General features: G+C 35.2%; 3 protein-coding genes across 4 annotated transcripts in view; all 3 read left to right on the forward strand.

Moving 5' to 3' along the window:
• Positions 1-26447: 26447 nt before the first annotated feature.
• LOC123549898 (RNA cytosine-C(5)-methyltransferase NSUN2-like) lies at positions 26448-76175 on the forward strand. Its single transcript, XM_053546493.1, has 22 exons — positions 26448-26526; positions 28031-28168; positions 29899-30035; positions 31384-31488; positions 38193-38298; positions 41322-41475; positions 44447-44577; positions 46410-46465; positions 48393-48467; positions 48886-49016; positions 51554-51627; positions 54136-54263; positions 54942-55027; positions 56752-56962; positions 63321-63404; positions 64634-64766; positions 67400-67492; positions 72436-72574; positions 73269-73308; positions 73900-74033; positions 74339-74418; positions 75009-76175. Exons 1-21 carry the CDS (start codon positions 26482-26484, stop codon positions 74416-74418), a joined length of 2280 nt encoding a protein of 759 aa, XP_053402468.1. The 5' UTR covers positions 26448-26481; the 3' UTR covers positions 75009-76175.
• Positions 76176-82101: 5926 nt separating this feature from the next.
• On the forward strand, positions 82102-88046 carry LOC123548382 (protein NipSnap homolog 3A-like). Its single transcript, XM_045335588.2, has 6 exons — positions 82102-82608; positions 84560-84761; positions 85416-85574; positions 86373-86504; positions 87104-87175; positions 87769-88046. The coding sequence occupies exons 1-6, from the start codon at positions 82531-82533 to the stop codon at positions 87825-87827; spliced, it is 702 nt and encodes a 233-aa protein (XP_045191523.2). The 5' UTR covers positions 82102-82530; the 3' UTR covers positions 87828-88046.
• A 15937-nt stretch (positions 88047-103983) lies between these two features.
• Positions 103984-144179, forward strand: part of LOC123548381 (A disintegrin and metalloproteinase with thrombospondin motifs 18-like) — a 156186-nt gene continuing 115990 nt past the window's right edge. For both annotated transcript variants that reach the window (XM_045335586.2, XM_045335587.2), the window contains exon 1: positions 103984-104692. In XM_045335586.2, coding sequence (XP_045191521.2) covers positions 104612-104692 — 81 coding nt within the window. In that variant the 5' untranslated portion in view covers positions 103984-104611. The remainder of the gene's footprint in view (positions 104693-144179) is intronic.

The following is a 144179-nucleotide window of genomic DNA, read 5'->3' on the forward strand; positions in this document are numbered from 1 at the left end:
AGATAAATAGCTTAACACAAAAATTTGCTAGTTAATGCTTATAACTACCAAAATATACCGGTTAAAGTTTCCGTGATACCAGTTAACTGTTCATAAAATGTAGAACCTATTACATTTATATGGTGGCATATTTCTGCATACGATAACCAGATAAGTTTCGCAAAAATGTATCGAGTTTTCACGAAAAACAGATTATTTTTTCGCGAAAACATAAAAGCTTTTCACGAAAAGAACTGCAAATATTAAATGGAAAAAGATTGCGTTAGTGCCCACTACTGCATAGGAAAACCAGATAAGTTTCGCGAAAATGGACTAAAGTTTCATGACAAACGGTAAAGTTTTCGTGAAAATAAAATGTTTTCGCGAAATATTATTTTATCTTCACGAAAACCATTGTGTACACTACGGTAGCGCTTTCATACTGTCGCACTGATCTCATTCTATACATAGAGCGTGACGTCACACATTCCGTTCTATACATAGAGCGTGACGTCAAACATTCCGTCAGTGCGACAGTATGAAAGCGCTACCGTAGTGTACACAGTGCGACAGTATGAAAGCGCTACCGTAGTGTACACAATGGCACTGACCTGTGTATTTTCGCTCGGGGCATTATGGGTAAGAACTATTAGATCCGTAGATCTACGCGCTACCTACTGAGCTGTACATGTACATCATTCATTGTACGAATGTACAAAAGTATTGAACGTACCATTTTCGAATTCAGTATAACTATAGATTGAAATAATGTCAATCATACATTTTTTTTATTTTTTGCAGGACTAATTTCCAAAGTATCAGTTCGATGTAGTCCAGTAAGGCTAAATGTACAGTCTAGTCAGAAATGGTCCAGACTTAAAAGGCTAATTACCAGATGCACACTAAAGTGACTTTGTTTTCTTGTATTGTATTCTTGTTTTGTTTATTGATATTTTTTCTATACAAATTTGAATAACAGTTGATAATTAGTACGAGTTTATATGATATCAGAATAGTAAAAATCTTATTCAATAAAGATTTCTCAGCTTGCTTCAAAATTGTAAAAAATCTCAGAATTTATTTCCCGGTGAGGACAGTCAGTGAGAAGAATTATGAGAAAAGCTTATATGTTTTCGCGAAATTATTTATGTTTTTCTTGAAAACTCGATACATTTTTGCGAAACTTATCTGGTTATGGTATGCAGAAATATGCCACCATACATTTATGATATTTTTTGCATGTCATGAAAAATTTTATGTGATTTCACTGAAGCGTACCTGCAGGAAGGCTTATATAATTTACGTAATATTGGGACAGGTCACCTCAAGCATGTAATTGGTCACTAGTGTTTGATATCATCTTGGGGGAAAATATACAAAGTCAAATTTCTTATATACATTTTACTCTCATATATACATATATATTTATATAATACAGATATTTACAAAATTTACAGTATGATCAGCTCAACAAATATGACACATATGTTACTTTAAAATTCATTGTCCTTTGCTAAAAATTCCACTGCTGGTGTTTAATTAATCGAACGTTTTTTTTATAAAATCAGTATCAAAGTCTAACACTAAAATTAACTCATGTCAAGTTAAACACTATTATTCACATTTCAACACTTTCCTTTAACACAAATTCACATCCAGAAACACAACTCCAGAAAATCACTAATGTTATTAAACTCTTAGCACTTGGCCCCGTTATCACTTCAGAAATACAACTTCAAGTAACACAGTGTAAGAAAAGTACTAAGTTGTTAAAACTTTAAGTACTTAAACACTTTAACACTCCAAGTAACACAAAATAAGAAAATCACTAAGTTGCTAAAACTTTTGGTACTCAGTCACTTTAACACTCCAACCCAATATAGGAAAATCACTAAGTTGCTAAAACTTTAGGTACTTAGACACTTTAACACTTCAAGTAACACAAAAAAAAATCACTAAGTTGCTAAATCTTTAGGTACTTAGATAAGATTCACTGAATTTACTATATCCCCTAACACCATAGTAATCATGTATACCAGAGTGGCTTATCAGACCTAAACAATACACTAAGTTATAAAACTTGATCCACTGAGCAAACAGGTTAAAGAAGAAAATTACACACCTCTTCCATGTTCTCACAGCAGCATAAACACTGTCAAGTATTCAGGTCCTTTGTAAATTCAAGAACTAAAATAGTAAAACCTTAAACTTTTAACTCTAAGAAATAATTATATAAAATACAGGTTAAAATGAACACTATTTATTTATTTGTAAATGCTTTCATTAATAGATAGATCCTTCTGTGTGTCTTAGAACTGAAATCTCCCCTTTATCTATCACCTAATAGAAACTGACCAATGGTCAGCCAGGACAATCTATTTTTAGTATACAGGTACCTACATCCCCTACAGTAATAAAGATAAGATAAGAGAGTCTGCTGTTTACATATACATATTGTATCACCAAAGTTTAAATCAAAACATTCCTTGATATCTCTTAAATTCCATATAAAAATTATTGAAAATATACTTAAAAACAAAAACATATAAGAGACACAAACTGTTATGTAATACCCACATCAATATTTACAAGAACGTTGCAATGCCCCCATCCTTATAGGAATTGGTCCCCAATAGTTGGTTATAAAGAAAGTCTACATTTTGTTAAGTACAAGGTAATTTTTATGCTGTAAACTAAACACAATCTTATGTACGGATCATTTGCTTAAAGATGTTTTTACACATATACACAATGCACAAGTCCATATCTGCTTAGATGTATTTAAACTTAAAAACACTGCCCAAGTCTATCATCTGCTTAAAAATGTATTTACACATATATACACTGCACAAGACCACATATGCTTAGAGGTATTTAAACTTAAAAACACTGCACAAGCCCATATTCAAATTCTAGGTACGGCTGATGGATATACGGTTAGTTGTTCTATTTTGATTGCAACGGCTGTCATAAGTTGAGGCAGTACGTAAAATTTTGCTTCATAGAAGAGTTCATGTAGGCTTCTGACATCATTGGGTAAGGTCCTAATGTCTGCTACACCATTCCTTAAATAATTCAGAATATGAATAAAGTGGGTGTGGTCTCTGTCTACAAAATACTGACCATGAACAGATTCACCTTGACAGTATCTAGCTAACAAACAGAATGACTCACTATTTAGTGTTCTCCTAGTTGTCTCAAAGAGTTTACCTCCAATATTTAAAGTGAGCCAGTCACATATGTTGTCCCTATTTGAGACTCAGCAGATCCTCACTAACTTCCGAGCTATTTTTTGAGTTTTCTTTTGTACTGGATTTCATTTGTTCTTGTTTTCTCAAACCAAGATGTGACCATTTCCTTAAAACTAAAGACCAAATTGGATCCTTGGTCAGATGTATTTGTTCGGAACACAAACACAGACACAAACTTTTCTATAAAATTTCAGCCACATGATAGCTTCTGATTCCTCATTGGATAGCATAATCCATTTAGTAAGTAGTCACTATTGTCAGAATATACTTAAACCCATTCCTTGTACGCGTCATTGGTCCCTTAACATCTATGCCTACTCTCTCTAATGGTTCACCGACATTGTATTGTTGAAACTTTGCTCCAGCTTTCATCTGTGGTCCTTTGTGAGACGCACACACTATACACTTTTACACCAATTAGTGACAGACTTCTTCATACAATACCATAAGAATCTCTTTCGAACTTTGAATAATGTCTTTTTAATACCCAAATGCCCACCAGTTGGAGTATCATGTAGTTCAGACATAACCTTATTCACTAACACTTTTGGAAGTATAATATGATACTCCACCGTAACACCATCTTCGCTTTCCCACCGATGATATAACATATTGTCGCGAATAACTAACGTATCGAGTCGGTACCAGTAATATTTTACTTCAGCCGACATTGGGGCGACCTCCGACCACTTTGGTTTTACATTATCTCGTTTCCATCTGCGCACGATAGACAACACACTGTCTTGTTCCTGTGAATTTCTTATCAAATCTTTGTCTAGGCCATTTACAACTTCATCTTCAATCCTGCAATCTGTTAAACTCTCTGAGCTCTTAGGCGTGTGGCAACCTTCTAAGCCTGTTTCACGCCCATCTTTAAGAACTTCATAAGTTTGAAACTCGGGTCTTAAGTCCTTCACATTTTCATCAAACCTCCTATATCTTACATTGCTAACATTTTCGCAAAAAGAACTTTGGTCAACTTCTGGACCAAAACTTTTTGCTTTGGTGAAAATGTCATTATCATCTGTACCGAGAGTAAAGGAATCACCAGTGACAACAGTGGCCATCTGTTTTCTGTCACTTTCATTCACAGTACCACTTCTTTTTCTCATATCTGTCTGCATTTTCTCTACGTTCACGCAAGTATTTTTCTGACCTGTCGGTACAACACATGCTTCTACAGAACGTCTATTCATATCCCTCTGTAACACAGCTTTCATTTCATTCAAACCAATTCTTGCAACACCTTTCACGTCTACCTCGTCTCAATACAAGTTATCAATCCTGTTGCAGTACTTGCAATCATCCCACCAACAAGGTCTTCTTGATAGTGCGTCGGCATTTGAATGTACACATCCAGCTCTGAATTTCACTTCAAAGTCATACATTGACAGTGTTTCAAGCCATCTGGCTACTTGTCCTTCTGGCTTCTTAAAGTTAGTCAGCCATCTTAAAGCTCCGTGATCACTTCTCACTTTGAAGTGCCGTCAGTACAAATAATGGTGAAAATATTTCACTGCATTTACTACGGCCAAAAGTTCTTTTCTAGTGACACAGTGTTTTCTTTCTTCTTTAGAAAGGCATTTACTGCAGTATGCTATCACTTTCTCCTCTCCATTTCGAATCTGCGACAACACTGGTCCTGTCCAAACAGCACTCGCGTCTGTGTCCAGAATAAATTCACTCTCATATGTTGAGCCTGTGGCGCCCTCTGCACCCTTGAATGATATTTCTGTGTCACTGTCAGTCATACATGTATTACTATTTGTCCCAATCTCACACTAGCGCCAAAAACAAGAAAACTAATATTAGCCAGTTTCATTCACTGAACTCGAAAATCGAAAAGTTAATCACAGAAGAATGCCGAATTATAAATCTTCAATGCAGTAACATTTACAAATAAATAAACAGTGTCCAAAATACCACTCAGCAGTTTTTGCTCTTATAATACATAGATTCAAAGTCTTTCCTTTTAGTGATATTCAGTCACTTTAATTTAAAATGATAACCTTTCACATTCATATATCAGCCTTCCTTTTATGAATTAATCCCACCGCTGCCACCATTTGAAGCGTACCTGCAGGAAGGCTTATATAATTTACGTAATATTGGGACAGGTCACCTCAAGCATGTAATTGGTCACTAGTGTTTGATATCATCTTGGGGGGAAATATACAAAGTCAAATTTCTTATATACATTTTACTCTCATATATACATATATATTTATATAATACAGATATTTACAAAATTTACAGTATGATCAGCTCAACAAATATGACACATATGTTACTTTAAAATTCATTGTCCTTTGCTAAAAATTCCACTGCTGGTGTTTAATTAATCGAACGTTTTTTTATAAAATCAGTATCAAAGTCTAACACTAAAATTAACTCATGTCAAGTTAAACACTATTATTCACATTTCAACACTTTCCTTTAACACAAATTCACATCCAGAAACACAACTCCAGAAAATCACTAATGTTATTAAACTCTTAGCACTTGGCCCCGTTATCACTTCAGAAATACAACTTCAAGTAACACAGTGTAAGAAAAGTACTAAGTTGTTAAAACTTTAAGTACTTAAACACTTTAACACTCCAAGTAACACAAAATAAGAAAATCACTAAGTTGCTAAAACTTTTGGTACTCAGTCACTTTAACACTCCAACCCAATATAGGAAAATCACTAAGTTGCTAAAACTTTAGGTACTTAGACACTTTAACACTTCAAGTAACACAAAAAAAATCACTAAGTTGCTAAATCTTTAGATACTTAGATAAGATTCACTGAATTAACTATATCCCCTAACACCATAGTAATCATGTATACCAGAGTGGCTTATCAGACCTAAACAATACACTAAGTTATAAAACTTGATCCACTGAGCAAACAGGTTAAAGAAGAAAATTACACACCTCTTCCATGTTCTCACAGCAGCATAAACACTGTCAAGTATTTAGGTCCTTTGTAAATTCAAGAACTAAAATAGTAAAACCTTAAACTTTTAACTCTAAGAAATAATTATATAAAATACAGGTTAAAATGAACACTATTTATTTATTTGTAAATGCTTTCATTAATAGATAGATCCTTCTGTGTGTCTTAGAACTGAAATCTCCCCTTTATCTATCTCCTAATAGAAACTGACCAATGGTCAGCCAGGACAATCTATTTTTAGTATACAGGTACCTACATCCCCTACAGTAATAAAGATAAGAGAGTCTGCTGTTTACATATACATATTGTATCACCAAAGTTTAAATCAAAACATTCCTTGATATCTCTTAAATTCCATATAAAAATTATTGAAAATATACTTAAAAACAAAAACATATAAGAGGCACAAACTGTTATGTAATACCTACATCAATGTTTACAAGAACGTTGCATCACGAAACTTTTTTATGAAAACTGTTTTAGTGGTTTTCATGAAAATCTTTTCTGGTTTCTTGATATTTTTAGTTATCATGAAAATCATTTTAATTTTCGCGAAAATAAATCATGAAAATTTGCTTTCAGTAATATCAGTTCAGAGCACTAACTAGCATAATTTTGTAATAGATATTTTTTGGTGGCATATTTCTGCATACGATAACCAGATAAGTTTCGCGAAAATGTATCGAGTTTTCAAGAAAAACATAAAAAAATTCGCGAAAACATATAAGCTTTCCGCGAAAACATAAAAGCTTTTCTTGAAAGGAACTGCAAATATTAAGTGGATAAATATGTGTTACTGCCCACTTCTGCATAAGAAAACCAGATAAGTTTCGCGAAAATGGACCACATTTTCATGAAAAACGGTAAAGTTTTCGTGAAAATAAAATATTATTTTCGCGAAAACATTTTATTTTCACGAAAACTTTACCGTTGTTCATGAAAGTTTAGTCCATTTTCGCGAAACTTATCTGGTTTTCCTATGCAGTAGTGGGCACTAACGCAATCTTTTTCCATTTAATATTTGCAGTTCTTTTCGTGAAAAGCTTTTATGTTTTTGCGAAAGAATTTCTGTTTTTCGTAAAATCTCGATAAATTTTCGCGAAACTTATCTGGTTATCGTATGCAGAAATATGCCACCATAATATTTAACTTCTAGTAGTCCTCATCATACTAAGATTCTCTTTACATGAAGTCCGCCATTTTTAATGTGAAAACTTCCTTCATTATTGCGAAAGTTTTCATGAAAGCGGTCCGTTTTATGCCACCATGAGACTACATCTCTACTGGGTGTTGGATTTTATCAAAAATCTGTAGGAAGAAGCAATAACAAACATAGGTTTGCATGTCGCCGACATTTTGGAATGAATGAATTTGGTGGATTTATATATGAGGTACGCTTTTACTATTTATTCACTATTTTGTGATATTTAAATAAATTTTATGATAATTTTAATTCATTTTATAAAATCATTAAATGCATTGTATGATATTTTATTTAGCGATATCGCTAATAGTTACTTAAAATATCATTAAATGTATTTTGTGAAGTCCTAAAATGATTTAAAGATTTCATAAATTAATTTTAGGATATTACAAAAAAGAATATTTAAAATCTCTAGATACAACTAATGTATACCCAAAGTCGATAAATGATATCGTAAATTCATTTAATGTTATTTAGAAATACAAATTATTCCTAGAGGATATCTCAAAATATGTGCGATTTTATGATTTCCTAAATTCGTATTATGTATCTCAAAAACGTTATTGCATGACTTTTCATTATTTAAATCATAACATAATGTCAATTTAAGATATTCAAAAAAGTCTTTATTTTTGGATATTAGTGATTTATAAAATGATAGCATATAATTGAATTTAAGATATCTAAAATGAATCAAATGATGTCACAATATCGATCTATTATAATATTTTAACTCTATATGATGATGTCTTAAATTCAGTTTATAATAAAAATGGGTATATATAGAATTAAAGATAGTACTGAACTGAATTAAGAATATCATCAAATAAAACTAATTAAGATATCAAATAATTCAATTATTGATAGCTGTAAACCAATTTGTGATATCGTTAAGGATGTGCAAGCGTTTTTTTTCTCTCAGGATATCCGTCATTTTGAAAAAAAAAATACCAAAAATTAATGCTACATTATTAAAATATGGCTTATTATGTACCATTTAACCAAAACGATTCTACTTGTTGCGAAAAGAAAATCTTATTTTTGACTGGTAGTTGCCTAAAATTGATGTAAGATTTACAGTGGGGTAGAGGTCGGTAATTTCAAATATCTATTAAAGTAGATCATGTTCGATTCTGATGGGTTTTTTTTTCTGACTGATATATATATATATATATATATAATGAAAAGCTACAACTGAAATAAAAGTTTCCAACATAGCACTAAAAACAAAAACAACTAAAAATATCAAAACAGTTTTTAAAGGTGATCTTTTTTTTAAAAAAAATCTCTTAGATGCACGGTGACCCCAACTTTTTTTCTTTCCATTTTGAAGCATTTTTGATCGTCATTAAAGCTGCAAAATTAATGTCAGAATTTGTTTTGTAGATTTAAATACGTTTCTTTCCATTGAAAACAAAGTGGGCGGGTAATTATGTCAACATGTAAAAATGAAAGAGATTTGTTAGTGAAATTTATGCTTATATAACACTGATGTCACCTTGTATTCATAGTAACCTGTAAGACCTGAAATCCCTATAACATTAAATAGGAAATTATGTGTTTTATAAAGTACCACCATTTTTTAAATTTTACCAAAACAGTGGGTGAAGAAAATGCCCTATAAAATTAAAACGAGTTTGGTGACCTGTGCTTTTTCTTCTTTTGTTTGTCTTAGAAACTAACGCTCTTCAAGCTCACGGAGTATGAAAATAATCTTAACGTTAGAAAAAAATGAACCAAAACTCTTAAATGCATTTAATGATATCCGAAAATAATTAATGCTAGATTTATATCATTAAATCTTTATTTATAGACATTTTCACATGTCTAATCACAGTCACATGATAAATGATATTTTGTCTTATTTATTCGTAGGAAGTGACAAATATAGGTATTGATCTCCAGCAGTGACGTCATAAGATTTTGACGCCAGAACAAGATGACGTCACACACAACTTTAGGCCAAAACGCTTGAAAAATGCCCAACGGTTGCTAAAGTTTGGATATTTTTCTGGATAAACTTTGAGTTGCTGTTAATGAATTTGTATTGTCTGTAAATGAAGAAATGATGTCACAAAGTGAATAAAGCAACGCCAGGCATGAAAATATCACTGAAATCGGTGATATTTCAATTAGCTCTACACACACTGCAAAAATATGAATATCCTATCATTGCATTATTCAGTTCTACTGAAATATTTAACAACCGAACGTACTTAAAGTATAAAAATATACCATATGTAATTTGAAAGATTTTGGCACAAAATAAAGTATTGCATTTAAAGATTTGTTAAGTAAAGAGAGCAATTTGATTGACGGGAAATTAACTTTCCATCGTCATAAAAGCGGACTCGCAGATATAGCTGAACATTCTAATTATATCAACGTATGCGGTACATTCTTTTTTTCCCGTAAAACTTTGGACCTTGCAATTTGATGTAGAATATATGGCTCATATTTAACCGCTCTATCTTTCTGTTATCCCGTCTGTCTGTCGATCCCTTAGTCGCAAAAGATATATCCTTTATTAACTTTCAAAATACAAGATTATTTTCATGAAACATCTACATCTACGTCTACGGAGATACTCCCAACAATCAATTTCTGATCATAACTGTGAGGTCGGGGCAGTTGTTTAAAAGGATGTTGCTATGTTACATGATACATGATATTCATGTTGTTAAGAGAGTAAGAGCAGTAATATATACAGCTTGTTAAAAATAAAAACAGGATGATGACAATAGTACATATACGAGTCTAGGTCAGATGTGAAGCACTGAAGGTTCACACTGTCCTTGATGTTATAAGGTAAGGCGTTCCAGTAGCTAATTGTGTGTGTGGGGGTTGGTGGGGGGGGGGGGGGGGGAGGAGTTCATATGATATTGTGTTCTTGAAGATGGAATGATAAAGTTTAAATTTCTAGAGGTTGTCAGGTGGTTATGATCTACAGAGACGAGGTTGTGTGATATTTTATACAACATAATTAAAGATGCATGTATTCTTCTATGTTCTAATGTCTGCCATTTAAGAGTTTCAAGCATTGATGTTACGCTGCTTTGGTATGAGTAGTCATTCATAACATATCTGGCTGCAGCTTTTTGTACCTTTTCTATCTCATATGTTAAGTCTTTCTGCCAAGGATGCCATATGGTGTTACAGTATTCTAATTGTAGGCGAACGTATGTTTTGTAGGCAGTTTCTTTGATATTACGGTTATTACATTGTACATTTTTTTATAAGTCTGATGGTGTTACTAGCTTTTGAAGATGTAAATTCAATATGTTTTTTCCAACTAAAGTCATCACTAATAGTAATCCCAAGATACTTAGCATTTTCTGTTGTTTTTAGTTCTTGATTATGTAATTTATATGGAAAGATGATATTTTTTCTTTTTTTAGAGATTCGTATGATTTCGCATTTATCAGGATTAAATTCCATACACCATTTACGTTCCATTCTTCTAATTTTATCAAATCATCTTGAGGTTTGTAGGAGTCTACTAATTAGTCGATAGTGAGGTATATGATGGTGTCATCATCAAATAAGCGTATTCTACTTTTAACAGAGTCGGGAAGGTCATTGATGAAACAAAGGAAGAGACAAGGACCCAACACTGAACTTGGGTAACCCCTGAAAGAACTGGTAAAGAATCAGAGTGTGAGCCTTCAACTACTACAGATTGAGAACGATTACTAAGGAAAGATTGAATCCAGGATAGAGATATTTTGTTGACACCAAGTTTCATAAGTTTATAGAGAAGAAGTTGATGATCGACTTTGTCGAAAGCTTTCGAGAAATCCATTACAGTGAGATCTGTTTGTTTTCCAGATAGGAGATTGACAAAAATTTCTTGTGTAAAGGATAATAGTTGAGTCTCACAGCTATGTTTGGAACGGAAGCCATGTTGGAAAGGTGTGAGAAGATTGTTGTTGTCGAGATGGCGCATGATGTTTGAGACCATGATATGCTGCATTAGTTTAGAAGCTATGCAAGTCAAAGAAATTGGCCGATAGTTGCTGGCTTTATATTTAGGACCCTTTTTGTATACAGGTGCAACAATAGCAGTTTTCCAGTCCTCTGGAACTATACCAGTTCTCAGTGAGTTCTGGAAAACTTTAGTGAGAAAAGGAGCTGTTTCGAGAGAAAGTTCTTTAAGTAATCTTGGCGACAGCTGATCCGGACCAGACGCCTTGTTTGGATTTAGATCCTTGAGCATTTTCAAAACATCTTCTACAGTTATATCAATGTCGGACATTTTATTAACTTGTTGAAATTTGTCACTTTCAAAGAGGTTTAATTCACAAAGTTGTTTAAGACTGACTGGTTTAGGTTTTGAGAAAACAGATTCAAATTGTTTGTTTAGAATTGCTGCTTTATCATATGGTTTGGTATAAGTTTTACCTTCAGATTTTAAAGGTGCTACACCATGATTGTCTGGTTTTTTTATGTTTTACAAAAGAATAGAATTTTATTCTGAGTCATTAGAAAAGATTACCGACTCTAAATATTCCCAATATGATTTGCGTATTTCTCTTTGGATGGTGGCTTTAAGAATAGTAAGTCGCTGTCTCATTTTGTTGTAACGTTCTTTTCCTTTAGCGTTTTTACATTTAGCGTGTAATTTATCTCTTTTATGTATCATTTTAATGATCTTTTTTGTTACCCATGGAAGATCACTTCTGGGTTTAGTCATTTTGGTTGGTATATATTTACTTGATAATTCATTGATTTTATTTTTAATTTTTCTCCCACAATATGTTTGGGTCATTAGATGAGAGTTTAACAAAAACATTATTAAAGTATTCATTGAGATCAGACTTGAAAGAATCCCAGTTGGCTTTTTTAAACTGTTTGATTTCACGTTTTACTTGACGAGATCTGCCAATTTTGATGTTCATTTCATGAAAGACAGTATTATGATCTGACGATCCAAGACTAGGTAATATTTTGGTGGAATGACCTTGAGAAGGTTGGTTTGTCAAGAATAAATCAAGAACATTGTTTTCTCTTGTGGGTTCTTTTACTACTTGATCCAGGTTGAAATTTGTAAGATTTTCCAAGAATTGTTCATATAATGATTTTAATTTACAAGAATCCCTAACTGTACCAGACGTCCAATCTATATCAGGCATGTTTAAGTCGCCTAGTATGGAAGCTATGCTATTTCTAGGTACATTCTGTAGAGAGTTCCACAAGGACAACAGGCTATTTGATCATTTTCATGAGGTTTGTAAAATGCAGATAAATAGATAGTTTTAACCCCTGGAATGCTTAATTTTGTCCATACTACGTTACAATCTGGGTCAGTCTTTAAATCAGGTTGTTCCTCACAAACAAATATAAAAACCTGACTTAATGGTAGGTTATTTGGAGAATATACATTTTCAATAAAAAAATGTGGTTCCTATAGCAGCGAATGTGACAATTAAATACCCCTACCAGTACTGGACTTTTATTGCTGGGCAACAGTCTTGTTACCTATGCACTATTTGTTCAAATCACTACGCCTTTGTATACATACACTCATTTATGACGATGCTCTGCAGGGAAGGTGAGGCTGCAAATTATACCGAATAAGAAAATAGTCAGTCAGTCATTATCAGTTATCTTTTTTAACTATTTATCTCAATAATCGATATTTATAGGGTCTGATTATAAGCGGGTTACTGACTCGTAACCAAAAATAAATTGCATTACTATACTAATTTGGTACTTAACATGTCGGCCATACATGACGACCGTAATTTTCATGATTTTACTTTGAACTATACTTGCAGAAGAATACTAGATACAAAATTGTAACAACATTTTGTGGATTCACAAATACAAAAATAACACATACTAATTTAAGCAGCAGAAAAAAACGAACACAAGCTAAGAAAATGCCAATACCTCTAAAGCAACAAAACCTATCTTATAAACACAGTGACAGGGGTTGCTGGTGTAACAATATTAAAAAAATACACTGAAAATCTAGTCAAGTGATCCAAGTTAGTTCTAAGTTTGAGGTAGCTTGATTTGTAAAGATATTTTAGCAATTTTTTGCTTTCTAAACTTAATTTCCTGGGGTACACTTATGAAAAGGCAGAGTTATTTTAAATATAAACAGATAAGACAACAAATGAACAAAACGTTCATGGACTTTTACAACCGACTATATATACGGTAACTCCTGCAGTCAAGCACGGTACAAATTACGGCATGGTAAGGAAAATGTTCAAAGCTGAAGAAGCGTTTGCTAACAAGGAAGATTATTTTCCGGATGATGCTGTATGTGTTTTGCTTTTTATTTGCAATGCTATTTAGATTAAACTTTGCATAAATATTATTATTTAAAAAACAATATAATCTGAACCATTATTCCCACACTGAAGTGAAAATAACGAGATTGGAGGGCCCGAGATTGGATATCATCTTTTGCTCACTGCACACACCGGCTCAAATTTGGGCAAAATCATTTTTCTTTGTTCAATCTCAGAAAAAGTGATGCAATATTATGTGCAGCTCTTAAAAGAAAGAGTTAAATGGGGGTCAAGCCCAAATACTAGGAAGTTTGGGCCAGGTGATAACTTTTGACGTTCTTCAGCGTTCCAAACTATTCTGCATATTCTGTTAGGAAATCCCATTTGGAAATCCATTTGGAAAGTTCCTGTAAAATGTACAAGATATTGTAATGATTACATTCTGAAATATTTATTTTGACATTAAAGTATTAGTCAAATAATGAGACCTCGGTAGGCCGATTTTACATTTTTATATTTTACGTTGTCTACTTAGAGGTCTCAACCAAAACAATCAAACTGTGGTGGAAACTGGGGTCGATTGAAATTAAGAATACATCAGTAGTCACGATTTTTTTAGCCTAACAGCTTACTATTGTTTAATCAAAATAGTAATAAAAAACATAAGACAGGCATATTATCAGAATTTCTGTTGTAAGAAATTTAAACCTCTAACGTTCAATGTCTTTGTAAGGCGTCGGAGGCTGACAATGAAAACGCTTCGTGTAGTAATGTGTTACCTGTATCGGCATTTGAAAGTTTTTTAAGGATCTAGACAATTATACATCATGAAAGGAAAATACGGGCTTTCTATGTATGTAATTTCTTTTTTGATCCGTTGCTTTATTGACATAATCCCGCCAACGGATTCCGTTGGTGTTATAGCAAGAAGGGACAGTGTTTCCCACATTCTTTTCCTTTTCTGGATTGTACTTGATGGGATATCGACAAGTCAAAAAAAAAAGATATTCAATTTCTCGAGTAAGTTATTTGGCTATTAAAAGTAAATATAAACTTGCTCGCTGACATTTTATGAATGTAGATTCTATGTTTTGTGTTTTGTTTCTGTAATTTAGTGTCATCGGCAGTCTGCTGTTTATTGAAACCGATGTCAGGGTAGATATCTCCTCGCATCAGTCACACCATATTTTATGAATTAAATTCAACCCATTTGAAGTTTCTACATTAATATTATAATTTGAATGTGGCACTTTATGTACCAGTCACTTTATGTACCAGCACCTTATGTACCACTTTGGACACCTTAATTAAGTACCACATATATGATATATAGTGGATTATCATTTTTGTTTTGATTTGATCAAAATATTATATTTTATGTTATATGATATGGGTTTTTTTATTAAATTTAATTGTCATTGTCATAATTAATTAGGTAAATGAATTATATGCACTTGTTATGTTTGAATATTCTTATCTCAAAGACAAAGTTAAGGTCCATATCTTATCCATATTATTATATCCCTTATATCATATTTCATTAGCTCACCTGTCACATAGTGACAAGGTGAGCTTTTGTGATCACCCTTCGTCCGTCGTCAGTTCGTGCGTCCGTCCGTGCGTCAACAATTTCGTGTCTGCACGATAGTGGTTTCGTTTATGATTTTATTTTAACAAAACTTGCACACAACTTGTATCACCATAAGATCACGATTCCTTTCTTGAACTGGCCAGATCCCATTATGGGTTCCAGAGTTATGGCCCCTGAAAGGGCCAAAATTAGCTATTTTGACCTTGGCTGCACAATAGCAGTTTTATTTATGATTTGATTTTTATCAAACTGGCACACAACTTGGTTCACCATAAGATCTTGGTTCCTTTCTTGAACTGGCCAGATTCCATTATGGGTTCCAGAGTTATGGCCCCTGAAAGGGCCAAAATTTGCTATTTTGACCTTGTCTGCACAATAGCAGCTTCATTTATGATTTGAATTTAATCAAACTTGCACAAAACTTGTGTCACCATAAGATCTCGGTTCCTTTCTTGAACCCGCCAGATTCCCTAATGAGTTCCAGAGTTATGGCCCCTGAAAGGGCCAAAATTAGCTATTTTGACCTTGTCTGCACAATAGCAGCTTCATTTATGATTTGATTTTAACCGAACTTGCATACAACTTGTATCACCACAAGATCTTGCTTCCTAACTTGAACTGGCCAGATTCCTTCATGGGTTCCAGAGTTATGGCCCCTTAAAGGTCCAAAATTGGATATTTTGACTTTTGCAGCCATATAGAGACTTCTTTTATGGTTTTATTTGATACAAACTTCCAAAATATCTTCAACAACAATAAATCTTGGATTCCATGACAAATCAGATCCAATCGTATGTTCCAGAGTTATTTTATATCTGATTACCTCCCCTGATTGTAATCAAAATGGATTTATATTAGTAAGTACTTATAGGACTTATTTGAAATTTCATTATTGTTATTAGTTGGACTGAGACAATCAGGGTAGGTAACTATGGACTGATTTTATGTCAAATTACCTCCCTTTATTTCAAATTAAAATGGGTATATCTCCGTAGCTAATGAAGATACTGATCTGAAATTTCATTTACGTCAACAGATTTATTTGGCAGATCCTTCTTGTGTTCACTTACAATATTTTTTTTTATTACTTCCCTTTTACGTTACTATAAATAGCTTATTTTTAGTACCGTATTTTGGTGTGTATAGGTCGCGGTAATGTATAGTCCGCATCTAATTTTTGCTCTGGAAATGGTCGGAAAATTTAACTTCTAGCGTATTAGTCGCAGTTAAATTTCGGATTTTTTCCCCAGCAATATTTAATATTTACCGGCAAAAAAGTTATTGCGGCGGCCATATTGATGCCGCGGACTGAATTATTATCAGAACCTGATTGGTGGAAATCGGACGTACAGTGTTATTTTCGTTCCCAACCGTTTCGTACCAACAGTAGTATCGGTAAATATCAAAGAAAAGCGGCTTTTTGACACTAATTGGCAGCAGACGGTTTGCGTTTACAATTTGTTATCATGCAAGTTGTTTGCACAGCAATTATAACACCTTTCCGTGTCATGTAATTAACCGCGTTCTTTTAATTCTGAGTAAAAAGATTAACAAAATATCTCTTTTTGGATTTTTTTCTTTTATTTAAAAATCAAAAGTAAAAAATTATCTTTCAAGTTTTTTAATACGCTAAGAATTAGTATAAACAATGTTTGGAATGGAGGACGGATCTGTCCAGATTTTATCCAACCCGGAGTACATGTCAGTGGCGTCCAGTAAAACAAAAGTAGAAACAAACGTAATTCAGACTGCAAAAACATCTTTGAATTAAAGTCATTCGTAATTTTAGTAGTCTGTATGGGTTATTTACGATATATTTTATTGAAAGTAACCGCTATTGGTTGAAAACCCGCCGATATTGATATTTTTTATCCATTTTGTTCGTTCGTAACAGATGCACGTAATTTTGCGAGAGCTACGGTCAGAAAATTGGCCCGAAAAAAAAAACTGCTGGCAATGTTCTGTCGTATAGGTCGCAGGAACTTTTTCAGGCAGCAGAATGGGTAGAAAAAGTTCGACCTATACACACCAAAATACGGTAACTTTTTTAGTATTGGCCATAGGGAAAAACCAAGACCACTTTTCTATGGTACAACATGGATGGTACCTCCAATTTTTAGGTGTATTTTGACATATCTATACCTTGTAAGATTTTTTTTTTCTTTTTGGGTAAATTTCTTCCATGTTGTTGCTGTCTTTTGGACTTAGATATTTTTTCTGAGGGCCTTCTTGTCCTCAAGAGCAATGATAACAGGTGAGCGATATAGGGCCATCATGGCCCTCTTGTTTTATTAAGTATTTTACACTAACTTTAATAATCATTTTATATCAAGACATTTGTATAAAACGAAAAAACTAATACTATTAATTGTTTCAGCAGATTATCATTGAGCCCTAATTAGCACATTAGTGTTATATTTATTTATGATTGTTTGTATTATGTGCTATGTTATATTTTTTATTTGAATGTGCTCGCCCCATGTGGTTCTGGGACAATCTGTGTATGAAAAGAATTGGAACCACTGCCTTATCCTTGCATGATCATAAGAGGCGACTAATAGGGTCTTAACACTTGGTTTTGCAGTAACTCTGTGATTCCAGCAGGTATGCAAATTTTGATTCCAAATTTTGATTCCATACCTCATGCTTTTATTTCGATGTAAATGAGATGTGGAACCAAAATTTATAGTCCTGTTTGGCGCCATATAACCTATACTGTGTTGGTGCACCGTAAAACCCAAATAAATAAATAAATGAATGTGCTCAATGATTCTTTATGATTTGTGTTAAGTACTGGTTTCTCTAGGAAATATTATTTGAATGTGCTCAATGATTCTTTATGATTTGTGTTAAGTACTGGTTTCTCCAGGAAATTTCATTTGAATGTGCTCAATGATTCTTTATGATTTGTGTTAAGTACTTGTTTCTCCGGGAGCGCAACAAAACATTGACATGACAGAACGCCAACGCTACAAAAGCTCAACATAAAACATCGACACAAACATCTACAAAACATCGACACATAATTTATTTACACATTTCTTCATTTTCAGGGGTTCAAATTACCTTAGAAATACCTTATACTACAATGTGTAAATAATATCATATAAATGGCGAAATGTTATATAAGGGAAGTGTTGTGTATTTAGCAACTCACAATGAAATTTTTACATATATCTGAAAGGTTTGGTTTAAATCTTCAGACAGTCAAATCACGAATCTGCTGAAAGAAGCAGCAACGACACAGCACCATAGTTAATCACGTAGTTTACCATAGTTTAACTTCTAACGTACGTAATGCACATTGTGTGCAATTCCAGCTAGAAAGTCCAAAGTGGCGCGCTCGTCCACCTGCTCAACGATAAGTTTGATTCGCTTATTGCACGAAAGGTCCTTCTTTTTAGCTCACCTGTCACAAAGTGACAAGGTGAGCTTTTGTGATCGCGCGGTGTCCGTCGTCCGTGCGTGCGTCCGTAAACTTTTGCTTGTGACCACTCTAGAGGTCACATTTTTCATGGGATCTTTATGAAAGTTGGTCAGAATGTTCATCTTGATGATATCTAGGTCAAGTTCGAAACTGGGTCACGTGCTAAGCAGCTTTCAAAAACTAGGTCAGTAGGTCTAAAAATAGAAAAACCTTGTGACCTCTCTAGAGGCCATATATTTCACAAGATCTTCATGAAAATTGGTCAGATTGTTCACCTTGATGATATCTAGGTCAAGTTCGAAACTGGGTCACGTGCCTTCAAAAACTAGGTCAGTAGGTCTAAAAATAGAAAAACCTTGTGACCTCTCTAGAGGCCATATATTTCATGAGATCTTCATGAAAATTGGTCAGAACGTTCATCTTGATGATATCTAGGTCAAGTTCGAAACTGGGTCACATGCCGTCAAAAACTAGGTCAGTAGGTCAAATAATAGAAAAACCTTGTGACCTCTCTAAAGGCCATATTTTTCATGGGATCTGTATGAAAGTTTGTCTGAATGTTCGTCTTGATGATATCTAGGTCAAGTTCGAAACTGGGTCACGTGCAGTCAAAAACTAGGTCAGTAGGTCTAAAAATAGAAAAACCTTGTGACCTCTCTAGAGGCCATATATTTCATGAGATCTTCATGAAAATTGGTCAGAATGTTCACCTTGATGATATCTAGGTCAAGTTCCAAAGTGGGTCACGTGCCATCAAAAACTAGGTCAGTAGGTCAAATAATAGAAAAACCTTGTGACCTCTCTAGAGGCCATATTTTTTATGGGATCTGTATGAAAGTTGGTCTGAATGTTCATCTTGATGATGTCTAGGTCAAGTTCGAAAGTGGGTCACGTGCCTTCAAAAACTAGGTCAGTAGGTCAAATAATAGAAAAACCTTGTGACCTCTCTAAAGGCCATATTTTTCATGGGATCTGTATGAAAATTGGTCTGAATGTTCATCTTGATGATATCTAGGTCAAGTTCGAAACAGGGTCATGTGCGGTCAAAAACTAGGTCAGTAGGTCTAAAAATAGAAAAACCTTGTGACCTCTCTAGAGGCCATACTTGAGAATGGATCTCAATAAAAATTGGTCAGAATGTTCACCTTGATGATATCTAGGTCAAATTTGAAACTGGGTCACGTGCCTTAAAAAACTAGGTCAGTAGGTCAAATAAGAAAAAAACCTTGTGACCTCTCTAGAGGCCATACTTTTTATGGGATCTGTATGAAAGTTGGTCTGAATGTTCATCTTGATGATATCTAGGTCAAGTTCGAAACTGGGTCAACTGCGGTCAAAAACTAGGTCAGTAGGTCTAAAATTATTAAAATCTTTTGACTTCTCTAGAGACCATATTTTTCAATGGATCTTCATGAAAATTGATCTGAATGTTCACCTTGATGATATCTAGGTCAGTTTCGAAACTGGGTCACTTGTGGTCAAAAACTAGGCCAGTAGGTATAAAAATAGAAAAACCTTGTGACCTCTCTAGAGGCCATATTTTTCATGAGATCTTCATGAAAATTAGTGAGAATGTTCATCTTGATGATATCTAGGTAAAGTTCAAAACAGGGTCATGTATTTTCGAAAACTAGGTCAATAGGTCAAATAATAGAAAAACCTTGTGACCTCTCTAGAGACCATATTTTTCAATGGATCTTCATGAAAATTGGTCAGAATTTTTATCTTGATAATATCTAGGTCAAGTTCAAAACTGAGTCACATGAGCTCGAAAACAAGGTCACTATGTCAAATAATAGAAAAAACGACGCCATACTCAAAACTGGGTCATGTGGGAAGAGGTGAGCGATTCAGGACCATCATGGTCCTCTTGTTTGGTGGTGGAGGTGTTTCTCCGCACAACAGAGAGTTTTTGCGCATCTCTGTTGCCGACTGCTCGGATAAGAGCACCTCGATAAATTTGTAAATATTCAGGTGAGACTTGTTTAATTTATTAAAGCAAGTAAGTCTGACCAGTATATTATGACTTTTTTGGATTTTTTAATGTCTTCGTTTTCCTAACAGTAAAATGCAGATACGGGTAAAGCTTAGAGGGATGACAACAATAAAATATCAGATCATGAAATAAGGTCAGAGACCACCAATTCCAAAAAGTACAGGGAACTTACTGGGAATGAGGTAAGTTTGGTACCGTAAGTGTATACCTGGGAATAAGGTAACGTCTGTGCGTTCTGATTGGTCAGTCATGTAAACAAACCCAGGAAGTGATTATTTTTTCAAAATTGATATTTTTTCACTGCATTTACAGTATTTTATTATACATTTTGACAAAATTTGCTACATTCTATGTGTATTGAAAAAAAGTTTTATCAAACGAATTTCTCCCGCCATGTCAATGATGTTAACAGGGGGTCATCTCATTCACACGAAAATTACTTAAATAAAGTATCACTATTCATATGTTTTTCGTCCGATATTTTGGTAGAACTAAGATAGTTCTTGAAAAACTTGTAATTAGATATACATGTTTCGATGTATGGAAGGCCGTACACGCCATAATGTTACAATGTAAGTCTATGGGAAAATAATTGGTGGTCTCTGACCTATAATAGAGCTAAAACATGACTTTTGTCGGAAGTCATCACAGGTAATGTAAATGGCCACAAATCTGTTGTAAATGATGTAGAAAGACGTTTTCGTGCAAAAATAAGCGTGAAATTTGATGTTTTTTTTTAAATTTTGGCCTCTTTTTTTTAACAGGTGTGCCCATTTTTATCTGGGCTTTTTGGCCAAAAAGGATCATTTTTATCTCTGTAATGTTAGAGAATGATCAAAATTATTAGACCTTATTTTTATTTTTTACGGAATGAATCGTATTTCAGCTTCCAAGTCAAATCAAAAGCAGACAACTGAAATTTTCACGAAAAATTGCAATCTCACGACGACAGGGACCGAGTCTGGGCATATAAATCGACAGGGGGTGACTCAGTAAACTGTCCATATCTTTCTTAAAGCTGTTCATTTCTTGATGAAACTTTGTAAGACATTTGGTATTGGATCATGTTTCACAATATCACTGTAAAATTGAAAAATGTGATACGAAACATTCATCTATAGGTCAGAGACCACCAATTCCAAAAAGTACAGGGAACTTACTGGGAATGAGGTAAGTGTATACCTGGGAATAAGGTAACGTCTGTGCGTTCTGATTGGTCAGTCATGTAAACAAACCCAGGAAGTGATTATTTTTTCAAAATTGATATTTTTTCACTGCATTTACAGTATTTTATTATACATTTTGACAAAATTTGCTACATTTTATGTGTATTGAAAAAAAGTTTTATCAAACGAATTTCTCCCGCCATGTCAATGATGTAAACAGGGGGTCATCTCATTCACACGAAAATTACTTAAATAAAGTATCGCTATTCATATGTTTTTCGTCCGATATTTTGGTAGAACTAAGATAGTTCTTGAAAAACTTGTAATTAGATATACATGTTTCGATGTATGGAAGGCCGTACACGCCATAATGTTACAATGTAAGTCTATGGGAAAACAGTTGGTGGTCTCTGACCATAAGTTATCCCGATAAGCCAAAATGAGTACGGCTAGGGGGTGTCATATTGATCTTTCTGTGGAGATGCTTAAAAATGTGTTTTTTCTGCAGGTTGTTCAGTGTTTCAGATTAACTTTTGAACTTGGGCTCCTAGACTGAAAATTTTGGTAGCCCAGCTATTTGAATGGTATAATTTGGAGAATAAATACTGAATTACAATAGTGACGTACCACCATTGCATAATTTCTGAAGGGTCTTTGAAGACAAGGAATTTTATTATGCTATCTAAAATTAAAATCAGTACTTTTTATTTTAAAGTTACCTTCATCCTACGAATATAAGACGCACATTTTTTACCGAAATTCAGGTCTCAGAGGACCGATGGGTCCTATATATGGGGATAGAAAAAAGACCAAACATTTCCCCCCGACTCAAAAATTAAGAAAATCCATTTTTGTTTACACCGCTTACCTTTATATTGAAGAAAATTCAAGGGGAGTAAATACCAATGACTTGGGCACAGCTAATAGCTGGTATTGGGACCTGGTGTCTTAAATTACTTGAAATCTGTATAAAATGTAAAATTTAGAGCACACGTAAAATCTTAAGATAAATAAATGCTGTTTTTCATTGAAATATATTTTTGTATTTTATATTTCTGTAACTGATCATTAAGTTTTTAACAAGACCTGTGTAAAACTTTCCCGGTGTGTTTTCACACATTTTGCATTAAAATACTTGCTCCAAATCAGGTAGCCCGGAAATCGATTATCTAGTCTTCAAACATAATTTTGATAGTTGTCTATAATCCTCTTGTTCATCGAGAAATTCACGCCCAAGGCATTACTTATCTTACACATACTGTCACTATCTGCAAACAATTAACTGTTTAATCATACACAGAGGCAATTGTAAACATGTGCATGCGAGATTTTAGACTGATACAATATGATCATAGTCGCTGATCCGCTAATGTTCAACAGGTGCCCGCTCGTGATGAAATAATGCATGGAGGGGCACCTGGGGTCTTCCTCCACCATTAAAGCCAGAAAGTCGCCATATGTGTCGTTGCGACGTTAAATAAAAAAAACCAAAAAACCCCGTAATGTTCAAAACAATTTGCAAACCAGTCTTAAAATTATGTCATTTTACCGCTACGTGCCAAAGTGTACTTTCGTTTTCACTGGCGTCAATATTCATTGAGTGATCAGAGGATGCGGCAGTTTAGTGCTTACACAGAGTTTATGCTTTTCAATTATTTAAATACTTGCACAATATGCAAAAATATCGACAGTGATTTAGCCAAAACCGGCGAGTTCGTAGAAACTATAATGAATTTCGGACAAACACTAATTCGGATAAGTGATAAGTTTCAAGAATTATATTTTACAAGATATTTTTCACTGCGTCCTATACATGAGTGCGACCTATATTCGGTCGATTACGGTATATAAGAAATAGAATCTGAAAATGAACTTTATTTTTTTAAGAACATACAGTAGTAAAATCATATATATATCTATAACTTGCTAGTCTCTTCTAAGTAAACTTCATGAACACAACAACTGTTAGGTATCGTGTGAAATATCAATAGGTCACTGACACTAATAAGCTCTATAGTGAAAGAGCTGTTTATGAACACACCATAGTAACTGGAAATAATCTGTGTAAATAACTTCCTACAGGCAGGGCTTTGATGGAGGTTTGTAAATACCTTGATAAACTGCCACATCTTAACACAAAAAAACAACTTCCAAATTCTCTGTTAGTTTCAAAGCTATTGACTTGAAACTTAAAATAGTTATTTACTATCAAAGGCTACACCAGAAGAAACAATCCCATAACTCTGAGCTTTTGTGACCACTCAATGTCCGTCGTGCTTTGTCCGTCCGTCTACATTTTCTAAAAAAATCTTCTTCAAAACCACTGGGCAGAATTACATTAAACTTCACAGGAATAATCCTTATGTGGCCCCCTTTCAAAATTGTTCAAGGAATTGAATTCCATGCAGAACTCTGATTGCCATGGCAACCGAAAGGAAAAACTTTAAAAATCTTCTTGTCCAAAACTGCAAGGCATAGAGCCTTGATATTTGGCATGTGACATCATCTAATGGTCCTCTATGAAGATTGTTCATATTGTGCCCCTGGGGTGAAAAGAGGCCCCGCCCCGAGGGTCACAAGTTTTACATAGACTTATATAGGAAAAAACTTTAAAAATCTTCCCGTCTAAAACCACAAGACCTAGGCCTTTGATATTTGGTATGTAGCATTGCCTTGTGGTCCTCTGCCAAAATTATTCAAATTATAACCCAGGGTTGAAAAGAGGCCCTGCCCCCGGGGGTCCCAATTTTATATATACTTGTATAGGAAAAAACTTTAAAAATCTTCTTGTCTGAAACTGCAAGGCCTAAGCTTTTGATATTTGGTATGTAGCATTGCCTTGTGGTCCTCTACCAAAAGTGTTCAAATTATAACCCTGGGGTGAAAAGAGGCCCTGCCCCATGGGAATCTCAAGTTTTACATATATATATATATAGGAAAAAACTTTAAAAATCTTCTTGTCTGAAACTGCAAGGCCTAGGCTTTTCATATTTGATATATTGCAATGTCTTGTGGACCTCTACCAAAATTATTCAAATTATGCACCTGGGGTGAAAAGAGGCCCAGCCCTGGGGGTCACTTGTTATATGAGTTATATAGGAATAAATACTTCAAATATTATCAGATCATATTTCCTAGACTGCTTAATTATAATTACCTGATGACCCCAAGTGATTAGGGGTCACTTGACTGTGACCTTGACCTACTTTCTTGTTTTTTGAGATACAGCCAGTGATTTTTTTTGGAAAAAATAAAGGTGCCTGTGCCCGCTGAATTTGGAAAATAAGCGCGATAATTCCCCAAATTGGGAAAAATATAAATATGTTTAATTTCCACTAAGTGATATAAATTTGTACATTTCCTAACTGAATTTTGTTTAAAGAGTTTATATTTTTTCAAAACCACTTTTGGATTTAAAATCGTGAAATCTTTGGGTGATAAAATTAATTAAGACACCAATACAACTTGTAATAATTGTATTTATCAATTTTTACTTCATTCCCTTGAAATTTGATAACGTCCGAAATTTTGACTATCCGAAATTCGGTACAATCGCGGCGATTTTGATCTCCAATTTTCCAAAAACTAGGAGAGATATTGTCATTTTTCATTACCATAAATGATTAACTGACATAATGAAACATATTTAAACCGACTGAGTCCATATTTCTCTTGAAAATCGGCAATGTTTTGTTTGTCACGTGTTTTCGCGACTGTAACCTTGATGCGATTTTGATCTTAAAAAAGGACGTTTTTGATGTCATTTCTGCCAATTTCATGTTAGATATCGCGGATCTCACGCCCGAATATATACTGTTACATTTTGGAAATAAAATATTATAATTTGAGGGGGGAAAACATCTCTTTTTTAGGGGAAAAATAGACGATTTTTTTGGAAAAAATGGCCTATTTTGGCGAGGGGAAAGTGCCGATATTCGGCAGTAAAAATACGCAAAAAAAATCACTGACAGCCTTGAAATTTGGATGACATGTACAGGTTTGCACACCGATCTTAAATCTGACTTTTAGTGACCATGAATGTGACCTACTGACCCACTTTATAATATTTTAGCACCAGTTTGCCATTTTAAACATGTGGCTCTTATTACTCAGGTGAGCGATTCAAGGTCATCATGACCCTCTTGTTAACAGTTACTGGTACTGTCCAAATTGAAAGATGGACAAGTTCATTTTAGAGATTTAGCAGGGTAAGGTTAATTAACTATTGCACCTTAATATCGTGTTTCTTACTTTCATATTATTTTTTTAATTCAGTAAATCATACTTAAATTATTTAACATGATAGTTATAGGCATCATAATTGCATGCTGTCGCGTGTTGTTATCGTAACAAAAGGTACATGCTAAAAATTGTCAAATTATCAGTACCTTAATTGAATTACGCCATTACTTAATGTAGGCTGCCATCAGAAAATAAAGTTAGCATCAGTCATGTTATGGGAGCCAGAACTATATTTGCCTTAGATCATCAGTATATTTTGTCCAGTTTTTCCACCTACTAAAATTTTTTGGTGGCACTTAGAGTTGCCTTTGTCCATCCATCCAAATTTGTGTCGGGTTGTATTGTATGTATTCCTTTCCGATGTGAACTATTTTAACAATTTATCATCTATACTTTATTGCATTTCAGACTGGTTTGACAGAATTCCAGAAAAGCTGACAAAATGAATAAGGGAATCAAGAAGAAGCAGGGAGGGAAAATTACAGTGGTAACTTTTAATTTTCAATTTCACTATAAACAACTGTAATGGTGATTTGTACACAATTTTGTTTTCATTTCCTTGCTGTAGGACTCCTGATTAGTTATTTTTTACACCTCCTAGAGAGTGCACTCTCCCGCAACCTCTCGCATCTTCAAGTTTTGCGAAACAACCTGTAAAGATTCAGTTTTGTTTTACAGTAACTGTTGCCCTTGTCCGTCTGTACGTCCTGCCATCTTTCCTAATCAATGTTGTGTATATCTCAAAAAGTATTGACCTAGAGTCGTCAAACTTCACAGGACTGTTTTCACACATATGAGCGTAATGAAGTTTTGCACTTGATGTTTTGATTGGGATCTCACTAGCCGGACCAGAGTTATGGCCATTGACTGCGTCAAAAATATGCATAAAAAGAGTCCTAAAGTTTGCTTTGCATGTACATTGTATTGCAAAAAAGAATTTGACCTAGGATTATGAAACTTTACAGGAGTATTATTCAGCATGTGACACCATGGATTTTGTAAGAGATTTCATCATTCAGACTAGTCAAAAATATGCAGAAAAGGGCATTAAAGTTTGTTTTGCATGTATTTAAAAGCATATCAGATCTGACCTAGGGTTACTAAACATAATGCTTATTAATAGGAATATTATTTAGCATGTGAAGTTGTGCACCTGGGGTTTTGCTTGAGATTTTTATTGGTGATACCAGAGTTATGGCCCTTGATTACATAAAAATATGCATGAAGGGTACGCAAGTTTTTGTCACATGTATCTCAAAAAATATTTGATTTAGAGTCATATTACATTATGGGATTGTTATATAGTATGTGAAGTTGTCCTGTTTAGAATTTCACTCAGCCAGACCAGAGATATCTCAGATATGGCCTTTAACTATTAAAGTGAAAAATACACATAAAGTGATTTCAAATTTTTGTTACATATAATATTTTAAAAAATATTCCACCTAGGGTCACAAAACCATGACATTGTAGGAATATTATACAGCACATGAGTTTGTTCACCTGAGATTTTCTTATATAAATCTGCAAGACCAGAGTTATGGCCCTTGACTTAGTCAGAATTATGCATTGAGGACATAAAAGTTTGTGTGGAATGCTTCTGAAAATGTACCTGACCTGGAGTCATAAAACATTAGAGGATTGTTATATAGCATTTTAAGTTGTACACCTGGTGTTCTCTTTGGGACTTCACTCAGCTAGACCAAAGATGTGGTCATCAACTTTGTGAAAAATACACATAAAGAACTTAAAAGTTTGTATTGCATATATAAAACAGACCATGCAGAGTCATGAAACCATATATAGTGACAAGAAGTGGGGAAGCCTGTGTCCTATTGACACACATCTAGTTTTAAGTTTAAAGTGTTTAAAAAGGCACAGAATATTTCTATGCTGCCCAAAAGATCCTAATAGAAAAACAAATAAACAAAAAAGTCAGACAAATCTTATTCTTTGTAAGGCCCTCTTGTAATTTTAGGTTTTTGTTTTAGGCTTCGACGATGGCGTCTTTGGCCAAACAGGAGAAACAAGTGAAAGACAAGAAGTTAAAAGAAGAGGAGGCAAAGGCAGAGGAAGAAGCTAAACCTGCTGAGAAGGAGAAGCTTGCGGATTTCATCAAGTACTACAAGGTAGCTTGGGCCATTTAAAACCATGAAAATATACAAGTGTTGTGGGCTAGCTTTAGTTTATACTAATTTATTTTAGATCGATTGTGATGAAAGCTTCAAGCTTATTGGAATTACTCCCAAATCCGCTTCCTGGAAAAACCAGTACTGGTGTCATATGAGAAGTCCTGGTCGTGATCCCAGTAGGGCTCGAACCCACGACCTCTTGATTGAGTGGCCAACACCTTATCCACTAGACCACCGCTCCCCTAGCTTTGTAGGTAGATCTTAAGATTATAAAGGGGAGCCTTCATGGTCGAGCCATTCAGCTGGCTTACGGAAGGTTGGTGGTTCTACCCAGGTGCCCACTCATGATGAAATAATGCACAGAGGGGCACCTGGGGTCTTCCTCCACCATCAAAGCTTGAAAGGTGCCATATGACCAATAATTGTGTCGATGCGACGTTAAACCCAACAAAATAAATAAATTCATGGTCGAGACGTCATTACTTTCCACAATGGGCACATTAATTACAAATTTCATGTTTGTAGGGATAATACACGTTTCTTTTTGTGTATTAACGCCTGCAGAAGGTCGAGGTAACAAACATATCCCAAGGGCTTCTGCAGGCGTTAATACACAAAACAAACATGTATTGTCGCTATTCTTGCATAAAAAAACATTACACGACGACTGAATGCATTGTTTTCATATGCGATGACTTTACGATTCTGGTACATTTTTAGTTACCATTTGGTTGTTCTTGGAAACGGTAAACATGTTTTAAATATCCATAACCTGGGCACACATAACAACACTACTAAAATATATTTGAAGGTTTTTGAGCATCTTATTTTTATTTTTAGTTATTACAAACGTTACATTACACATAATTTTGCATATATCTTAAAAATTGGATTAACAGGAACACAATTTTAAGAACAGCAACTTTACATTCAAATTATTTTGAGTACGAACACAGAGTACGGATGAGTACGAAGCTAGTGACTAGCTTCCGAGGTTTATTATATGAATTCTGCGAAAAATCAGGTAAAACCAAATCGACTGATACTAACAAAAATCATTAATATAATACCTAAAAATGGGCAATAGCACAAGTTACACACGATACTAATTTATTCACAATTATTTACAATAACTGAACAGACGCTTTGTAAAGGGAGTAAACTCTAAGAGAAGCTAGTGCGTACATTGATGGGGGCAGTACGTTTGGGGTTGGAAACCGATACAGCTAAACATACTATGGATTACGTTGTATCTATAATGCTACAAGTAGAGGTTATTATGGAAGAAACAGATGCAGATGCCAAGTATCAGTCTGCGCAGAAATACATATATACATCCCTGGCAAAGCATTTCAAAAATAAAAATATGTATTAACAGCACTTGAATTGCCTTGTTTGCACACGATTTTTCTCCCGTTTATACATGGGCAGATCCAGTGAAAAAAAGTAGTTTTTATGCAAGAATGGGCAGTAACACCATTTGTGATGTCATTTTAATGTGTGTTGTTGCATTAAAATGCTTATTAATGATATATATGACTCAGCCAGTTGCATTGTAGTAAGTAATTTAAGCATGGCAGATCAAAAAGAAATGTTGATACTTTGAATTCTACTTTTCAAATGCAAAAATTGATAAATATGGGCCTTGTGTGTCCATTTTCTCATAGATTTCTATAAGACTTTACAACTAAAGGGATTTGTCTTTCACAGTTGTGTTGCGTTTTCAGGAAATTGGCCTTGTACCAGAAAATGAGTGGAATGCGTTCTTTCAGAAGAATACCAGTCCACCTCCTGTTACCTTCAGACTGGTAGAGAGTTATAGACTGTGTCCTTCACATGTTGACACAGTGCCTGGTGTCCCAAGGTATTTTGAATTACTGTAAAATCATTCAATTTTGTTGTCAGGCAGTTTCATGGTTTAGTTAAAAAACAGGTATTTTTTATGGAAATAAATTCAGTGAAATCAAATGAAAGCTGAAATATGTGTAAGGCCAAAAAAAAAATATGGGTCAGTTTCAGTGTTCGGTTTTATGCCCGTTTTCAACATTATTTCAGTTATATCAGGCAGTCAGTTCACCTAACCATCACTCCTGGGAAAGACCAGTACTAGACCCTAAAGTCCGTGAGCAACTGCCTACTTTCTTACATTAAGAATCCTAGTCAGTAGAAGGGCTCGAACCTACGACTCTGTTTCAATCAGAGTTTTCAAATATTACAAGTCCAGGACTGTATCCCCCACACCCCGAAAACCCGTGCTTAATATGTGCTGCCGGACATGGGTTGAATCTGCTAACATTCCACCATAGTGTTCCTATCAACACAATTTGAAAAACATCATCAGACATATTATATACAAACTTTCATGGTGCTTTCATTCCAGTTTTTTTTTAATAGATAATTTGTTTTAGCTAGGACAATGTGAGCTTTTGTGATCATGTTTTGTCTGTTGTCAGTTTCGTTTGGTGTCTATGCTTCAGCAATTTCTTGTTTAAGATAGTAATTTTCTCAGAATATATCGAGTGCCAGGTGCAACCTTCAGAACAAGTATTGTTCTTATAAATTATTATCTACATAAGATGCAATGTCTTTATGTGTGTTAAAAATGGATGTACATCACTGGATTCCATATAAAACGGGCAATGTTGTTAATAAAAAAAAATAAAAATAAAAAAACAATCCGACTGCCTCATTTAATTTTGTAAAAAGTGGCCTGAGAAACTAAACATTATTTTTTTTTTTTTTTGCCTAAATGGAAAATTTTATTTTTATGTTGGGATATAATTTCAACTTTTGAGAAAACCTTGAAATCCATGAAAATTAAGTCTGTTCTGAATATTAAGAAGTTCTGCAGTGAGTATATAATCACTTAATGTACTCCAAGAGAATGGTAAAATGAAGACATTATTTACTACACTTCAATTTAAACATTGTTACAGTCATTTCCAAGCATTTTGCATTAAAAAAAAATATTGCATTTTTCTTTCAGTCTTTGAAATAACTACTTGGTCCAAGGTTTTTGTTCTAAATTTTGGGAAGCTGGCATGAACTTGTCCACCAAGAAATCCACAAAAAATAGTTTCCCATGAAAATTAATTATTTTATAGTAAGCTTTCCAATGAAATAACCTTTGCAGATTAGACACACTTTTAGCCTCCCCTGAAGTGTTCTTCTGAGGGTTTTCACTGTACCAGTATATATTTATTCTTTTGCAGTCAGGCCAGAGTTTTAGCTCGTTACATTCAAAAGAAGTATGCCGATGTGGTAAACCAGTTAACTGTTGGAAACAAGGTTCCGGTTAAACTTGCACCGTTACCATGGTAATTTTAATTCTCATCAGTGAAATGTGTTGATGAAATTCTAAACCATTATCATGCTTGAAACGATTGATTCAGCCTTTGCGACCAGTGTAGATCATGATCAGCCTGCACATCCATGCAGTCTGATCAAGATCTGCACTGTTCGCCATTCAGTCAGTATCTTTTTGGTAAGCACCCCTTTTAACAGTTAATGGTACTGTCCAAATTGAAAGATGGACAAGTTCATTATAGAAATTTAGCAGGGTAATGGTTATAAGTGTGGTATAACATAAAAGAGCTGAGGGTTGAAGATTATAAGATTCTTTCACTGTTTGTAGGTGCAGATGGGAATTTCCGGTCTCGAGGGTAACTGTTTAGGCGGTTACGAGGCTCCAGCCAGTGATAGAATCTTTTTCTTGCATACTATATTCAACAAAGTAGAGACAGACCCTAAAATTTTCAATGATAGAAACATATTAAATTAAGTCTAGATGTTGATTTCCAAGTCCTTGACATAACCAAAAATGGTTTCACAAATGTGAAATTTATGATAGTTTTGTTAATATCAGTTACAGAAGTTTAAATATTTAATTTAAAGTTGTGATCCACAAAGAATGCCAACTCTTGCCTTGGGCTAGTACTTATTAGCAGATATATCTATTAGTTTACTTCCCTTGCAATTACACAAATGAGTGGAAAATGAAAACGGTTTAAGACACAATATGAAACTATTTTGCACAACAAAAACATTTAGGATTTATTCATATGTATTTGATTTACCCCTCAAAACCTGGTTCCTATGATTTTGTCAACTTACTTATGGTGAAAAAATAACTTTTAACAAGCCGATAATAAAATGAAATACTTGTAAGTATTTTATAGTGCAGATAATACAGTTTTGCTTGTATCAAAATGTCACATGAGAATCACTTTGGTAATACAGAACACCTGGTAGGATTAGTAAGGTGCAATTATATTGATCTCTATTTCCTATGCCTAAACAAAGAAGAGTAAAAAATAAATTCAAACAAATGATTTTCTTATAGCACTTTTTAGCTTGACTATACGAAGTATAAGGAGAGCTATCCTACTCGCCCCGGCGTCGGCGTCCCCACCTTGGTTAAAGTTTTGGTGCACTTTCTCTTTTTAGCTCACCTGTCACAAAGTGACAAGGTGAGCTTATGTGATCGCGCAGCGTCCGTCGTCCGTCGTCCGTCCGTCCGTGCGTCCGTCCGTGCGTAAACTTTTTGCTTGTGACCACTCAGAGGTCACATTTTTCATGGGATCTTTATGAAAGTTGGTCAGAATGTTCACCTTGATGATATCTAGGTCAAGTTCGAAACTGGGTCATGTGCGGTCAAAAACTAGGTCAGTAGGTCTAAAAATAGAAAAACCTTGTGACCTCTCTAGAGGCCATATTTTTCAATGGATCTTCACGAAAATTGGTCAGAATGTTTATCTTGATGATATCTAGATCAAGTTCGAAACTGGGTCAACTGCGGTCAAAAACTAGGTCAGTAGGTCAAATAATAGAAAATCCTTGTGACCTCTCTAGAGGTCATATTTTTTATGGGATCTGCATGAAAATTAGTCAGAATGTTCGTCTTGATGATATCTAGGTCAAGTTCGAAACTGGGTCACATCCGGTCCAAAACTAGGTCAGTAGGTCAAATAATAGAAAAACCTTGTGACCTCTGTAGAGGCTGTATTTTTCATGGGATCTGCATGAAAATTGGTCAGAATGTTGATCTTCATGATATCTAGGTCAGGTTTGAAACTGGGTCGACTGCGGTCAAAAACCAGGTCAGTAGGTCAAATAATAGAAAATCCTTGTTACCTCTCTAGAGGTCATATTTTTCATGGGATCTGCATGAAAACTGGTGAGAATGTTCATCTTGATGATATCTAGGTCAAATTTGAAACTGGGTCATGTCTGGTCCAAAACTAGGTCACTAGGTCAAATAATAGAAAAACCTTGTGACCTCTGTAGAGGCCATATATTTCATGGGATCTGCATGAAAATTGGTCAGAATGTTCATCTTGATCATATATAGGTCAGGTTCAAAACTGGGTCAACTGCGTTCCAAAACTAGGTCAGTAGGTCTAAAAATAGAAAATCCTTGTGACCTCTCTAGAGGCCATATTTTTCAATGGATCTTCATGAAAATTGGTGAGAATGTTCACCTTGATGATATCTAGGTCTTTTTTGAAACTGGGTCACGTACGGTCCAAAACTAGGTCAGTAGGTCAAATAATAGAAAAACCTTGTGACCTCTCTAGAGGTCATATTTTTCATGGGATCTGCATGAAAATTGGTCAGAATGTTCATCTTGATGATATCTAAGTCAAGTTCGAAACTGGGTTACGTGCAATCAAAAACTAGGTCAGTAGGTCAGATAATAGAAAAACCTTGTGACCTCTGTAGAGGCCAGATTTTTCATGGGATCTGCATGAAAATTGGTCAGAATGTTCATCTTGATAATATCTAGGTCAAGATTGAAACTGGGTCACATGTGTTCAAAAACTAGGTCAGTAGGTCAAATAATAGAAAAAACTTGTGACCTCTCTAGAGGCCATATTTTTCATGGGATCTTTATGAAAGTTGGTTTGAATGTTCATCTTGATGATATCTAGGTCAAATTTGAAACTGGATCAACTGCGGTCAAAAACTAGGTCACTAGGTCTAAACATAGAAAAACCTTGTGACCTCTATAGAGGCCATATTTTTCAATGGATCTTCATGAAAACTGGTGAGAATGTTCACCTTGATGATATCTAGGTCAAGTACAAAACTGGGTCACATGCCTTCAAAAACTAGTTCATTATGTCAAATAATAGAAAAACCTTGTGACCTCTCTAGAGGCCATATCTTTCAATGGATCTTCATGAAAATTGGTCAGAATTTTTATCTTGATGATATCTAGGTCAAGTTCAGAACTAGGTCACATGAGCTCTAAAACTAGGTCACTATGTCAAATAATAGAAAAAACGACGTCATACTCAGTTCATGTGGGGACAGGTGAGCGATTCAGGACCATCATGGTCCTCTTGTTTCAACTTACCTCTGTAATTACGGGATGGATTTGATTCAGACTTGAAATACTTATTCCTCATCATCATCCACATCATCTGACATAAGGGCCATAACTCTGGCACCAATATTCCATGAATTATCCCCCCTTTTCACTTAGATTTTTAGATTAAAGTTTTGATGCACTTTCACTCTATCTCTGTTATTACTGAATGGATTTGATTCAAACTTAAAATAGTTGTTCAACATCATCACCCACATCATATGACACAAGGTGCATAACTCTGGCACCATTTCTTCATGAATAATTCCCCCTTTTTACTTAGATTTTTTGGTTAAAGTTTTGGTGCACTTTCACTCTACCTTTGTTATTACTGAATGGATTTGATTCAAACTTAAAATAGTTGTTCAACATCATCACCCACATCATATGACACAAGATGCATAACTCTGGCACAATTTTTCTTGATTTATTCCCCTTTTTACTTAGAATTTCAGGTTAAAGTTTTATGCACTTTCACTCTATCTCTGTTATTACTGAATGGATCTGATTCAAACTTAAACAATTGTTCAACATCATTACCCTTATCATATGACACAAGGTGCATAACTGTGGGACCAATTTTTCATGAATTATTTCTTCTTTTTACTTAGAATTTTAGGTTAAAGTTTTGATGCACTTTCACTCTGTCTCTGTTATTCCTGAATGGATTTGATTCAGACTTAAAATAGTTGTTCAGCATCATCACCCACACCATATGATGCAAGGTGCATAACTCTGGCACCAATTTTTCATTAATTATTCACCCTTTTTACTTAGAACTTTTGGTTAAAGTTTTGATGCACTTTCACTCTGTCTCTGTTATTATGGATTTGATTCAAACTTAAAATAGTTGTTCAGCATCATCACCCACACTATATGACACAAGCTGCATAACTCTGACACCACTTTTTAATGAATTATGCCCCTTTTTACTTAGGATATACTTATGTAGTGTTTTGATACATTTTATCTTTACCTCTCTTATTACTTTAAGGTGATATTTTTGACATAGACTCAGGCTATTGTGCAATATCCTCATCCACAATTGGAGTCATTAAACACTCCAGTGACAGCTCTAGTTTCCTCAGATGTGCCCAGTTTCACTATCCAGCATCTAAATAGTCGAGCGCGCTGTCTCCTGTGACAGCTCTTGTTTCTTATATAGTAGCGTATTAACAAAGCGCGGGAACTTTACGTCCGTAAACAGGAAGTACGTCATGACGTTACAGAGACGAAAACAATGTAAGAGTTCCAGTTTTATTTTATCATCTGCAATGAAATGTTATGTTATTTCCTTCAAATAATGTTTTTTGAATCCAGAAATATGTTGTAAGGAACAAAGAGGAACTATCAGTGTATTTAATTTTTATCCGTTTTACGTAAAACATTATTATTACTACACACATCTTCTGTACATATGTATTTCGTTTTATGTCATTTACAGCACGAGAGTCATCTTACACCCCGGGGTGTAAGATGGAGTTTTCTAGCACCAGTGAAATCACCAGAAACCCCCATCTGGTATGCAAGAATTATCTGACATTTGTTGCGATCCCTGTCACTGATGAGTTAAGACAGCCAATTTGAAATAGCTTGCACCTCAAAGCTCAAAAAACTACACGGCATCAGGGGAGAAGATGCTGATTTTTTTAGCCCACCTGAGCACAAAGTGCTCAAAGGTGAGCTTTTGTGATCGCCCTGTGTCAGTCGTCGTCCGTCCGTCGTCATCAATTTGACTGTTAACACCCTAGAGGTCACAATTTTGGCCCAATCTTAATGAAACTTGGTCAGAATGTTACTCTCAATAAAATCTTGGATGAGTTCGATATTGGGTTATCTGGGGTCAAAAACTAGGTCACAAGGTCAAATCAAAGGAAAAGTTTGTTAATGAGCTAGAGGTCACAATTTTGACCCAATCTTAATGAAACTTGGTCAGAATATTACCCTCAATAAAATCTTGGACGAGTGATATATTGGGTCATCTGGGATCAAAAACTAGGTCACCAGATCAAATCAAAGGAAAAGCTTGTTTACACTCTAGAGGTCACAGTTTTTGGCCCAATCTTAATGAAACTTGGTCAGAATGTTACCCTTAATAAAATCTTGGACGAGTTTGATATTGGGTCATCTGGGGTCAAAAACTAGGTCACCAGGTCAAATCAAAGGAAAAGCTTGTTAACACTCTAGGGGTCACAATTTTGGCCTAATCTTAATGGAACTTGGTCAGAATGTTACTCTCAATAAAATCTTGGACAAGTTCCATATTGGGTCATCTGGGATCATAAACTAGGTCACCAGGTCAGATCAAAGGAAAAGCTTCTTAACACTGTAGAGGCAGCATTTATGACTCTATCTTCATGAAACTTGGTCAGAATGTTAATCTTGATGATCTCAAGGTCCAGTTTGAATCTGGGTCATATAAATTCAAAAACTAGGTCACCAGATCAAATCAAAGGAAAAGCTAGTAAACACTGTAGAGACCACATTTATGATCCTATCTTAATGAAACTTGGTCAAAATGTTAATCTTGATGATTTATAGGTCATGTTAAAATCTGGGTCAGGTGGGTCAAAAACTAGGTCACTAGGTCAAATCAAAGGAAAAGCTTGTTAACACTCTAAGAGGCCACATTTATGATTGTATCTTCATGAAACTTAGAATGTTAATCTTGATGATCTTTAGGTCAAGTTTGAATCTGGGTCATGTGGGGTCAAAAACTAGGTCACCAGGTCGAATGAAAGGAAAAACTTGTCAACACTTTAGAGGCCACATTTATGACCATATCTTAATGAGACTTGGTCAGAATGTTAATCTTGATGATCTTTAGGTCAGTAGGTCAGGTGAGCGATACAGGGCCTTGATGGCCCTCTTTGTTTTGTTTTTTTGTTCATTGAAATATTATTTTAAAGTTCACTTCCTGATGGTGTGACAGTGAGTTGCTTTTGTGTGATTGTTTTTACGTGCTGTGAAACTTGCATTTATGGTCACCTATATTATGCAGCCACTTGCATCCAGCCCCAATTGATTTTTGTTGTAATTTCAAACTGACTTAAGCAAATTGTGCCGCTTCCTAAGGTGACTGATTATTACAGGTTTAACTTATTCCATGGCAACCATCATTAATTCGTAGGGGATCGTGGAAAGTCAACATGTCATTGAGCATTCTGTTCAGAATCAGTGAATAACAAACATCTTTTATTGACTGAAGTCTATATTAAATTAATATCACCAGTTTGGTAATGATGATGTATCTGATTTTAATATATGTAATGGTCTGTCCATTAGCAGGTTATTTTTGTACTGATAATTTGACTGATTCCCAGTACTACTAATCCGCCAGAAACTTGCAGACTACCGTAACTTTAGTTCTGAAACTTTGCTTTAAACTTTAGGCTGCTGGCAGCACATGATTCTGTCTTTGTGACCAGTGCAGACCAAGATCAGCCTGCAAGCTGATCATAGTCTGCACTGTTCGCCATTCAGTCAGTAAATTTTCAATGACCACCCCTTCAAATGATAAATGGTATTGCCCAAATTGAATGATTGATCAGCTCATTTTAGAAATTTAGCAAGGTTAAGGTTGATAGAATGTTTGTTCCTTTTTGCAAGATGATAAAGATGTTTTATCTGCATTCATTTGTTCCACTGCAGGTATCCTAAAGAGCTTGGCTGGATGTTGAATGTATCACACAGTGAGTCTGAGAAGTATCTAGGCCTGAAGGAATTTGATAGCTTCATACGCACTGAGAAAAACCAGGTAAAGTGTCTTCCTTAATGACAACCCAGCTGATGGTGGAAGAAGCCTTTATCTGCATGCATTTTTCTCTTCCTGGCATAATGAAGATAGATTTCTTCAAATTTAGAAAGATCTGAAATATTGGTGGTTTGCAGAATAGCTTGTGGGAATGCAGAGCTGCAAACAAGTGATGGTAACATCCAAGGATATCCAGATACCAGATAGGAATGATGATCTGAATGCAAAAAAATAACAAATTATTGTTTTATAAGCAAAAATTATAATACTTTATTTATTTAAAAACTGTCTGCAATGTGACCATTCTGCAATGAGAGCTTATATTTTGTTTTTACTCTGTTTCTGATAGCCTGGTTTTATTGAGTCGGCTAAACGATGAAATCGTTTTGACGAGTCCTTGCTATCCAGCGATTCTCTAAGTCTAAATGGACCAAATAACACAGTGAAGGGATGTAGTTCCATTAGATTTCTCAAACTTAAAACAGTTCACTGCATGAATGAAGTTAAGTTGTGTGAATTCCCTTTGCTATGACCAATATACGATGTAATCTGTCATATTTATGACTTGTAATTGTGCAATACTCGAATGTAACTCATTAAGCACAAATGTGCATTTTATGAATTGCGCAGGCTTACAAAGCTTGCGTAACATCCAGCGAAAGACAAAAAATAGTTCCACAGGGCTCCAGATAAGATGCGTATTAGCGTAAATTACGTATAGAAATAATGCAAATACTCATGTCTAAGCGTATAAAAACATATATAAAATTACAGAAATGCACACAATGCTTTTTTAAAAACAAAATCTGAATCGTCTGGATGCGTTAGGTAACATAGCCGATCCCGATCAGCCTTAATTCTCCCACATTGAACGTATACACGCATCGTATGATTTCTATAAACTTTGCGTGGGTTTCTACACACACATGAATTTTGCAGTCAGTAAACGGATAAATTATCGGAAGAAGAAGCTCTTACTGGTTTGTTTAGTTACTACAGATATTAAAAATGATTTTAATTCTTATTTTTCGAGAAATAAACAAATCGGCGAAACATTAAATTGTATTTTCTTGTAGTTTTTGAAATCGAAAGTAGATCGTCTATGTTAGAGTGCTTTGACGAAACGAAACAATTATATATATATATATAATATTTTGGGTAAATATCGAGCTGTGTTACGAAATTTAAACATTAAAGTAACAGACATGATAGATATTATTGTAACAGAAATGATTCTAGAATTTATTTTTATAATACATACATAGAATCAATATCAGACTTATATTCTAGTGCTGAGGCATGACCTGAAAGTAAAAATATGAAGTGACAGTCATTCATACTTTGAATCTTGTAATACTAAAAAGAATCTAGAGGTAATATTTAGAAACTGAAACATAAAATTTTCAGTTAGAAATCGCACCAAAGGCTGTATCAAGGGTCTACATTTTCAAAATTTCCTTGTGGTGATACCCCAAACCCTAAATGCAGAAGGGAGTATCCTCCCACACCCTCCCCCCATATTGCCACTTTACAGTTTGATACATTTGCCCTTTTACCACCTGCCCCAATGCCCATTTCAAAATCTGACTGCAGTTCAAAGCGGGAAGGAACACCCCTCCCCAAACCCACCCTGCTACCGACCACATAAAAATGGCTCAAACATTTTTTCAGCCCAGTCTGGGCCTGTCTGTCTACATGAATCAAAACGGATAATTGAAAGTACATAGACTTGGGGACTACTGACATGGTTTTGAAGGGGTTAACAGGTCTGAAATAGAATAAATGATGGTTTTAACTAAAACAGAACTGCATTTATTAATATTGGTTATCTTTTCCGAAATTGGTAGCTAGTCCGAGTAACTTCTCTTAGTTTTGAATGTGCAATTTTCCTGTCAGTGTAAACATTCATGACACTATATATTGACATTCAGCAACATTTACATATCTTTAAACGCAAAAGTAAGTATACTTTAAATTCACATCCCTTATCATATGATTGAACAATACCTAGCGTGTGACACGGTTATTGCCAGTTCCCTTATCTGTAAAATATCTGAACAGTTCTTTCGTCCATCCGTTACAAATTGTATGTGGCAATCCGCGCTATAAAATTTCAATATATAAATTTTCATATTCAAATTTTATCATGTGCGAATATATACCAGCCGATAATTGCCTGTTTTGGTAATGCCGGAGGCAAATGTTTACTGGAAAAATATTTATAGTCATGGGCAGTATCTTAGTGTCACCTGTCAAATTGTAGTTTGTACTTTCAACATTTTTATTTTTGCGAACCACTCTTCAATTTTAAAGAAATATATTGGGTTTAAATACTTGTATAATGTCAATCAAAGTTTTACTAGGCATCGATTGAATGTCCATTTCATCTATTGTAACAAAATCTCTGTTCAGTTGGGGAAAAAAACTAAAACCAAACTGAAACTGGTAGACTATACTACCAGTACATCAATCATTAGCCGACTCTCAGGCCCTTCAGGCCTTTGATTGATTTGTTATATTCCCGAAGGGAGCATATAATGTTATGACGCTGGTGTACGTCAGTCTGTCCATTAGCAATTTCGTGGCTGCTCTAACTCCTGAACCCCTTGAAGGATTTCAAAGAAACTTGGACGGATGTTCACCACATTAAGACGACATGCAGAGTACATGTTTTGCATGACTCGCTTCAAGGTCAAGGTCATACGACTTTGTTTCATGTCCGCTCTGTAACTCTTGAACTGCTTTAAGGATTTTAAAGAAACTTGGCACAAATGTTCACCACATCAAGACGACATACAGAGCACATGTTTCGGATGGTTAGCTTCAAGGTCAAGGTCACACTTAGAGAGTCAAAGGTCATACATTCGGGCGTATATTTTTAAATGTCATAGCCATGTTTCAGAAGTTGTATTTTGATATTTGGATTGAAACTAGAAGAGTGCTGCTTTAATTATAGGATTGTACTAAAATGGTCCTGGTTGATCTGATTGAAAATTGAACAAAACTTACTTTTCTTTGCTTTGCAGAGAACCTTGCAAGGTCTGGAGACATGGAGTATGTTCCCACCAACCCTTCTTGATGTAAAACCCCAGCATGTAGTGCTAGATATGTGCGCTGCACCAGGGTATATAGCCAGTCAGGTCTGTGAAATGATGAACTCGGAACCTCTTCAAAGTCACAGTACGTGTTTATAACTTTTGTTTATTCTGACTGTTAAATTAAGCTTGTTTGAAGGAAGGGGGCCTCTCTGGCTGAATGGGTAAGGCAGTTGACTTTGAATGACTTGTCCCCAATATCTTTGAATCCAGCTGTGGTGGTCATACAGTAAAGTCACCAGGCTGGTTTGCAGAAAGTCTGTGGTCTACACGGTACCTGCTATCTTCTTCCATCATTAAGAGCTAGAAACTCACCATATGCCCTGAGTTGTGTTGATGTGACTGAAAAAAGTGTTAAATGACTGTGTAGATGTAGAATCTCTCCTGATTATGTTTTTTGGGACAAGGCTGTACCAGTGACACAGCATGACAAGCTGCCAATACTCCAGGTTAGGTTTTAAACCCACCTCTACCAGGTTGTGTGGCCTATTCCTTTATCAATGGACTACCACAACATGTAGCGTCTAAACTTACAGAATAATGTTGATAGCTGAAAGAGCTAGGGGTTATTAAGCTTAGTTTATACTGTATACTAGGCTCTGTTCTTGATGTGCCAAATGTAAATACTGTAAAAGCACATATTTTCTCAAGGTTAAAATTTAGCAAATCTGTTAAGGATGTTGGTGAGGTTTTACATTTGCGAGATTTTAAAAAACATCTTGTGCTGCTTTATTAGCTCACCTGTCACATAGTGACAAGGTGAGCTTTTGTGATCACCCTTCGTCCGTCGTCAGTCCATGCGTGCGTGCGTGCGTGCGTCAACAATTTCTTGTCTGCACGATAGTGGTTTCATTTATGATTTTATTTTAACCAAACTTGCACACAACTTGTATCATCATAAGATCTCGGTTCCTTTCTTGAACTGGCCAGATCCCATTATGGGTTCCAGAGTTATGGCCCCTGAAAGGGCCAAAATCAGCTATTTTGACCTTGTCTGCACAATAGCAGTTTTATTTATGATTTGATTTTTACCAAACTGGCACACAACTTGTATCACCATAAGATCTTGGTTCCTTTCTTGAACTGGCCGGATCCCATTATGGGTTCCAGAGTTATGGCCCCTGAAAGGGCCAGAATTAGCTATTTTGACCTTGTCTGCACAATAGCAGCTTCATTTATGATTTGATTTTAACCAAACTTGCACACAACTTGTATCACTATAAGATCTTGGTTCCTTTCTTCAACTGGCCAGATTCCATCATGGGTTCCAGAGTTATGGCCCCTTAAAGGTCCAAAATTGGCTATTTTGGCTTTTGCAGCCATATAGAGACTTCATTTATGGTTTTATTTGATACAAACTTCCAAAATATCTTCAACAACAATAAATCTTGGATTCCATGACAAATCAGATCCAATCGTAGGTTCCAGAGTTATTTTATATCTGATTACCTCCCCTGATTGTAGTCAAAATGGATTTATATCAGTAAGTACTTATAGGACTTATTTGAAATTTCATTATTATCATTAGTTGGACTGAGCCAATCAGGGTAGATAACTTTGGACTGATTTTATATCAAATTACCTCCCTTTATTTCAAATTAAAATGGGTATATCTCCGTAGCTAATGAAGATACTGATCTGAAATTTCATTTATGTCAACAGATTTATTTGGCAGATCCTTCTTTTGTTCACTTACAATAATTTTATTTTTAATTACTTCCCTTTTACGTTAATATGAATAGCTTATTTTTAGTAACTTTTTTATTATTGGCCTTAGGGAAAAACTGAGACCACTTTTCTGTGGTACAACATGGATGGTACCTCCAATTTTAGGTGTATTTTGACATATCTGTACCTTGTAAGAATTTTTTTTTTCTTTTTGGTTAAATTTCTTTCCTTTGTTGTTCCTGTCCTTTGGACTTAAATATTTTTTCTGAGGACCTTCTTGTCCTCAAGTGCAATGATAACAGGTGAGCAATATAGGGCCATCATGGCCCTCTTGTTAGTTTTGTGTCAGTAAAACTTAAGCATCGTTATCAATGTTGGCTAAACTGTTAAATGTCTGCTGATTTATGATACTAGTACTTTTTTATAAGTGAGACTTCGGAAATTATTTTTATGTCAAAAAATGAATACAAATCAGGGGCTTATGCCTTTAGTGCATCAGTAAGTTGATTTCTAACATCTCTGACCATGTTTAAAGCATAAAAAGTGCAGTTTTGCAACTTTTTTTAAAAAGTTGAAAAAATATTCTCCAAGGCCATAAAACACTTTAATAATAATAGGGTCAGGCAAAAAAATTTAGGGTAGATCATGATACAGGAAACAATTTTTTTGACGCCTAATTACCTCTATATATCTGTAACAAATATCATTGTACAATGACGGCATTACATGTAGTCTACATCCCAAGGCTTAATATAAACCTCAGTGTCTACAAATACAAAAGTTACAATATGGATTCTAAATTAAATATTTTACCAATTATTTGTACATAACTGTTCCTATGTGGTTTGTTTCATTTGTCTTAAAATTTTACTTTCCTATAGAAGTTACAAAAAAAACAAAAAAAACAGAATAAATCTGGCTTTTGTTAGAATGTCTGTATCCATATGATATGTTGAGGAAGGTTTGTGGAATGATGAGATTTTCTTGATTTGCATCTTGCTAATGGTTAAATATTTTAACGATGATCAATGTTTGCAAGGTGAGTGACCTTGTGAATATAGCGAAAATTAAATCTTCGCCAACATTTCTGCTTCTACAGTACAGTCAGACCGTGTGGTAATGTCGATGATTGGGAGAGCTCAAAACTAGACCTTATTTGCAGGATTATTTATTCACAGGATGAAATACTTTACAGTTGTTTATAGCAGGAGAAAATTATTGTGCTTAAAGTAAGGGGGTTTCCATTTTATGGTTGGTTGTCTTTAGGGCAAGTTTCACTCTACTTACAGATCGACATGTTGTATATAATTTTATGAGCTGACTGGTGAAGTTTGAAACTATACTTCTGTAACAACCTTCTTGTATTGTAATTTGTCTTATGTTTACAGCTGGACTTCTGATTTTGAATGACCTGTTTAAAGCACAAGACAGGATGCATTATCAGTGGACACAGGGTTCAAAGGTCATCTACACATTCTTTGATGCCAAAGTGTATCCTGACTTCTATAGTGGAGAAAAGGTTAGTTAATACATGTACAACTTCCCCACTTCATTTTTGCGCAACCTCCATCCATTTGTCATGATGGAGTGTCAGGCATGCAGAATTGCCCTCGTATGTCTTGAGTTTCATGTACTTTATGCATATTGAAAAATTGTACATGCCAAAAGTCTATATTGTTGTCATTCAGTCACTGAACCCATTTTTAAAACAATGATTGTTACATGCTTACTTCTGGCGAAAAGTGTTTTCAGAGTATAATATGTTAATATTTTAAAAATTAAATTGTAAATTATATAGTAAAATCTTTACCGAACACTTGAGAGCTGGTAACTTTTATCTGATTAAGGCTATTGTAAACCCACCCCCACCCCACCAGGTTACATTATATAAAAAGTTGTAAGAGGTTGATAATCTTAAATTATATTACTACAATACAGGAAAATAGTTGTGTTTTCCTTATTAACCAGGTTTTCGTTACCAGGTTGTTATTAGATTTGGGTAGATGTCGGCCGGGCGGGCAGCGGCGTCAAACTGGTATTTCCGGTCAATAACTTTTGTTTCGGTAAAGATATTTGAATAAAACTTAGTATGTATGTAGCTTATATCAAGACAAAGGCTGGGATTGATTTTGGGGTTTCTGGGGTCAAGGTCAAGGTCACTGTTACTTAAAATAGAAAAAGGGTTTCCGGTCAATAACTTTTGTTTCGGTAAAGATATTTGAATAAAACTTGGTATGTATGTAGCTTATATCAAGACAAAGGCTGGGATTGATTTTGGGGTTTCTGGGGTCAAGGTCAAGGTCACTGTTACTTAAAATAGAAAAAGGGTTTCCGGTCAATAACTTAACTTAGGAATGAGCTATCATGATGAAACTTGGTGTATAGAAAACTTATATAAAGTTGTAGCTTGGGATTGATTTTGGGGTTTCTGGGATCAAGGTCAAGGTCATTGTTACTAAAAATAGGGTTAGGGTTAGGTTAGGGTTAGGGTTAGCATATCTTCTACATGCATGGAGGGATTTTGATGAAAGTTGGCACAATTGTTCACCATCATGAGACGGAGTGTCATGCACAAGAACCAGGTCCCTAGGTCTAAGGTCAAGGTCACACTTAGAGGTCAAATGATACAAGAATGAAAACTTTGTCCGGAGCATATCTTCTTCATGCATAGAGGGATTTTGATGTAACTTGGCACAATTATACACCATCATGAGACGAAGTGTCTTGCGCAGTTCCCTTCTTTAGAATTACTTCCCTTTGTTGTTACTATAAATAGCTTATATTGTAACTTTTTCATTACTGGACGTAGGGGAAAATCGAGACCACTTTTCTGTAGTACAACATGCATGTTACATCCAATTTTGAGGTGTATTTTGACCAATCTCTACCTGGTAAGGATTTCTGTGTGGACTTACAATTTTTTTTTTTGTATTTTTTTTTTTTTTTTTTTTTTTTTTTTTTTTTGTAAGATTAACTTCCCTTAGTTGTTACTATAAATAACTTATATTGTAACTTTTTTATAATTGACCGTAGGGAAAAACCAAGACCACTTTTCTGTGGTACAACATAGTTGTTACTTTCTAATTTTAGGTGTATTTTAAGGTATCTCTACCTGGTAAGGAGTTTTTTTGTGGACTTAGAAAAACAAAAGAATTACAATGATTACTAAACAACCACAAAATTAAAATTTCATCTGCAAATACAGGTGCTAGAGTAAAGAAATTTGCTGTGACGGGCGTATATTGTGACATTCTGGCACTCTTGTTTATTCTTATGAAAAGTGTTGAAAACCTGGTTTCGTGGCATTGCCGCGTTTCTTGTTATAATTATATTTGTTTAAATTTCATTTAGCAAACAATACAGAACCAGCTGAAGTTTGACAGAATTATGTGTGATGTTAAATGCAGGTATAGTAATACTGAAATATCACATTCTTTTGTGAGAAAACAATTTCACAAAAGTAATTACATTGTAAATATACAAGTTTTATCCTTGCAGAAGCTGTGAATTTTCCCTTTCAGGGTAATTAGAATTTTTGTAAGGATTAATGGTGGCGATATGTCTGAAATTGCTAGATTTACGAATATTAAATTTCTGACATATCTCAGATATATAGTATTTGATTGTAACTGCCCTGATTTATTTCTTTGTTTGGTAATGCTTTTAGCAACATTTTGTTAATAATATATACCACTGTACTAGCACTCTTACCGGTAGATTCCAAATCTGAAGTACAGTAACTAAATAAGTAAATGATTACTTTGTAACACTAATCAGAGTATATACTGTTTCCTGTCTGAGAATATACATCCTATCATAGTCATTGTGGGAATTATGAAATGATTCAAGAAGAAGTTTACAGGTTTTTTAGTAGGATTATTTTACCTGCTTTTTGCTTTACATATTAATCCTTATCATACTGGACACGAATGATTCTGCCTTTGCGACCAGTGCAGATCAAGATAATTAAAGGGAACATGATAAATTTGTGTATGTATGAGTAGATATTTTACAGTTACTAGCAGGGCTTCAGAAATTTTGAAAATTCAGTTGGCCCAAGACGAAATCACGTCTACTGAACTTTAATTGGCACTTCCCCTCCCGCTGTATTTATACATACAATAGAACTATATTTGTAAAACATGACAGTAAAGAAAATAGTGTTTTTCAGTTTATATATCAGTCTGAAAAATAAAATCCAAGAAATCATCAATTTCATAGGTCATGGTTATAGACAGATAATGACAGTTGGCAATGTTTTGTGATTACGAATTCTTTGATTTTATTTCTGCATTTTTATGCCCCTGAAGGTGGGCATATTACTGTCCGTTTGTTTGCATGTGCATGCATCTGTCCATGTAAATTCTTGTCCAGGCTGTAACTCTGCCATCCATAAAGGGATTTTGAAATAACTTAACACAAATGTTCACCATAATGAGACGATGTGTCTTGCACAAGACCCAGACCCCTAGCTCCAAGGTCAAGGTCACAGAGGTCAAAGGTTAACAGCGTCTGTATCGTGTCTGGTCCGTAACTGCCGTCCGTGAAGGGATTTTGAAATAACATGGCATAAATGTTTAACATAATGAGACAATGTGTCTTGCACAAGACCCAGACCCTTAGCTCCAAGGTCAAGGTCACACTTAGAAGTCAAAGGTTAACAGCGTCTGTTTCGTGTCCGGTCCATTACTCTGCCATTGATGAAGGGATTTTGAAATTACTTGGCATAAATGTTCCCACAAAGAGACGACATGTCATGCGCAAGATCCAGACCCCTAGCTCTAAGGTCAAGGCCACATTTAGAGGTTAAAGGTTAACATGGTCTGTTTCTTGTCCGGTCCATAACTCTGCCATTGATGAGGGGATTTTAAAATTACTTGGCATAAATGTTCCCTATATTGAGTTGATTTGTCATGCACAAGACCAAGATCCCTAGCTCCAAGGTCAAGGTCACACTTAGAAGGGGTTTCTTGTCTGGTCAATAACTCTGCCTTTTATCAAGGGATTTGAAAATAATTTGGCACAAATGTTAACCATATTAAGAAGGTGTGTCACGCTTATGACCCTATCACGCTTACGACCCTGGTCTCTTGGGTCAAGGTCAAGGACACGAAATGATGTGTGTTTTTTGCACAGATAACTGTAGCATTCTTGGGCATGCTTTGGGGACATTTGTCACCAATAGTGACAGCTCTTGTTTCGTTGTTAAAGTAGCTCTTACCAGTACACATGTTTACGCATCAGATGGAAAATGCTAAACTTGCATATGTAGAATTGAATCGAAATTACTGTGATTAAGGGTCCACTTATCTTAGCAGAATTGTTTTATTACAGCGTTGATGGAACTATGAGGAAGAACGTGTCAGTTCAAGAGTCCTGGACACCTAGAACTGCTCTCACTTTCCATAGGTATGCTTGGATTGTATTTCTAACGTTTGATTTAATCTTTAGCTACCTAAATTTCTAAAATAGACTGGTCCATCATTCAGTTTGGACAGTACTATTTATTATTTGATAGTTTTTTTTCAATGAAAATTTACTGACTAAAATTTGTTCAAGTTACTTTGAAAAGGAATAGCATATGTTAGACAGAATTAATATGGTTCATTGATATTGATTGACAGTAAAGTTATTTTACAACCTTGGAATTTTCAGGAATGATCCTGATTTCAGATTTTCGATTGCCAGAATTTCTTATATATCTCTATTGAAAAAAAACAAATATTCAGGCTTTTGGTAAATAAATGAATGCAAGTCCTGAATTAATTTTTACAGCCATTGAAAAGTTATTATCTGATTGTGATGAGAGGGCATTTGTTTTTTAAAGTGACCAGTTGGCAATATTGAGAAGAGCACTTGAACTTGTGAAGGTGAAAGGTCGTGTACTCTACACCACGACCTCTCTGAATCCAATTGAAAATGAGGCTGTTGTCATGGCTATGATCAAAGAAGCAAAAGGTAAGAGTTTTGAACAATAAATTACTTGAAAGTCATTTTTAGTTCGACTGTTCGAAGAATAGGGGAGCTATCCTACTCGCCCCGGCGTGAGCTTGAGCGTCACACAAATGTTAAAGTTTGCGTACCACCCCAAATATTTTCAAAGTCCATTGAGATATTGCTTTCATATTTTGCATACTTGTTTACCATCATGACCCCAGTCTGTAAAAAGGAGGAGGCAACACTATCAAGCATTTTGACTGAATTATGGCCCCTTTTCGACTTAGAATATGCTTATTGTAATGTTAAAGTTTTACTCATAGCTAATATTATACTATCAAGCACTGAGAATAGTCGAGCGCGCTGTCAACTGACAGCTCTTGTTACCATATATTTCAGCCGGAGGTGACTGTCAGTGTGTCCACCACTCTGCTGCTGAGTTCCTTTTTCTAGCCATTTTTAGCTCGACTTTTCGAAGAAAATGTAGAGCTATTGCACTCGCGTCGGTGTCAGCGTCGGCATTGGTTAAAGTTTTTGATAAAAGTCAAATATCTCTGTTACTATCAAAGCTATTGACTTTAAACTTAAAATAGGTATTTACTATCAAAGTCTACACCAGGAGAAACAATCCCCATAACTCTGATTTGAATTTTGACAGAATTATGCCCCTTTTTAACTTAGAATTTTTGGTTAAAGTTTTGATAAAGTCAAATATCTCTGTTACTATCAAAGCTATTGACTTGAAACTTAAAATAGATATTTACTATCAAAATTTACACCAGGAGAAACAATCCTCATAACTGATTTGAATTCTGACAGAATTATGCCCCTTTTTAACTTAGAATTTTTGGTTAAAGTTTTGATAAAGTCAAATATCTCTGTTACTATCAAAGCTATTGACTTGAAACTTAAAATAGATATTTACTATCAAAATTTACACCAGGAGAAACAATCCTCATAACTCTGATTTGAATTCTGACAGAATTATGCCCCTTTTTAACTTAGAATTTTTGGTTAAAGTTTTTGATAAAGCCGAATATCTCTGTTACTGTCAAAGCTATTTACTTGAAACTTAAAATACTATTTACCATTAAAATCTACACCAGTAGAAACAATCCCCACAACTCTGATTGAATTCTGACAGAATTATGCCCCTTTTAACTTAGATATTTTTGTTAAAGTTTTTGATAAAGTCAATATCTCTGTTACTATCAAAGCTTTTGACTTGAAACCTTAAAATACTTATTTACCATAAAATCTACACCAGTAGAAACAATCCCCATAACTCTGATTGAATTTTGACAGAATTATGCCCCTTTTTGACTTAGAATTTTTGTTAAAATTTTTGATAAAGTCAGATATCTCTGTTGCTATCAAAGCTTTTGCCTTGAAACCCTTAAAATAGTTAATTACATCAAAGTCTACACCAGGAGAAACAATTCCCATAACTCTGATTTGAATTTTGACAGAATTATGCCCCTTTTTACTTAGAATTTTTTTTTGAATTTTTATAAAGTCAATATCTCTGTTAGCTACTAAAGCTTTTGCTTGAAACTCAAAATAGTTAATTTCTATAAAGTCTACACCAGGAGACACAATTCCCATAACTCTGATTTGAATTTTGACAGAACTCTGTCCCTTTTTAACTTGGACTTTTTTTTACTGGCAAAGCTCTAATTCAGGGTCAAGCACGGAGAGAAAAGTCGTGCGCGCTGTCTTATGGACAGCTCCTGTTATCCATTATTGTGTGCCAGATGCAAACTTTTAAAATATTTTGTTCAAGCTTTAGAAGATAGAAAATTAAAGGTGCTTCTTTAGACATTGTTCCAAGTACAGTCAGAACCTTAGATAGGTGCATGCTTGTCTGAGTGCATGCTTATTTATTTTCGCCACCAGTAACACATACAGGTGACTCCTCCTCAAGACTGTAAATGATTTTTTATGTGAGGATAGTGCAAGGTTCAGAAGATACTCTAATTCCAGAATCTTCTCTTGAACCTGAGCGTGCCAGGTGTAAAGCACCAATACACAGGACTTTTTATCCAAACATTTGTACTTTGGAGTTCGGGGAGCAGGGTTTCCCACTGGACCACTTCGTCAGCTCTGTGAGTGAGTTTGACCAAGGAATACAGTTAATAATAAGGACTTTTCATGGTGGGTGGTATAGGTCGCTTGATGGAATCACTTGCTCCTCACTCCCAGGGCTGGGGGGCTTCAAAACCCACAAGGGATAAAAAAAAATCTTTGACAATATTGTGATGAAGCCATCCAGCCGGTCTACTGAAGGTAGGTGGTTCCATTCAGGTTCCTGCCTGTGCCAAAAAGCATGCAGTGAGAGAGGCACCTTGAGCTAATTGCATGACTGTGAATTTAATTATTTATATATGATTGTAAAATGATGGTAAATGTATAACAGTATAACATTAAATTCATTCCTTAAATTCTGTGAATTTCATTTAATTCCTAAAGAGAAAAGAAAGTGTGTAATAGAAGATTTATAAATTGCCTCAAAGATAAAAGTATGGAAGTAAAATAATTTTGTATTATAACTTTTGCAGGTTCTGTAGAACTGTTTGATAGTAGAAAACTTGTGAAAGATTTCAAAATTAGACCAGGAATGACTTCATGGAAGGTAAATGCCTTATTTTTACAAAACGCTCTTACACATATAGGTAACACTTGGATTTAAAGGTGCACATGATGATAGCATCATAGTCCTAGCTTATAGGTGTGTTGCCCTAGGTTAAAAGCTGAATCTGCTAACCAGTCTCAAATACCTGTATCTGATTGGTTGTTTTTGAACAAGTTTTTGTAATTGACCAACGAGAACAGGGCGTTAGAAGACTGGCTTCCAATGTCTAGTTTATCATCTTTAGAGCAAAATTAAATTGAGACAAATATAATTATTATTTACAAAAACAGTATAGAGTACACATGTGAATTTCCAGTGTATGGTTGAATTAAAATTTGTAAAAAGCTATATGCAAGATGTTACGAAATACTCTTTAGAAGTAAAAATAAATAAAAAGTTTTTAAGAATTTTAACTTTTGCTACCATGTTCTTTAGAAACAACACAAGAAGTAGTTATAGATAAAATTAAAATTTCTTTGTGGTCAGTAGATGACTAATAAAATCATCTTTTATCAGGTGAAATGCTGCCGTCAAAAGAGTGACCTGATGTCTACAAATTCTGTTTAATACATTTTTAATATCTTATCGTCTTACATATTCCTCTGTCCAGACATGTTTCCATGTAGAGTTTCCATTTGACCTACAGGTTGTCCACTATATCTTTTCCCCTCGAGTCATTACAATGCTGTGCCAATACGTTCTGTCCTGGGCCATCATTTTGCAGTGCAGGTATATTTTGTCCCAAGGTGTCGTTGCGCTGTGCCAATGTGTTGAGTCCCAAGCTGTCATTATACTTTACCCATAGTGCAATAAGCCGTCACTGCTCTTCATAATGGAGATAGCAGTGGTGGCTGCAAAGCATTCTGATTTTTTCATTTACTTGAAAATCAGTGATTAACCAAACATCTTGGTATATTTTTGTATCCATTTCACCTATATTGTAACCATTTCTTTCTGTTTGGTCCATTGTCCCAGAAGGACAATACTGAAAGTATTGGACAGCATTGGCCCAAGTTTCCCTGTCATTTGTTTTTCATCAACTGATTCATAAACATGGCCATTACAATACATCCTGGCCCCAGTAATATTAAGTAACAACAGTAGTAATGGATTGAGCAAACATGGAACCAGACAGTTTACCAGCAGATGTTATTACCAGAAAAGGTGAGATTTTGGTGGAAAAACCCTTACAACCTATAACCATTCGGACATAATTATTATGTTAGGTTGCTTTATAAACTTTTGTTTGCATTTTAAGGAGCTTAGATGTATTTCCGCTTTTAGACCTTTTTGAGTTTGAATGTTCTGAAAAATTTATAAAAAATAGATAAGTTCTGTTAAGTAAGTTCTGTATAGTCATCAAATTTTTTGTTGTGTTTGCTCACATCTTGCAATCTTGCTAGTAATTGAATCAACACATAGTGAGCAATAGTTCGCTCTAGTGAAAATACTTCTTGTTTCATAAAAGACCCAGGCCTGAACTCCAGTGATCAAGGGGAAAAAGACGAAAGTCTACTTTTTTTGTTACCAATAACTCTGCCATCCCATCAGGTGATTTTGAAATAACTTGTATGTTTTACAGAAAAGATTTGTCAGAGGCAAGTTGTCCATAGTTAAAGAACACTTTTGAGTAGTTTCTGGTTTTGACAGGCTTAAGATTTTACCTGTTTTCAATTTTTTTGCTATAGTATGTCAGGGTTTTAGCTAGGGGGCGACTTGAGCGAAATAGTTGCTCTGGAGCTCCCCACTATACTTTGATCTGAAATCAGAACGAAATTCAAGTCGCCCGATATTTTTATCATTATCCATTATCGGCCTATTGACAATTTGCAAGGTAACATGATGGCATAATTTAAGCTCTGCCCTGTATGTTCCATAATGTGTTGAAGCAAGATTGGCACTGGTAGCACAAAGATCAAGGACATGCTTGACTGGTAGCTTGAAGGTCAAGGCTGCAGATCAAGAGGTTAAATGCGTCATCAAAATTGAGTCGTCTTTCATGCGAGTTTTGAATTCACGAATTTTTACCAGAAGAAAGATGCCATATCATGCTGAAGATCTAGACCAGTAGACCAAAATCAAGGTCACAGAGGGAATGACAAAATGCTTAAAGACTCTACTAGGACTTTCCAAATAATATTGCATAAATGTTCTTTTCACTATGAGATGTTGCATGAGCCCCTGGCCTGTAGCTCAGAATGTCAAGGTCAGAATGTTTTGATCTGTTTATCAATGGGCTCTAACTTTGACATGCATTGAGTTGTGTTGAACCTACAGCGCACAAATATTGCCTTCCCTTGTGAAGTATAGGATTGCATGGTACAACATATAATTCTGTAATTACTTTCTGTATTATATCTTTGGTTTGTACTTGTTCTTTCTTTAAGAAAAATCTGAACTGTTTCATTTGTGGGTGCAAAGAACAGTGACATAAGTTGTATATACCGTAATTAACGGCTCAGAGGTCTATAAATTTAGTTAACTATACACAGTTGTAAACATTTTCAGGTGATGACTGAAGAAGGGTTTTTCCTGGAGAATTTTACCGATGCAAATGAAAAATTCCAGGCTGACTATCCAGCCACAGTTTTCCCTCCACCAATTAAGGAAGTCATGGCCTATCATATGGAGAGATGGTAGGTAGTCATATAATTTGTCTTTAGTGTTTCAGTACTGTCCATGGGTTTTTAAAAAAAAAATATATACTAATCTGCATGCCTCATAATTCCATAATTTATGTTGAATTTTTTTTTATTTAGAAAGTGTAGTATTTTCTTTAGTTAGTGATTTAAATATAAAATTTTTCAAAATGATTTGATATATTTTAGAAATTTTTATTTGTCTAGAAGAGTACTAATAGTCAGTTAAATTTGTAGTAAAATTATCAAAAGTGGTAGACATGCTTTTAAGATGTGATATACTTTATAGAAATACTTAAACCATAATGGTGTATAGTTTTTGATATCTGATGATAAATTTTGATGATTACCTGAAGGCATGTCCCTATAAATGTTGGAAAGTCGCAATATGTTTTAAATTGTGTTGATGTGGTGTTAAATCCGGCCTAAAAAAATGGTCTACGTACTTTGATTGGTAGAGTGGTTTTTCCCAGCACTGTCACAGTTTCAAGAATTATTTTTCAATGAGATATTGCTTTTTGGTTATTTAGCATATCATATGCCTAGTCAGTGGATTCTACATTTGTTCTTTTAATATATAAGAATCATATTTCAGTCAGCATCCATCGGTTTTACTGATATTTTCGAGATAGAAATGTTATGAAACAAGTAACTTGTGTTTATTTTCGTTTTCAGTGTTCGAGTTTTACCACATGACAACGATACCACTGGATTTTTCTGTGCTGTCCTAGTGAAGACATCAGAACTACCATGGATTAGAGGTCTGTTATTTTTTAGCTCACCTGTCACATAGTGACAAGGTGAGCTTTTGTGATCACCCTTTGTCCGTCGTTTGTCCGTACGTCCGTCAACAATTTCTTGTCTGCACGATAGTGGTTTCATTTATGATCTTATTTTAACCAAACTTGCACACAACTTACATCACCATAAGATCTCGGTTCCTTTCTTGAACTGGCCAGATCCCATTATGGGTTCCAGAGTTATGGCCCCTGAAAGGGCCAAAATCAGCTATTTTGACCTTGTCTGCACAATAGCAGCTTCATTTATGATTTGATTTTAACCAAACTTGCACACAACTTGTGTCACTATAAGATCTTGGTTCCTTTTTTGAACTGGCTAGATTCCATTTTGGGTTCCAGAGTTATGGCCCCTGAAAGGGCCAGAATTAGCTATTTTGACCTTGTCTGCACAATAGCAGCTTCATTTATGATTTGAATTTAATCAAACTTGCACAAAACTTGTGTTGCTATAAGATCTCACTTCCTTTGTTGAACCGGCCAGATCCCATAATGGGTTGCAGAGTTATGGCCCCTGAAAGGGCCAAAATTGGCTATTTTGACCTTGTCTGCACAATAGCAACTTCATTTATGATTTGATTTTAACCAAACTTACACACAACTTGTATCACCACAAGATCTTGGTTCCTTTCTTGAACTGGCCAGATTCCATGATGGGTTCCAGAGTTATGGCCCCTTGAAGGTCCAAAATTGGCTATTTTGGCTTTTGCAGCCATATAGAGACTTCATTTATGGTTTTATTTGATACAAACTTCCAAAATATCTTGAACAACAATAAATCTTGGATTCCATGACAAATCAGATCCAATCGTAGGTTCCAGAGTTATTTTATATCTGATTACCTCCCCTGATTATAGTCAAAATGGATTTATATCAGTAAGTACTTATAGGACTTATTTGAAATTTCATTATTATCATTAGTTGGACTGAGTCAATCAGGGTAGATAACTATGGACTGACTTTATGTCAAATTACCTCTCTTTATTTCAAATAAAAATGGGTATATCTCCGTAACTAATGAAGATACTGATCTGAAATTTCATTTATGTCAACAGATTTATTTGGCAGATCCTTCTTTTGTTCACTTACAATAATTTTCTTTTTAATTACTTCCCTTTTACGTTAATGTAAATAGCTTATTTTTAGTAACTTTTTTATTACTGGCCGTAGGGAAAAACGGAGACCACTTTTCTGTGGTACAACATGGATGGTACCTCCAATTTTTAGGTGTATTTTGACATATCTGTACCTTGAAAGATTTTTTTTTTCTTTATGGTTAAATTTCTTTCCTTTGTTGTTCCTGTCCTTTGGACTTAGATATTTTTTCTGAGGACCTTCTTGTCCTCAAGTGCAATGATAACAGGTGAGCGATATAGGGCCATCATGGCCCTCTTGTTTTTTTATTTCTGTATTATTTTTTAATACAATTTATGTTTTTGCTAGGACTGGGACAGTTTCTCGGTTAATCGGATCCGATTCGATTACTAGGTGAAACCGCATTCAGTTTTGCAAAACGGCTAATCGCTCTCGAACAATAAACATCAGGAATCATACTTTATACATTTCTTTGACAACAAAAACAAATTTGACTATGTACAACTTTAAAAATGAGTTGGGATAAAGCCCCCTTTGCCCGAAATCTTTTAATGAGTTGCTGGGAAACACTCACAACTTTAGCAATTTTACAGCCAAGATTATTGAAGAGATGAAGGCCAAGAGGCTTGAACCCAAACTGGAGGAACCCAAAGCTCGACAATACGGATACAACATCAAGTTGAAATGTCACGTGGCCCCCACGGAGATCGAATGGACGACTGAAATCACTAATCAGAAACTTCAGACTATCACTAGAGTCAGTAAGGAGACATTTGGTGTTCCTGCACAGGAAATGGATCCATCGTAAGTGATTCTGTATTTTTCTAAAGTTCTTTCTTGAATTAGAGATTTGGAAAACAATGTTGTTTAATATGACTTTGTGTACAATTACTTGTAGGGACAGAAGTTTTCATCAGACATTTTTATATAGGCATGTAGTAGTCACCTGTCTGGAATATAGTTGGTTGTATCAGCTATCTATGGTACTTATATAGAACTTTTACACACTCAGATGTTGATTTTTAATGAGAAATTACGAGGGTTGATCCAAAAGTTATGTCACTGGAGCCATAAAAATGTGTATAATGAAAAGGAAACAACAAAACTCTCTACCCAAGTACCTTTATCTACTTGCCATACTTTCTGAAAATTCCATGAAAAATTGTTGCTTATTTATCAAGATATCGACATGCACAGAAAGCATTGTGACGAAGATTGCTGCAAGTCACAATTGTTATTGACGTCAGAAATTGATATGGTTGCCGATAATCAGTAACAAGCTTTTGCACTACATTAATAACTTAAATACACAAGGATGCCACTTTAGTTTACACGATTGACTGCTAAAACATGTAACTACACATGGTTATAATTTTGTATGAGTAGGTATGTTGTTTTGATGTCAATTGGTGATTATCTATGTTTAGTAGTTTTTATGCCCCCGAAGGGAGGCATATAGTTTTTGAACCGTCTGTCGGTCCGTCGGTCTGTCAGTCTGTCAGTCTGTCCGCAATTTTCGTGTCCGGTCCATATCTTTGTCATCGATGGATGGATTTTCAAATAACTTGGCATGAATGTGTACCACAGTAAGACGACGTGTCACACGCAAGACCCAGGTCCGTAGCTCAAAGGTCAAGGTCACACTAAGACATTAAAGGATAGTGCATTGATGGGGTTGTCCGGTCCATATCTTTGTCATCGATGGATGGATTTTCAAATAACTTGGCATGAATGTGTACCACAGTAAGACGACGTGTCGCGCGCAAGACCCAGGTCCGTAGCTCAAAGGTCAAGGTCACGCTTAGACTTTAAAGGATAGTGCATTGATGGGCGTGTCCGGTCCATATCTTTGTCATCCATGGATGGATTTTCAAATAACTTGGCATGAATGTGTACCACAGTAAGACGATGTGTCGCGCGCAAGACCCAGGTCCGTAGCTCAAAGGTCAAGGTCACACTTAGACGTTAAAGGATAGTGCATTGATGGGCGTGTCCGGTCCATATCTTTGTCATCCATGGATGGATTTTCAAATAACTTGGCATGAATGTGTACCACAGTAAGACGACGTGTCGTGCGCAAGACCCAGGTCCGTAGCTCAAAGGTCAAGGTCACACTTAGACGTTAAAGGTCATTTTGCATGATAGTGCATTGATGGGTGTGTCTGGTCCATATCTTTGTCATTCATGCATGGATTTTAAAATAACTACGCATGAATGTGTGACACAGTAAGATGACGTGTCGCGCGCAAGACCCAGCTCCGTAGGTCAAAGGTCCTAAACTCTAACATCGGCCATAACTATTCATTCAAAGTGCCATCGGGGGCATGTGTCATCCTATGGAGACAGCTCTTGTTTATTTATACATAATATATATTTTACTTAACAAATGAAATGATGTTAAGAATGTAACCTAAAGTCAATGCTTTTAAGTTGTCTTAAAATGAGGATAATTTGTTTCACTTCTTCCTGTTTTAATAATGGAGTGCATTTAGAACTTTATTTTTTATGCCCCCGAAGGGAGGCATATAGTTTTTGAACCGTCTGTCAGTCTGTCGGTCTGTCCGCAATTTTCGTGTCCGGTCCATATCTTTGTCATCGATGGATGGATTTTCAAATAACTTGGCATGAATGTGTACCACAGTAAGACGACATGTCGCGCGCAAGACCCAGGTCCGTTGCTCAAAGGTCAAGGTCACACTTAGACGTTAAAGGTCATTTTTCATGATAGTGCATTCGTGTCCGGTCCATATCTTTGTCATCCATGGATGGATTTTCAAATAACTTGGCATGAATGTGTACCACAGTAAGACGACGTGTCGTGCGCAAGACCCAGGTCCGTAGCTCAAAGGTCAAGGTCACACTTAAACGTTAAAGGTCATTTTTCATGATAGTGCATTCGTGTCAGGACCATATCTTTGTCATCCATGGATGGATTTTCAAATAACTTGGCATGAATGTGTACCACAGTAAGACGACATGTCGTGCGCAAGACCCAGGTCCGTAGCTCAAAGGTCAAGGTCACACTTAGACGTTAAAGGTCATTTTTCATGATAGTGCATTGATGGGCGTGTCTGGTCTTTGTCATTCATGCATGGATTTTAAAATAACTACGCATGAATGTGTGACACAGTAAGATGACGTGTCGCGCGCAAGACCCAGCTCCGTAGGTCAAAGGTCCTAAACTCTAACATCGGCCATAACTATTCATTCAAAGTGCCATCGGGGGCATGTGTCATCCTATGGAGACAGCTCTTGTTTATTTATACATAATATATATTTTACTTAACAAATGAAATGATGTTAAGAATGTAACCTAAAGTCAATGCTTTTAAGTTGTCTTAAAATGAGGATAATTTGTTTCACTTCTTCCTGTTTTAATAATGGAGTGCATTTAGAACTTTATTTTTTATGCCCCCGAAGGGAGGCATATAGTTTTTGAACCGTCTGTCGGTCTGTCCGCAATTTTCGTGTCCGGTCCATATCTTTGTCATCGATGGATGGATTTTCAAATAACTTGGCATGAATGTGTACCACAGTAAGACGACATGTCGCGCGCAAGACCCAGGTCCGTAGCTCAAAGGTCAAGGTCACACTTAGACGTTAAAGGTCATTTTTCATGATAGTGCATTCGTGTCCGGTCCATATCTTTGTCATCCATGGATGGATTTTCAAATAACTTGGCATGAATGTGTACCACAGTAAGACGATGTGTCGCGCGCAAGACCCAGGTCCGTAGCTCAAAGGTCAAGGTCACACTTAGACGTTAAAGGTCATATTTCATGATAGTGCATTGATGGGCATGTCTGGTCCATATCTTTGTCATTCATGCATGGATTTTAAAATTATTGGGCATGAATGTGTACCACAGTAAGACGACGTGTCGCGCGCAAGACCCAGGTCTGTAGGTCAAAGGTCCTAAGCTCTAACATCGGCCATAACTATTCATTCAAAGTGCCATGGGGGGCATGTGTCATCCTATGGAGACAGCTCTTGTTTTTTTATACGCCCGTTTGAAAAACGGGACGTATTATGGGAACGCCCCTGGCGGGCGGGCGGGCGGGCGGGATGGCGGGCGGGCGGCGTCCACAGACTTTGTCCGGAGCATATCTTCTACATGCATGAAGGGATTTTGATGAAACTTGGCACAGTTGTTCACCATCATGAGACGGAGTGTCATGCGCAAAAACCAGGTCCCTAGGTCTAAGGTCAAGGTCACACTTAGAGGTCAAAGGTCAAATTCAAGAATGACTTTGTCCGGAGCATATCTTCTTCATGCATGGAGGGATTTTGATGAAAGTTGGCACAATTGTTCATCATCATGAGACGGAGTGTCATGCGCAAGAACCAGGTCCCTAGCTCTAAGGTCAAGGTCACACTTAGAGGTCAAAGGATACAAGAAAGAAAACTTTGTCCGGAGCATATCTTCTTCATGCATGGAGGGATTTTGATATAACTTGGCACAAATGTTCATCACCATGAGGCGGAGTGTCATGCGCAAGAACCAGGTCCCTAGGTCTAAGGTCAAGGTCACACTTAGAGGTCAAAGGATACAAGAATGAAAACCTTGTCCGGAGCATTTCTTCTTCATGCATAGAGGGATTTTGATATAACTTTGCACAAATGTTCACCCCCACAAGGCGGAGTGTCATGCGCAAGAACCAGGTCCCTAGGTCAAAGGTCAAGGTCACACTTAGAGGCCAAAGGTCAGATACAATAATGACTTTGTCCGAAGCATTTCTTCTTCATGCATGGAGGGATTTTGATGTAACTTGGCACAATTAATTATACACCATCATGAGACGAAGTGTCATGCGCAATTCCCTTCTTTAGAATTACTTCCCTTTGTTGTTACTATAAATAGCTTATATTGTAACTTTTTCATTACTAGTCGTAGGGAAAAATCGAGACCACTTTTCTGTAGTACAACATGCATGCTACATCCAATTATGAGGTGTATTTTGACTAATCTCTACCTGGTAAAGATTTTTGTGTGGACTTACAATTTTTTTGGGGATTTTTTTTTTTTTTTTTTTTTTTTTTTTTTTTTTTAAGATTATCTTCCCTTAGTTGTTACTATAAATAACTTATATTGTAACTTTTTTATAACTGACCGTAGGGAAAAAACAAGACCACTTTTCTGTGGTACAACATGGATGTTACTTTCAAATTTTAGGTGTATTTTAAGGTATCTCTACCTGGTAAGGAGTTTTTTTGTGGACTTAGAAAAACAAATGACTTACAATGATTACTAAACAACCACAAAATTAAAATTCCATTTGCAAATACAGGTGCTAGAGTAAAGAAATTTGCTGTGACGGGCGTATATTGTGACATTCTGGCACTCTTGTTACTTTTCGTAAAAACAACGCTTTTTTTGCTTGCAGCGAAATGTTGTCTGGTGTGAACTTTGAAGTTCTATAAATTTAAAACGAAACAACTATTGAAAATATAATCATATGAATTAGCTTACATCCTGATCTAATTTCTTTTATAATGCAACGTTGAATAGATGTACAGTGGACGAAGTGACATAACCTCTGGATCAACCCTCTTTGGTTGCATAGGGGAGCCTGGTCTGTTCCCTGCTAACCCACAAGAGAGGACACTACTTAATGGGCTTTAGTCAGCTATTCTCGTCCAAAGTTGCTTCAGTAGCTTAAGAAAATTTGTCTTTTAAGTTTTAATTCGAAACTGCTGGTATTATGACTCCATACTTAATAATATAATTTCTTAAATATGTTAGAACGGCTTTTTATGCCCCCGAAGGGAGGCATAGTTTTCAACTGTCTATCCGTTCATTCGTTAGTTCGTTCGTTCGTTTGTCACAACGTTAAATTTTTGCATGAAGGCACTTTACTCACAAACCAGTGCACCCAGGACCTTCAAACTTCACATGCTGATAGTACTTATTGAGTACACGACCCCTACTGACATTGGGGTCAAAGGTCAAGGTCACAGGGGCCAGTGTTAACTTTTTGCATGAAGGCACTTTACTCGCAAACCACTGCACACAGGACCTTCAAACTTCACATGCTGATATTACTTATTGAGTACAGGACCCCTACTGACTTTGGGTCACCAGGTCAAAGGTCAAGGTCACACGGGCCAATGTTTACTTTTTGCATGAAGGCACTTAACTCGCGAACCACTGCACCCAGGACCTTCAAACTTCACATGTTGATAGTACATATTGAGTACACGATCCCTACTGACTTTGGGGTCACCAGGTCAAAGGTCAAGGTCACACGGTCCAATGTTAACTTTTTGCATGAAGGAACTTTACTCGCGAACCACTGCACCCAGGACCTTCGAACTTCACATGATGATAGTACTCATTGAGTACACGACCCCTACTGACTTTGGGGTCACCAGGTCAAAGGTCAAGGTCACAGGGGCCAGTGTTAATTTTTTGCATGAAGGCACTTTACTTGCAAACCACTGCACCCAGGACCTTCAAACTTCATATGCTATTGAGTACACGACCCCTACTGACTTTGGGATCACCAGGTCAAAGGTCAAGGTCACAGGGCCAATGTTAACTTTTTGCATGAAGGCACTTTTCTCGCGAACCACTGCACCCAGGACCTTCAAACTTCACATGCTGATAGTACATATTGAGTACACGATGGGGTCATCAGGTCAAAGGTCAGGGTCACAGAGGCCAATGTTAATTTTTTGCATGAAGGCACTTGCTGATAGTACTAATTGAGTACATGATCCCTACTGACTTTGGGTTCACCAGGTCAAAGGTCAAGGTCACAGGGGCCAATGTTAACTTTTTGCATGAAGGCACTTTACTCGCGAACCACTGCACCCAGGACCTTCAAACTTCACATGCTGATAGTATTTATTGAGTACATGACCCGTACTGACTTTGGGGTCACCAGGTCAAAGGTCAAGGTCACAGAGACCAATGTTAACTTTTTGATGAAGGCACTTTACTCGTGAACCACTGCACCCAGGACCTTCAAACTTCACCTGCTGACAGTACTTATTGAACACACGACCGCTATTGACTTTGGGGTCATCAGGTCAAAGGTCACCAGGTCAAATGTCAAGGCACTGCGGGGGCATTTGTCACCATTAGTGACAGCGCTTGTTAATTTACATTTTGGTATTTAAAGCATTCTTATCCCTTTAATATGTAATTTCTTTGTTATAGGTGTAAACCAAGACAACTGATACCAGAGGTGGAACAGAATTTTGTGTTTTGTGAGAAAACTACAGAGGAATGGTTGAAAATCAAGTAAGTATCCAATAGATTTATTGCTTCTGCTGAATAGATGGTGTACTTTTGATGTGTCTGCTAGTTTATTCTAACTTGATTTGGAAGAAAGCTTGAAGTTTATTTGAGTCACTCCCAAGTCTACTTCTTTAGGGGGAAAAGCCTGATTCCAGGATTGTAAAACTGAGTTTGGAGACCAGTCTCAGAACTCCAGCTTCTGATTGGCCGATTCTGAGCTCAGGTTTTGAAAATGACAAATCGCAGAGCTGCATTCTGATATTGGCCAATGGCAGAGCTGCATTCTGATAGTATATCTGCAAGCCTTGTGTGGTATGAGAATGTATGCATTAGAGCCCTAAGCCCAGTGGTGCAGCAGCTGACACCTTAACTATATGGTCTGTGCTACCTTAAAGGACACAGAACAACCCTTGTAAAGTAAATACTGCGGAGCAAAGCTTGTTGCAGGGGACAGATTAAGTAAGATTGAAATTTGTGTTATTGGAAAGAAAATGTTGCCCAGGAATGAAAATTGTAACTTCTACATAGATATATTTGTGCTCTACCTAGTCAGTCTAGCTAAATAGTGTTGCAGAGGTAGAGTATCAGACTCCTGACTTTGAGGTTGTGGGTTCAAATTTAATGAGAGTGGAATTTGACAGCAGTTTCCACTGTCCTTTGCCTGGGAGCGAGTATTTGTCAGATATTCATGAAGTGGGTATATTATGTAGTAAACATCAGTTCTAAAACTTCCTCTGCAGGTTTCAGACTAAAAAATAATTAATGTGACATTTAGAATTCAAGGCTAGGACTCAAGTAGCTGTTCATCCTTTCCAGTTTTGAAGGAGAGAAGTTGTAATAAATTTAAAAGAATGAAAAATTATAAAAACATATTGAATACTAAGAGGCTGATACATGGTTGTAGGTGGTTGCGGGGTGCCTTCTGGCCATATTGGCACACCTAGTGTATTAATTGTCTTGGACCATTTTGACACTAGGTATGCCATTATGGCCAGAAGGCACATCCAAGTCATTCATTGACCTTTTCATTGTATATATTGTTATTATAATGACCTTGGTATCAGACTATGTGGATAGTCTGGAAGTGTGCCGTCAACATGTTATTTGGAAACACTTTGCCAGTACCACTTGAGCATGTCAACTGGTATTTGTGTAGTTGCGACAGAAAATTGTTACTATAGATAGAAGTTAATAGGATCTGTTTTCTGAATGTATTGTATTTTTTATTACAGGGAGTTTTTCAAGATCTCCGATGATTTTGACCCCACAAATATGGTGATGCGGCATAATAAAACAACTTACTTCCAGTCGTGCCCCATGGCAAAGTCTCTCGTAAAATATAACAAGGAAAAGGCAGAAAGCAATGTAAGAATTTAAAATTTATTTTGTTCTGTCTGAAAGACTTTTTGTTGTAAAACAGCGATTTGCTCTGTTCACCCTTTGTATGCCTTGAATTCAGTGATAGAATCACGTAAAGGCAACCCCACTGTTCCATCTCATTAAGAAAAAATAGACAAGTTTAAGCTTTTCAGGCATGTCATTAAGATAAAATACATATGAAAAAATTATACTGTAAAATGATCCTTTTTTGTTAGCCAGATATAACATGGTTTCAGACAAAGCGGTTATTTCATAGGGGTCTCCCGGCCGAGATTTAAAGGTCACAGACTTTGAATCACTTACCCCTCACTAATGTGGGTTTGAAGACCCGCTTGGGGTTTGAAGTCCCACTTGGGTTGTTAGCTCGACTATTCGAAGAATAATCTAGCTATTCTACTCACCCTGGCGTCGGCGTCGGCGTCACACCTTGGTTAAGTTTTTGCATGCAAGTACATACAGCCATCAATTAAAGGCATATAGCTTTGAAACTTATTTTTTCTTTTTCTAGGTCAATTACCAACCTCTCTGGGTCAAGTCCCATAACTCTGACATGTATTTTGAGCAAATTATGCCCCATTTTGGACTTAGAAAATTTTGGTTAAAGTTTTACATGCAAGTTACTATCTCCAAAACTAATGCAGATATTGATTTGAAACTTCACATGTGTCTTCGGCGTTATAAAACTAGTTGATAGCAGCAAGTCCCATAACTCTGACTTTCATTTTGGCCAAATTATGCCCCCTTTTGGACTTAGAAAATTCTGGTTAAAGTTTTGCGTGCAAGTACATACAGCTATTTCTAAAAGGCATATAGATTTGAAACTTATTTTTTCTTTTTCTAGATCAATTATCAACCTCACTGGGTCAAGACCCATAACTCTGACATGTATTTTGAGCAAATTATGCCCCCTTTTAGACTTAGAAAATTTTGGTTAAAGTTTTACATGCAAGTTACTATCTCTAAAACTAATGCAGATATTGATTTGAAACTTCACATGTGTCTTTGGGGTTATAAATCTAGTTGATAGCAGCAAGTCCTATAACTCTGACCTTCATTTTGGCCAAATTATGCCCCCTTTCGGACTTAGAAAATTCTGGTTAAAGTTTTGCGTGGAAGTACATACAGCTATTTCTAAAAGGCATATATATTTGAAACTTATTTTTTCTTTTTCTAGATCAATTACCAACCTCACTGGGTCAAGTCCCATAACTCTGACATGTTTTTTGAGCAAATTATGCCCCCTTTTAGACTTAGAAAATTTTGGTTAAAGTTTTACATGCAAGTTATTATCTCCAAAATTAATGCAGATATTGATTTGAAACTTCACATGTGTCTTCGGGGTTATAAAACTAGTTGATAGCAGCAAGTCCCATAACTCTGACCTTCATTTTGGCCAAATTATGTCCCCTTTTGGACTTAGCAAATTCTGGTTAAAGTTTTGCGTGCAAGTACATACAGCTATTACTAAAAGGCATATAGATTTGAAACTTATTTTTTCTTTTTCTAGATCAATTACCAACCTCACTGGGTCAAGTCCCATAACTCTGGCATGTATTTTGGGCAAATTATGCCCCCTTTTGGACTTAGAAAATTCTGGTTAAAGTTTTACATGCAAGTTTCTATCTCCAAAACTAATGCAGATATTGAATTGAAACTTCGCATGTGCCTTCGGGGTTATAAAACTAGTTGATAGCAGCAAGTCCCATAACTGGTATGCATTTTGGTCAAATTATTTCCCCTTTTGAACTTAAAACTCTTTTGATATTTAACCTTTTTGGGTAATATTTTCCTGCTTCTGGGACAATATTTCGAATAGTCGAGCTTGGCTGTCTTACGGACAGCTCTTGTTTTAATTCTTCATCTCAGAAAGCCATCCAGCAGGCTTATGGAGTGTCAATGGTTCTACCCAGGTGCCTGCCCATGTCTAAAACAATGCACTGAAGGGCACCTGGTATCTTCCTTCACAATCAAACTGTATCAGTGTGACATCAGCCCCAACAAAAACAAAAACAGAAAACTTCCAAAAGCAGTTATTTTATAGAGATGCAATTTTTTAACCCATTGAAGAGTTTCAAAGAAACTTGACACAAATGTTCACCACATTGAGACAACATGCAGAGCACATGTTTTGGATGGCTTGCTTCAAGGTCAAGGTCACACTTAGGGGTCAAAGGTCATATGAGTTTGTTTCGTGTCCGCTCTGTAATTCTTGAACTGCTTGAAGGTTTTTTAAAGAAACTCGGCACAAATGATCACCACATTGAGACGATGTGCATAGCGCATGTTTCGAATGGCTCGTTTCAAGGTCACACTTAGGGGGTCAACTGTTATACCTTCAGGCGTATATTGCTCCGCATTGTGGTGCTCTTGTTATTAAGTGGATCAAAGCAAGCTCAAAATACAAGAAAATAAACCTAATAAGAATAATGGTAATCAATATTGAAAAACAAAACAAAGCTCATGAGAACCGCTAGCCTATTTGCATCTGTATCCTTTGTGTTATTGAATTCATTTCTGTTTAAAGACATCATAAAAAGTTAAAATGAAACCTGATATTTTGTTAAACCTAAGCCTTGCTGGAGGATATTTCTTATGTTAATGTATGTATGTATTTTCAGTTCAGTGCAGCCATAGGTACATGTATATTTTTCCCAATGCCCGAGCTATGGAACAAGGTGGATACTACTGTACCTACAATGATGAGTCATGAGGTTTGTATCTCTTGGGACTATATTTTTACACTTATGGCCGCTGTAATTCTTAGCCCACCCTATTTATTCGCTAGAGAATTCACATTCTTTCTTTTCATTAATCAGGCTGGACTGTAAAACTGTTGTAACTCATATCAAAGAAAGATGGAGATACAGCAGTTATGTGTTCAACCCTCCAGATTTTCTATTTGCTGGCTTTTGAAATTGGTATTACTCTGAAAACCTGTGTACTGGGTTCCGACCAGTCACCGGACAGAAATCGGGGTTTTTCCTTTGCCGTTTTATAAAAAATGAACACAAAAACATGAAATTTGCCCCGATAAAACTTCAGCTCATTTGTCATCCGAAAATGTAAAAAAACTCAAACAATCGGACGTAAAACATCCGTTATTTTGAGGCTCAAAAGGGGTAATGAAATGCACTACATCAAACAACAAGGTGGAATAGTCACCGGACAAATATTTCGGAGACTGATTATTTTTATTTGACAATGACAATTGTACCGAAAAAAAACTGATTATGTCCATCTGTCTTCTGCGCCTTCTAAAAACATGTTTTCATGCATATTCAAAGTGTTAAACTATCCTCGGGGTCGAACTACATAACAGCAGTGATTTACCCATGTTACCATTTTAAATGAAATACTATCTGCAGAAAATACCTCGGAGCTTATGCCACCATAAGGAGCCAACAAAATCAAATCTATTTCAGTTTTTGTTACTTTCGGAAAACCCAAGAAATTTATAAATATATTTTTAGCTCGACTATTCATAGAATAGTAGAGCTATTGGACTCGCCCATGCGTCGGTGTCCGCGTCCGCGTCCTGATTTGGTTAAGTTTTTGTATGTAAGCTGGTATCTCAGCAACCACTTGTGGGAATTGATTGAAACTTCACACACTTATTCACTGTGATAAACTGACTTACATTGCACAGGTTCCATAACTCTATTTTGCTTTTTTACAAAATTATGCCCCTTTTTTGACTTAGAAATTTTTATACCCCCACCAAACATGTTTGAAGGGGGGAAAAAGGAGTCAGTTTTGTCGCGTCCCGTCGCATCCCGTCCCGTCCCGTCGCGTCCCGAAATCTATTATCTCAGTTATTACCAAATGGATTTGATTCAAACTTAAAACACTTGTTCCACCTTATCACCCACATCATGTGACACAAGGTGCATAACTCTTGACACCAAGTTTTCATGAATTATGTCCCCTTTTACTTAGAATTTAAGGTTAATTTTGTTGTATTTTCACTATATCTCAGTTATTACTAAATGGATTTGATTCAAACTTAAACTAGATGTTCCACCTCATCACCCACATCATGTGACATAAAGTGCATCACTCTGACACCATTTTTTTATGAATTATGCCCCTTTTTACTTAGAATTTAATGTTGATTTTGATGTATTTTCACTTTATCTCAGTTACTACTGAATGGATTTGATTCAAACTTAAAATAGATGTTCCACCTCATCACCCACATCATGTGCCCACATCATGTGACACAAGGTGCATAACTCTGACACCAAGTTTTCATGAATTATGTCCCCTTTTACTTAGAATTTAAGGTTAATTTTGTTGTATTTTCACTATATCTCAGTTATTTCGAAATGGATTTGATTCAAACTTAAAATAGTTGTTCCACCTCATCACCCAGATGATGTGACATAAGGTGCTTAACTCTGACATAAATTTTTTATGAATTATGTCCCCTTTTACTTTAAATTTAAGGTTGATTTTGATGTATTTTCACTATATCTCAATTATTACAAAATGGATTTGATTCAAACTTAAAATAGATGTTCCACCTCATCACCCACATCATGTGACACAAGGTGCATAACTCTGACACCAATTTTGCATGAATTATGCCCCTTTTTACTTAGAATTTAAGGTTAATTTTGATGTATTTTCACTATATCTCAATTACTACTGAATGGATTTGATTCAGACTTAAAATAGATTTTCCACCTCATCACCCACATCATGTGACACAAGGTGCATAACTCTGACACTATTTTTCTTGAATTGTGTCCCCTTTTACCTAGAATTTAAGGTTAATTTTGATGTATTTTTACTATATCTCATTCTGATTGGCTTAGAGCCAAAGGGAAGTAACCTTTTTTTAACCTTTGTACTGAGTTGCTTCCCCTTAAATTCCAGGAATTGGTCTATTTTTAGAAATCCTGTTTTTAGATTTTCAATATTTTAGGTATTTTTCTAACTTTTTTATTATTAGTCCTATGTAAAAAGTAAAAACATTTTTCAGTGGTAGCATGGGTCGGTAAGACACTTTTTTGTATTCACTTTTAGTGTATCTCTAATATTAGAGATTTAATATATTTACTAGTATTACTATACTAGTATTATACTAGTATTACTTATATGTGGAAGCCCAGGATGAAGTACTCCAAAGTATTTTTAAGATTCCTTATGGTTGCCATTCTTCTGTGACAAGACCGTATGGTGGGGGTATGAGTCACTCCTGTGACAGTTCTAGTTGGTTAAGGTTTTGTATGTAAATTGGTATCTTAGTAACCACTTGTGGGAATGGATTGAAACTTCACACACTTATTCACTGTGATAAACTGTCTTACATTGCACAGGTTCCATAACTCTATTTTGCTTTTTTACAAAATTATGCCCCTTTTTCGACTTAGAATTTTTTGGTTAAGGTTTTGTATGTAAGCTGGTATCTCAGTACTCACTAATTGGAATGGATTGAAACTTCACACACTTGTTCACTGTCATGATCTGACATACACAAAGCAGGTTCCATAACTCTGTTTTGCTTTTTTACAAAATTATGCCCCTTTTTCGACTTAGAATGTTTTGGTTTAGGTTTTGTATGTAAGCTGGTATCTCAGTATCCACTAACAGGAAAGGATTGAAACTTCACACACTTGTTCACTGTCATGATATGACATGCAGTGCAAAGGGTCAATAACTCATCTTTGCAATTTACAAAAGTATGCCCCTTTTTAAACTTAGGAGTTTTGGGTTAAATTCTTATATGTAAGCTGGTATCTCAGTACCCACTAATGGGAATGGATTGAAACTTCACACACTTGTCCACTGTCATGAGCTGATAAGCACTATGCAGGTTCCATAACCCTATTTTACTTTTTTACTAAATTATGCCCCTTTTTCGACTTTCTTATTCATTCAAGCGACAAGGCTGTTAATTAGTAGAGCGTTGCTGTCCTCCGACAGCTCTTGTTATACAAATGAGGCTCGGAGTGGGTGTAAATGTATATTATAATATACAAGGGCATTCACTCATGCAGTATTAACACATGACCTAGCAAATGATGCAGACGTTCATTCATTTTGCAGAAACAGTATTATTTTTTACCAGTATGTGAACCAAGTGAGGAATGAATCAAAAAGAAAACTGTCGTCTGCAGTTCTAGGGGTCTGTGCTATACATGTAATTGTTTGAGACCCACTTGGTGCCCCCCCCCCCCCCCCAAATAAAACAAGTTGCACATGGGCACTGCCATTCCAATGCCCCAAGGTCAGAGGACAGCAGTTTTGTAAACACAGCTGAGAATTGGTACAATATTCCTCGTTAATACTTATTTGTCAGTCGGGGGCCTCCGTGGCCGAGTGGTTAAGGTCGGTGACTTCAAATCACTTGCCCCTCATCGATGTGGGTTCGAGCCTCACTCGGGGCATTGAATTCTTCATGTGAGGAAGCCATCCAGCTGGCTTACGGAAGGTCGGTGGTTCTACCCAGGTGCCCGCTCGTGATGAAATAATGCATGGAGGGGCACCTGGGGTCTTCCTCCACCATTAAAGCTGGAAAGTCGCCATATGACCTGACATGTGTCGGTGCGCCGTTAAATCCATCCAACACAACACATATTTGTCAGTCAATGTTGATATATGAAAATGAAAACAAAGTGCTGAATGTTTCTGATTAGCCGATAACTCCGATATAATCGAAACAAAGGTATTTATTCCTGTCCGGTGACTGGTAGGCACCCAGTACCTTTAATTATTTTCAGTATACCATATGATCCCACTTAAGCAAATGAAACATGCTGTAACAGGTTGTTATCACTTAGATGTAGTTCATGTCTTTCTTCTTCTTGTCGTTCGCATCTGCACTGTCAGACCAGTAGCCTCGATGGAACTTGTGGTTTGCCAAAGATCCTCAATGCCTCCATACAGTTTCTGGTGGATTGAGGTATCTATAGACCAAGTCGCAACTCGCTCCTGGTCATGCCTTTTACATCTCTGAAGTATATGCTCTGCAGTCTGATCTTCTTCACCACATGGACAAGTTGTCGATGATGTCAGTCTGTATTTTTTGTACATGTGAGCATTGAGCTTGTTGTGCCCTGAGCGGAGCCTGACCATCATCACTTGTTCAGACCGATCAAGGAGATGAAAAGCATCTTCCTCCATCCTTGGTCTCGTTAGTGCCTTGATGATGGTGACTTTCTCCTTGTAACTCACAGGTTCTGTTGGTTGTTCATGTCCTCAAAGAGAATCACCATTGTAAATGAAATTAGTATTGTTATTTTCAATCACTTTGACTGACAGGGTTTGGCCTTTTTAGAGTTCTGTCATAATCATGTCTTATATTGAACGCATTAAACTCATGATCTCACCATGTACATTTTGTACTGTAAAATATATTTTTAGTTGAGTCAAAATTTTGTGCATTTTAAATTTTGGGTATGTTCACGAGGTTTAATATTCGCGAAATTGTTATAATGGTATTCTATTTGAATTAGAATTATACTAATGGTGAATATTTATGCGAGGATTAATTTTCGCGCTATGTAGGGCCTTGCGAATATAGTGAAAATTAAACCCTCACAAAAATGTCTGCTATTACAATATCACTTTGACAGGCTCTGCTTTCCTTGAATTCTATGATAACCCCTACAGTAAATGAAACTATGACATCACTTTTTCCTGTTGACAGGGTTTGGCGTTCCTGTACCCATTCATCACCAAGCAGCTGGTGAACATCAACAGCGAAGATCTGTTAAAACTGGCGTTCTACGATAAGGTCAAGATCGAGACATTGAGTGAGAAAGCACAGACAGATCTTAAGGAAGCTGGTATGTTTGTTTGTTTTGTCAGATTTTTCATTTGATATGCTCTTAACACAGGCTGCCTAGGTAGCCTATTTGTAGAACTCCTGCTCCGAGTGTGGGAGGCTATGGGTTTACTCCCTGACTGTGTCATACTAAAGACAAGAAAAATGGTGCTAGTAACTTCCTCTCTTGTCACTCGGCGTATAGTTCTAACACTGGTCATCTGTTGTCAGTAATTTGACTGGGTGGGGTATCACATGCTCTATGGTATGATAACCTAGTGAAGCAGCACTATGAAGGTAGGCATAATGCTCACTGTTGCTCATAGACACCATCATTCATATGACTGAAAATTTGTGGAAAAAGATCCTACAGTGGAATACACACACACACTTGCACTGTGTTTAACTTTGGAAGTTTAGTTAAACAGGTGTTTTTGAATTCTGTACCAGTATTGACTTACTGTTTGTATTGAAGTGACAACTTCCCCTCATAAATCATAGATGGAGCACAATATACTTCAGGTATGTTGTTGTCCTTTCTCAGACCATCACAAATAATATATGCATCATGTATGCCATAACCAACAGAATTAACTTGTTGTATCGACTGACAAATATGTAGTTTGTTGAGTTAACAAAGCAGCCTTTGTAAGTGTTATAGTACAAATTTCCCACATAGACAATGTGTTTACTTAAATATTTACATATAATTTCAGATCAAGGATGTGTGTTGTTTGTGTACAGACCAAAATACATGTAAGTGATGGTGATTTTATTTGACCTATAATTGTGTCGGTGTGACGTTAAACCCAACAAAATATATAAATAAAAAAAGGTGCATTGTAGTTAGTGACTTGGCTAGCTCAGTAATTTAGTAGTATCAGGAAGTCTAGTCTATAAGTTGAAACTAAAGGTATTTGCAAAGGTAATCATAACCTTTTTGTAAAAAAACAAGTTGTTCATGAAAATGTTCAGTTAACTTTCTGTGAAGAATACCAGTACTTGTACTGATTAAATTTTTGAATGAAAGGTCAGTGAGAGCGAATGCAGTGACAAGGAACCATAACTCTAGGTGGTCCCATCTTTTAATTTTCTCCCTTTTTTTAAAACCTGGTCTGGGGCATAACTCGAATACTAGGTAAGTTATTGACTTCATACTTTACATAATCATAGAGATCAGTGAGAGGGAATGCATTGTTAAAGAATCACAACTTTTACTGACCATTTGTCCTTAACACAACTACCGCAACTTAAAAGCTCCTCATGCGACAGCAATTTCCGTGAGCATCCATTAGTGTTAACGATCACCTCGTCTTAATCAGTTTGAATGAATTTGATAATTTACAGGAGCAGTCTACCAAATTGTAACATTACATTTGTTGGAGCAAGGGGAGATAACTGGTGTTTACACTACAAGGATGGCAGGACATCAGAATGGAAAAACACATTCAGACTGGCAGATATGGAACGAGAAGATTATGGTAAAGGCCTGGTTTATGAATTTCACATTATAAAGTCTCTGAAGTATTTAGAAGGTATTTAGTTGTACTTTCAGATCCAAAATATTCCAGAGGGAATCATTTTCTCTTATTTTAACTTTTTTGATAATTTTGTGAAATATTAATTACTTGAAATTTTGGTCACAAGAATATCTGATATTTAAGTTTGGTATTTCATACTTGCAAAATATCAGCTAAATCTAGAATTATATGATGCTGTTTTTTCTTATTATTAAAGAATGTGATTATTAGATCATGAATGTTAATTGAACTTTTGGTTATTTCAGGACGCAAACTACAGGAAGAGAAGCTAATGGCTGCTTTAGAAAAAGATAAAAAAGACAAAGAGGAGAAGATGGAAACTTAGGTATTGTGATCTTCAAAAAGAAAGATAAAAATAGTTCTGGATTTTTTTTTCAGTTTTATTATGCTTTGGAATAAAGTTCTTCAACAGAGAAGGTGGAAATAGAGCAGAATCATCTTTTCAATTTTGTTACATACAAGAAATAATGTTCCTCATCAGAGAAAATAGAAATAGTGCAGAATTTCTGTCTGTGTTGTTATATATAGGCAGTGATATAAAAAATTGTCCCCTTGTTTTATGTACTGGTGAAATGCTCTTTAACAGGGAAGATGGAAACAATGCAGAATTTTTTGTCAAATGTTCTTTTTGTAGAGGTATGATGATCCTCTAGTGTGGAAGATAGAAACGATTCAAAATTTCCAGTGTTATAAGTGTAGCGATCTTCAATAGGGAAGATAGAAACAATGCACAATTTTTATATCAATGTCATATAATATATGAGTGTAATGATCTTTAATGGTAAAGGCAGAAACCGTACGGAATTAGTGTTCTTTTATACAGGTATAATGATCTTCAATATGGAAGATAGAAAATTTTCTATAAGTATTTTTCTGGCTTACTTTTGTTATAGTTTTTTTTTCTGAACTTTTCAGTGTTTTAAGACATAGGGAAGAGTTTGTGTACAGTCATAGAAGTCATAAGGTTTAGATGTGAGGAGTAAATTGTTCTGTTAGTGAAGTACTTTATGAAAAATATGCACATTTTACTAGTTTAAGTTCTTACTTTTATTGCACATACTGTTGATAATATAGCAAGTTTTGAGAGCTGGAAGTATTCACATATATGATGCTTACAAGCTGATTTGATTGATTTACATCATACAGGATAACATTTTTTTACATAAGTGTATATATGTCTGGATATGCAGCATTTCTCTGAAATGATTCAGAATGGAAAGTTGTCTGAAATGATTCAGAATGGAAAGTTGTCTGAAATGATTCAGAATGGAAAGTTGTCTGAAATGATTCAGAATGGAAAGTTGTCTGAAATTATTCAGAATGGAAAGTGAGTGTGGATAAGTGCTTTAGTAATCATGGACTTGCTGTTTGTTAGTAATTGGATTTCAGTTCAACATTTGGTATTCAGACACTTAATGAAGAAATAGATCTTGCTGTTCAAGAAATGTGCAGGCCTGCTGTATATGCAATTTACATGCTTGTAAAAGAATATGACTCCTGGGTGTGTGTGTGGGGGGGGGGGGGGGGGGGTGCAGGGATGTCTGTTTATCCCTCATTCAAACACACATAAAAGAATTTAGGAAATATTAAATTCTTCAAGAGCAAGTCAGTTAGGTTAATAGCATCAGGAAAAATGGGTGCCATGAACAAAAATGTACTTGCCATGGTCATTCAAACAAATGGAGGATTTCTGTAAATGCTTATTGTGTGAATGGTTTTCTTTGTTATTTGAACAAACAGATCATGAAACAAATCATCACCATAAATGAGCCGCACCATGAGAAAACCAACATAGTGCGTTCGCGACCAGCATGGATTCAGACCAGCCTGCACGGTCTGATCAGAATTCATGCTGTTCGCTTTCAAACCTTGTTGCAGTTAGACAATCTGTTAGCGAACAACATGGATCCTGACCAGACTGCGTGGTTGCAAATGCACTACGTTGGTTTTCTCATGGTGCGGCTCAATTTTCATAGGTATGTTGGTTACAGATTTCATTTACTGTTAATCAGTGACATTAAATGTTGTTGTATTTGTTTATGTTTTTTTTTTTGCCAAGTGGAATAAATGTGTTAAAGATTTTGTTTATTTGTTGTGATTCGTTTTTAGCTCATCTGATTTTTTGAAAAAAAATGATGAGTTATTGTCATCACTTGAGCGGTTGTCGGCGTCGGCGTAGGCGTCGGCGTCGGCGTTGCCTGGTTAAGTTTTATGTTTAGGTCAGCTTTTCTCCTAAACTATCAAAGCTATTGCTTTGAAACTTGGAATACTTGTTCACCATCATAAGCTGACCCTGTATAGCAAGAAACATAACTCCATCTTGCTTTTTGCAAGATTTATGGCCCCTTTTGTACTTAGAAAATATCAGATTTCTTGGTTAAGTTTTATGTTTAGGTCAACTTTTCTCCTAAACTATCAAAGCTTTTGCTTTGAAACTTGGAATACTTGTTCACCATCATAAGCAGACCATGTACATCAAGAAACATAACTCCATCTTGCTTTTTGCAAGAATTATTGCCCCTTTTGGACTTAGAAAATCAGTTTTCTTGGTTAAGTTTTATGTTTAGGTCAGCTTTTATCCTAAACTATCAAAGCTATTCCTTTAAAACTTGCAACACTTGTTCACCATCATAAGCTGACCCTGTACAGCAAGAAACATAACTCCATCCTGCTTTTTGCAAGATTTATGGCCCCTTTTGGACTTAGAAAATATCAGATTTCTTGGTTAAGTTTTATGTTTAGGTCAACTTTTTCTCTTAAACTATCAAAGCTATTGCTTTAAAACTTGCAACTCTTGTTCACCATCATAAGCTGACCCTGTACAGCAAGCAACATAACTCCATCCTGCTTTTTGCAATAATTATTGCCCCTTTTGGACTTAGAAAAATCATTTTCTTGGTTGAATATTATGTTTAAGTCAACTTTTCTCATAAACTATCAAAGCTATTGCTTTAAAACTTGCAACAGTTTTTCACCATCATAAGTGGACACTGTACATCAAGAAACATAACTCTATCCTGCTTTTTGCAAGAGTGATGGCCCTTTTTAGACTTAGAAAATCGTGGGTAGGACAATATTTCTATTATACAAAAAAAATCAGATGAGCGTCAGCACCCGCAAGGCGGTGCTCTTGTTTAGCTCATCTGATTTTTTGAAAAAAAAATGATGAGCTATTGTCATCACTTGATCGGTGTCGGCGTCTGTATCGGCGTTGTCTGGTTAAGTTTTATGTTTAGGTCAGCTTTTCTCCTAAACTATCAAAGCTATTGCTTTGAAACTTGGAACACTTGTTCATTATCATAAGCTGACCCTGTTTAGCAATAAACATAACTCTGTCCTGCTTTTTGCAAGATTTATGGCTCCTTTTGTACTTAGAAAATATCACATTTCTTGGTTAAGTTTTATGTTTAGGTAAACTTTTCTCCTAAACTATCAAAGCTATTGCTTTGAAACTTGCAACACTTGTTCACCATCATAAGCTGACCCTGTACATCAAGAAACATAACTCCATCCTGCTTTTTGCAAGAATTATTGCCCCTTTTGGACTTAGAAAATCAGTTTTCTTGGTTAAGTTTTATGTTTAGGTCAGCTTTTCTCCTAAACTATCAAAGCTATTGCTTTAAAACTTGCAACACTTGTTCACCATCATAAGCTGACCCTGTACAGCAAGAAACATAACTCAATCCTGCTTTTTGCAAGATTTATGGCCCCATTTGGACTTAGAAAATATCAGATTTCTTGGTTAAGTTTTATGTTTAGGTTAACTTTTTCTCTTAAACTATCAAAGCTATTGCTTTGAAACTTGCAACACTTGTCCACCATCATAAGCTGACCCTGTACAGCAAGAAACATAACTCCATCCTGCTTTTTACAATAATTATTGCCCCTTTTGGACTTAGAAAATCAGTTTTCTTGGTTGAGTATTATGTTTAAGTCAGCTTTTCTTATAAACTATCAAAGCTATTGCTTTAAAACTTGCAACAGTTTTCCACCATCATAAGCGGATGCTGTACATCAAGAAACATAACTCTATCCTGTTTTTGCAAGAATGATGGCCCTTTTTAGACTAAGAAAATCATGGGTAGGACAATATTTCTATTATACAAAAAAATCAGATGAGCGTCAGCACCTGCAAGGCGGTGCTCTTGTTTAAAAGTCCAACTCTGTATGGAAGTACTGACCTATTGTCAACAAGAACCTGAAAACATTCTCGTAAGAATTTGAGGTGGAGAATGAATGGGGACATCCTTGGCACAATGGTTGAGGTTGGTTACTGAATCACCTTACTGCAGCTGTGGGTTCGAACCCTTGCTAGGGATATAGAGGTCTTCATGTGAGGAAGCCATCCAGCTGGCATACACAATGCCTGTAGAGGCACCTGATGTCTTCCTCGACCATCAAACATTGGAAAAGTTTCCATATGACCTAAATTTTACCAGCGGGAAGAAACTTGATAAATGCAAAGACCAATATTTTTTTTCCATTTTTAGCTCACCTGTCACAAAGTGACAAGGTGAGCTTTTGTGATCGCGCAGCATTATGTTGTAGAATTTGGCATTTTTATATGAAAGTTTGGTCACAGTTGATATTTAAAGTTTATAAATGGATGAAAGTTTTTGGAAAGAGTTTGCATAGAACCTATCATATGACTTGAGTTGGTAATTACTGCTGGACATATTTTAATGCAAACTTTCAGTTTTGATCAATTTACCAGGTAGAGAGAAGTAATTTTTGTTACATACTCTCCATTTGTAAAAAAAAAAAATCCTGCCAAATGTTTATACCAAATGTATACATATATTTTCTATCCCACAAGATGCTCCTGTTTTTCTTGTGATGCTTTTGAACAATGTTTTGTGATGTACTTGTATGCAGCTGACCCAGGGGGCATTGGTGGACAAGCTAATAGGGCCGGTGACTTTAAATAACTTTCCCTGTACTACTGTTGTTTCAAAACCTCACTTGGAGTGTATAATGCATTCATGTGATGAAGTCATCCAGCTGGCTAAGATATGTCAATGGTTCTCCCTAGTGACTGGCCTTGCCTGAAATAATGTTCCGAGGGGCACCTGGAGTGCATCTTCCGCCAGATGATTGAAAGTTGCCATATGAGCTATATTTGGTTGATGCAACTCAAAACTGACAAAAAAAGACAAAAAATAAATGTGTTTCATATTTTTATATCCCTCTTGACCAGAGATGAGGGTGTATTTATCTGCTCATGTTGGCCTGTCTGTCTGTCTGTCTGTCTGTCTGTTGGTAGAAAATGTGTTTTCTACTAAAAGAAACAAGAGAACACTTTTGCCTACAGTAGTCAAATTTAATAGGATGATTGCCTGTCCCAATAGTTTTAGTGGTAAATAGGTGAAGTTCACAGTGTCTTTGAGACTATAATCAATACTTATCTAGGATATTTAGGCCTGCAGTCCGAGTTATATATTAAAAGGCATCTAAACGATAAACAATGATTTTATTCATGAGCAAATCACTGTTTGAGATATATTATTTTGATTCTAACACGTCAAGGATCATGATATCCATCAAATATTTGCCTGATTTCTATTGATTTCTTTTCCAGCGCGCCACTATGACGTAATAATTGTGATGTCGGGGGAAAATGAATTGTTGAATAATAACACAGTTTTCAGCCTTCTTTGTTTAATAGGAAAACAAATTGGGTCGTGTTAATATATATAAATTCGCAAACAAAAACTACGAAGGCTTAATGCCATTCCAATGTTCCTTCCAATAAATGTTCAACTGAACATAAAATTTGTGACAAAATGTAAGGCAGATAAACACCAGAAAACAAATTGACCATTATTATCAATATTTTGAGATGACACCATCCTTCTCCCCAACTTTTGCAAGAGTGTGATGCAATATCAATTAACAGTGTTAAAAAATACTGTTTTTTCCATAATATCTGGGATATTGCAATAGTCTACTTGTGATGCAAAGGTACGTGCTGGTACTGTTATCCAGTAATGCTGTTCTAGGGACCCACCACTACCTAAAGACCTACTTCCTTCAAACCCCCCACCCCCACTTACATGATTGTGCTTTCACAACTTTATCTCAGCTTTTTAGCTCACCTGTCAAATAGTGACAAGGTGAGCTTTTGTGATCGCCCTTCGTCCGTCGTCCGTCCGTCCACAATTTCTTGTGAACACGATATTTTGCAATCAATTTTAATTAAACTTGCAGGCAGTTTGAATTGGCATAATATCTCGGTTCCTTTCGAAAATTGGCCAGATCCCATTATGGGTTCCAGAGTTATGGTCCCTTAAAGGGCCAAAATTTGCTATTTTGGATTGGGAACATGATAGAGACCACATTTTGCAACCAATTTTAATCAAACTTGCACACAACTAGACCCCTTCATGGGTTCCAGAGTTATGGCCCCTTAAAGCACCAAAATTTTCTATTTTTGCTCTTGCAGCCATATAGAGACTTCATTATGGTTTGATTTGATACAAACTTGCAAAATATCTTTAACAACAATAGATCTTGGATTACCTGATGAATCCTTCAGATCCAATCATAGGTTCTGGAGTTACGGCTCCTGATTGATCCCTGAACGAGCCAAAATTTGTTAATTTTTACCATGTGAACACGATAAAAGTGACATTTTACATTTGATTTTAACCACACTTACACACCACTTAAGTCACAATAAGTTCTCAGTTCCTTTTGAAAACAGTTAGATTCTATCATGAGTTCTATAGTTACCGCCCCTGAAAGGAGCAAAATCTCAGTTCCTTTTGAAAACCAGCTAGATTCTATCATGAGTTCTATAGTTACCGCCCCTGAAAGGAGCAAAATTTTCTGTTTTGGCCCTTTCAGTCTTAAAGAGGTTTCATTTATGTTTTGATTAGATACAAACTTGCACAGAATGTTTATCTTGATGATCTGTAGGCCAAGTTCGAAACTGGATCATGTGGGGTCAAAAACTAGGTCACCAGATCAAATCAAAGGAAAAGCTTGTTGACATCCAAGAGGCCACATATATTATCCTATTTTCATGGAACTTGGTCAGAATGTTTATCTTGATGATTCCTATGCCAAGTTCAAAACTGGGTCATATGGCATCAAAAACTAGGTCACCACTCAAATCAAAGGGAAAGCTTGTTAACACTAGATGCCACATTTATGACCCTATCTTCTTTAAACTTGGTCAGAATGTTTGTCTTGTTGATTCCTAGGCCAAGTTTAACAGGTGAGCGATATAGGGTTATCATGACCCTCTTGTTTTATTTATTCTATCTCTTTTCAGTACATTTAACATTTTAAAATCTCAGCTAAATAATTCTCTTAAGATATCTAAATGCATTCACTATTGCACATACTGCTACAGTGATTAAATAAAACTTAAATGTTAAAGAGGTGCCACAGAATAACTGTATTCTTTTGTATTTTATTTCCATGATGGTAATTATACAGGATTTTCATGAAAAAAAAATTTGAGAAATAAAAGTATCTACTACAAATTGACAGTGACATATGTTAAGCCAAGACAATGTGTTTAATATCTAAAATGTTTTATTAAATTTATATAGCAGATTGCACAGCACTTGCTGTATTGAGTGTTGACCACATGTTGTTTCTACATTTTAAAACTATACTGAAAAGAGACTGACTGAATAAGTTGTGGAAAAAAAACAACAATAATTTAAGGCGGGCCGAAATTGTCCCCAGTCATTGTATTATACCAGTATTATCAGAATGATTTTCACAAAAATTATGCGGAAGGGAAAAGTAGGTCACTAGGCTAAGGCAGGTCTTTAAACACATGCATTCTCTTTAACTTCCTGTATGTCACTGTCAAGTAACTGTAAAAGCAAGGTAGATATACTGGTATTTCTCAATATCATGTGTAATTACCATCATAGAAACACAAATAAAATACAGTTATTCTGTGGTGGGTCTTTAACTGAAATAATGTTTAACTTAGGACACACTTCCTGTACACAATTAAAATTAATAAAGACAGCAATTAATATTAGATGTTAAAATAAAAACATGTATTTGAATCTGGAAGTGTTCAATTATAAAACCTTATATACAATTTAACTAAAATGATATTACATACAGAATGAAAGAGTGATTTTGTTGAAAATAAATGGTAAAATAGTGAATATGATATTTGATCTATAGTATTGAACTGAAACAAAAAGTTGCATTTTATACTTTAAAAAAATATCACCAATAAAATCATAAATAGTTATGTAGGGTTACATGTACCTCAAAGCTAAATCTAGGTCAGTTATCAGTCAATGCAGGATATGTTTGTGACTGTGCAAGCCTGGCTAAATGTTATCAGGACATGTGGATTTAGCAAAGCTGTGTCAACAATAGTAAAATAAATGTCACTCGAATTTGTAGATGTACTAGACTGTTGAAACTTAATTACAAGACTTGGATATTTATTTGCAAAATGCTTGTAGCCAAAACTGCACGTGGATTTCAGAAATCTTTTGGATTTTTGTCTATCCTTCAAGAACAGACATGCAAGGTAAGTGCTGCACTTTGAAATATCTGTGTTTGAGCAGGTCCCAGAAAAGTCACAAATTAGCTATATAGCTAAATCTAGCTATATATAGCTAGAAATAGCTAGAAAACCAATAACAATTGTTTAACATATGTGTATATTAAATGTAAAATAATTATTATCCCATTCAAATGGTTTATGAGACAGAAGACAATCACAAAGAATGGAGATCTATGCAGTTTCAGTTTCAATACATGTTGCGAATTTCTGCGATTAGTCATTTATAAATTTGTCTTATACTACGATGATTATCACAAGAGAAAAATTCAGTGATGATTTATCGCAAAATACTGCCACAGTTATTGAAAATGTCACTACAAAAATCTTGGATTTGTGTTATTGTCTTTCATCTTATAAACCTTTTGGACGTAATTATGACCATTTTGCATCTTGTTTTCACATATTTTGCATTATTGGTATTGGTTTTATAGCTACTTCTAGCTATATATAGCTAGATTTAGCTACATAGCTAATTTGTGACTTTTCTGGGACCTGTTGAGGGAAAAACAGACTTGCTGTTAGATGACCTTGACATGAATCCAGGCTGATCCAGTCAGTCACATTGAATTTCATGCTCACAGATGTAAGGGACAAGTGAATTGATGTCAGCAACCTTAAACACTCAACCACAGTAGCTGCCTTTTTTTGCCTCCGAAGGTGGGCATATTAAAATCGCACTGTCCATCCGTGCATCCGGTAATTCTTGTCCGGGCTGTAACTCTTCCATCCATAAAGGGATTTTGAAATAACTTTGCAAAAATGTTCACCATAATGAGATGATGTGTCATGCACAAGACTCAGACCCCTAGCTCCAAGGTCAAGGTCACACTTAGAGGTCAAATGTTAATATGGTCTGTTTCGTGTCCGGTCCATAACTCTGCCATCCATGAAGGGATTTTCAAACAACTTGGCATAAATGTTTACCATAATGAGACGACATGTCGTGCGCAAGACCCAGACCTCTAGCTCCAAGGTCAAGGTCACACTTTTAAGTCAAATGTTAACAGGGTATGTTTCGTGTCCGGTCTATAACTCTGCTATTCATAAAGTGATTTCGAAATTACTTGGCATAAATGTTCCTCATAATGAGGAGACGTGTCATGAGCAAGACCCAGACCCCTAGTTCCAAGGTCAAGGTCACACTTCGAGGTCAAAAGTTAACATGTTTCTTGTATGGTCCATAACTCTGCCATTGATGAAGGGATTTTGAAATTACTTGGCATAAATGTTCCCTATAATGAGGTGAGGTGTCTTGTGCAAGACCCAGACCTCTAGCTCCAGGGTCAAGGTCACACTTAGAAATCAGGGGTGTTTCTTGTCTGGTCCATAACTGCCATTTATCAAGGAATTTGAAAATAATTTGACACAAATGTTAACCATATTGAGAAGACGTGTCACGCTTATGACCCAGGCCTCTAAGGTCAAGGTCAAGGTCACAAAATGATATGTGATTTTTTGCGCATACAACTGTGGCATTCTTGGGCCTACTTTGGGGGCATTTGTCACCAATAGTGACAGCTCTTGTTTTACATGTATAGTAGTATGTATATTTGACCAAGGTCTTTGTTGAACTATAATATATAAATATTCAAATAATAATATTCATATGAGAATGTAAAAAACCAGCCATTCAGTTTAAAAGCGATAAACTTTTTTAAATTTTTCATAGATAATTGGACAAAGTACAAGTTTTATATGTACCAATACACAGGTCAAGTTAGAAAGTGATGTGCATTCATCAAAGTACATGTAGTATTTTGTCTCATTTGGTTAAAAATTGAAGATCTTATGTCAATTTTTTAACATTGACTTTTAATTGTAAAATATTTGAATGAAATTTATTCCATTGTTTTGCTGATTTGTTTAATTATATTGAACCTTATGTAGGTGTCTAATGTTTTAAATTCATTTACAGAAATGTTTTTCTGCTACAAACAAAAAGTTTAGGGACAAGGTGTATGAGTTGAGAACATACTCCATTAATCCGAAAGATATAAAACCCTTTATGGAACTTAGTAAAGAGTGGATGCACATCAGAATGAAACACTCAAAGCTGATTGGTTATTGGCTCAGTGAAATAGGCGGGATTAATGATGTAGTGCACATATGGGAATACGGTATGTATTTTTATGCATGTTCGGTTTTATTTGCAAGGTGTGATCAAAAAGGGGTCTCTGTCTGAAGTCGTTACTTGACTTAGAATCATTGGCCTGTCATGATGTTGGGATTGAGTGTCATCATCATGGGATAAAGCCATCCAGCTTGCTTGGGAAACATTAGTGCTCAAACATACTTAAGGAATGAAAGAACAACAAAGAAGTACTTTGGTCAGTGAGTTTTGGAATGTTGCTGATTCTATCCAGATATTATTTTCTAAAAGGTGTTGTGATTATTCATTACAAACTTTCTGAACTTTGTTTAGGACATTGGCAAGCCTAAATAGTCACTGATATCGATTGACTAGTGAGTAATGTAATATTTTCTTGAATTTAATGTGTGTTAAATGAGCTTTCAAACGTTAATTTCAGGCTTTTTGTCAAGAAAATTTATTTAAAACACTCGTGTTAATTACATGATTGTGATTAGATGTAAAATATAAGAAATTGTGGTACATGTATATCATTCACATCAAAATACCAATGTTTATCATTTGCTATATCTTCTTACCAACTGCTATCTGTCTTTAAATAAAAAACTAATTTGATGTTCATTTGGAAGTACATGTATGTACCCTTAATATCATCATCTTTCATCCATGTTTTACCTTCCAGATAGCCTTAGTCACAGAGCGAAAGTAAGACAAGCTCTGGCAGGTGACCCGGAGTGGGTGGGGAACTATTTCAGTAAAATATTACCCTGGATGCATCGTCAGGAGAATAGTCTTCTCAAGTGTTTACCAGGAACAGCTATACTAGATCCACCATCAAATGGTAATGTGGTGATTTGTTTATAAATATAAATTATTTAATATAATGCAAATGAATTAAAAGTTATGCGTATAATGAATGTGGGTAGGGAAGTGCCAGTTGCTACTTGCTACATGCCAGTTCACAGGACCTTTGTATTGCGACTGCAATTGTAGTCGAACTTGTCCAAGGACGCAGTAAAAGTCCCACATTTTTTACACAGTTGCCACATCCTGACGGTGATTTAAAATAACCATGTGTTGTGATAAATGAAAACAAATGGTGAACTTTACCCAATTCGCAAGTAGCAACTGGCAACTGGCATGTCCCTACCTGCATCCCATATATAATAGTTTGGAAACTTGCTAGAGAAATAGGGAATAACTGACTACTGACTACAATATGCTGTCTTTTGATATCAGTTTTATTAGGCGATGTTGATATGTGCTGGAAGAGATGAGGTTTGTTATTCAGCATGTGAAATTGTTTAAATAGGGTTTTGTTTCAATCAGACTGGATCTTTAACCCTTGACCTGGTGGCCATTTACTGTTTAACAGTGGCCAGACGGTGTTATGGAAGAGTGAGTGAGTGAGTTGGGTTTTACGGCAAATCAACACAAAAATATCGCCAAGGGGAGGTACCTCGATCCTATGGACTCATCTCTTGTTCTGTATGAAGTTTGTTTTCACTGCGAAGATTTTCTGTGCCAATTGAAATTCTAAAAGTTTATACCATGCCACTATGCACAATTCTGATTCATGTTGATTTTCTCTTCTCGTTAATAAACACCCATATATTTATAGATTTTATTCTATATTTAGGTGTTTATGAGAGTCAAGCCTTTGTGAGCACCAAGGGTAGGGATGAGACAACCACTGCCATAAGAAATATTCACAGACCATCTGCTATGTTGCTAGGCAGCTGGTACAGCATTCTGGGATATGAATCCATTGGTATAACTTTTTATTTTGATAATTTGGTAACATGCCAGGAACCAGCAAATTAGTTTATGCCATAGGTACCTGCAATCCAGACACCTATTTGCAGAATAGTACACTGTTGGGACCTTTTCCTTCCCTGGAGTTGAGGCATCTAGATCTGATACTTATTCCAAGTCATTGATTGGCTTATTGCCCTTGAGATATCTAGAAAGCAGTGCCAAAAGCTGTTTTCTCTATCACTTAATCCTGCTGAAATTTAGTTACAACCCAAGGAATCATCTATTGTTACAACAAACTTTCTACGGCCTATGTAAAATGACAACATAAATTAAATTCTGTAGATGCATGAAATATTTGTTAAACTTAAAGTATATAAATTAGGAAGTTAATCTTTTCTTCTTAAAAATACAGTCAAATCTTTCTGTAAAGACTACCTCTGAGGGAGTCAAAAAGTGGTCTTTATTGAAGATTCAAAGGTCAAAATACACTGCAAATGATTCAGTAGAAAATCACTTTGTTTTAGTGATTTTTAGAGCCTGGTGATTTATTTTTGCAGATGGTCAGTAGCACAGGTGTGACAATATATCATCTGCCATTTTTGTATATTTCAGGTTTCATGCTATGGCATCATCCAGATGTGGACAATCTTGTTCATTCCTCAGAAACAGCAGCCAAAGATAGTGGTAAATAAGGGGCTTTTGTTCTGTGCAAATTGATAAATGTAGGACCCCTGTAATGAGATCAACTTCAATTCTGTAAAAAAGTTATTTTAATTGCAGGGCAGTCCATGTTGTTGGATTCTTCAAATAAATGATATGGAAAGTTTTAAAAGATGTAAACTTCTGTTTACTGTAGATTTCATATTGATGGTTTTTTGGCAGCAAGAGCATACCAAGTTTGAGCAAGTGGATATGTCTTTGTATAACCCAAGAAACCATTGAGTCTAGCTTGATGAAAAGCAAATTGTGTTTTTGTTTCTTGTACCTAAGGAAGTGAGTACTGATAAGTACAAGTAAGTGTAAATAAGTAATGGTAAGAAATATATATCCCAGAATGCCATCTGTGTATTCCTCATCAGTAGAGCTGACAGAAGACATCGTCATAAATTGCTACTTTTGGCATACGGTAATAAAATCAAAAATGTAACTTTTCACTTTCGAATAAGAACACCAAAATTACAAAATATTTTTTGGTTGTGCCAAGCATACCTGTTGTTGAAGGAGGGCAGATCCTGGTTTATTTGAAATAACAATAAGTTTTATTTGTATATTTTCAGGTGTGACAGTTGTTCATTCTCGTCTCCTCTTGCCGACACCATGGTCACCCATGAAATGAAGAAGAATCTTGTCCTCCTACTAAAGAACAAAACAATCTGATCTGTGTTTGGTTTCTTAGAACTACGGCAAGCACTAAAAAATAAACGGATGGATTATTCATATTGTTGGAATATAGCTTAACATTTCCCAGTGTTTTATGAAAACCAATTATTTGTTTCACTTTTTTTAATGTAAATATTGATTTGTTATATGTATAAATACAGACTAGTGCATTGTTTTTTTTGTATATATATATATATATATCAACATAAAATGGTATTTTTTTAGCAACAGTTTCTAAAAATAGCAACAGGTTTTTGTTCGCCAGTCTAGAAAAGTTTGTGTCTTCCCAAGATCGTGTGTTCAAGGCCTCCTCTTCTGTTAACCATTGTCACAAGATTAGGGATATTCCTGAAAGTAGCTTAAGAATTTTGAAAGTGGTCACTAAAATTTTAACTTGAATTTGCAATATTTTTGGCTTGAAATGATTGGTAAAAAAAGTGGTGAATGCTTTTTCAGAGTTCTAGGGAGGCAGTGTTTGTGTGGGGTGGTCCAAAATGTCTGGTACCATTTCATTATGTCTGTCTAGACTACAAACATGTTTTACATATAGTAAATATTTAAAATGGATATTGTGCATACTTTAAAGTATCATTAGATACTTAGCATGTATATGTTAACCTTTTAGTACAAGTTTAATATATTCAAGATTTTCATTAAGTGTGGTTTTACTGAATAGTCTCAGATAGTCTTTGGAGAATAGGGATGCTATTCTACTCGCCCCAGCGTCGGCGTGAGCTTTCTTGGTTAAAGTTTTCGGCAACCTTTGTTTTTCTTTGTTACTATTGCTTATATCTTACTGTAACTTCTTATTAACATTGTTCAGCTTGCAAACAAAGTGTATGCAGGGGCTGGGCCCATTATACCCAAGGTCAAGGTCACCAATGTTTTATATTTAGGTTATTTTTAAGGTTAAAGTTTTTCGGCAACCTTTTTTTTTATGCCCCCGAATGGAGGCATATTAGTTTTCAACTGTCCGTCCGTTCGTTAGTTAGTTAGTTAGTTAGTTCGTCACAACGTTAACTTTTTGCATGAAGGCACTTTACTCGTGAACCACTGCACCCAGGACCTTCAAACTTCACCTGCTGATAGTACTTATTGAGTACACCACGCCTACTGACTTTGGGGTCACCAGGTCAAAGATCAAGGTCACAGGGGCCAAAGTTAACTTTTTGCATGAAGGCACTTTACTTGCGAACCACTGCACCCAGGACCTTCAGTCTTCACCTGCTGATAGTACTTATTGAGTACACAACCCCTACTGACTTTGGGGTCACCAGGTCAAAGGTCAAGGTCACAGGGGCCAACGTTAACTTTTTGCATGAAGGCACTATACTCACAAACCACTTCACCCAGCACCTTCAAACTTCACATGCAGATAGTACTTATTGAGTACACCAACCCTACTGACTTTGGGGTCACCAGGTCAAAGGTCAAGGTGCTGCGGGGGCATTTGTCACCATTAGTGACAGCTCTTGTTCTGTCATATCTTTGTTACTGTTGCATATATCTTACTGTAACTTCACATAAACATTGTCCAGCATACAAACAAAATATGTGCAGGGGTTGGGCCCATTATACATAAGGTCAAGGTCACCAAGGTGTTATACTTAGGTTATTTTTAAGGTTAAAGTTTTTTTGGCAACCTTTGTTTTTCTGTCATATCTTTGTTACTATTGTTTATATCTTACTGTAACTTCACATAAACATTGTCCAGCATACAAACAAGGTATGTGCAGTGGCTGGGCCTGTTATACCCAAGGTCAAGGTCACCAAGGTGTTATACTAAAGTTATTTTTAAGGTTAAAGTTAAATAGAAATATAATTTGAATTTAGCAAAGTCTTTATACTTTTTGTGCATGTAGTTTCTTGGACTGTTTTTAGCTATTGGAGAGTGGGGGTGCTATTCTACTCGTCTCGGTGTCGGCATGAGCTTTCTTGGTTAAAGTTTTTTGACAACCTTGTTTTTCTGTCATATCTTTGTAACTATTGCTTATATCTTACTGTAACTTCTCATAAACATTGTCCAGCATACAAACAAAGTATATACAGGGACTGGGCCCATTATACCCAAGGTCAAGGTATCCAAGATGTTATACTTAGGTTATTTTTAAGGTTAAAGTTTTTCGGCAACCTTTGTTTTTCTGTCATATCTTTGTTACGGCCTTTGTGATATATTCTTATGCATAAGAACTCAAAACACGGGTTATTCTACGATAAACCACACTTGGAAATTTGTTATTTCAATTCTAACACGACATACTTGAAACAACAGAGTTAGAAAAAACTGGTAACTACTTTTTATGACATGAACTACACTTAGAATATAAAATCAACTACTGGTACTGATGATAAAACTCAGACAGAAAATGAGGCTTTTTACCTGTAACTTTTTTATTTCTGCAAATTGTTATAAATGGTTGGTATCAAAATAAAGCTTAACATTTGCTGAAAAAAACAACAGAGCTGCACTTTTTAGCTCACCTGTCACGAAGTGACAAGGTGAGCTTTTGTGATTGCGCAGCGTCCGTCGTCCGTGCGTGGATGCGTAAAATTTTCCTTGTGACATCTCTTGAGGTCACATTTTTCATGGGATCTTTATGAAAATGGGTCAGAATGTTCATCTTGGTAAATTCCAGGTCAAGTTCGAAACTGGGTCTCGTGCCATCAAAAACTAGGTCAGTAGGTCTAAAAATAGAAAAACCTTGTGACCTCTCTAGAGGCCATGATTTTCAATGGATCTTCATGAAAATTGGTCAGAATGTTCACCTTGATGATATCTAGGTCAAGTTTGAAACTGGGTCACGTGCCTTCAAAAACTAGGTCAGTAGATCTAAAAATAGAAAAACCTTGTGACCTCTCTAGAGGCCATATATTTCACAAGATCTTCATGAAAATTGGTCAGAACGTTCACCTTGATGATATCTAGGTCATGTTGGAAACTGGGCACGTGCCTTCAGAAACTAGGTCAGTAGATCAAATAATAGAAAAACCTTGTGACCTCTCTAAAGGCCATATTTTTCATGGGATCTGTATGAAAGTTGGTCTCAATGTTCATCTTGATGATATCTAAGTCAAGTTCGAAACTGGGTCACGTGCTGTCAAAAACTAGGTCAGTAGGTCTAAAAATAGAAAAACTTGTGACCTTTCTAGAGGCCAGATATTTCACAAGATCTTCATGAAAATTGGTCAGAACGTTCACCTTGATGATATCTAGGTCAAGTTTGAAAGTGGGTCACGTGCCATCAAAAACTAGGTCAGTAGGTCAAATAATAGAAAAACCTTGTGACCTCTCTAAAGGCCATATTTTTCATGCGATCTGTATGAAAGTTGGTCTGAATGTTCATCTTGATGATATCTAGGTCGGGTTCGAAACTGGGTCACGTGCTGTCAAAAACTAGGTCAGTAGGTCTAAAAATAGAAAAACCTTGTGACCTCTCTAGAGGCCATATATTTCATGAAATCTTCATGAAAATTGGTCAGAATGTTCACCTTGATGATATCTAGGTCAAGTTTGAAAGTGGGTCACGTGCCTTCAAAAACTAGGTCAGTAGGTCAGATAATAGAAAAACCTTGTGACCTCTCTAGAGGCCATATTTTCCATGGGATCTGTATGAAAGTTGGTCTGTTCATCTTGATGATATCTAGGTCAAGTTCGAAAGTGGGTCACGTGCCATCAAAAACTAGGTCAGTAGGTCAAATAATAGAAAAACCTTGTGACCTCTCTAAAGGCCATATTTTTCAATGGATCTTCATGAAAGTTGGTCTGAATGTTCATCTTGATGATATCTAGGTCAAGTTCGAAACAGGGTCATGTGCTGTCAAAAACTAGGTCAGTAGATCTAAAAATAGAAAAACCTTGTGACCTCTCTAGAGGCCATACTTGTGAATGGATCTCCATAAAAATTGGTCAGAATGTTCATCTTGATGATATCTAGGTCAAGTTCGAAAATGGGTCACGTGCCATCAAAAAGTAGGTCAGTAGGTCAAATAATGAAAAAACGTTGTGACCTCTCTAGAGGCCATATTTTTCTGTATGAAAGTTGGTCTGAATGTTTATCTTGATGATATCTAGGTCAAGTTTGAAACTGGGTCATCTGCGATCAAAAACTAGGTCAGTAGGTCTTGAAATAGAAAAACCTTGTGACCTCTCTAGAGGCCATACCCTTGAATGGATCTTCATGAAAATTGGTCAGAATGTTCACCTTGATGATATCTAGGTCAAGTTTGAAACTGGGTCACGTGCCTTAAAAAACTAGGTCAATAGGTCAAATAATAGAAAAACCTTGTGACCTCTCTAGAGACCATATTTTTCAATGGATCTTCATGAAAATTGGTCAGAATTTTTATCTTGATAATATCTAGATCAAGTTCAAAACTGGGTCACATGAGCTCAGAAGCTAGGTCACTATGTCAAATAATAGAGAAAACGACGTCATACTCAAAACTGGATCATGTGGGAAGAGGTGAGCGATTCAGGACCATCATGGTCCTCTTGTTAATATGACTTCATTGTATGCTAGTCAAAGTTTACTGGGTAACCAGGCTTATATCTTGTTTCTGTGAAATCATTAATTTTCATGGGGGACTAATTTTCATGAATTTCATGGTTTAGTCAATCCATGAAACTTAAATCCTAACAAACAAGTAAACTTAATATTCATGTATGAAAGCTGTAATCCACAAAGTCATATCCCACAATATAAACCTTTTTGTCAAAACCATGAAATGTCATGTGCACAAAATAAAAAATAATCATATTTGACCTGTTCAAGTATAGATGGCCAGTGAGTATTTGGTGCTAAACCTTTACCCTGCTAAATTTCTAAAATGGACTGGTCTATTTTTCAATTTGGGCAGTACCACTTATTATTAAAAGGGCTGTTCACTGAAAATCTACTTCTGAATAGAGAACAGTGCAGATTAAGATCAGCCTGCATGGCCACAAAGGCAGAATCACTCGCCACCAGAGATATTTGTTTGTTTCAGTGTAAGATTAAAATATATCTTAATACAATGCAGTATCTTCATGTGTGGTGTTGCACCAAGTGAATAATTTATGTAAGGTCTGGTGTTCATGAGTGAAAGGTATTTAATCTTACGTGTATGGTTTCTAACCAAATTTTGACTGACTTAACCATGTAATCTACCAGATTAAATAGAATTAGAAAGCACCTAAAATAAAACTAAATTACTAATTATTTAAAAGTAAAAATTGTCAAATTCATGTCTGCTGAAATAGCCCCTTTCAGCTAAAACATAAAAATTTTATGCCATTGAAATAAAATGCTTGCACCGTATATGATACTTATCATGAATATTCCTAATCATAATAAACCCCCACCTCTGGTTCAAGTGAAGAAATTATCGCTTACTTGTGGAGAACAAGTTATTAAGTACTGGTATAGAATACAGGAACAATGGTTTGCTTTACTTGACTGTTGTTGCATAAAGTAACAAAAGTTACTTTAACCCTTACCCTGCTAAATTTCTAAAATGAACTTGTCTCTCTTTCAATTTGGACAGTACCATTAACTGTTTAAAAGGGGTGCATACCAAAAAGATTTTGGCTGAATAGCGAACAGTGCAGATCATGATCAGACTGCACAGATGTGCAGGCTAATAATGATCAGCACTGGTCGCAAAGGCAGAACCATTCATGTCAAGCATGGTAAGGGTTAAAGTCACACAGTATTTCCGCTGCAGAACATTTGCATATTTCTCCATACAAAGATAATAACCTATAATTATTTTGAATTTTTGAGTGGCATTGTTTGCCAATATCTGCAAAAATCAAAATATCACGAACAATATGACACCAGCAGCTTTGTGTTTGACTTTATAGACAGCAAGTACAACAAATCTTACGTTTGAAATTGTACATTTTGTGAAAAGTTGTGTACTGAAATAAAATTTTTCATCTTTGGTGAACAAAGATATCTATTAAATATGTAAGATTAGTGAAGTACACAGTTTGTTGATCCATGATTACATTTCACCAATCAGACCAAGTCTGCTGTTATTTTACTTGGTTGTGTTCTAGGCTTGACAGCATCTTCTTACAGATTTATTGACTATAACAACAGCAGTCTGTACGTGTGGTGTGGAGGCTGTAAAAACCTCCCCATACTTTGATTCAGTCTTGTTAGCTCACCTGAGCAATGTCCGGCGTCTGTCGTCTGTCTGTCTGTCTGTCGTCTGTCAACATTTAGATTGTGTATGCGATAGAGTCTGTATTTTTCAAGTGATCTTCATGAAATTTGGTCAGAATGATTGCCTTGATGAATTCTAGGTCGAGTTCAGATATGGGTCATCTGTGGTCAAAAACTAGGTCACTAGGTCAAATCAAAGAAAAGCCTTGTGTATGGGATAGAGGCTGTATTTTTCAATTTATCTTCATGAAATTTGGTCAGAATGATTGCCTTGATGAATTCTAGATAGAGTGCGAATATGGGTTAAAAAGTAGGTAGGGAAATAACCCTTGATAGTACTAAAGTATAAAATAATAGTCACTGCCGTTATGGAAATATTGAACTGTTTGGACACAACAGAAATATACTGTAGCTAAGGTAAGTAACTCTTTAGACAGTACTGAAATATAAAATAAAGAGTTATTCCCCACAAAAATTTGCTAAATTTTTGACCGTACTAACATGTAAAATGAGAATTACTATCCTTAATTAAAGATCAAGTGGGGCTATGCATGTTTAATATAAGAATATAATTATGTTCAATTTAATTTTGTGTCATATGAATGGGATATGAAATTATCTAATTGCTGTATTAAAAGTTTTCTTTCATACTCATTACTGAAAAGATTTGTTGTAATTTAAGAGCTCTTTCAATTTTACATTCATCAAGGAAAAATACACTGCTGAAAAGAACTTAAATCATTTTTTTTTTTCAATTTAGTTGTTTTGCTCAAATCACCTGACCTGTGCCTTTGAAGTTTCTTTGTAGTTGGGAAGTTTTCATCAAAATGTTTTACTGACACAAAAAAATGAGGAGTAAGACCCAGGATCAGATAGACTATATGAAGTAGTTTTTCATTTGTACAGCGTATTTTATGCACCAGTTTTTCACATTTTTTTTATCGTTAGATAATCCTCTTTGTCTCCTAAGACAAGTATAGGGGCTTAGGGAGGCATTGGGCCTTCATTTTTGTCTTGTAATCTAAGTCTGTTCTGTGTGGCTCCAAAACCTGGTGATAGTATGCAGCTCTCTTTTTCTTTATCAGATGCTTTTTCCTATCTTCATCTTCAAACTGCCAGCAGCCATTATCTCTCCTAGTGCTTCATTAATCACTGCCGAACACAAGTACCATGTGACCATAGATATCACATGACTTGAAAAGAAATTCAAATTTTTTTTTTTCTATATATTTTTTTTATCATATTTCTTCATTTTATCGCCAACATTGGCATTAAATCTCTAAAAGATACACAAATCTATTTCGATAACCAAATTCTAATATCAAATGATGAAAAAAAATGGATTCATCAAAATCTAGATAAAAATGGTTGTGATGGCCGAAGGGGAGACCATTGCGTAGGAGACTGCTTCTTCCTCAGTCCTTACCGCAGCAATCCGTAATCTGTGGTCATGTGAGTTGGAGGATTTGTTGGACACAGGTGTTTATGAAGATACAGGTGTTTATAATTCTTCATAAATAGGGTATTCTGAGATTTTTGACTTCTTTTTTCCCTGAAATATTAGAAAGAAAATATCTATCACAATAAAATATCCTACAAAAAAAACAACATGAAAATAGCATAGGAATATAATAAACCCTTCGGAAAATAACCACAAATGTTCTAAAATTACACTGTGGTTAGAATCAGATGTTCAGCATTGTATGTTTTATAATAGAAAGTTTTTTGTATATTGATAAAAAGAAACATTTACTTTGTAGTATATCTGTCTTCCTGTTTGACATTTTTTTTTTATTTTATCAAGATGAAATTGTCAAGGTCATTCTACAGAAAAGGGTTAATTGATTCTTTTTAACCAGGTTATTCAAAGTTGAAAGCCTGGTTGTTATACTGGTGGTTACTAAGCATTGTGTTGTGGGGGGGGGGGGGGGTGCTGGTGGACCAACATCAGGTTGTTCATTTCTGTTCAGTAACTTTAGTTTGGGTCAAGATACTGAACTGAAACTTGGTTGATAGGTCACTTATAGTTAGACCAAGGCTTGGATTGCATAATGGTCAAGGACAAGATCACTGTTACTAAAAATAAAAATAAAATTTCTACTCAATAACGCTTATAGAAAAACCAATGTTTGGATTGCATATGGGGTCTAGGTCAGCATAACATACCCTTTAAGATTTCCCATTGTGCAGTGGTCTAGGATGTCATCTATTGCAGAAGTTTTGGAAGGCATTGCACGGGTCCTTTGATCATAAAAGGGCAAAAGTATGTGTTGTATGTATCTCTAGAAGTGTTTGACCTAAGGTCATGAAATATTATAGGAACGATGTTCAGCATGTGAAGTTATGCATTAGAATTTCATTCAGCAAGACCAGAGTTATGGGTCTTGACTAAGTCAGAAATACGTATTAAGGGCATAAAAGTTTGTGTCGCATAACTCAAAACTATTTGACCTATAGTCTTAGATCTGATAGGAATATTGTTAAGCATGAGAAGTTGTGTACCTTGGATCCTGTTCTGGATTTCACAAAGACATCCAAGGGTCATGGCCCTTGACAAAATATGCTTAAAAGGCCTTTAGATTGCATTGCACATATCTCAAAAACTATTTAACCTAGACTCATTAAACATTTAATATTTAGGGGATTGTTCTATAGCTTACGAAGTTGTGCACCTGATGTTCTGTTTGGAATTTCACACTGCCAAACTGGGGTTATGGTCATTGACATCAATAGTAAAAGTATGCATAAGGGCCTTAAAAGTTTGTCACATATATCTAAAAAAGCTGGAGTTTTATTGCGGATTTCACTCTACCAGACCAGAGTTATGGCCCTTGACTTAGTCAAAAATATGCTTTAGAGGCCTAAAAAAAGTTTGTGTTACACAATTATGCAAAAGACCTGGAGTTATGAAACTTAACAGAAATGTTGCTCAGTATGTTAAGTTGTACACCTAGGGTTTTATTTGAGATTTAACCCCTCTACTTTCACACCGTCCCACCACACCCCTAACTGCAAAAAAGCAACTCTTGATTTCTTTTATCTTGTTTTATTTATGGTGTTCTGTAGTATCCATAACCTCCATCTACATGATTCAAACACCCAACCCAAGGTACTGGTAATACAAGTTTACTTACTTGTTTTGTAAACAAATACTATATATATAGTGACCAGTTTCGCACCTTATTTTGTTTTTGTTGGGGTTTTTTTGCGGGGGTTTGGGGGTGGGTGGGGTTTGGTAATAAAGAATGCCACAGTGTCAAGGTCACTGTCACTAAAAACAGAATTTTGTTTCACTGGGATTCTGAAAAGGTGGTTTCTAGTTTATTACTTTAGTTAGGATTGGTGAAGAACTAGCTTTACTAACTTTAACTTTAGATTTTACTTGGGTCACTCTTATGCGATATTGAAAAAAAAAATGGAAAAAAAAAATCGACACTAAGGAAAGAGGAATTTATGGAAATATGTTACAGAACATTAATCATGGTGTGAGATGTGCCAATGACTCTACAACATGCTATAGATGCATATTTCATGCACTCGTATGGAACTCGGTAACTTAATTACTATCTTTATATAAATTACACTTCAAAGACAGGTGTACTGCCCCTATGATGGGGGTACGTTAGTCAGACATATTGGGTTTATTGAACTGATGAAAGAAGTCCACATTCTCTGTGTCAAGTCAGCTAGATGTACGACACGATATATCGCGGAGGGTTGTCATTATCGCCATTCTTCAAGTGCAGCCCCATTGTCATCGGGCTCGATATGGGATAGCGTTACTTGTGATACTGTAGAGTAGGTCTACCCGCTATCTCTCAGAATGGAAAAAAAATATATCAAAATTTGCGCCAGTCATCATGACAAATCCCCATTTAGCTTTCAACTCAGACGCTTAAATTGTTGTTCCTTTTATTATTTAGGGGTTTGTTTTGACGCTTGCCAGTAAATGATTATTCTCTTCATTATTTAGGGGTTGTTTGCTATTTGTAAAGTTGTCAAAGTTGCAATTTATTTAGCACTCGGAGTGATTCATAAGCAAATACCGATAAAGATTATTTTGCGATGTTTAAAGGTATACAAGTGTTTGCAGTGTTTACAGGGCCAAAGGGGAACCGGCCTCACTTTTCTAGCCCTAAAACTTCATTATCATCATCATCATCATGATCATTATCAAAGTTATCAATATCATAATTTATAATCGTCAAAATTGCCCATTTAAATCATACATATGTTTGTTACTTATTATAATTGCCATATATATGAACATTTTATTTCTCATCATATTATTTCAGTATTGAAGTATGCAAAGCTGCCCAGGTAGCCTGTTAAAGAGAAACAATACTTTAATATGTCATAACTTTGCTTTAAAGGTATACTAGACCAATATTTCTCGTCATATTATTTCAGTATTGAAGTATGCAAAGCTGCCCAGGTAGCCTGTTAAAGAGAAACAGTACTTTAATATGTCATAACTTTGCTTTAAAGGTATACTAGACCAATATTTCTCGTCATATTATTTCAGTATTGAAGTATGCAAAGCTGCCCAGGTAGCCTGTTAAAGAGAAACAGTACTTTAATATGTCATAACTTTGCTTTAAAGGTATACTAGACCAATATTTCTCGTCATATTATTTCAGTATTGAAGTATGCAAAGCTGCCCAGGTAGCCTGTTAAAGAGAAACAGTACTTTAATATGTCATAACTTTGCTTTAAAGGTATACTAGACTAATATTTCTCGTCATATTATTTCAGTATTGAAGTATGCAAAGCTGCCCAGGTAGCCTGTTAAAGAGAAACAATACTTTAATATGTCATAACTTTGCTTTAAAGGTATACTAGACCAATATTTTATATTGAAAGCATGAACAAATGCTACATATAGTTTATGTAAAAATGAAAGATTTATGTGCTTTAATAGTACTTTGCATTAGGTTGAAAGTGGAACACACTGTAAACATGTACAGCTGAACACAGTATAAATGTGTACTGCCACTAAAAACTGGAAGTTTTTTAATGAATTGACTGTTACTGCATGACATTTAAATTATGAATGTAGCTCTACATACACTGTTAATATGTATTTAGTAAGGACAGATATATTTCATGAGAATTTTCTACAATTGAAATAAATACCTATTCCTAAATATAAAATATTTTCGTGAAAGATAGCCATTTGATATCTTTAAAAGAAGTTTTCTTCTATTGTTGGTAAATTTCTCTAAAATGTTCTCTACCCAGTATATTAATTTCATTTATTTGGTAGAAAATATGTTGATTTATAACTTCCATTAGGCTTTGTTAAAATCTATAATAGTACTTTTTTTTTCATAAAAATGTCACTAAAATAATTTATGTGACTTTCCCATCAAAATACATTACCACACTTGTTGGTCAAACTTAAGGTTTTATTCAAGCAGAAATCGAACAGGCTACTACCTGTATGTCTTTTTTATGTTCTGAAATTTTTAAGGTATGAACAAATTTGTTGTAAACATTAACCTTAAGCCCTGATCCTAATCTAGAGATCAGAAAAGCTAATTAGGTTTTAAGCCGTATTTGTAAAGTTGTAATTTTGTCATTGACCACCTAATTGACCACTGGACCATTATTACTGACCATCTGTTATCTTTCATCAACTTTAATGTACAGTAGCTTAAGGGTTGACCAGTCTGGAAAAGGTGGACCTCCAGACAAACAAAATATTAACCTGAAAACTGGGGTGACTGGACACTGTTACTTGAGTCATTTTGTTTTTTCACCTCAGACTAGAGAAGACCCTATTGTTATCAATGTTTGATAAAGTTAGTAAGTTTTGATTTGGACTTTGCTACTGATGAAAAAGAAACCATGTTGACACAACCTTTTTGCTGCCGTATACCACTACACATTTGCCCAACTACTGAATTTAATTCTTTATTGTTAAGACTTAGGAATATATTCATTAAAACACAATTATTTGGTAAACAAACAACATCTTCACCAACAATCTACCTGTCCATTATACGTTCTATCGTACTGTTCCGTGCGACTGGATACTATTCTCAAAAAGTTGTCCATCTTAAAAAGATGAATGCCTTTTTTTAAAAAATAAAAATAAACAATTGCTGATTGCATCAAAACAAATTTTATTTAACAGTTCTTTGAAAATGGTGATTTTTTTAGGGTGTTTAACTGTCCAAAAAATTGTCCCTTTATCATTTCCATTTCCAGAATTCGAGCATCTGATTGGTTCAGAGTGCAGTTTCAAAATTAACCAATGACAAGGTTGCATTTTGAGACTGGTTCCCGTACTTAATTTTGTAACCTTTGAGCCAGGTTTTTCTTAGAAAGCATACACTGAGAAAGATTCAAATTAACTACTAGATGTCTACACAGTTCATGTGTAAACTAATTAGTATAAACTAACCTAATTAACTAGTTTGCACTTGGCAGAAACCTCATTGACCTTATTATAAGACACAGAAAAAAGAATATCAGACTAATTATTTTCCCCTCCCACAAGCTATAAATAATAGAAACAATTATGGTTGCATATGTTTCTTACTGGAGAAAAATGGAGGTACTTATTTGATGGATGACAATAAAAGACTGAAAAAAGTAGTCCAGACTATTTCTTAAGAACCTGCAATAATGGGAGTAACTATTTTATCATTACACAAGTACTTCTGAGAAGTAATAATAATAAATTGATTATAAGGGTGTCATTAGTTAATAATTATTTGTTTACGACAGATTACCATATTCCCTCAAATAAAAGCCCCTGAGGCACTATGTTTTTAAGTTAAATTTTGACTTTGTTTATTGAAGAACTATTTGTTACTTTATTTGTAATACTGCTAATATATTTTGGAACGCAGACAAACTACATAATAACATTAACTACTGTATTTTCAACAAATGAATTCTACTGTTACTGTTAAAATATTTGCATTGCATGTTGGCACTGTGGCTGTTATTACAATGCAATATATTACATGTGCTATTGTCCTGTTATCACAGTTTAATATATTATATGTGCTATTGTGCTGTTATTACAGTGCAGTAAATATGTAACAGTGCTGTATTACATTTGCTATTATGCAGTTACCACAGTGCAGTACATAATATGTGCTATTGTCCTGTTATCACAGTTTAATGTATTATATGTGCTATTGTGCTGTTATCACAGTGCAGTAAATATGTAACATTGCAGTATATTACATGTGCTATTGTGTAGTTATTACATTGCAGTACATAACATGTGCTATTGTGCTGTTATCACTGTACAGTATGTTACATGTGTTGAAGTGTAGTTATCACGATACAGTATTACATGTGTTGTTGTGCGGTTATCACAGTGCATTATATTACAATGTGCTATTGTGCTGTGATCACGGTGCGGTGTATTACATGTGCTGTTGTGCAATTATCACAGTGCAGTGTATTACATGTGCTGTTGTGCAGTTATCACAGTGCATTATATTACAATGTGCTATTGTGCTGTGATCACGGTGCAGTGTATTACATGTGCTGTTGTGCAATTATCACAGTGCAGTGTATTACATGTGCTGTTGTGCAGTGCAGTGTATTACAAGTGCTATTGTGCAGTTATCACAGTGCAGTGTATTACTTGTGCTGTTGTGCAGTTACCATAGTGCAGTGCATTACATGAGCTGTTGTGCAGTTATCACAGTGCAGTGTATAACATGTGCTGTTGTGCAGTTATCACAGTGCAGTGTATTACATGTGCTGTTGTGCAATTATCACAGTGCAGTGTATTACATGTGCTGTTGTGCAGTGCAGTGTATTACAAGTGCTATTGTGCAGTTATCACAGTGCAGTGTATTACTTGTGCTGTTGTGCAGTTACCATAGTGCAGTGCATTACATGTGCTGTTGTGCAGTTATCACAGTGCAGTGTATTACATGTGCTGTTGTGCAGTTATCACAGTGCAGTGTATTACATGTGCTGTTGTGCAGTTATCACAGTGCAGTGTATTACATGTGCTGTTGTGCAGTTATCACAGTGCAGTGTATTACATGTGCTGTTGTGCAGTTACCACAGTGCAGTGCATTACATGTGCTGTTGTGCAGTTACCACAGTGCAGTGTATAACATGTGCTGTTGTGCACTTATCACAGTGCAGTGTATTACATGTGCTGTTGTGCAGTTATCACAGTGCAGTGTATTACATGTGCTGTTGTGCAGTTACCACAGTGCAGTGCATTACATGTGCTGTTGTGCAGTTATCACAGTGCAGTGTATAACATGTGCTGTTGTGCAATTATCACAGTGCAGTGTATTACATGTGCCGTGTGCAGTTATCACAGTGCAGTGTATTACATGTGCTGTTGTGCAGTTACCACAGTGCAGTGCATTACATGTGCTGTTGTGCAGTTATCACAGTGCAGTGTATTACATGTGCTATTGTGCATTTATCACTGTACAGTATATTACCTGTGCTGTTGTGTAGTTATCACTGTGCAGTATATTACAATCATGTGCTATCAGTATATTACATGTGCTGTTGTGCTGCTATCACAGTGCAGTATATTACATGTGTTGTTGTGCTGTCATCACAGTGCAATGTATTACATATACAGTAGTAATTCAATTACATTATTCTTTTAAGATGATCAGCTTGAAATGTTCTGCTCTTATAATGTTACTTTACAGTACTGTGATATCATTAATATTGGTGGAGGCGAGTATTCATGGATTTAGTAGTTTAGTCAAACCATGAAATTAAGTCCAAACAAACAAATGAAATTACTGTTTATTTTATTGACTAGATTGGGAACCATTAACCCTAATCATGCTGGACACAATTAATTCTGCCTTTGCGACCAGTGTAGATCATGATCAGCCTGCACATCTGTGCAGTCTGATCATGATTGCACTGTTCGCCATTCATTCAGTATATTTTAGGTAAGCACCACTTTTAACAGTGGTATTGTCCAGATTGATAGAAGGACAAGTTCATTATGGAAATTTAGCAGGATAAGGGTTAATTCATATCCGCACCAAGTAGCCATTTTCGTCAAAACCACAAAATTTCATACTCACAAAATGAAATGTTTTCACAGTATTATTATACCTTTGCATTAAAGGTAGTACTGTAAACATGCATACAGTTTAATACATTATTTTCAGGTGAACTCATTAAAACTATTGTACATTTGGTGATACAGTTTGTAACAATTGTAACTTTTTTTCCATCATCTAAAGCAGCAGCAGTAAATAAATTTTTCAAAAGTAAGTGTTTTCAGCACAAAACTGAAACACCTAACTAATTGTACGTGCAAGTTTCAAACAAGTTTCCAAGGGAATGTTATAAGTCTTTATAGAAAAACATGCATTATTTGAATTTTTAAGGTTTTTTGTTTCTCTGGCCTTTTTTTTTAAAGTCATGCTACAAGTTGGTAACATAATAAAGTGAAATGTTATAAGTATGGAGGAAATGAATGACCGTATAACACATAAGAGCATGCTTATGAAAACTGTAGGAGTCGCATAATTATAATATCGTAGCTCGTAACTTGTGTCTTTTTGTCCACTTTGATAACAATTTAAAGCCAAAACATCCTGTTGATCAGGTACGTTTAATATCGGTAGTTAAACTTCTGTACGAAATTAAAAACTTTTTTAATATTACTTAAATGCACCAGTATCTTTAATCTACTTGTACATACTAAAAGGCTTGATTTTAAAGATAAATTAAACATTTTATATTCATATATTTAATATCATAATCTTATAAAACTTGCTACATCTATTTCAAATAAATTCTATCAGATACTTGTATCGTAAGAATTGTATGAATGGATTTTGGTGGCAAGTCAATCGTAAACTGTAGTGATTTTTGATTGGCTGACGTAGATTTCATTCATACTAACCTATTAGAATATGACAGTATTACAATAGAGCGACTAGTATTTATATAGTGTGCCGCATATTCAGGTATATCTGTACCATATTCACTCTGGGAGTATATAAACACAAATTACATTTGCAAACTAGATCTGTTAAAGAGAAATATTACAAATAATCTTTCACTCTCTTGCTAACACTGTTATGATATTTTTATTTGCAAAGTGTTATCAAAAGTTTTTCCAACTATTTTTTTTTCAGATGTTTTTATCTGACGGGTAACAATTTATAAAGAGAAGTTTAAATATTTGTGCATACTTGAGGAAGGATGCAAACTTTGACAGTTTTACTATTTAATGTATCAAAGTGAAATTAACATATTAATTTTAACGCAATTTTGACCTTAAAGTAAACAGGAAAACGAGAAAGCATGCATAAATATTGCATTTGAAATACGAAAAAAAGGCATTTAAGGAAAATTAAGTATATATACATACATTTTAGAAGAGACGGAATAAATTGATATATTATTGGAAAGTCGTGGACATGAACTTTGTTAACAAACTTGTGTGACAATTTTAATAAGGCGTTAATTTTGTATTATTGAAAATTAGGCAGTTTGAATGCTATTGACATCTTGCAGATATGTAGGAAATAGAGAATATTAAGAGACTGTTGATAGAATCTTAAATTATTGAAGATTATTTTTAAACATTTGAAAGTGATTGAATTCAAATTACATGATGTGGGTTGGAGTGCAGTTATTTGAGGATGGTTTACAAGTGAACAAGCAGTTTCTAGTGACAGTTGTCATTCTTACGGTAAGAGATTTTTTTTCTTGCATTTTAATAATTTGTAAACACTGCAGACAAATTTATTGCTTCGATTTAATGATTTATCTATTGGAATCATATCGCATTTACCTTATTTCTCATTAGTAGTGGGATATGTTTATAGCTAATGGTGGGATGGAAGTGGATTAATTTGCTGCCTCTTGAAGAGAAGTCAAGATATAAACTGCTGATATTGTAAAACAGTTCTGCTTCAATCATCATATTATGAACCAGTCTGTATCAGGAGCGGGGTGGGGGTGCTGTGTACTTTTAGTGTAGTAGCAGCGTACCAGGTAGAGGTTTGATGTTTGAAACATGACCTGTTTCAAACCATCTTGGATTGTAATTTTTGAATGAATCTAATGGGGTCGCTGAGAGCACACAGTTGCTATATATCGGTTGGCAGTTGGATGTTTGAAACCTTGATGTTGAATATTGTTATAAATTGCTATTATATTACGCGCATCCAGAATTTCTCCACCCTTTGATGTCAATTACTGAAAAAAATGTCTTTTGAAGGTGTTAACTGCACTAAGGAGCAATCCAATTTATGTCTCAAATTTCCGGTTTTATTAAGAAAGTGAAAAATAAAAAGATAATAAGCAAAAATGAACATCGGTTTTATGGCCTACAGGTTAGTTTGGCAGACAACGTAGAGTCGAGTTACTGCTTTGCAACAGTTCTTTTCTCAAAGGTTTGACATGTCATAGAAGATAAATGTTTTATAGGTTAATGTTTGAAAGTTGAATAGCTTTTGTCATTTAATGTTTACATATATTTACACAAAGATAATATATTAAGTTCAAAGATAATTTTCGACGATGTTTGTTGTTTGTTCGTGCGGTACAAAATGATAGTATACATTTACGAGATGCAGTTTTTGTTAAGAGGACTTTTTTTTCGCAATGAAAATTATAAAGCGTGAATCATTCTATACTACATACGTGCTTTAAACCTGTTAATTATACGTCCTGTTCTAAAGACCGCCGCTTTGAAATATGACATACGGTGATACAGGGAATTTTCCGTCTTATATAAAGGGCTGTATAAATCAAAATATTTTGTACCCTACCCAGAAACTGTGCCTGAAAGAAAGAATATTTGGTTTTAAAAGGACAAAGGCCAGAGTTTTTTCACATTTTGTTTCTCATACTTATTTCCAAATAGAGGTCCAGAGGAAGAAAAAATATCTGAAAATGAATATTAAATATTTGAAATCTGTTGAAAATTTATGAATTTTTGCCAGCTGATCAATGTTTTGTATAAAAATGTCTTTGTAGAAAGTATGTATTGCTGTTAGCATAACACTTGTCCTCTCAGGCCTTAAATATAAATTATGTATTTCCGATGTTACTTTGGCTGAGACCTAATGAACAAAAAGATATGGTTGTTCACAAAAAAATAGCGCTTGCTTGGTAATAAGAAACAAATAATATTCTAATTAAAACCTAAGTGTCTCTTACCACGGTTTTGATGAAAGCAAAGAACATTTTTACGGCCTTGGAATTATGTATAAAAGATGTTAGCATTTTAACTTATATTAGACTTTTAAATGAGGCAGTTATGATATGTATGTGATAGATAGCAAGAGAATGAGTAACGTACCTGGAAAAGGGGGACCGATGTTCCTAATTACGTTGATGATGAAAATGAAATAAATTTGTCCACCATCTAATTTCTGAATATTGTAATTTGACACATGCTTGTTAAGTTTGATAGACATGTGGTTATATATGTTAAATGCATGTTTTGAATGACAGTTTCTTTGAAGTTGGGCTTATTTTTGGAAGCGCTTTTATGAGGGAATTGTAACTTTTACATATGGCCTTCATTTTTCTATGAATGTTTTGACAAATTGAAATGGAGCAGATTGTTGATTTGCTGTAAAATGACAACAACTGACTTTAATGACTAATATTGGCGTAGCTTTCTGTAGACACTACAGGCATGTGCATGCACACTTTGAGGCATTCTTGTATATAAATATACTACACTACTAGCAGATTTTTCTTACCCATAATGTTACAAAGAGCATAATATATAATAATAAGTGTCATTAATTTTTCAGGGCAGCATGCCCATTAAGACCCCATGTCTGTGTGCCTACATATCAGATCTTACCCAATCTATGCCCCTGAATTATAACACCTTACAGGTTTGCAATTTCGTACAAGGACACCATCAGGTTGGTTTATGAAAGGTCGTTAGTTCAAACCAAGTGCCTAACCCTTAACCTTTAGCTTGCCGATGGCAAGTGATTCTACCTTTGAGACCCGTGCAGGCCAAGATCAGTCTGCACACCCGTCTGTACTGTTTGCTATTCAGTCAGTAAATTTTCAGTGAACACCCTTCGAATAATAAATGGGATTGCCCAAATTGAATGACAGACCAGTCCATTTCAGAATTTTAGCCTGGTAAAGGTTAAAAAGCAATGTGAGTAATTATGGCATCTTTTTCCATCTCTAGAGCTTATATTGTTTTGCTATATTACTTCAGATGTCTGAAATCATGACTTTTTTTTGAGAAAAGCATTCACTTAGTAGAGGAGGGGTAGGGGTGGAGCTGAATAATGTTTAACTTACTGCATGCCAAAAAAAAAACATTATATATAAGTCTGTTTATGATAACCCTTAACAAATGCCATTAAACTCAATTTAATCCATTAAGAATGGCAATTGCCTAATTATTGTTTTACAGTTTTAAGTGGTGGTTCACTGCATGTCTATATTAAATCTATATTAAATCCTGGCATTTTCACTTCCTCTCATTTAGGACACATTCAGTCATTCATGTTCTTTCGAACATTTTTCCCTGATCATTCATTTGTTCTTTCATTTTTTTTAAATCCTTTAATATTTTATATATGCATTGTCTATTATATCAATCATTCATTTATTTTAGTTTTCACCCACTCATTCATCCTTTCATTTGTCAGTTCAACACCTGTATTCACTATTGTAGTGATTAAGTGACTGTAACTAAGGAATCCTGTTTCCGCCATCAAGTTTTTGACCAGATAGACTCGGCAACAATTTGAAATTTCAACTTGTCGTGCTGCAAATTACCATGAAAAGTCAAAAAAAAAAAAAGTTTTTGACACGACAGTTGGCACATAAATTTCAACTTTCGACCCAAAATTTAGCACGATGAATAGAACTTCAAAAGAATTTGTATGTACCTGAAATTCATTTTTATTTGCATTTTTAGATTTAGATTTTTTTAGCCAATTATTCTGCGACAGAGATTGGTAATGGGGATGTAGAGATTTCAAAGATTCGTTTATACAAAAGGGATGTTTCACAGAAAATTTTACAAATTAAAAGTTTAACATTTTGAAGTGTCAGTGACTAACGGCTCAGTAGCACAGAAGTCCTTGAATCACAATGTAGCGTTAGTGTACTGACAGTCCATTGAACCCTGTGGATATATATGTATATATTTGATATGTGAAATGGGAGAATTTATAAACAATTTTCTGTAATTTTAGGAAAAAGAACTGACATTCAAAAGCGTTAATATTTGCTTTGCTGACAGATATGGTTCCTAATTGAAAAAACATCAGATTTAGTTAATTGAACCATTTACATTTTTTCTCAATTACTTAACCCTTACCCTGCTAAATTTTTATAATGAACTTGTCCATCTTTGAATTTGGACAGTACCATTAACTGTTAAAAGGGGTGCATACCAAAAGATACTGACTGAATGTCGAACAGTGCAGATCTTGATTAGACTGCATGGATGTGCAGGCTGATCATGATCTACACTGGTTGCAAAGGCAGAATGAATCATGTCCAGCTTGATAAGGGTTAAAGCCTTGTCTCAAAATTGCAGTAGGTTGTTCATACGTTATATGAGTTAAGTCCACTTTCCCACATGCAAAACTTACATATTTTTAACACTATGATTTGTTATAATGACAACATTTTTAATAAGCTGATGAAAGAATAAAAATGTCACCAAAAATGAATGTCATAAAAATATGTAATGATCTGTCAGGGTAGATGTGACCTTTATTTAAAGGGCACGTGTGCAGGCTCATCTTGGTCTGCACTGGTCACAAAGGCAGAATCACTTGCCGCCAGCAGGCTGAAGGTTAAAATTTTTTCACTCAGACACAGCCTTTACTTAGCATAGCTAGTACATCAATTTGAGGAGGTCTTAGTAGTGTGGGGCTTTGAAAATTATGGCTGCAGGACACTTAAATAAGTCATTAAACTCAATCCACCCACATCTAAACAGAATCCGCCCGTGTGCCTGACCCTTTCACTGCATTTTCATATCATTTATTAGTTTTGGTAACAAAAATTGATTGAACATTTGATCTTTTTTTCTTTATCTTAATTTTTTATGACTGCATAACAAGATATTTTTCAAGTTGTTTTTTTACCAGTATTTTTATGTTCGTATAGCTCCTGCTGGTAGCTTAGAAAAACAAATAGATTTTGCAGTTTTTTCAATTCATTTGCCAATGTAATCTTCTTTTAAAACAATTTTTAGCTTAATCAAGAACATTGATGAAACACCCTGTTGTTTCTAATCCGAAACCCGTAAAAAACATAGATACAGTAGTAAGACTTTGTATCCTAATGCATGTAAGGTTTATCACCCAACATAGATTACAGTGATAGGCCTGTTTGTTGTAAGTTATATACGTGATAAGGCCAGTATTTAGAAAAGAACTGCGTTTGTTTGTTTCTTGTCTTCTTGTCTGGTTAAAAAAAGGTATCTTTTTGTGTGTGTTTCAAAAGTAAAAGCATGTTTCTTATAGTTTTTCAGTTGTGTAACTATTGTCAGATAACCGTTTTGTACCAGTGATCATTTATTTGTCTGTTTCCACTCGCAAAAGGAACACTTGCTTTGTGCCTCTTGGATAAATTTTCCGACCAGCTGTCCACACCCAGCAAACTGAGGGGGCTAAAAGAATAAAATTTTGATATGAGCCATGCCATGGGAAAACCAACATAGTGGCCTGCGCATCCGCACAGTCTGGTCAGGATCCATGTTGTTCACTAACAGTTTCTCTAATAGCAATAGGCTTTGAAAGCAAACAGCATGGATCCTGACCAGACTGCACAGATGTGCAGGCTGGTCTGGATCCATGCTGGTTGCAAAGCCGCTATGTTGGTTTTCTCATGGCACGGCTCATATAAAAGCCTCCTGTTTCGAAACATAATTACACAACTGCCTCTGTATTTTGATTGAGAAAATTTTGCAGAAATATTCACCAGGATTTACCTCATAATTATGGCAGTATCACACTGAAAACCTTTTTAAGGGACACTTAGATGAAACAGTAGACAAAAAGTTAAAATTTTAGGATTAATATTTCTCTCAGTTTATTGACTTGCTGATCCACATAATTATTCTTACTTTAAAAAATGAGCATGAAACTTCCATGTTTTTCATGGTAACATGACCAATATATGCCAGGTTAGCATAACTCCTAAAGATGCTATAAAATGCCATAATTATACCTTTTTTTAAATATAACTCATTGGTACCCCCAACGAGGTAGGATAATTTGAGTTTAATGGTCAGATTTTAGTCTGGACAATTTGTTACATATTTTCACAACTTAACATATATAACAAATATCGTAGCAAAATTCGATTTGAGATAACATCCTTTGTTTGTTTCCTTTAATTTTCAGAGTATTAAAAACAAAAGAAATAATCTATTGATCTTTTTATCAAAAGAAATACATGAATATCCCTTTAAAAGGCAGCAGTCTCAACATTTCCTGGCCTTGCTACATATGGTGCATGCCAGATAGTATCATATATTGGGTCTGGTTCTAGTTAATGCAAAGAAAATAACAAGCGTTTTCTTGTCAATATGTCTGTGATAGACTGTGCTCCCACAGAAGATAGAGTGTAAAATTTAATAAGGTACCATGTAAAGAAAGTGAAAAGCTGTTTTTGTAACAAAAAAAATATATTTTGGCTGTTAGAAATTTTCGAGAAATTATAGGGCTATGCTGTAATAAAAGTTGTAAGAGATGATCATAGTTTTAGTATTTTGTGTTCCAAAACAGAAGTTCGTTTGATTTGTCATATTTTTAGAAACAGCAGCGATTTAACATGATTGGCGGCAAGTCAGGTTTTGCCTTTGCAACCAGTGCAGACTTAAAGATCAACCTGCATGTCTGTGCAGCCTGATCATGGTCTGCACTGTTCGCTACTTAGTCAGTAAATTTTCAGTGAAAACTCCTTTGAATAGAAATGGTACTGCCCAAATTGAATGATGGACCGGTCCATTTTAGTGCTCCTGGATTCCATACCAGTATTGACCTGCTTGCAACCTCCTCATTTGACTCAGAGATGGGGGAGGAATTTTGTCATCTTGGTGTAAAACTATTGTAAGTGTATTTTACAACAGCTTTGCACTGAGGTGGTGATTTGACACTCAGTAGGAACAGGCTCGCAATATCTTGATTGACAGTCTTATTCTATGTTTACCTTCCCTGGGGCGAGCTAATGAGACAAGCAATAAAGTAAAAACTAAAACAAAAAACATCAAATCTTTGCTTAGGAAATCGAATCTGAACTTTCAATGTACTCCTGTCCTAGTTTTTAGACACCTAAAATATTTTAGAAAAAAGATAAATTATTACAAATAATGAGCTCACAAGTGGGGGCAAGAAAAATAATTCATATTTTGTCAGTCTAATTTATTAATGGGTTTTTCATAATCTCTTTTTTTTACAAAAACTGTTATAACTGTTTAAATATTTTTCTTTCTTGACAGTTGGATCCACTATCAGTATTTTGATAGTTAGTGTGGTGTGAAAAAAAACAACTTATTTTTCTGTTTAGCTAATTATCCATTGAAAACAAAAGTAACCATATCATTAGTAATACTTTACAATTTGTGAGGTATTGAAACAGTGAAATTGGTTGTAAAAATAGAAGTTTAAATATTTTACGATGATTTATAATGGCTGCTTTTTCCTTCCATACTTTCGTTATATTAAAGCTACCTGTTCATAGCTAAAGGTAAAAATTTTGAATATTTTCCATTTATAAAATGAGCCGTGCCATGGGAAAACCAACATAGTGGGTGTTCGACCAGCATGGATCCAGACCAGCCTGCGCATCCGCGCAGTCTAGTCAGGCTCCATGCTGTTCGCTTTTAAAGCCTATTGGAATTGGAGAAACTGTTAGCGAACAGCATGGATCCTGACCAGACTGCGCGGATGCGCAGGCTGGTCTGGATCCATGCTGGTCGCACACCCACTATGTTGGTTTTCCCATGGCACAGCTCAAATGTATTTTGGCATTGATAAGTGAAATCTTGATGTAAATATGTGTAAAGGCCCTTGCAGAATGATAAAATTGTTCATCCTGGATACTTCACTCTTTTGAATCACTAACATTGTACTAAGCAAAGATAAACATTAATCCTTAGCCTGCTAAATTTCTAAAATGGACTGGTCCATCATTCAGTTTGGGCAGTACGATTTATTATTTGAAGGGGTGTTCACTGAAAATTTACTGACTGAATAGGGAACAGTGCTCTGGTTGCAAAGGCAGAATCTTTTGCCTTCAACAGGCGAAATGTTATGTAAAAAGTCAACAAATTTCTGCAAAAGGCCCATCTTTACAAAAGGTGATTTTATCAATTTTTTAAAAGGAAGTGTTGCTTTAAGTTGAGTCTCAGTGATATGACTCTTGTATGAAAAAAGACAATTAAATTTAATAATGTCTTGACAAAAACAATTAAATTTAACAATGTCCTGGAAGTATGGAGCAGTGATGTCTATATTGTATATTGTTTTAAGTGGATAAATATTATATATAGCTTAATTTTGCTGATATGTTTTGTAATTAAACATGACTTTTAGTATTAATATCCATGTGGAAATAAATTTTTATCTTGACTAATAGTAATAGTTTGATTTAGGGTAACTGTGTGTTTGGCTACACCAAAACTGGTGTAACCTTTGAGCTAACATTGTTGGCTTCAATACCTGCAGTAATAATAGCTGTTGTAGACTTCAACCTGCTGTTTGAACTAACATTATAGACTTTTATACTTGTATTAAAAAGTGTGGTATTGGGCTAACATTGCACAGACACTTGGGGTTCGGACCTCCACACACCCCATTCTCCTACGCCCCTGGTTAAGTTTAGCCAATATATTTTAGCATTTTACCATGTATTGAGCATAGATGACGATCATAAAACGCATTTTGTAACATTTCAGCGTGTTTTTAAAAAATGCATTTTTACCATCAATGCTCTCAATACTAAAAGATATGTAACTTCTCACGAACACTAGAGAAACAATAGCCAGTTAAACGTTTAAATGAACCCCTACCAATGAATCACTGGTATTAATCGTCAGATCTGTTACCATTCTGTTAAATGACACCGGTCCCGACAACTGTCGTTTGTATTCCGACGAGAAATCAATAAATAATATAAATCAATCTATCTAAATTCTATGGAACACTTCCTTGCGAATAGATCCCTGCTTTGAACTGCGCATATCATTGCCGGGTACCAAAATCACACCCTGGTACCGGCGCTCCCAAGTACAGGTGGCACTCACACATACAGCGCTCGATAAGCGATTTTAGAGGAGCGGTGGTGTAAGTATTTCTTATTGTATCTCCGGTAATTCAAAACTTTTTGTAAAATGAAAGATATCTGCGCCCTGATGAATAATTGGTGACTATGTTCTGTGAGTGTCACAACATTTCATCTTGAAATAAACAAAATACGGCGAGTTAAACGTGAACGTTTGACTCAAAAATGTCAAATGTCAAAACAACACGTAAAATACTCGGTAAATACTCCAAATGTATTCATTTTTTGATACAGTATCGTATAGCCATGTCTTCCTTCAATAACCAGTTCAAATTCCAAGACTTAATTTGTTATATTTAAAGAATGACTCGTGTTTAAAGATGGTATGGGGTTTCAAAACGGCACTCACATCGCACAGGTGTTAATTTTTTTGGCGCTCAACAAGTACAGCTGGAGAAAAGTCTTCAGAAACGTAGACCTTGTTGTTGTTTACTCTCAGTGTGGTGCCTATATGATCATAAATCTTTATATTGTTAAAAAACTGACTGTAGAAGTCGACCTTTCTATGTTAAAACTTACGGCGACAATATTTTAACATTATTTTTTATTAAAAAGCTTCTTGAAAACTGATTAATGCTAAATTTTGATATGTCCTAGGATTTCGTTGAAAAATGAAAAACGTGCTTCAAAACATTCATATGACTCAGTGGGATCAGTGGACGGTAAGGTTTGCAAGAAGATATGTGTGTGCTTGCGTGCGTTTGTGCGTGCGTATGCGTTTGGTTAAACGCCGTTACTAAACAATATTTCAGGTCAATCTCAACGTTTTTGAATACCAGTATAATGCAGTGAGCATCCGTATGATATATATAGAGCCAGGTCGATACTTTTTTCCTTGGGGTGTGGAATAAATGTTTAATTAAAGTTAATTAGAGTTAGTAAAACTCATTTATAACGGACTGACAAGTTTTCTATACTTTTCTTTAATTTTAACAACTTACCATACGCCTACATTGAATGTATAATAAATGTTGAACGAAAATATTTTACTTGTTTCATTAGATTTAAGATTCAGTAAACACTCATAACAGAAAAATAGAAGGTTTTTACGGTGGATGATTTATACCATTTCATCAATTCACCACGCGACCCCGTCGAGCGAAAACACGAGAATTAAAAAAAGTTAATCGCGGAGTGGTTAGCGAGCAAAAATTCGATAACATGAGGCGACGTGGAGCGAAAACACGATTATTGGGATAAGTGGGGGGGGGAGGGGGGGGGGTGATGGGGGTGCTGGCGTTGAGTGAGATTCAAGATGTAAAGCGGCTGGGTGCCCGGGTGCCCACCAATGTTATGCCTTTCAAACCTCAACTTCTTGCTCGGAGCCCGCTGATCAGCCAGTTTTCGCTCGACTCCCCCCGACGATTTACATATTAAATCTAAATTTTTTGTCTGCGATTCTCCATACAGAAAGTACTAGGAATAAGAAAGGGCGAGAGCGTGGATTGAAAACATGATAATTAGTGGGGCGCTGAGCGAAAAGTCGATATTTACGTTATAAATCGGCGCCTAAAATTAGCGGAAAGACGGAATGGCATATATCAGCCACCAAAGAATTTTGTTAAAATGTCTGTTCGGTACAAAAGACACTCATATTTTAATATCTTATTAATTCAAGGAATTTATCAATTAATGAGTTCTTGTTTGGCTCTCTCAGGAATCGATGCGAGTCATTCCTATTTAATAGCAGACATGAGACGTAATGACTAGTTCCATTAACTACTGTTTAATCCAACATCAAACTGTTCTTGGTGGTGTAATCTCTACCACACATAACTAACCAGTCCGATTCATCTCTTTTCCGTTGTAGTTGCCTTAGAGCTGACGATTTCTCCACATTTCTGAAGACCTTTCTCTAGCTGTACTTGGTGAGCGTCAAAAAAAAAAAATGCACACCTGTGCGATGTGAGTGCCGTTTGGAAACCACTTACCTTCTTTAAACACGAGTCATTATTTAAATATAACAAATTAAGTCTTGGAATTTGAACTGGTTATTGTAGGAAGATATGACTATACAAAGCTGTATCAAAAATGAATACATCTGGAGTATTTACTGAGTATTTTACGTGATTTTTTTTACATTTGACATTTTTGAGTCAAACGTTCACGTTTACCTCGCCGTATTTTTAGCCCACCATCATCAGATGGTGGGCTATTCAAATCACTCTGCGTCCGTGGTCCGTCGTCCTTCCGTCCGTCCTTCCGTTAACAATTTCTCATTATCGCATCTCCTCAGAAACTACCAGGGGTATTTTGACCAAACTTTGTCAGAATGATGTATTGGTACCCTAGTTGTGTCCCCCTGAAAATCAGACTGGTTCAACAATTTTTTAATGAGTTATGGCCCTTTGTTTATTTCTATAATTTACATAGATTTATATAGGGAAAAACTTTGAAAATATTCTTGTCCAAAACCACAGAGCCTAGGGCTTTGATATTTGGTATGAAGCATCATCTAGTGGTCCTCTACCAAGATGATTCAAATTTTTTCCCTTGGGTCTAATATGGCCCCGCCCCGGGGGTCACTGGTTTATATAGACTTGTATAGGGAAAAACTTTGAAAAAACTCTTGTTAAAAACCACAGGGCCTAGGGCTTTGATATTTTGTTTGTGACATCATTTAGTGGTCTTCTGCTAAGATTGTTCAAATTATCCCCCTAGGGTCAAATATGACCCCGCCCTGGGGGTCACATGGTTTACATAGACTTATATAGGGAAAAACTTTGAAAATTTTCTGGTCCAAACCACAAAGACTAGTGCTTTGGCGTTTTTAATGTAGTGGTTCTCTACCAAGTTTGTTCAAATTATCCCTTAGGGTCAAATATGGCCCCGCCCTGGGGGTCACATGGTTCATATAGACTTGTATAGGGAAAAGCTTTTAAAATCTTCTTGTTAATAACCTACAACATTCAGATTTGGACCACATGTATGGTTTTGAGTGGCAAGATGAACCTTGACATGAGTTGACCTTGATTTTGACCTAGTGACCTACTTTCACATTTCTGTAGCTACAGCCTTCAAATTTGGACCATGTGCATAGTTTTGTGCACTGAAAAAAACTTTGACCTTGACATTGACCTAGTGACCTACTTTCACATTTTTGAAGGTACAGGCTTCAAATTTGGACCACATGCATAGTTTCATGTTCTGAAATGAAATTTGACCTTGATTTTGACCTAGTGACCTACTTTCACATTTCTCAAGCTACAGCCTTCAAATTTGGACCACATGCATAGTTTTGTATACCGAAACAAACATTGACCTTTACATTGACCTAGTGACCTACTTTCACATTTTTGAAGGTACAGGCTTCAAATTTGGACCACATGCATAGTTCTGTGTTCCGAAATAAAATTTGACCTTGATTTTGACCTAGTGACCTACTTTCACATTTCTCAAGCTACAGCCTTCAAATTTGGACAACTTGCATAGTTTTGTGTATCGAAATGAACTTTGACCTTAAGATTGACCTAGTGACCTACTTTCACATTTCTGTAGTTACAGGCTTCAAATTTAGACCACATGCATAGGATTGTGTAACGAAACAAACTTTGACCTTGACATTGACCTACTTTCACATTTTTGAAGGTACAGGCTTTAAATTTGGACCACATGCATAGATTTGTGTTCTGAAGTGTAATTTGACCTTGATTTTGACCTAGTGACCAACTTTCACATTTCTCAAGCTACAGCCTTCAGATGGACCACTTGCATAGTTTTGTGTACCGAAATAAACTTTGACCTTAAGATTGACCTAGTGACCTACTTCCAAATTTCTCAAACTACAGCCTTCAAACTTGTTGCACATGCAAAGTTTTGTGTACAAAGAACTTTGTCCTTGAAATTGATCTAGTGACCTACTTTCACATTACTCCGGCTACAGCTTTCGAATTTGGACCATTGCACAGTGTTGTGTACGGAAATGAAATTTGACCTTGAGCTAGTCAGTAAGTCTTGAAATTTGGAACACTCAAAAATGGCACATTGGTGGGCGCCAAGATCACTCTGTGATCTCTTGTTTCAAGATGAAATGTTGTGACACTCACGGAACATAGTCATCAATTATTCACCAGGGCTCAGATATCTTTCATTTTACAAAAAGTTTTGAATTACCGGAGATACAATAAGAAATACTTACACCACCGCTCCTCCAAAATTGCTTATCGAGCGCTGTATGTGTGAGTGCCACCTGTACTTGGGGGTGCCGGTACCAGGGGGTGAAAACTGATACCGCTTCGACTGCATTATAACCGGATTATCGCTTCACCACGTGTTACACGAGGTTTGTTTACATAAAGAAGTGATGATCTGGTTTAACATAGCCGTAAGAGTAACAATTTTGGTTCCCGGTTTATGACATGCACTACACAAAGCGAGGGTCCAGCGCAAGCAAGTGTTCCCATTGTTCGTGAGAAGTTGCATATCTTCTAGTATTGAGAGCATTGATGGTAAAAATGCATTTTTTAAAAACACGCTGAAATGTTACAAAATGCGTTTTATGATCGTCACCTATGCTCAATACATGGTAAAATGCTAAAATATATTGGCTAAACTTAACCAGGGGCGTAGGAGAATGGGGTGTGTGGAGGTCCGAACCCCAAGTGTCTGTGTAACATTGTAGATTTGTTTACCAGTAACTATTAAGAAGAGATCATTTTGAAGTAAAATTGGTGAGGCAAATGATTTAACAGAGGACAATTATTTTACCTCCGCATCAAGAAGAGAAGTTGTCAGTAACTTGTTTAGAACACACATGTACAGTATAGAATTTAGGAAAAAGGGCTAGAGTTACTGACTTCTGTTAAAGATCTGAAATACTGTTGACAAGCAGGTTACACGAAAAGCTTGTCTCTCACCATTGTGGGTTCAAAACTTTGCTTCTGATGGAGAATTTTTCCTTTGAGAAAACCCTCTAGAGCTGGCGTATAGAAGGTCGGTTTTACCCAGTTGCCTGTCCGTGTCTGAAACAATATGGAGGAGCACCTCAAGTCTTGCTTCACCATCATCACCTGGAAAAGTCGCCATATGACCTGACTTGTGTCCTTGTGTCTCTAAACACAACAAAAACAAACTGTTGAAAAGCATTACCCTTTGCAAACAAAGAAATATACTTTTAACCCACACATATACATTATGATCTACTGGGAGAAAAAATATTTGGAAATTACTAAAAATGTCATCCAGACAGACATAAACAGCAATTATTTTTATACTGGTATTTCAAATGTCACATAACAATTGACATTTCAAATGATTCTTGTAAATGCTATACATTTGCGTATTTGCTCATACAAAGTAAGAAACTTAAAATAGGAGAACAGTTAATTTTCCAAAAGTATTTTCCAGTTGAATTATGAGTTTTAATTCTGATTTTACCAATATTCCTGAAATATTTTTTCCTGCATCTTATATATTTATATGTTTTGGATTTTAGTTTTAAGTAAAATCGCAGTATAAGCATCCAACAAAAATTATCCATGTTTAAATTACATTTCCCCCAACCTCTGCTTTAAATATGATGTTGAAAATCACATACATAACCAAATCAGTGTTCAAAAACAAACACAAATACAACTGAAAAATTCTTGCACACATGAAATAATGTTGAAAAATGCATATACAGCTGAACTGTGCAATAACTGAAATAATGTTGAAAAATGTATAGAACTGAAGAAAATAATGTTGAAAAAAGTTGAAAAACATGTATATAACATGTCCAAATGAAATAATGTTGAAAAATATGTGTATAACTGAAATAATGTAACACTGAAAAACATGTATATAACTGAAATAGTATTGAAAAACTTGTGTATAACTGAAATAGTATTGAAAATCGTGTGTATAACTGAAATAGTATTGAAAATCGTGTGTATAACTGAAATAGTATTGAAAAACGTTTGTATAACATTACTGAAATACTGTGGATAAAAAGGCATTAAACCAAACAGTTGATTCAGGATAACCTAGCGTGGGAGATTTCTTGTCTAGCATTACATCCTGCATGCAGATAGTGCAAAGTACATTTTCCATGAGGATAACATAGTTTCTGTTCAATATCAATAGCAGGATATATGTTCTAAAATAACATGGTTCTGTACTTTAACCTTTAGCATGCTAGATAAACTGTCGTCTGCTGGAAATGTCGTCTGCTAAAATTGTAAAGTTCATTCAGTTTGCTCCAAAATTTTAAGAAATATTGTCAGAGTAGCAAACAGCTTGGAACCTGATCAGACGCCGATTTAATCGGCGTCTGATCTGGTTCCAAGCTGTTTGCAAAGGCTGTTAAATTCGCCTGCAGCAGGCTAAGGGTTAATATAGTAAATATTTATTACTTCAGGTTTTTTCACAAAACATAGCTTGTTTTATGATTGATATTTGTGGTTTATTATGCAAAGCCTCACAGCAAAAAGGTTCCTCTTGTGGAGTAATGTACTTTACTCTGTGCTGTTGCATCTTCATACATGTTTTTAGGGTACATAACCTTTCCCCCCACCCCATCTCCCAGACATTTTTGACAGCTCTTCCCCCATTTTAGAGGAAAATTTACATCAAGTTCGTTTAATGGGTTACTTATTTATTCCATGAACATTTATATAAATATGCATTAAATGCTCCTCACAAAATTCTTAAAAAAATCTTAAAATCTAGACTGGTCCTTTTTCTTGTGAGAAGTCACATATACAATTAACTCTTCTTTTACTTCCTTTTAACATGCAATTTGTTTCTTATTTATCCTGTTAAAATACCAGCTGAGAAATAAACATGACAGTGGCAAAAATACCTTCTAGTTGTACAAGTTATGATAATCTTCATAATAGTGAAAACTTCAAACAGGTGGAAAAGATCATTAGGGTTGTTTTTAATGTGGTAGAAGAAATTTTTTTGCATCTGTGAAAAGTGTGATTGATTTGTTTTCATTTCTTCAAAATGTGAATATTAAAAATGTAATTAAGGTGTGTATATTATATATATCAATCTGATTGTTTATTATGGCAATTGTGAACTTTGAGGCAAACCTAGTTGTTGGTTTCTCCAGTACTTTATATGTAAAGAAGTGGGGAACTGCCGTTCAATCAAGACCTCAGTCTAACCCTATCTTTTTCGTGCTCTGGTGAGCTGTTTTGAGCGGTCATTGTCCGGCGTCCGGCGGCGTCCATTGTGCGTCGTGCGTCAACATTTGCCTTGTGAACACAGTTGTGACCCAATATTTATGAAACTTGGTCAGAATGTTTATCTTCGTGATCTCTAGGTCAAGTTTAGAATTGGGTCATGTGGGGTCAAAAACTAGGTCAGTAAGCTAGATCAAAGCAAAAGCTTGTGAACACTCTAGAGGCCACAGTTATGACTCAATCTTTATGAAACTTGGTCAGAATGTTTATCTTGGTGATCTCTAGCTCAAGTTCGAAACAGGGTTATGTGGGATAAAAAACTAGGTCAGGTGGCAAGATCAAAGGAAAATCTTGTTTAAACTCTAGAATCCACAGTTTAAGTCTGAAACTCATGAGAATTGGTCAGAATGTTTGTCTTGATGACCTCTAGGTCGAGTTCGAATCTGGGTCATGTGGGATCAAAAATTAGGTCACGGTAAAATCAAAGGAAAAACTTGTTAACACTCTAGAGGCCACAGTTGTGACCCTATCTTTATGAAACTTAGTCAGAATGTTTGTCTTGATGATCTCTAGGTCAGGTTTGAAACAGCTTGTTATGTGGGATAAAAAACTAGGTCAGGTGGCAAGATCAAAGAAAAATCTTGTTAACACTCTAGAATCCACAGTTTAAGTCTGAAACTCATGAGAATTGGTCAGAATGTTTGTCTTGATGACCTCTAGGTCGAGTTCGAATCCGGGTCATGTGGGGTTAAAAACTAGGTCACCCGGTAAAATCAAAGGAAAAACTTATTAACACTCTAGAGGCAATAGTTGTGACCCAATCTTTATGAAACTTAGTCAGAATGTTTGTCTTGATGATCTCTAGGTCAAGTTTGAAACTGGTTCATACGGGGTCAAAAACTAGGTCACTAGGTAAGATCAAAGGAAATCTTGTTAACACTCTGAGTTCACGGTGTAAGTTTGAAACTCATGAGAATTGGTCAGAATGTTTGTCTTGATGACCTCTAGGTCAAGTTCGAATCTGGGTCATGTGGGGTCAAAAACTAGGTCACCCAGTCAAATCAAAGGAAAAACTTGTTAACACTCTAGAGTCCACAGTTGTGATCCTATCTTTATGAAACTTGGTCAGAATGTTTGTCTTGTTGATCTCTAGGCCAAGTTTGAAACTGGGTCATGTGAGGTCAAAAACTTGATTAGTAGGCCAGATCAACTCTGGTGAGCAATATAGGGCCATCATGGCCCGCTTGTTTACTTTAAAGGGAGTTGCAGTTGCAGTAGTTCTAAAGGTGTTGCAGTAGATCAAGGGGATTTCAGTAGATCTAAGGGAGTTGCAGAAGAAGTTGGTCTAAGGGAGTTGCAATATCTTTAAGGGGTTGCAATAGATCTAAGGGAGTTGCAGTATGTCTAAGGGGATTGCAGTAGATCAGAGTTGCAGAAGAAGTTGATCTAAGGGAGTTGCAATATCTTTAAGGGGTTGCAGTAGTTCTAAGGGAGTTGCAGTAGATCCAAGGGAGTTGCAATAAATTTAAAGGAATTCTAACAGATTAAAGGTAGTTGCAATAGTTACAATTAAAGTTGCAGTAGATCTACGGTGGTTGCAATAGAGTTTCAGCAGTTCTAAATGAGTTGCAGTAGATCTAAGGGTTTTGAAATAGATTAATGAAAGTTGCAGTAGATCTAAGGGTTTTTAAATAGATTTATGGAAGTTGCAGTAGATATAAGGAAGTTGAAATAGATTTTTCTGAGTTGCAATAGTTCTAAGGGATAGTAGATCCGAGGAGTTGCAAAAGATTTAAGGTGGTTGTAATAAATTAAAGGAAGTTGCAGACTAGATCTATGTAAGTTGCAGTACATCCAAGGAAGTTGCAATAGATCTAAGGACATTGCAGTAGATCTAAGGAAGTTGCAAAAGATATAAGGTAATTGAAGTAGATCTAAGGGAGTTGTAATAGCTCTAAGGAAGTTGCAGTAGATCTAAGGGAGTTGTAATAGATCTAAGGAAGTTGCAGTAGATCAAAGGGAGTTGTAATAGATCTAAGGAAGTTGCAGTAGATCTAAGGGAGTTGCAATAGATCTATGGAAGATTAAGTAGATCTAAGGAAGTTGCAGTAGATCTAAGGAAATTGCAGTAGATCTAAAGGAATAGTAATAGATCTAAGGAAGTTGCAGTAGATCTAAAGGAGTTGTAATAGATCTAAGGAAGTTGCAGTAGATCTAAAGGAGTTGTAATAGATCTAAGGGAGTTGCAGTAGATCTAAGAGAGTTGTAATAGATCTAAGGAAGTTGCAGTACATCTAAGGAAGTTGCAGTGGATCTATAAAACATATCCTTCAAGGACAATGACAGGGAATGTTTCATGTTTGATTTTTTGTTGCTTTTCATTTTAAAAGGACCATTTGCTGAATTACTGTACAACTGAAACAATTTGAGTCTTGAAAGACTAAAAAGAACAACAACAAATATCTGGAAAAGCTTGTCAAAATTCTCATATTTCAGTTATGAAAACCATTTTCCTGCTAATCAGCAATGGTCACTCAATTTGCATAGAAAACATTGTTTTTGAAAGGTAACACCAAAATATGGCAAATGGTTTTCCAGTCCTTGCAGAACAGATGTGAAAAAGCTATATTCTATGTCAAAGCACAGAAGCGTTCATGATGGAGTGTTAACAGAAATATCAGAGATCTATCTCAACCGTGCAATTGTTTCACTGAACATGTGCTACCTGTTAATTAGTTTACCACCAATGTTTTGGCGACTTGTTCAGTTTTTAATGCACTTCAGTGATTAGCAGTGTTCCATGTATGTAAAAAGATCCTAAACATACTTGTAGATCATATAAGTGATGATTGTGTTGTTTGCTCAACACTTCGGAATGAAGAAAGATTTCGTCTTGCAAAAGAAGAGGCAGAAAGAAAAGAAGTTCTTTCAAAATTTAATGATCTTTTAATTCAATTCTAAGAATCCAGTACAGAATATGTATAACATTTCCAGTTTCATACTGAATAACTGCATTATCATTTCATACTGAATTTGTCTAACCATTCTTCATACTGAATTTATCTTACTATTTTTTTGACCTCGAAGGGAGGCATATTAGTTTTCAACTGTCCGTCTGTTTGTTCGTCACAACGTTAACTTTTTGCATGAAGGCACTTTACTCGGGAACCACTGCACCCAGGACCTTCAAACTTCACATGCTGATAGTACTTTTTGAGTACACGACCCCTACTGACTTTGGGGTCACCAGGTCAAAGGTCAAGGCGCTGCGGGGGGCGGGCATTTGTCACCATTAATGACAGCTCTTGTTTCATACAAATTTAATTATGTCTTATGTTTTTTATATTAAATTTGTCTAACCACTTCATACTGAGTTTGCCTTACCATTACGTTTATAACTTCATTACATTTCATTTTAAATAGATGCACAGAGAACTTTTTAATGTTTATTTCAGCTTTTAAAATTGTAAACTTTTTATTTTTGAAAAAAATGGGGAAAAATCTAAAAGCTACCTCTCAAATAGCATCTAAAAATATTTTTTTTCAGCTTGTTTTTTATCTACTGATGGTGTAGGTGATTGAACTAATAAAATTGTGATAAAAACTGTAACGCAACCATAATCCATCTTGATTACGGAAGTATTTTTTTCTTGTGTTTGGCATGAACATTTCACAGTGATATCACCTACCAGTTTCTTGTCAAATTTTCTATCATTGAAAATGATCTATCACTTATACAGAGCTGTTGTTTTTTGCTAAGTATGAATAGTTTTTCTCTAATAACAAATCATAGAGGGGGGAACTTGGTTAATTTTTGCAATTTAGTATTTATAGTTTTGTTTTAGAAATGAAATATACTTGAATATGCCTACACTGACGCAAAAAACTATTTAATAAGTTGAAAAAATACACTGTTTGATTATAAAACTGTATTTTTCACTTTCCTACATTGGTGTGGTCTTAAGAAGAGTTTGAAACCTTTTAACAAGGCCAACAGGAGTACATTCATTTTTTTGTAGAATTCTGCTTGAAGCCGGAGCTAGGGGACACCGTGAGGAGTGTTACACATTTCTCTGCCTCTTATGAACAGACTCAGCACAAAGTCTGCAGTTATGTTGCTTAGTTGCCTTTTATACGTCCAGTCTCATTGGTCAGTTTCAAAATGGCACTTATGAAGAACCAGTCAAATAATGGAGTTTCTAGACTGGTCATCACACTACTTAAAATTTGTTTGTCCAAAGGAGTAGACAGGTTTTATTCAGTTTTGAATATAGACAGAAATTAAAACATCACCAATAATACCAAATATACAGTATAATTGAAATATTATTTGAAAAATAGTATTTAACCCATATCAAATGAAAGACTTACATTTACATCAAAGTATAAACAAATAGCTGAATAATTAGCCTGTGTCAGTATTGTAGGAGGATAGAAGAGGTGGTGTGGCCCCGTCATTTCACGCCTGTCATACTGTTGTCTGCTTCTCTCATCAACCTGTAATCTTCACTTAAAACATCTTCTATTTCACTTGTAACAAGTTGGACTCTTGTACCAATTTGTCAGACATACCTTTTTATTTATTTTTTTTTATATTAGGCTGCAGCTGTTAATTATATGGTTCTTATTTTTGCTACGTCATTTTTTTAAAACTGATTTGTATATGTGAAATGTACCAACTTTTAACATATCTTTTAAATATTTCTATTTATTTCAATAAGGCCATGAATAGTATTATTCTTAGTTATACATAATCTTTATTTTATGGTTCCATACCTCATGTTTTTATTTCAATGTAAATGAGATGTGAAACCAAAATTTGTAGTCCTGTTTGGCGCCATATAACCTATACTGTGTTGGTGCGCCGTAAAACCCAAATAAATAAATAAATTTATTTTATGGAGACTGATTTTATAAGTTGTACCAAATTATCAGACCCTTTTTACTATCATAAGGCCATAAGTGATATTTTTGTTTTTACGTCTCCAGCTGTCTTATCAATGTATGAGACCAGTGCCATTAAAACGTTTTTCTCACAGGTAAAAGATACAAACTTTTATTTAGAATAGTAGAATCAGTTTGGTTTGGCCTTACTCATAATTTGTAATTTCTCCTGTTTCACATGTAAACATTCAACATCCCTAACAAGTTTGTTTCTTGTAGTTTTCATTATAAATTTTTACCACTGTTTGAGACTTTGCTACTATAACTTATATGTTCATATTTTCCCCTTTTTTAGCTCACCTGTCACAAAGTGACAAGGTGAGCTTTTGTGATCGCGTGGCGTCCGTCGTCCGTGCGTGCGTAAACTTTTGCTTGTGACCACTCTAGAGGTCACATTTTTCATGGGATCTTTATGAAAGTTGGTCAGAATGTTCATCTTGATGATATCTAGGTCAAGTTTGAAACTGGGTCATGTGCGGTCAAAAACTAGGTCAGTAGATCTAAACATAGAAAAACCTTGTGACCTCTCTAGAGGCCATATTTCTCATGAGATCTTCATGAAAATTGGTCAGAATGTTCACCTTGATGATATCTAGGTCAAGATTGAAACTGGGTCACGTGGGGTCAAAAACTAGGTCAGTAGATCTAAACATAGAAAAACCTTGTGACCTCTCTAGAGGCCATATTTCTCAATGGATCTTCATGAAAGTTAGTCAGAATGTTCACCTTGATGATATCTAGGTCAAGTTTGAAACTGGGTCACGTGCGGTCAAAAATTAGGTCAGTAGGTCTGAAAATAGAAAAACATTGTGACCTCTCTAGAGGCCATATTTTTCATGGGATCTTTATGAAAATTAGTCAGAATGTTCACCTTGATGATATCTAGGTCAAGTTCGAAACTGGGTTACGTGCGGTCAATAACTAGGTCAGTAGATCTAAAAATAGAAAAACCTTGTGACCTCTCTAGAGGCCATATTTTTCAAGAGATCTTTATGAAAATTGGTCAGAATATTCATCTTGATGATATCTAGGTCAAGTTCGAAACTGGGTCACGTGCGGTCAAAAACTAGGTCAGTAGGTCTAAAAATAGAAAAACCTTGTGATGTCTCTAGAGGCCATATGTCTCAATGGATCTTCATGAAAATTGGTGAGAATGTTCAGCTTGATGATATCTAGGTCAAGTTCGTAACTGGGTCATGTGCGGTCAAAAACTAGGTCAGTAGATCGAAAAATAGAAAAACCTTGTGACCTCTCTAGAGGCCATATTTTTCATGAGATCTTCATGAAAATTGGTGAGAATGTTCACCTTGATGATATCTAGGTCAAGTTTAAAAGTGGGTTACATGCCTTCAAAAACTAGGTCATTAGGTCAAATAATAGAAAAACCTTGTGACCTCTCTAGAGGTCATATTTTTCAATGGATCGTCATGAAAATTGGTCAGAATTTTTTATCTTGATGATATCTAGGTCACATATGCTCAAAAACTAGGTCACTGTGTCAAATAATAGAAATAACGACGTCATACTCAGTTCAACACTGGGTCATGTGGGGATAGGTGAGGGATTCAGGACCATCATGGTCCTCTTGTTTCTAAAAGTTAGTAATAATTTATTAACTTCTTTTAAAAGTTGCAATGAAATGCAACTAGTTACGTAAGCCTCCCATAGTTTTTGCTGTTTGTAAGTATAATGGACTTATGTAATATTTAAACAGAGCATAAATTACAGTAGTTCTAAAAGGCTTTTTGAAGTTTGCCATGTCTTTCTTTGAGACTATTTGACACATTTTGTCTTGTTTTACAGACACAAAGACTGGGGAGTTCATCAGTTAATGCAACAATCTGTTTGTGTTTCACCTTGTGTGACATCTTTTAATTTAATTTGTCAACAAGATTTAAAGTGGCTGTAATTTCTTAAAGGATTCTGTGTCTTTTTTAAGCCAAGTTAATAAAGAAACGTGTGACCCCACCCAAGAAATCTCCTTCTGACTGAAATTTTGACATTTTTATTATTTCATGATTAATGACTTTAATGGAAATATCTTCTTTTTTAGAATTTTTAGAATTTTGTTACTGCATGCTTTCTAACTTTGATAACATGAACACTTTCCATGTTGGCATCCTCTCTCGTTTAATTATAATGTACAGTCTTGAGACTAGCTCATCTCAAAATTCTGGCTGACCCATCCTGAAAACAAGTAGACAAAATATCATTTTAAGTCGAATTTCAGTTATGTGGAAGTAAAATGCTTGATCCCTTGGAATTCGGATACCGAGATTGAACTGTTTTTTTATGGCACCAGTGCTAGTTTTATGACATCATTGCCTGTTTTATGACATTATCACTTGTTTTTATGAAATCATACGCTTAATCAATGATGTAACTGCTTTGAAACTTTGTTGGTAGTGTTATGACACTGTAAGATTTATTTTACAACCACTACAAGATCACTAATACCTTCTTCCCACACAACCTGTTCAGCTTAGCATGGGTAAACAGATTGCCTAATGCCTTTGTAAGCCTTTTGTCATTTGTTTTTCATGGAATTTAGTTCACCCAGTTGCATGAAAGCAAAGACTCCCATGCTTTAGTCACTGCCTCACTCCATAAAGTTTCTTTTTGAATTGAAGAGAAAAGGTGTTAAAGTTTCAATTCATGTTTTATTCAAATGAAACTATAATTATCTAATTTTATTCAGTACCTCTTTTTACTGACACCATTTGTCTGCATAAGTTCTTGGTAATTTAATGTAGATATTAATTAAACTCAAATGATAATTAATTGTACAAAATGGTCTATTCAGCAGTAACAACAAATGAGCTGAGCCATGAGAAAACCAACATAGAGCATTTGCAACCATCATGGATCCAGACCAGCCTGTATATCTGCGCAGTCTGGTCAGGATCCATGCTGTTTGCTAATGGTTTCTCTAATTGCAATAGGCTTTGAAAGCGAACAACATGGATCCAGACCAGACTGCGTGGATGCGCAGGCTGGTCTGGATCCATGCTGGTCGCAAACGCACTATGTTGGTTTTCTCATGGCGTGGCTCAAATGTAATGTACATGAACTGTAATGTCGCTTTATTTCATAATAATTGCATTCATTATGCAGATACAGTATTTTTATCACATAATTATGTTACATTGTGGGAGTGAAATAAAGCCACTTATACATAAATTTGGTATTACACAGGTGAAATAACATTTTGAAGTTGACATTGTTTTAGGTAAAGAAGAGGTTAGCGATACTGAATTTGTCCATATTATAGGTAAAGAAAGAAGAAATTATGAAAAATCTGACATGTGATAAAATTTAAAAAAGAATATTATATTTGTGTCTTTTCACATTGAACTGATTGAACTTGTGAAATAAAAATGATAAAACGTCTGCAGAATCACTTTATTCAACTGATTTAATATTTAATTCAATATGAAGATGATGATTATGCACATAGCTTATTTTGAGTCTGCAAAATATTTATTTGCCACAATGATCAACTGTATATTTTAAACTTCAATGTGAAATGCTCATAGATTATTTTTTTATAAAATTGATGCAGATGTTAAGAAAGATCAGAAGACATTGATCTATGTAATGTCTTCTGTACATTGAATATTAGGCATGTGTTTAAATTTTTCTGTTTCTTTTGAAACGTCTTCATTTTACCATGTGGTACACCTGTTAAAATTAAAATGGGAGGTAATTAATTTTTTTTACATTTAAGATGAAAAGTGTCTTATTTGGGATACTGTTGAAGTTTATTGTAAATAATTTGAATATTTTTATTGGATTCTAATGCGTACATCTGTTTTGTCTACATTTACATGAAAAGTTTTACCAAATATGTCCTTTAGGATATTCAGAAGAAATAGCTTTAAATGGGGCAGTGAATTGTTCCTTATAGCCTGCCTATCTACCTGCATATGCTACAGTAGCCATTTTTATTTTTATTTTCGCTAAAATCCGCAAACAGAGTGACACATGATTTTAAAACACTCACAAATAATCAACTGCATGTGAAAGTATTACCAACTATGAATCACAAATTCTTGTCATTGCACATTTATATGCATAATGTCTATAAACCTCTAGCCTGCTGGCGGCAAGTGATTTTGCCTTTGCCACCAGTGCAGACCAAAATCAGCCTGCACATCCATGCAGTCTGATCATGGTCTGCACTGTTCGCTGTTCAGTCAGTAAATTTTCAGTGAACTCCCCTTAGAATAATAAATGGTATTGCCAAAATTGTATGATGGACCAGTTCATTTTAGAAATTTAACAGGGTAAGGGTTAATAGATTTCACTTAAACATTATCAGATGTACAGGGTAGGAATATTGGGCTCTTGTGTGTCTGTTTAGGCTCTAATCGGAGTTATCCAAGAGCCTTGTATTCCCATCTGTGCCTACAAATATTTCTTTATTCCACAAATAATTTTAAAAAGACGAACCAAAAGATTGTGAGGTTGCTTTTGATACTTGACATTTTGTCTGTCGACCTTTTATTCATGTGGAGAAGTTGTCAGTACCTTTCATGGAGAATCCAGAAATTCTGGGTATTTTAACTAACTGCCATGGCTGAAATACAGTTGAAATGCATGTATCCAGCATGATAAGGGTTAATGTCAAACATTTTAAATGAAACATTTTATGGTGGTCTAAAATATTTTACTTCGACTTTAGATTATTCTGTGAAATACAAATTCCTAAACAAAAATGTTATAGAGACTTTGATAGTAAAACAAGCTGCATAAAACATTACCTGGGCGTAAAAAGTTGATGCAACTTTAATGATCTGTTGTAACACAATACCCTAAATGTTGCTAATTGAGCATGTTAGGAAACATCAGAAAACAGCAGCCATTACAAATTTCTTCTTTGATATTTATCTCAATTTTTGTGTGATTGTAGGGTGGGGGGTGGGGGAGGGCAAGGAGAAGAAACATAAAGCTCAAAGGATAATTCTTCTCCACCACTTTGTATATGGAGAAGTTGTCAAATAATCATTATTCGGACTACACTTTATACAGTTAGCAATAAACAGAAATTGATTGGAAGTTGAATATATAACCGACTTAATAAATACTTTTCTTTTTACTTGTTGCAAATATGTTCATTATTTTAACTAAAAAATCAAGGAGTAAGTTGTTAAATGACTGCCATATGCACCAAAAATTGGTAATTTTTCAAGTAAAACAATAACAAATTACTTTTAACTAGCCTAGACTAGTAAGAATTAAGGAATGGGTAAGGATAAAACTAAAGTCTATTAACACCTATGAGCTTTACAGATTAGATTTTAACAACCATTAAAGTGTTCTTAAACTGGATTAATAGATTAAAAAAAACGGTCCTGGTTTCTTATACTCTAACCCCAATCAGTTTAATCTATCAAATAATGATGTTAAAAAAATATCGGTGAACAAATATTTGTAAACACTTATTCTAGCTGAAAATTCTAAGACAATTTTCGGTTAAAAACTTTTTTATTTAAAAATTATTTGTCATCCTCATAATAATTGCCTCGGCACTAAAAGTGGATAACTGCGTGGACATTGAGAAGCAGATATCCACTTTTTGCGCTAAGTTGACATTAATTATTATCTTTACTTTGTCCTTACAATTTATTAACAATGATGGAGTGTGCATCTTCTGATGTTAGGACAGAACTTTTGCTATATGTTCTCTTGTAATTTAATGTTGACAGATTAAAAGTTTAAAGTCGATTTTGTAAAAAATGAAGAGGGATTAAATTCACTTTAAAAAAGAAAAAATAGAGAAAAAAAACGTATCTGTTAAATACGAGTTCTTTGCCTGTGACAGGTGTGTGTTCCCAGTAAATACATGCTTAGAGATTATATCACTTTTAATTTCATACAAAAGTCCACAATCAGCCTTATTTTTTTGTCCCGTTCGCAATTGAATGAAAAAAGTTCAAGGTGAGTTTGATTTTATTATGAATTACCCCCTTTACTAGGTCATTTAGCGATGATTCATAAAATGGTGAAGTAAACCGGTGACAGCGTTAATCTATCAAAACGCAAAAAAGAAAAACGTTTCAATAAATGATTTGTATATATGAACAAATATATTGATTAGAATCGGGTAATAAAGTAAATACAAAATCTTTTAACCCGACAAGTGATCGACATGCGATCGTAAGAGCTCGATAGTTAAACTCTGAATTAAATTCGAATTTAGATCTTGATAAAATGTCATTGGAGATTTAAGCAGATAAAATACGAGCAAAGAGACGAAAATGAGGAAAACGTAATAACTGCAATACTGTCATGAAATTCAGTTAACACGTTTAAATCATCTAACAGAGCTATTAAAGGACTTTTGACTTTCTGAACTCTAAACTGGAATATAATTAATGTATTTCAACTTCTGATGATAAATAATTAGTCATTATTTTGTTTTTAGCTAAGATTTAAAGAACATTTTTGAAAGAACATAATATCAGCAGTCATTTAAAATACATATATGTACCTAATATTAAATAAATTTCAGATTATTTTTTATACAAAATACAATGTTAAGGCCACTGTGTTAATTCTTTTTCGGAGAGCCAACTAGTCTGAAAGTTTGAACAAAGTTTACAATAACTTTTTTTATGTGGCTCTTCAGATAAAACTACCACCATAGGTGTGAGAAACTACCTTTTTCACAATTGATCTTAATCACAAATATTCTGCATGTTATAAATGGGGAAAGACATTTCAGCAGACACAAAGCTCGAGATATATATCAGATAAATGGTGAAATATAAATATTAATATTAAGATATCATTAAATCTCTAGTTCTGAAATGATACCTGATTGTAAATACAGCCTGTGGGACATCGAATGTTTGTTTATCTGAATAAGTGTTTATATTGGTCTCTTGACCTGCCAGACGGCCACTTACGATTTTATAAAATCGGCTTTTCTTTCTGATTAATCTTGTACCCAAACGACTTTCGTTTTCAATTTGAACGCAGTTTGAAATGTATAGTATAGCTACTGTGGAATTTAATTAACTATTGGTCAGTCGCATACTTTAAGTTTATTTAACTGTTGGTCAGCCGGGTAATTCGTATGCGTCAGAAGGAGACTTCGGTTAAGCCTACATTAAATAAATTGTGAAGTTACATGAGGCTTACAAAATATTTTAATGGGCTTATGAAAAAATAGATATAAAGAATTAGAAAAACAACATACTTGATTTGAAGTCAACAAAATAGTCCGTGAAAATAGTCAGTATAAATTACTTCTTAAATTTTTAGGTATAAAATTGAGAAATTTAAGAATGTGCTACTTTGTTGTATAGTTGAAGCTTAAACTATTTTTTTCAGAATTTCCGAAAATTTTATAGTTTAGTTATCTTTAAAAACCATTAGTATTTTTGAAATTTTGTTTTCTCTTTCAATGGAATTACATAGTAAAAATATAATAATATTCCAAGGCTCTTCAAGGCATGATAGTATTATGAATTATTTGTGTTTTTTATTTAAATGAACATAATTATAATGAAAAATTAATTTGAATTATTAAAACCAGAGAGAAAGCAAAAAATAAATGAGGCTGCGACCAAAAAATGGAAAGATGCACAGACAGTTCTCTGTGATGATTTTTGTGTCCTCAAATTGATCTGGCTACTGATTTCATAAGCAGTTTTTGTGATACTGTCAAATGTTTTATTTAATTTTTAATAATCCTTACCTCATTATTCAAATTTTTTGTTACCAATATGTGTGGGTGCCCTGTCTTTCCAATTACATAAGTTCTATGATATATTTCAACATTTCATGACAAAAAACAAAGTGTCCAAATGGTATGGTATTGAAATTGATTACAGGTTCGCAGGAATTGTGATCTCCATCTAAATGTAGAAATTTCTTCTTGTTCAATCAGGGGATGGTTTTCTCCATTTTCTCTGTAAAAGTTTTCATGACAGGTTTCTGATCTATTTCAGATATAATTGGTCAGGGGAACGGTTCAAAACTACTCCTTAGAATTTTTCATTGACATTTGAAGAATTAGACGTAGGCACCCTAAGCTTGAGAAAAAACGTTAAATTACATGTTGTAATAATATACTAAGACTTCAGGGATAGACCTAAAACAAATTGAGTTTGAAAAGGATTGACTTTTGTCTGTAGAATATTAACACATTTCTTGTACTTGTAAAATTAAGTTGGGGGCCTCCATGGCCGAGTTGTTAAGGTTGCTGACTTCAAATCACTTGCCTCTCATCGATGTGGGTTCGAGCCTCACTTGGGGCATTGAAATCTTCATGTGAGGAAGCCATCCAGCTGGCTTAAGGAAAGTCGGTGGTTCTACCCAGGTGCCCCTTCATGATGAAATAATGCACGGAGGGGCACCTGGGGTCTTCCTCCACCATAAAAAGCTGGAAAGTCGCCATATGACCTATAATAGTGTCAGTGCGACGTTAAACCCAACAAAATAAATAAATGAATAAATAAAATTAAGTTAACACTTTACTTAGATTTCTCAGCAGGTCTGGAAAATACGACTTACTGCTGACTTACTTTTGACAGAGTTATGGCACTTGCTAATCCAAGCCATGTGGTGGGGATTTTGATTTTTCTTTCATTTTCTTTTTCTGGTGTTGGTCTGCATTTTCCTATTCGTATGCTTGATGATATGTGCAGTCTTAAGTGTTTTAGAAGTTCAGTGTTGCTTATTATAAATTTTGTCCTCTCTCCCTTGATCCCTGCTCTGCCTCAACTGCATACCCCCCCCCCCCCCCCCCAACCATAGACCACTTAGTCCTTTGAAAATAAAATAAAAGATAACCTTGCAATTTTCTGATGTTGATCAAACTTGGTCAAAAGGTATGCTTTACTAGTGTTTTAACAATCTATAGGTGGCCAGATTAATCCTTTAATTCAAGTCTGGAACTCTGAAACTTTGTTAATCATGATATAAAAGATGTACTTTTTGTAAGATATTTTGTAACACAGTCTGCTTTAGTAAACTGGTGTACAAAATTGTCAGACTTGTCAGACCAGAGGGCATGTTAGTGAGTGGCGAGGTATCAGTGTCAAATTTAAAGGGAAGATAAGTACGGTATGTTTGAAATTGTTTTTTGTCAGTTTTATATAAGTAAGTTTTCTGTTACTTGTGAAGAAGATAATTATACTGGTACTGATTTAAGTAGAAAATGATCAAAGTGAATTTTTTTCCCAGGAAGTGCATGCACATTAAAGTTAATAATTGTTCAAATTATGCAAAATTGGCATGTTTATCAACAATAGTTTGTAAGAGGACTGAATAAACTAGTCACCGACTCACTGATTCAGTGTCTGATAAATTCTAATTAAAACTTCTCTTTGACATAAATGCTGCGATTTGACCTGTAATCCTTTTTCCCACAGATTTTGGTTCATTGATATGCTATTATGCTTTTGACATTGAATATCTAAAAAAAACCTTCATAAACTTTGTTGAAAACACTCCTTCTCCTCTCTGATTTTCATTCATAAAAACTGTATATTGATATATCTGTAATATTTACCAATTTAAAAACCATATTGTGTGATCTATATTGTGGAAATTAAGTAAGTCGTGAATCACTCACACCGCAATTATACGAAATGATGGGTAAGGTAACAGATCGTTAAATCCAGACAAACACTCCTTGTTCCGCAATGTTTTGACGATATTACCTATCTCGGTGTCTTACTCGCCGCTAAATAATAAAGTATGAATGAATACACTGTGGATCATTGAAATCGAACATAAAAACATACAGCTCTTTCATTCATGTTATTCAGCGGGCTTCTTTTCAAACGCTTTTCTTGTCTATTCAGCATAGATTGCATTGTATACAAAGAAAATGTCAATTTTAATCGAAAAATGAACTTTTACTTACTTAAGTTTGTCATGTCTGTTAATCAATCTCCGCGAGATATCATCGGAAAGTAGTCTTAATTTGTTTGAATTTCTCGAGGATTCTTTGAAAAGTGCCATAAGTTCTAATATGTTAAGTAATTACTGCTTTCATCGGAAAAAAAAGTAATTTTCTATAGGGCAGCTCCTGATCTAGATTTCTAATTTCTGGCGGTAACTCTTCAAATTACTAAATAAGGCCTTTATTATCTCCTATTATTAAAGAGTCGTCGACCTGTAATAAAGTATTCTGTGTCCTATTCTGTAAAAGGTCAGTTTAGATTTAAACAGATCGTAATCTTGTCATAAAGGATTCATTTCGGCCACCCATCGTTTATGGTGTCAATTAAAAAGTGAAATGGCATTAATTGGAATGAGAAGAAAAAGAAAGTAGTTTATGGTAATCACTTTTAGTGAACTTGATTGCATGAAAGAAGCTGAAACTAGATTATAATACATGGTGTATAATATACTTGCTGTTAAAAGAATATGGTCGATATACTGTGAAATCATTTAATTTCGTGGGCATAAAATTGAGTGGTTTTAGTCAAAACGGCAATTTCGTGGGGATGTAAATTCGTGAATTTCAACGTCTGAACATAAAATGAATGGGAATTTTACGTGTTCGTTGGGATTAAATTTAGTGGATTGAATCAACCATGAAATCCATGAAAATTAGTCCCCCACGAACATTAATGATTTTACAGTATAGTTATTTTTCATTAAATTTTATTTTAAAAAAGGGTTGGGGAAATTACTTCAGTCTACCATTATACCTCTAACATTTTGATGGGTGCAATTTCACTGAGGGTAAAATTTAATATAATACATTAAATTTTATGCAGGGTCTACTTATGATTTTGATACTGGCAGCTTATTTTTTTCACTGCAGAGAGAATTATTTGTTGTTTTCTGAACCGTTTTGGCCAATGTTATTTATGTAATAGCGCATATCATGCCAAATTTTTCTGAAATAATTGGGAAAGAATTCTTCATATGCCTTCTGTACATCCGAAATAGGCACTACAATTTGAATTTCATGTCATATTTGCTGACAGTCAAGATATTAAAAGAGAGAAAAATAAGTTGTTTCAAAAGTAATGATGTGAAAGCTGCACCCATAAATCGGAAATAAAAAGTTTTCCTATTTCAAGAGACATTTCAGCTGCAATGTATTACATTTGGTCCATTCGTGACCTACTAAGTCATGAAGATACTTATATTTAAGTAAATAAATTTCATGTTCGGAGCTTTTCTCTCATGACGGACAAAGATTGATCATGTTGTACAAAATAATTATATTTGCCGTCTGCTGAAAAAAGAAGACAGGCAATGTTTGAAACATTGCAACAAAACACTTTTATACACTTTTGTAAGTGTCAATTCCTTGAAATCATGTGACATTTATGCATTATTTGATTAAACGATGACTGTTTTTAAAGCTTAAAGTATCAAATATGACATAACGTTTTCATCATAAGATATTATATAGTGGCTATTTCAAATTGCTTTTCTAATATCCAAGACAGTAAATTCATTTTATGTTATTTGTGTTAGCACAGGAAATTTTTTTTACTGTAATCAATTTACAACTTCAAAAATAGAGAAAATCATCATTTCATGACTTCACCATGTTTAGAACTAAATTTACCCAATTTAGCAGTGTAATAATAATTGCAACACGTCTTTCATAAAATCCTAATTTTATGTTTGTGCAAAAAAAAAGCTGAAATAGTTCTTTGAGATAAATAGATTTCTTCTCCATGCCTTTTGTATCTATATCTTTATTAGAGTATATTTTTGATAAGAAATCTTCAGTTATTGTTTATAATGCTTATTCTTCAAGTGTTATATTCTGTTCCACTGAAATCACCCCAAAATGAACAAGATAATGACACTGTATGAAATAAAAAAAAACAATTGATAAGAAAGACATGTAAGGGTGTTGAAGGCTTATTGTACATTAAATATAAGGATGAAGAATTGTTTTTGTTTTTTATTAACTCAAAAAATTTTTGTTGTTTTTGCTTTAATTAAAGAAAAAAGGGAAAGTCGGGTCTTGAAATTTGACGTGTATGCATTTGCCTTTGTAAACATCTTTACTTGTTGATAATCGGGTCTGCAAAAAACGAACTCTTCTGTTGCAATACAGCCTATAAAAGGCAAATAATTAAAGTGTAACTTTCCACGATCTTACTGTAGTATTTACCCAAGATGTATTTGAACTGGCTCACGAGGAGTTGTAGAGTCTTTAGAAGGTTTTTGTTACATGAATGCCGGACTGACATTTTGATTCTGGCAAACAATAGTTAAAACTGGACTAGCGTTTTTTCTCATGTAACTAATGTATCATGTACAGGATCTTTTAACGTTTGTTTCTGTTTAGATTGATTGACGGATGACTTCTGGGGCATAGTATAATACTGAATTCAAACATTTTGGACTTTTAAAACACCGATTTCATTGACAAACTGAAATTTTATTCAAACAGTGTTTTATCAAGTATCTGAAAATTGCGATATCGTACACAATCATTGAAAAACAGGAGATCTCTGGTCCGTTTTGAGCCTATCCGTCATTCTCTGAGCATTATAAAAACAATTACATTTGTATATAATATTCGGTGTAAATTGTTTAGGCTATTGAAGGCTTGTTTATTAACTGTCGTATAGTAATATTGAAATATTACTGCCTGAAGAACAAACTTCTGTAACAGCTTAAGTGGTTTCATTGTTCCGCAAATAAATCACAGAAATCGGTTATTTATTCAAGGAGTCGCCATTTTCTTCTCAAGCAGCCATTATAGTGTTTATTAATGAAACTTTTTTTTTCAATGTGGTAAAACAGAAATATTTCTTTGTTTGAAAAAAAAATGGAGATTTCAGTTTTATATTATTAGAATTGTAATTAATATTTTCAGACTTTTTTAAATTTAAAATTACTAGAATATGGCCCTCTTGTGAGTGAATACCTCCTTACATAGTCCGAGATTTTATTTCCAACTAGAAATTATCTTTTCTAAGGAGATAGCATCTACACAACACAAATTGCAGACTTCCAAGTGACATGGCATAGCATTCAAAGGCATAGCAGAATAGGGCTAAATATCAGACATCTTGACGTCAAAGATTTGAATGAAGTCAAATATATCAGGCAGTAAATTTGTCTTACAATGTCTGGGGGAGGGGGTGGTGGGGGTTACCTGCAGCAAAAACGGTTGAATGAAGTTAGCTTGTTTATGCACCATAATATTTTATTCAAACCAGTGGGCAGTGAACAAGACAAAGTAAATCTGCAAAATAGTTGAATTTGTTCACTTTAATCAATGGCTTCTTGCAGCAAAGCAGTTGAATGAAGTCAGCAAAACAGTTCATTTAAAGTAATGTGACCATCATGCAGCAACACAGTTGAATTAAACCTGCAGAACAGTTGAATGAAGTCAGCAAAACACTTCATTAAAGCAATTGCCCATCATGCAATAAGACAGTTATATTAAAATCTGTAGAACACTTGAATATAATTAAGGGGTTCTTGCAGTAAACCAGTTGAATGAAGTCTGCAAAATAGTTAATGAAAAGCAATGGACAATCATGCAGCAAAGCAGTTGAAGGAAATCAGCAGAACAGTTGAATGAAGTCCATGATTTCATGTGGCAAAACTGTGAAGGGATTCATACCTCAAAACAATTTAATGTAGTCAAGCTTGAAAGCAATGGATTTCTGTAACAAAACACTTGAATGGAGTCAAGGGTTTATGTAACAGAGTACAGATGAGTGGAGTCAAGGGTTTCTTTTGTAATAGAACAGTTGAATGGTGTTAAGGGGTTTGTGTAACATAGAACAGTTAATTGGAGTCAAGAGGTTTATGTAACAGAATACTTGGATGGACTCAAATGGATTTATGTAGCAGAACAGTTGGATGGAGTCAAGGAGTATATGTTACAGAACTGTTGAATGTAGTCTAGAGGTTCATGCAGCAGAACAGTTGAATGCAGTCAGAGGTTCATGCAGCAGAACAGTTGAAAGCAGTCAGAGGTTCATGCAGCAGAGCAGTTGAATGCAGTCAGAGGTTCATGCAGCAGAACAGTTGCATGGAGTTTAGGAGTTAATGCAGCAGAACAATTAAATGGAGTGAAAGGGTTTATGCAGCTGAACAGTTGAATGGAGTGAAGGATTTCTTGCAGCAGAACAGTTGAATGGAGTCAAGGCATTCATACAGCAGAACTGTTGAATAGAGGTAACAGGTTCATGCAACAGAACAGTTGAATTGAGTCAAAGGGTTTATGTAGCAAAACAGTTAAATGAGTGAAGGGATTCATGCAACAGAACAGTTGAATGGAGTCAAGGGGTTCATGCAGCTGAACAGTTGAATGGAGTGAAGGATTTCTTGCAGCAGAACAGTTGAATGGAGTCAAGGCATTCATACAGCAGAACTGTTGAATAGAGTTAACAGGTTCATGCAACGGAACAGTTGAATTGAGTCAAAGGGTTTATGTAGCAAAACAGTTTAATGAGTGAAGGGATTCATGCAACAGAACATTTGAATGGAGTCAAGGGGTTCATGCAGCAGAACATTTGCATGAGTGAAGGGATTCATGCAGCAGAACAGTTGAATGGAGTCAAGGGGTTAATAGGATCAGAACAGTTGAATGGAGTGAAGAGGTTCATGCAGCAGATCAGTTGAATGGAGTCAAGGGGGGCATACAGCAGAACTGTTGAACAGAGTCAAGGGGTTTATGCAGCAAAATAGTTGAATGGAGTCAAGGGGTTAATAGGAGCAGAACAGTTGAATGGAGTGAAGAAGTTCATGCAGTAGATCAGTTGAATGGAGTCAAGGGGGTCATACAGCATAACTGTTGAACAGAGTCAAGGGGTTTATGCAGCAAAACAGTTGAATGGAGTCAAGGGGTTCATGCAGCAGAACAGTTGAATGGAGCTAGAGGTTCATTCAGCAGAGCAGTTGAATGGAGTCTGAGTGAAGGGATTCATGCAGATTAGTTGAATGATGTCAAGAGGTTCACGAAGCAGAACTGTTGAGTGGAGTCAACAGGTTCATGCAGCAGAACAGTTGAATGAGTGAAGGAATTCATGCAGCAGAACAGTTGAATAATGTCAAGGGGTTCATGCAGCAGTACATTTGCATGAGTGAAGGGATTTATGCAGCAGAATAGTTGAATGGAGTCAAGGGGTTCATACAGCAGAACATTTGCATGAGTGAAGGGATTCATGCAGCAGACCAGTTGAATGGAGCCAAGGGGTTCATACAGCAGAACATTTGCATGAGTGAAGGGATTCACGCATCAGAACAGTTCAATGGAGTCAAGGGGTTCATGCAGCAGAACATTTGCATGAGTGAAGGGATTCATGCAGCAAACAAGTTGAATGGAGTCAAGGGGTTCATGCAGCAGAACAGTTAAATGGATTGAAGGGGTTTATGCAGCAGAACAGTTGAATGGAGTGAAGAGGTTCATGCAGCAGAACAGTTGAATGAAGTGAAGAGGGTCATGCAGCAGAACAGTTGAATGGAGTGAAGAGGTCCATGCAGAACAGTTGAATGGAGTAAAGATGGTCATGCAGCAGAACAGTTGAATGGAGTGAAGAGGTTCATGAAGCAGAACTATTGAATGGAGTGAAGAAGGTCATGCAGCAAAACAGTTGAATGGAGTGAAGAGGTTCATGCAGCAGAACAGTTGAATGGAGTGAAGAGGGTCATGCAGCAGAACAGTTGAATGGAGTGAAGAGGGTCATGCAGCAGAACAGTTGAATGGAGTGAAGAGGGTCATGCAGCAGAACAATTGAATGGAGTGAAGAGAGTCATGCAGCAAAACAGTCAAGGGATTCATGCCAAGAAAACAATTTGATGAAGCCAAGCTTGGTGTCATAGGATGTATGTAAAAGAACAATTGAATCGAGTCAATGGGTGTAAGTAAAAGAACAGTTGAATGCATGTAACAAATTATTTAAATGGAGGCAATGGGTTTATGTAACTGAACAGTTGAATAGAGTCAAGTTTTATGTAATGAAACAATTGAATGGAGTCATGGGGTTCTTGTGACAAAACAGTAGAATGGAGTGTCAAAAAATCAAACGGAGAAACAGCTGAATGAAGTAAACATTAAAATGAAGTCAAAGGAATCAGTGAACAGACATGTAAAGTCAAAAAATTCATGGAGCAAATAAAAAAAGAAACAGCAGAATAAAGACAGTGGGTCATAAACCTCTCTGCGACAATTCTAAAAAAACAGGTGTGGATTTTATATATTTAGAATGGTTGACATCTGTTTTAAAAGTTTGATTGACAATGGTGGTCTTAAACAAATACTTGCTGTTAAGGAATATAAGCAATAATAGTTCTGGCAGTAATTCAGTACAATCTGATAATGCTATAAAATAGGTAATCAATGCGATCTACTGATAACAAACTGCTAGATGACTATTTAACAAATGACTTGACAAACTGTAAATATCATGTAAATGAATATTTATTTATGAATTTTAACAATGAGAAGTCTTTTGATTTGAAGTCTTTATTTTTTTATGTATCTTTCATGTCATCTTGAAAATTGCATGTAAGAGACCATGAGAAAATTTAGTATAGGTCAGACTGGACTAATTTTAGAATAGGATCACAGTAAATATTCCGTGACTGGGTAGAAATGAATACTTTTGTTATAATTAATATTTATTGTTTTGGTGAAGGGTTTTCTTGTTGGATAGGAGTCCATTTCACCATTCTTACAAATATTAATAAGTTGATTCTGAAAATAGATTTTAAATAAAGGTTTTGTCAAATTGACAAAAAAAAAAAAAAAACACAATGAAATAATTATAGAATAATTCAATAATTCAAAGTATATGGTAAAATATATATGAAAGTTTTTTGGTTTGAATGCTAGTGTTGCTATAATGTGTGAAATTAAAGTTACACTGAAACTTGAAAAAAAACTCATGTTCAAAGGCAATGTTTTCAAAATCGTAGAATTACATGTCAGTGTAAACTATATAAATTAAAAAGTAATCATATGTCTGAGATAGAGTTTTTCCCAGCTTTAGAAGGCATTTCATCATCTAATCAATGTAAAAAAGTTTATGCGGAAATGTTAAATAGTCATTAGTTTTGAGAAAATTGTTACATAAAAGGTATTTTGATATTTTTTGGCAAGAGCCCTGTTATCAGATGATATCCAGTGTTTTAAGATGTCTTTAAAAACAAGTTAAATGACAACGATTAGGCAATTTATATTCAACCTCGTCAGGTATGTGATGAATTTCGGGCCTGAGTTAATCTGTCCAGCCGAGAAAATGTGGAATTCGCGACAGACATTGTTTAACTGAAGATTACCCCATTTGTAACACCTTTGTTTTTTATAGGCTTTACTGATTGCAACTTGCAACATTTCATGGCATGATTTTCCATAAATTTTAGTAAAAATATAAATTAATGAAACTAAGGTGATTTTAACTGCAGGAAAAATTCTGGTCCTCTCATTAAAATTGCTAGGGCTTGCCCTATGCGGAGAGCACAATTTGAATTCCATTCTAGATCTGAGGTTCACTTTTAGATCACTTGGCAAGGCAGTTGTTCTTTACGTCCATTTAATATAGAAGTCTGAAGACATTCATTCTCCACCTTCTGATTCATATGGGAAAGTTGTGATTTTATTACAAAGATCAAACATTAAATAGTAATATTACTGGTTTGAATTCCTGAATGGGCATAGGTTAAAAAAGCTGTCAACACATAATTACTTTGGAAAAGTGGCATTAAAGCCAGAAGGCATGTGTTAAATAAGTACAATATAGATTGAATAATGGTAAAAAAATGGATTTCAGGATATATAAAGGTTTGGTTCCAAAAGATCCATAACAGTGTATAGAGTTTTATACTTATTGCTTTCTCAGCTGGTTTTAGAGTATAAAGTAATGGACCCATAATGGCACTCGGCAATTTTCATATAAATTAGGTTTGGCATTTTTCGTATGTTAAAGCCAGCTGTCATAATGTATTTGTTATACACATGAAATATATTAATTTCATGTAATTTCCTATTTTCGGTTAAGAAATAATAAATCCCAAACAGGGATTTGTCGTTGAATAAAATCATTGTTTGGAGTTTAGATGCGAAAGAATTATATCACGAGGGCGCATCATAATAACGCATCTGAACGACAAACAATGATTTTATACACGTGCAAATCACTGTTTGAGATATATTATTTCAATTCTAACACATTATCAAGAATAATTATGTACGTCCTTGCCGATATCCATCAACTATTTGCCTGATTCCCGTTGATTCTTTTCCAGGACACCACTATGCCGTCTAATGCTATGACTTAATAATTGTGACATCAGAAAAATAACACACAGTTTTCAGCCGTCTTTGTTTAATAGGAAAACAAATCGGGTCATGTTAGAATAATTGTTTATTCAGATATTTTGCACCAGTGTGCAAAGGCAAAAAAAACAGGAGTATTGTCACTTAAGTTTAACTTTTTTTTTTTTTAGGTATGCTGCATTTTTGTCTTGTGTACATTTATTGCTGTGTTTGCGCCACTGTGGTAAATAACGGTGTAGGTAGTCTATATTTTTGGAGCCTGGTTTTCTCTGTTGACTACAGCAGCAACTTTGGCATATCAATTAAGTTTATAGTTAACATGAATTTTCCATATCTGAATTAAGCTCTTTTTTTTTTTTTACTACATTGAATTAAACCAAATTTTTCACTTTTTTCGGATTGAAATCTGTTTGAATTTTTTAAGTGCCAAACCACTGTTAGCCTTTATACCAGATATTAATTGAACTATAGAATGTCGTATATTGTGTCTTAATTGTTTTTTTATTTCTTAACATAAGCCGAAATGTCTAACTTAAAAGGTTTATACAGACATTTCTGCAATTTATTCTTACAGTATAATACAATACACTGCT

Source organism: Mercenaria mercenaria, chromosome 6 (genome assembly GCF_021730395.1).
Source record: "Mercenaria mercenaria strain notata chromosome 6, MADL_Memer_1, whole genome shotgun sequence".
NCBI classification, from domain to species: domain Eukaryota; kingdom Metazoa; phylum Mollusca; class Bivalvia; order Venerida; family Veneridae; genus Mercenaria; species Mercenaria mercenaria.

Bases quoted from the DNA above. Each gene is read 5' to 3' on its own strand.
- LOC123549898 (XM_053546493.1), top strand. From the start codon at position 26,482: ATGAATAAGGGAATCAAGAAGAAGCAGGGAGGGAAAATTACAGTG. The intron at 49,017-51,553 runs GTAAGAGTTTTG...TAACTTTTGCAG, and splicing joins TATGATCAAAGAAGCAAAAG to GTTCTGTAGAACTGTTTGAT. The intron at 51,628-54,135 runs GTAAATGCCTTA...AAACATTTTCAG, and splicing joins CAGGAATGACTTCATGGAAG to GTGATGACTGAAGAAGGGTT.
- LOC123548382 (XM_045335588.2), top strand. From the start codon at position 82,531: ATGCTTGTAGCCAAAACTGCACGTGGATTTCAGAAATCTTTTGGATTT. The intron at 84,762-85,415 runs GTATGTATTTTT...TTTACCTTCCAG, and splicing joins AGTGCACATATGGGAATACG to ATAGCCTTAGTCACAGAGCG. The intron at 86,505-87,103 runs GTATAACTTTTT...TGTATATTTCAG, and splicing joins TCTGGGATATGAATCCATTG to GTTTCATGCTATGGCATCAT.